Source organism: Hyperolius riggenbachi, chromosome 12 (assembly GCF_040937935.1).
Source record: "Hyperolius riggenbachi isolate aHypRig1 chromosome 12, aHypRig1.pri, whole genome shotgun sequence".
In the NCBI taxonomy this organism is placed as follows: Eukaryota; Metazoa; Chordata; class Amphibia; order Anura; family Hyperoliidae; genus Hyperolius; species Hyperolius riggenbachi.
The window spans coordinates 61,398,626-61,542,804 of NC_090657.1; the positions used below are offsets into that span (position 1 = coordinate 61,398,626).

A 144,179-nucleotide genomic window follows, 5' to 3' on the forward strand; every position below is an offset into this window, starting at 1 on the left:
CGTCCATCGAGTTCAACCAGTACAAAGTACAACTCCAGCCCGCCCCCCACATACCCCTGTTGATCCAGAGGAAGGGGAAAAAACCCCCACAAGGCATGGTCCAATTAGCCCCTAAAGGGAAAAATTCCTTCCTGACTCCAGATGGCAATCAGATAAAATCCCTGGATCAACATCATTAGGCATAACCTAGTAATTGTAGCCATGGATGTCTTTCAACGCAAGGAAAACATCTAAGCCCCCTTTAAATGCAGGTATAGAGTTTGCCATAACGACTTCCTGTGGCAATGCATTCCACATCCTGTGGCAATGCATTCCACATCTGTGTGAAATCCTAAAGGTACTCATAGGACGTTGGGCCCCTTAGCGCAGTTTGGGTCAGGGGCGTAACAATAGACCCTGCAAGGTATGCAGCCGCAGGGGGGCCCAGAAGCCACAGGGGACCCTATCCTAAGAGACTGACAACTAATCGCAAGGAAAGAAAAAACTCTGTTCTCTGCCCAATTGTTCTAATGATTTCATCTGCTCAGCCACTGATAACAAATCATACAAAGTTTTGTAGGCAAAGATTTGTAGACAGTCCCTATTCAGTGTGTAGAGGTAGGGGGCCCCATCCAAAGTTTTGCAGGGGGGCCCAATGAGTTCTAGTTACGTCCCTGGTTAGGGTGCAAAAAAGTGCCACATGTGGTATCGCCGTACTCAGGAGAAGTAGTATAATGTGTTTTGGGGTGTATTTTTACACATACCCATGCTGGGTGGGAGAAATATCTCTGTAAATGGACAATTGTGTGTAAAAAAATAAAAAAAATGTCATTTACAGAGATATTTCTCCCACCCAGCATGGGTATGTGTAAAAATACACCCCAAAACACATTATACTACTTCTCCTGAGTACGGCAATACCACATGTGTGGCACTTTTTTGCAGCCTAACTGCGCTAAAGGGCCCAAAGTCCAATGAGCACCTTCAGGCTTTACAGGGGTGCTTACAAGTTAGCAACCCCCAGAATGCCAGGACAGTAAACACACCCCACAAATGACCCCATTTTGGAAAGTAGATACTTCAAGGTATTCAGAGAGGGGCATGGTGAGTCCGTGGCAGATTTTATTTTATTTTTTTCGTCACAAGTTAGCAGAAATGGAAACTTTTTTTTTTTTGTCACAAAGTGTCATTTTCCGCTAACTTGTGCCACAAAATAAAATCTTTTACGAACTCACCATGCCTCTTAGTGAATACTTTGGGATGTCTTCTTACCAAAATGGGGTCATTTGGGGGGTATTTATACTATCCTGGAATTCTAGCACCTCATGAAACATGACAGGTGGTCAGAAAAGTCAGAGATGCTTCAAAATGTGAAAATTCACTTTTTGCACCATAGTTTGTAAACGCTATAACTTTTACCCAAACCAATAAATATACACTGAATGTTTTTTTTTTTTATCAAAGACATGTAGCACAATACATTTGGACAAAAATGTATACAGAAATTTACTTTATTTGACAAATTTTATCACTGGAAGTAAAAAAAAAATCATTTTTTTGACAAAATTCATGTCTTTTTTGGTGAATATAATAAAAACTAAAAATTGCAGCAGCAATCAAATAGCACCAAAATAAAGCTGTATTAGTGACAACAAAAGGAGGTAAAATTCATTTAGATGGTAGGTTGTATGACCGAGAAATAAACTGTAAAAGCTGCAGTGGTCTGAATGGAAAAAAAGGCTCTGGTCCTTAAGGGGTGAAAAGACCGTGGTCCTTAAAGAGACTCTGAAGCGAGAATAATTCTCGCTTCAGAGCTCATAGTTAGCAGGGGCATGTGTGCCCCTGCTAAACCGCCGCTATCGCGCCGCTAAACGGGCGTCCCTTGACCCCCAAATTCCCCCCGCAAGACTTGGTCGTGGATTTGGTCGTTGCTGGAGGCAGGGCTAACGGTTGCAGCCCTGCCTCCAGTCGTGTCTATCAGACGCGCATCGCCGCCTCTCCCCCGCCCCTCTCAGTGAAGGAAGACTGAGAGGGGCGGGGGAGAGGCGGAGGTACGCGTCTGACAGACGCGCATGGGGCAGGGCTGCGGCGGTTAGCCCTGCCCCAACCAGGAAGCGCTCCCCCGCTGCACCGAGGGGATTTGGGGGATCAGGGACCCCCGTTAAGCCGCAGGATAGCGGCGTTTTAGCAGGGGCACACATGCCCCTGCTATCTATGAGGTCTGGAGCGAGATTTATTCTCGCTTCAGACTCTCTTTAAGTGGTTAATATTCGCTTCAGCCTCCCTTTAATTATCATATAGGATTCAATATGTTATAGCCTCTTTGAATCCCTCTGACCCCATCTTCATTTATAGACCAAGGGGTAAGATAGGACAGCCACTCTGGCCCCCGATCATACAAGCAATGGGGCAGGCAGTCAGGTGGTGCAGAAGGGAGATGCCACTCCCATATATGTAGACATGGGAAAAAGGAGGATCTGTCCTCACTGTGAAGACTGCAAATACTTTATTATAGGATCATATCCAAAATACAGACATCACAACACAACTCAGGAGCCAATGCCTTTTATACACTACTAGCCCTAGTGTCTATCATAGCGTGCAGAGAGGCGGGGGAGTGGCAGGGGGCATGGCCAGGGAGAGTGAGCTGCTCAATGGCAGCTCTGGAAACCCTGTAGGAACGCACCTGGCTGGTGATTTGAACAGGGATTCCCTCTCCCCTGTGTTTGTTGCGACAAATAACGTTGCCAATCTCGGGGGACTATAGCGCAGTGGTGGGGGAGCAGAGAGCAGCGGTGGGAAGACACAGAGGCATGTCAAGAGGCAGAGAACATGTCTCTGCATCCCATCTGCCTCCCCCCCTCCCCCCAAATAACCACCTCGGGTTCTCTTTAATTATGGATAATGAGTAACAGACTTGTCATACATTTATGTGGTTCCACAGAAAAAAAAAAAAGCAAAGAGGAAGGGGTGGAGAAAACTCCACCCCTACCCAAAATCTATTACCAATGAGAAGTTGACTTAACCCCAAAGTTGTCACAACGCAATAATGAAAAAGAAATTACATATCAGATATTGCATTCAAAATTGTTTTCTGAACAACTTCATAACTGCAAAACATTTGCATAAAATGCTAGCAAAACAGTTTTGAAATTGTTCAGCAAACTGTTTTTGCAAGCAAACAATTTTGCAACCAGCTCATGCAAATTTGTTTTTGTTTTTTGCAGCAAACAATATTGCATGCAATAGGTGAAATGTAACTTCTTTTACATTCTTGTATTATGGCAATTTTTTCACATCAGTCATTTGTTTTGGGTAGATGTGGAGTCCTCCACCCCCTCATCTAATTACTCTATGCAACCATACAGTATAAATGTACAACATTTATGTTACTCACTAGTCCATAGTTTGAAATGTGTTGGTTCCTGAGTCGTTTTGCATTGTCTGTATGTTAGATCTGTGGAAACCGCTCTTACCTCCCAAGTACCCCAAAGGTGCCTGGCCAACCCTCCATCCGGCAGCAAACATGTACTGGATGTGCCAGTATATTTGCCCAATTTTATACCTTCACACCTTCATGATCTTATAATAAAGTATTTGAAGTCTACACAGCAAGTGCAGATCCTTCGATTCCCTTCTTCATTTATGGCTCAATTCATTGATATTTTCAACTAGATCATTCCTTCAGACCTTCTTCTGAGCGACCAACACATAATAAGCCAAGAACTTGGCTGTTTTCTCCCAGGGTTCCTTCTTTTCTCCCGACCATTCAAAACTCTCAATAACAAAGCCAACTCTATTTAACGTTTCCATCATGAAATCCTTCGTCAGATGGAAAGGTAAGAACTTTGATTCCCCCACAACGTAGTATCTGCTCTCCAGCACTCCAGTAAGTACTAGGTAACCGCCTGGCTTTAACAATGCAGATAAATTATTTAGACCAGCGATATAGTCCTCCTTCTCTTTACAAGCTGCTTCCAAGCATGCACAGCTGAGGACGCAGTCAACCTGTGGGAGCACCACTGGATCGGTGGGATTACTTAGCAGAACATCACACTTCAACACCTGCTTGATGGCTCTTCTCAACTGTTCTTCTTTTTCCTCCCAAGGTACTCTGGAAAACAATGTGGAAAGAAAGTGAGTTGGTTAACAGAACATCCTAGTCAGTTGTTGGTGCGTACAATTGAAAAGGTTATACGGACATTCTCTTAATGTTACTTATATGTAGGGGTGGGACGGCGAATCCGGTGAATCCACGAATCCCTCGAATATTGAGAAATATTCGCGATTCGTGGATTCGAATTCCGACGCCATTTCCCCCTTAACGAATCCAGGGGTGCAGCTAAGGTTTTTGTGGCCCCAAGCGGACTGTAGTAAGTGGCCCTATCCTGCGCCGCAGCGAAAAATGGGTGTGGCTATCCCGCATAAGTGGGCGTGGCCATGACCTGTGGGTGGAGCGGGAGGGTGAATTGGGGTGGGGCTGTTTGCGGGGAAAAATTGATGTGGGGGCGATTGAGGGCCGCGGCGAAAAATGGGCGTGGCCATGACATTGTATGGGCGGAGCTTAACCGTAGCACAGCAAATATAGCCAACTATGACCATTAAATAATAAATGCAGCAACAGTTACCCCAGACACCAGAAAATAAAAACGCAATTTGTGCAACATTTCAGCAGAAAACAAACGCAATTTGTGCAACATTTCAACAGAAAACAAACGCAATTTGGGCCACATTTCAGCAGAAATCAAACGCAATTTGGGCCACATTTCAGCAGAAATCAAACGCAATTTGGGCCCATTTTCAGCAGAAATCAAACGCAATTAGGGCACATTTTCAGAAGAAATCAAACGCAATTAGGGCACATTTTCAGCAGAAATCGAACGAAATTAGGGCACATTTTCAGCAGAAATCAAACGCAATTAGGGCACAATTCAGCAGAAATCAAACGCAAATAGGGCCACATTTTCAGCAGAAATCAAACGCAATTAGGGCACATTTTCAGCAGAAATCAAACGCAATTAGGGCCACATTTTCAGCAGAAATCAAACGCAATTAGGGCACAGTTCAGCAGAATAGGGCACATTCTCAGCAGAAATCAAACGCAATTAGGGCACAGTTAACCACTTGCCGACCGCACACTCATAACGTGCGTCGGCAAAGTGGCAGCTGCAGTACCAGCGACGCAGTACTGCGTCGCCAGCTGCAGCCTAATTAATCAGGAAGCAGCCGCTCGTACGAGCGGCTGCTTCCTGTCAAATCACGGCGGGGGGCTCCGTGAATAGCCTGCGGGCCGCCGATGGCGGCTCGCAGGCTAAATGTAAACACAAGCGGAAATAATCCGCTTTGTTTACATTTGTACGGCGCTGCTGCGCAGCAGCGCCGTAAGGCAGATCGGCGATCCCCGGCCAATCAGCGGCCGGGGATCGCCGCCATGTGACAGACCACATCCTGTCACTGGCTGCACAGGACGGATAGCGTCCTGTGCAGCCCGGAACACCAGGGGGAGGCAGCAGGTAGGAGAGGGAGGGGGAATTTCGCCGCGGAGGGGGGCTTTGAGGTGCCCCCCCCCCGCCACCCACAGCAGGCAGGAGAGATCAGACCCCCCCAGCACATCATCCCCATAGGGGGGAAAAAAGGGGGGCAATCTGATCTCCCTGCTTGCACCCTGATCTGTGCTGGGGGCTGCAGAGCCCACCCAGCACAGATCAATCAAACCAGCGCTGGTCCTTAAGGGGGGGTAAAGGGTGGGTCATCAAGTGGTTAAGCAGAAATCAAATGCAATTAGGGCCCATTCTTAGCAGAAATCAAACGCAATTAGGGCACAGTTCAGCAGAAATCAAATGCAATTAGGGCACATTTTCAGCAGATATCAAACGCAATTAGGGCACATTTTCAGCAGATAAGGGCTGCAAAAAGAAAATAATTTACTCACCTGGCACTGGCAGAAGTCTTCTCTCCCCGTCTCCTCTCCTGGCTGGTGGCCGGCTCCTCAGGCGCGCAGTTCCCACGGAGCTCCCTCCCTCCTCCAATCTCCCGCGCTGATTGAATGCAGGGCTACGGGAAGATGGCCACCCGAAGCCCTGTACTGGAGATATAAATAGTCTCCAGAGCAGGGCTTCGGCGGTGGCCATCTTCCCGTAGCCCTGCCCTGCTCTGCTCTGCCAGCCCCGCGGGGCTGCGGGAAAACAGTGACGTCACGCCGACGTCACTGAGCCGCCGAGGCCCCTACGATCTTGAGGCCCCAAGCGGCCGCTTGGTTCGCTTTATGCCTCGCGGCGCCCCTGAACGAATCCACTGAATTCCGCTGCATCCCCGCGCAACCGCCGATCCCCCGCTCGTCCTCTTCCGACCCCCCGCGCCTCCTCTGCTCGCCCCTTGCATAGATGTGAGCATTGGCTCATCTAACACCTGCCCTGGATTCCCTATCTGCCACCAGCGCAGAGCCGCAGACCACTTGTTTCCTCCTCTGTTCCCTCTAGTAACCGCCGGGCGCTTCAATGATGACGCGTATGCAAAAGCGGATCACTAGGGGGAACAGAGGAGGAAGCAAGAAGTCTACGCCTCTGCGCTGGCGGCAGGTAGGGAATCCAGGGCAGGTGTTAGGTGAGTCAATGCTCACATCTATGCAAGGGGCGAGCAGAGGAGGCGCGGGGGGGGGGGTCGGAAGAGGTCGAGCGGTGGATCGGCTGTTGCGCGGGGATGCAGCGGTATACGGCACTGGATCCCCTTGTTAGGTGAGCCGATGCTTTTTTTTTCTATGTAGGGGGTGAGCAGAGGAGGCGCACAGAGGGAGGGGTACCCTGGCTAGCTATACTCAAGGCGCCTATACCTAACTAGCTACACTGAATGCGCCTATACCTAACTAGCTACACTGAATGCCCCTATACCTAACTAGCTATACTGAGGGTCCCTATACCTAACTAGCTATACTGAATGCCCCTATACCTAACTAGCTATACTGAGGGACCCTATACCAAACTAGCTATACTGAATGCCCCTATACCTAACTAGCTATACTGAGGGTCCCTATACCTAACTAGCTACACTGAATGCCCCTATACCTAACTAGCTATACTGAGGGTCCCTATACCTAACTAGCTACACTAAATGCCCCTATACCTAACTAGCTATACTGAGGGTCCCTATACCTAAGTAGCTACACTGAATGCCCCTATACCTAACTAGCTATACTGAGGGTCCCTATACCTAACTAGCTACACTGAATGCCCCTATACCTAACTAGCTATACTGAGGGCCCCTATACCAAACTAGCTATACTGAATCCCCTTATACCTAGCTATACTGAATGCCCTTTTACTTAACTAGCTATACTGAGGCCCCCTATACCTAACTAGCTATACTGAATGCCCCTATACCTAACTAGCTATACTGAGGGCCCCTATACCTAACTAGCTATACTGAATGCCCTTATACCTAGCTATACTGAATGCCCCTATACCTAACTAGCTATACTGAGGGCCCCTATACCTAACTAACTTCACAGAAGGCCCCTATACCTTGCTAGCTATACTAAAGGCCCCTATGCTTTGCTAGTTTTATTAAAGGCATCTATACCTAACTAGCTATACTGAAGGCACCTATACCTAACTAGCTATACTGAAGGCACCTATGCCTAGCTAGCTATACTGAAGGCACCTATACCTAGCTAGCTATACTGAAGGCACCTATGCCTAGCTAGCTATACTGAAGGCACCTATGCCTAGCTAGCTATACTGAAGGCACCTATGCCTAGCTAGCTATACTGAAGGCACCTATGCCTAGCTAGCTATACTGAAGGCACCTATGCCTAAGCTAGCTATACTGAAGGCACCTATGCCTAGCTAGCTATACTGAAGGCACCTATGCCTAGCTAGCTATACTGAAGGCACCTATGCCTAGCTAGCTATACTGAAGGCACCTATGCCTAGCTAGCTATACTGAAGGCACCTATACCTAGCTAGCTATACTGAAGGCACCTATGCCTAGCTAGCTATACTGAAGGCACCTATGCCTAGCTAGCTATACTGAAGGCACCTATGCCTAGCTAGCTATACTGAAGGCACCTATGCCTAACTAGCTATACTGAAGGCACCTATGCCTAGCTAGCTATACTGAAGGCACCTATACCTAGCTAGCTATACTGAAGGCACCTATGCCTAGCTAGCTATACTGAAGGCACCTATGCCTAGCTAGCTATACTGAAGGCACCTATGCCTAGCTAGCTATACTGAAGGCACCTATGCCTAAGCTAGCTATACTGAAGGCACCTATGCCTAGCTAGCTATACTGAAGGCACCTATGCCTAGCTAGCTATACTGAAGGCACCTATGCCTAAGCTAGCTATACTGAAGGCACCTATGCCTAGCTAGCTATACTGAAGGCACCTATGCCTAGCTAGCTATACTGAAGGCACCTATGCCTAGCTAGCTATACTGAAGGCACCTATGCCTAGCTAGCTATACTGAAGGCACCTTTACCTAGCTACCTATAGTGTGAGCACCTAGCCTGCCTACCTATACTGTGGGCAACTATTCCACGGATTGCAGGATTCGTTAGATGCGGGATTCGAAAGGTTTGAGATATTCGAGAACCTTTTTAGATTCGGATTCGTATTCGAAGAAATTGTGGATTCGTCCCATCCCTACTTATATGTTTTTGACCCCAAGACTAACATTTCTATGGCTCCTGTTGCATGTGCAGCAGGACCACTCCCATTCCACGTGCAGCACCTTTTTTATATGTAACCTCCACAAACAGCAGACAATTTCTTTTATCTACATTGCCCTCCGCATCTACAGCCTTCCCTCACCATTTGCAGCCTCCTCTTGCATAAGCAGCAATCACTCTCCCATGCCTTGTCCTATGACTTGTCCTTGGCCATGCTCTTGGCCCAGGCCTCTGGGGTCTTTCCAGAAATTTAGTCCCAGATAATAGTCAAGTCCACATAATTTTTGTCTGCTCTGCTGCTTCCTTCTCCTTCTTCTTGACATAAAGAGTAGACCTTATCTCTAAATGGAGTTTGTAGACTCCCATCGTGGGTTCACCAATGACCTCCAGCCACCACTGCACTGAATGCTTGCTTCCATACTCTATGAACCTGACCTCTGCTTTTCAGATGTATATAACCAATGAAATGCCTGGGGCTGAACTCCTACATCCAAACAAGGGAGTAACACGCAGTGTACATGGCTCAGGTTGGGGTTGGGCTTCGCTACTTCCTAACATACAGTACACTGTTTATGTGCGAAGCTATGGTAATGCTCATCGTGCTGTCGCTGCAACGAGCAGTACAGTTTCCAGTACAGGCCGGTAACATTGCTGCGCGGGTGGGCATTGTTACCGGTCTTTTGTGACTCCCAATATAGCTGTATGAGTGCATCCTCCTGCCAATGTTCAATAGATAGGTCACACACTGAACTTTGGCAGGAGGGCTGCCATGTTTTGGTTTTTTTTACAGCTATTCAGCTATTATAAAGGGCTTTTCTGCAAAATTGGCTCTGGGAATATGTGGGTGCCGGAAAAAGCCTCTAGTATAATATCAGTATTATTACAGACTAGCTGGATGCCCGGCGTTGCCCGGGTATGTATTTGGCTGGTTTTGGCTCCGCCCACTTTTCCTAACCCTAACACAATTACTCAATTACTTAATGACCAAGTTTGTGAGCTTTGCGGTCTCTGGTATCAATAACCTGCATTAAAATGAAACAAATCATATTGGCTGTTTGTGGCTCCACCCCCTTTTATAAATTTAAACCCCAGTCACCCAATGATCAACTGTACCAGGTTTGAGGCTTGTGCCATTAACACTGTAAAATGGCAGCAATGTAAATATTGCCATTGAAAATCAATAGGTAATTTTTGATTGGCTCTTGTAGGCTCCACCCAATTTTCTGAATATTAATCCCAGTCACCCAGTGACCAACTGTGCAAAGTTTGAGAGCCCTACCATTAACAGTGTAAGAATGGCTGCGGTTTACATTTTACCAGTGAAATTTGTATTTGTCTCCGCCCACTTTTTGGTTATGGGAATAAAAAGTATCCTATACTTTATTCCAGGTAATGTACTATGTGTGTGCCAAATTTCATTCAAATTTCATTCAAATCCGTTCAGCCATTTTTGCGTGATCGAGTACCAAACATCCAAAAATCCAAACATCCGAACTTTCCCATTTATAATATTAGTAGGATTACCCTTGAAAATCAGTAGGTGAATCTTGATTTGCTTTTTTAAGCTCCACCCACTTTTCTGAATATTAATCCCAGTCATCCAGTCACCAACTGTGCAAAGTTTGAGAACCCTACCATTAAAAGTGTAAGAAAGGCTGCAGTTTACATTTTCCCAGTAACATTTGTATTTGTCTCTGCCCACTGATGACCTGGCATTGCCCGGGTATGTATTTGCTGGTTTTGGCTGCGCCCACTTTTTCTAACCATAACACGCAATTACTAAATTACTCAGTGACCAAGTTTGTGAGCTTTGCGGTCTTTCGCATCAATAATTTGCATTGAAATGGAACAAATCTGATTGGCTGTGGCTCCACCCTCTTTTCTAAATTTTAACCTCAGTCACCAAATGACCAACTGTACCAGGTTTGAGGCGTGTGCCATTAACAGTGCAAGAATGGCAGCAATTAAATATACCCCTTCAAAATCAATAGGTGACAGTGGCGTAGCAATGGGGATAGCCGCCATAGCGTTGCTACGGGGCCCCGCGGCAGTGCTACGTCACAGGGGGCCCGCAGCTGCCCGAGAGGAATTTTTTTTTTGTTTATTTTTTTTTTTTACTTTTTGTTTGGGGCCCCGGGCCCCCCTCCCTCCTCACCTTGGGTCCCCCCTCCTTTTATCAGCGGCGGGAGGTGAGTCATATACAGAAGGCTCCGGCGGGGGTAAGCAGCCACTAGAGGTTCAGCTGCCTCCGGGCTACGGTGTCCCCACTGTATTGCTGCTCGCACCGCTTCCTGGTTTTATTGCGAGCAGCAATACAGTGGGGACACCGTAGCCCGGAGGCAGCTGAACCTCTAGTGGCTGATTACTCCGACGAAGCCTTCTGTATATGATGCACCTCCCGCCGCTGATAAAAGGAGGGGGGACCCCAGGTGAGGCAGCTACCTCCCCTCCCGCCCGGCTACCTAACTGCCCACTACCCCACCCGGCTACCTAACTGTCCACCCTCCCACCCGGCTACCTAACTGCCCATCCACCCACCCGCCTAACTGAGGGCTACCTAACTGCCCACCCACCCGGCTACCTAACTGCCCACTCACCCACCCGGCTACCTAACTGCCCACTACCTAACTGCCCACCCTCCCACCCGGCTACCTAACTGCTTACCCTCCCACCCGGCTACCTAACTGCTCACCCTCCCACCTGGCTACCTAACTGCCCACCCTGCCACCCGGCTACCTAACTGCCCACCTGGCTACCTAACTGCCCACCCTCCCACCTGGATATCTAACTGCCCACCCGGCTACCTAACTGCCCACCCAGCTACCTAGCTGCCTACCTGGCTACCTATCTGCCTACCCTGCCACCTAGCTACCTATCTGCCTACCCTGCCACCCAGCTACCTAACTGCCCACCCTGCCACCCGGCTACCTAACTTCCCACCCGGCTACCTAACTGCCCACCTTTCTACCTAACTTCCCACCCGGCTACCTAACTGCCCACCTTTCTACCTAACTTCCCACCCGGCTACCTAACTGCCCACCCGTCTACCCATCTGCCTACCCTCCCACTCGTCTACCTATCTCCCTACCCTCCCACCCAGCTACCTAACTGCCTACCCAGTGCATTGCCTGCACCGCAAATAGTGTGCCAGCCTGCCCAACCACCCTCCCTCCAGGTAATTAATGTTAGCCCACTATAGACCTAACTACATATACTGCGTTTTGTGGGGAAATCTGGCGACAATCTGGTTGCATATTGTGTGGAGATCTGCCGACAATCTGGTTGCATATTGTGTGGAAATCTGCCGACAATCTGGTTGCATTTTGTTGGGAAATCTGCCGACAATCTGGTTGCATTTTGTTGGGAAATCTGCCGACAATCTGGTTGCATTTTGTAGGGAAATCTGCCGACAATCTGGTTGCATATTGTAGGGAAATCTGCCGACAATCTGGTTGCATATTGTAGGGAAATCTGGCGACAATCTGGTTGCATATTGTAGGGAAATCTGGCGACAATCTGGTTGCATTTTGTGGGGAAATCAGATTGCCCCACAAAATGTTTGGGTGGGAGGTCCGAGGTCCGTGGGGTTGGAAGGTCGTCGGGGGAGGGGGGGGGGGGCCCATAATTTTTTTTTGCTATGGGGCCCAGTCATTTCTAGCTACGCCCCTGATAGGTGAATTTTGATTGGCTTTTGTAGGCTCTACCCACTTTTCTGAATATTAATCCCAGTGACCCAGTGACCAACTATGCAAAATTTGAGAACCCTACCATTAACAGTGTAAGAATGGCTGCCATTTAAACTTTCCCAAGCAAATTCGTATTTGTCTCCGCCCACTTTTTGGTTATGGGAATAAAAAGTATCCTATACTTTATTCCAGGTAATATACTATGTGTGTGCCAAATTTCATTCAAACCTGTTCAGCCAACAAACATCCAAACATCCGAACTTTCCCATTTATTATATTAGTAGGATATTCTACTATTAGACAGTGGTAATTCCTATAGTAAAATATATGCAATTTTTACCAATACTTATATCACTAAACCGAACCCTATTCTCACACAAGCCATCCTTCTACTGATTTATTTTTATTTATAAAGCACCAACATATTACGCAGCGCTGATACCTATCCCTAACTCCTTTATATTGTAAGCCTTTGGGGAGGGTCCTCTTCCTTTTGTGTCCAACCTGATCATGCACCTCCGTTACTGTGAACCCATGCTAGGCCTCTTGAGTGAACCAATCTCCTTGCTCCCCTCCAGTGACTGACTAAGCATTACCTTGTACTTATACTGTGCTGCATGATCTGCTCTTTCTTGTATTCAGGTATTGTCATTTTGCTGTATGTCACCCCTAAATATTGTATGTATCCCTATTTATTGTCCAGCGCTGCGTAATATGTTGGCGCTTTATAAATACAATAAATAAATAAATAAATAAATAAATAAACTGATCCCCGTCCCCCTTCCCCCCACCGAAGCCTTAGGGCTCTTTCACACCAGAGCCCTTTTTCGTCGTTTTAACGCAAAGTCTATACTTTGCGGTAACCAAGGTAAAAGGAAAGTCCATAGACTTTCATTTTACCTTTCACACCCGACGCTGCGATTCGATGCGTTGCGGTACAACGCATCCGGGCGCATTTTATCATCGGGAATCGGCGTTTCCCCTTCGGGTTAATTAACTACTACCGCCGCTACTCAGCGTCGCACCGCAGATTCCCGATGACACGCCGCAGCATGTGCAGGAGCCGTTCTCCTGCACGTTTTTAATGTGTAACCGGCCTTACCCTAACCAAAACTCCCTCATTGATGCCTAACCAACCCTTCAAACTGATGAATAACCTGAACTCACCCCTCCCATGATTGCTAACCCCCCCCCCCCCCCCCACTGATGCCTAACCCTAACCACCCCCCACTGCAAGCACGCCAAATCATTGCACCACCTTCATCGTTATAGACAATAAATATTAAATATCATTCACCATAAAAGATTTTGCAACCCATAGATGCCCATGTTAATATCAGCTATTAGCAGTGCCAGGGCCACCCGAAACATAAACAGTGGCTATAAATGGCGGGCACAAGGCATCCGCTATTTGTAGCTGCAGGCAGCCCCTCTGGTGCCCAAATGTACGTTAGTAACTGATGTTAGCATGGGTGCCTAAGGAGAGCTCAAAATTGTGTGGTGCATTATGCTGGGCGTACACAGGTCGATCCAGCGGCCTATTAGCCACCGGATCGACCTCCGCCGCGTCCCTGCTCATCTGCGCGTGCGCGCGGATCGATTCCCACTCGTCCCCGCCGTCGCTTCTTATCTCCCGCTCGATTTGCCGCTATTGTCCGCTATTGTGATTGGACACGTCGGATATTAGTCAGGCTCGATTGATAATCCTCCCCTCAACACCGTGTATGCCCAGCATTAGGCTTCCTCTTTCACTTTTTTTGGTGTTAGTGGGGGGGAGAGAGGCAAGAGTGGGTTATATTGTAAAATAATTTCCACTAAGGGCACTATTTCAATGCTTTTGCAAATGTTTTTGTGCAATATAGATAAAAAATAATAATAAAAAAGTTCATCAAAATTTCAACAAATAAACTCCACTGCAGCAGGGGCGTGGCCAAGATGGTGCTGTGAACGGACGTTTCTTCCAGAGCTCCGCTGCCCAGCATCTCCCTAGTTGATAAACTACGAGCCTCCGAGTGGCTAAACAGCCGTTTCTACCCCTTGAGATAACCTGCTTTTCCTTAAGCACACACTGGAGGACTCGTGGGCCGTACCGTCGGAGGAGGGAAGGCAAGAGGAACCCTCAACCTCGGCCCAACCAGACTACCAGACCACCATTTGGGACTCTTGTGCCGGACCGGAACGCACACCAAAGTCGAAACACAGATCTACACCCTATCTCGTAATGCCTCCGAAAGCAAATAAAGCTAGCAGAGAGAAGGAAGACGCAATAGACCCTGCAGATCAGCCTCCAGCTACTCCCCTGCCACAGAAGTCGGGCAGAGGAAAGCATGGCAAAGATGGCGGCGGGCATGAAGAGAACGCTGAAGATGACTTGGAAGATGACTTCTGCTGAACTGCTCGAGGCAATCCGTACCTGCCAAACAACATTGACGGTCAAGATAGACCATCTAGATACTGGCTTGAGCCTGCTCAGAGGAGATGTGGGTAAGCTTCGGGAGAGGACGAGAGACCTAGAACACCGCACCTCTGCCTTGGAAGATACTACCCAGACCCATAGCGTTGCAATCCCGGGAATGCAGCTCCATCTCACACATCTAGAGGATAGAGTTGTAGACGCGGAAAATCGTAACAGACGCAACAACTTGAGAATTCTGGGGCTGCCGGAGGGGGCTGAAAGCTCGCACACCGCCACCTTTATTGAAAATATGCTTCGCCAGATGCTCCCAGGAGATACCTTCTCTGACCACTTTGTGGTAGAGAGAGCCCACCGGGTACCTTCACGTAAAGGGCCTCCTGGATCACTTCCCAGGCCTATCATACTGAAATTGCTCAATTTTAGAGATCGGGACGCCATCTTGACAGCGGCAAGGAAGGCGGGAGAGCTGAAATATGAGAATACTAAAGTGATGATTTTCCCGGATTATACAATGGAAACCCAGAAGCTAAGGAAGACGTTTCAGCATGCTAAAGCTAAGCTCAAAGAAAGAAACATTGCATATTCCATGCAGTTTCCAGCCAAATTAAGGGTACAGGATGGCGAATCGGTTCATTTTTTCGATAAACCGTCCGATGTCATGAAGTGGCTGGACGCCTTACCTTCAAAACGAGTGAGTACCTAATGGTCACTTTATCTTAAAGAGAACCTGTACTGAGTAAAAAATATTTAAAATAAACACGAGGTAACTTAAAATGAACATTACAGAGTTACCTTGCCATCAGTTCCTCTCAGAAGCTCACCATTTTCTTCTGACACTAACCCCATCCAGTTCTGACAATATTTTGTCAGATCTGAAATATATCAGTTGCTGTCGGTAAAATATCAGTTGCTGTCAGTTATAGCTGAGAGGAAAACGGATGTTTCCCTATGGCTCAAGTGGGCGATGTTACAGTTTAACTGTGTGCTGACCAGAAAGCTGTTATGGGGTAATGGCCATTTTCAAAATGGAGGACGGAAAATTCCCTTGATCACAGTGAACAAATAGGACGCAGGACAGGAGAAAGACACTGAGGAGTAGACTACGTGGAAGGTAAGTATGACTTGTGTATGCCTATTTTGACTTTTATTTTCAGTACAGGTTTTCTTTAAGGGTTGCTTATGACTCTGCAAAATACCGGGAGAACCGGACATTACTAAATTACTAGAATTACAAGTTCTCCTGCTCAATTTTCTTACTGCTGGTTATGCGCCATAAACCGTTTATTTTTGAATCTCCCGCTCTGTTTCTTCCCGCGGTTGAGATGGCGCCAAGAAATTATGCTGGCAGCAATGGGTAAATGCTACTGCCTTTGCTGCGGCTCACTCATCTTATTGCCTTGCTGGATGAAGATACACCTATCCTGAACCTCACTAATGTGTACTTTGTGTTTATATGCTCACAAGCATCAACATAATACTTCACCCTGGCTATGACTTTTGTTGCTATTAACCACTTGAGGACTCACCCTTTACCAGGGCTGTGGAGTCGGAGTCGGAGTCGTGGAGTCGGAGTCGTGGAGTCGGGCAATTTTGGGTGCCTGGAGTCGGAGTCGGAGTCGGGAAAAAATGCACCGACTCCGACTCCTAATGAATTTGTAACTGTAATTAAAATAGAAAATATGATAAAATGTTCTATTTCTCAGATAATAGTCATTAAAAATAATGTATATATACAGTATATATACAGTAATAGCTGTGCTTAGTCCACAAAAATGAAATAAACCAATCAAAATTAGTTACTTGTGCTGCTTCAAAAAAAGCAGTCCCCGTATTTTTAAGGACAGATATACATATCTGATTGTGACTGTATATATGATGTGTATACAGGAATCTCTCATATATGTTACGGCCAGAACCCGAAGTGTGGCCACTTCGCGTTCTGGCCAGCCACTTCGGGTTCTGGCCGGCCAATGTGCGAAGTGGCCGCAGCGCAGCGGCCACTGTTAGAAATGGCATGATGACACATAAGTTACAATGTATTTTATGGCCGTCTCGCTGCGGCCAAATGTATTAGAAGTCTCGCACTGCCTCCTCTCCTCCTCCCCCCGCCTCTCTCCTCTCCCTGCCTCCTATACCACATACGGAGCAGCCGGCGGGGACACACGCGGAAGTTGGTCAATTTTTCTTCTCTCCTCTCCCTGCCTCCTATATCACATACGGAGCAGCCAGCGGGGACACGCGTGTCCCGGAGAGTCGTTCGTCGTGGCAGGGGAAGCAGAGCGAGGAGGCTGCAGACATTGCTTCTGCCAGCACCCGCTCTGCAGGAACGGCAGGATTCCCATGCCGCGACGAACGACTCTCGGGGATACGCGTGTCCCCGCCGGCTGCTCCATATATTGTATAGAGGCAGGGAGATGAGAGAGGCGGGGGAGGAGAAGAGGAGGCAGTGCAAGACTTCTAATACATTTGGCCGCAGCGTGACGGCCATAAAATACATTGTAACTTATGTGTCATCATGCCATTTCTAACATTGGCCGCTGCGCTGCGGCCACTTCGCACATTGGCCGGCCAGAACCCGAAGTGGCTGGCCAGAACGCGAAGTGGCCACACTTCGGGTTCTGACCGTAACATATATACTAAATAACATCTATGCTGTAAGAATAAAGCCTGATGTGTAGCTGTGTCACTAATAGAGATGGTCAATAAGATGGAAATAATTCTGCATTGATGCTGATTTATGCAAATGTACGCACTCCCTTTGCTGATGAAATTAAATAATTTGATATGTTGTTAAAATTTGGTTTGGTGACTACAAATTAAAGGGTAATTGAGACGGATGAAAAGTAAAGTTTTATACATACCTGGGGCTTCCTCCAGCCCCCTTCAGGCTAATCAGTCCCTCACTTTCCTCCACCACCCGGATCTTCTGCTATGAGTCCTGGTAATTCAGCCAGTCAGTGCTGTCCGGCCGCATGCCGCTCCCACAGCCAGGAACATTCTGCACCTGCGCAATAGTGCTGCACAGGTGTAGTATGCTCCTGGCGGCTGTGTGTGCATGCGCACTACGCCTGACTAGCTCAAGTACCTGGACTCATAGCAGAAGTTTCAGGTGGTGGAGGAGGACAACGAGGGACTGATTATCCTGAAGGCGGCTGGAGGAAGCCCCAGGTATGTATAAAACTTTAATTTCATCTGTCTCAGGTTTACTTTGTTACACAGTAGTAGTATACTCTACACATATGCACTCCCCACAGAGCTTCAGGGAATCCACTGAGAATGCTGTGCACATTGAACACAGAGGTGTTGTCTGTTTACAATCTCCTCATTCCCCTGCAGAGTACCTGCACATCATTCTTACATGTACCCACACTTACATTGCCTAGGGCCTGATAGATGTTCTTTGTTCCAGTTTGTACCTTTTACAAGTACTCTTACCAAGGACTAGTTTTAGTCTAAAGGGAATAAATATAGTAGTCTACATATCCTTCTCACTTCAGTTGTCTTGTAAAATTCCTAAGCGTTGGCAGTTAAGAGACGAATTTCATGTTACATACTTTTAATCAACAAAATTGTAATATGCAAATTAGAGGAGTCGGAGTCGTGGAGTCGGAGTCGGAGTCGGAGTCGGTGGAATCCTAAACTGAGGAGTCGGAGTCGGTGGATTTTTGGACCGACTCCACAGCCCTGCCCTTTACCCCCCCCTTAAGGACCAGCGCTGTTGTAGCTGATCTGTGCTGGGTGGGCTCTGCAGCCCCCAGCACAGATCAGGTTGCAGGCAGAGCGATCAGATCGCCCCCCTTTTTTCCCCCCTATGGGGATGATGTGCAGAGGGGGTCTGATCGCTCCTGCGTGCCGGCTAGTTGCGGGGGGGGGGCACCTCAAAGCCCCCCTCCGGGCGACATTCTCCCCCTCCCTCTCCTACCTCTCCCCTCCCGGTGATCCAGGCTGCACAGGACGCTATCCGTCCTGTGCAGCCAGTGACAGGACGTCCCCTGTAACATGGCGGCGATCCCCGGCCGCTGATTGGCCGGGGATCGCCGATCTGCCTTACGGCGCTGCTGCGCAGCAGCGCCGTACAATGTAAACAAAGCGGATTATTTCCGCTTGTGTTTACATTTAGCCTGCGAGCCGCCATCGGCGGCCCGCAGGCTATTCACGGAGCCCCCCGCCGTGATTTGACAGGAAGCAGCCGCTCGCGCGAGCGGCTGCTTCCTAATTAATCAGCCTGCAGCTGGCGACGCAGTACTGCGTCGCTGGTCCTGCAGCTGCCACTTTGCCGACGCGCGGTATGAGTGCGCGGTCGGCAAGTGGTTAAAACTGCCGCATCGGGACTGTTTTCACTGTTTTGCTGGAACCCCTGGCCGATCTCCTGCGGAACTAGTATAATATTATAATCTGCAGCAATACTCAAGAACTATTCTCGCTCCTCCTATGAATATTGTGCTGTGAATTTCGCCCTGCTGGGGTATCTCCTAGATAGATATATTGCCGAACTACCTGCAGGACCTAATTGTTTATAGAAGCCCTTGAGAAATATATTTGTTCACTGTTAACCATGCTGCTACAAGCATTGCACTGAGTGATATTGACAAGGATGTTCTAGCACAATTTACTTTGCTTAGTCTCCATCGCCATGTTTTCACCACTAGATGGGGATGCAACATCATAAATAAAGATTCAGCAGCTGTTTTGTTCGAGACACGGACATATTATTACATGCATCTAAAATACATGGTTATATGCTTATTATTTTATGTTAAAATGTTAATGATCGGTTTAAATGTTATTGCCCCTATGGTGAATAGTGGTAAGCATTATAATAATAGCTGTTTATTGTTATGTTCCATATTATATATAATGGCTGCTATTAGCTATGGGGCTACAATTGAAATAGATGAGTGATTCAGAATATTGAAATAGACTACTGTTTACAACACATATATAATACCGGTAATACTATAGGCAGGAGAAATATAACTTGGCCCATGCACTCTGGCTATGGGGATAGCTAAATATGTATATAAGCAGCTCACTTAGATACTCTGTTTTATGATATTCTCTGCCACTAAATACTGCTTTCAGATAAACAGTGAAGCTACGCGGGAAAGGTGGCCCTTGCACAATGTTAAACCACTGGGTTCTCTGAGGTGTATACTATACCCTATGTTTAAATATATATTTTTGGATCTCAGTGACCCTATGGTGAGCACTACTGTTTTGCAAGCAGAGGCTAATCCTTACACCTCTTTATCAGCTTAATAATAAGAGAATTCTGTATAACTATGGTACTAATGTACAGACAGAGCCAGTATACCTCAACCATCACTGATTTATTCAGGGGGGGGGGGGGGGGAACATTAAGTTTCATACCTCCTAGCAATAGCTGGGTGCTGCTGGGCAGTGGACCTCTCCAGCCCATCAGACCGCTCCCGCTCACAAGTGTGTAATTCTATTACACACTAGTTTAATAAGTTAGTACCCTTCCTTTTGGCGGATAGCTAAGGGAAGGCTGGGAAGTTTAGGGACTAAGCTACAATACAAGTTGGTAGACGTAGCAGGGTGGGCGTGGCGTTAAGGGATAGTAGGCCAGGGGGTCTCTAGGTTCTGAAGGGATGGGAATGCTGTCTTTCTTCACTCTCTTTCTTTTTCTGCAGCCCTCTCTTGGGCTTTCATATCTCAAAATGATGCCACATGCATGTATCTATTTCTCCTATGATTACAATGGCACCTGCCAAACAAGCTAACAGGCCGTCCAGTTTGACCTGTGTTTCGTGGGACGTTAGGGGCCTTAATTCTAAATTTAAACTATCCCTGGTCTTTGACTGCCTCAAAAAATACCACCCCACATTTGCATTTTTCAAGAAACCCACCTAATTGGGAGAACTATCATGGCACTAAAAAAGCCATGGGTAGGCAGTTATTATCATTCCACGTATTCTACCCACTCCAGAGGAGTTAGTATATTATTTCATAAATCCCTGTCCATCACGATACAGCAGGTCAAATTGGATAACTTTGGCAGATATGTACTGGTGCAGGCAACTATCTTTGGATTACAGTTTATTATTGTGGGGTTGTACCTTCCTCCTACTGGATCTACTGGATTGCTTAATGAATTAGTGGGCATGATTTCACAGCTCCCACCCGCTAAAATCATATGTGCAGGAGATTTTAACCTAGCACCAGATCCCGCTAAAGATAGACTCAAACATGCTGGACCAGAAAGGTTTAATTTAGGTGAATGGGCAGAAACACACTCCTTAACAGACACATGGAGATGGAAATACCCGGATTTGCTGAAGTATACGTGTTCATCTGCTACACATAGAACTCTATCCCGCATAGACCTTATATATACATCTAACGATATACTACCCATGATAAGTAGGGTGGACATTTTGCCCAGTGGGATATCTGACCACGCCCCAACATTACTCACACTGAACATAAAGGAGGTCCTGACATCCAGATCCTGGAGGTTATCCAGGTTTTGGATTATGGAGCCAACGGTTGACGCTGCCGTCACTAAGGCATTACAAAACTACTGGACAGACAATGAAACATCAGCCTCCTCGGACGTGGTCTGGGATGCTAAAAAAGCATGTATACGGGGGTATTATATAGCCGAAATTTCTAATGCTAGGAAACAGGCTAATATTATCCTACAGACAGCCGAACAACAGGCCACTCAAGCTGAAACTACCTATATTCCTACTAATACGGCCCAGGCCTATAAGGAATGGCAGGCATCTCTTAATAGAGTGGAACTCCTCAGAGTTGATTGTTGTAAACGTGCCCTACTCGCTAAATCCCAAACCATATTTGCCAAAGGGGATAAAAACGATAAACTCTTGGCCTGGCTCCTGAGAGACACCAGGTCAAATACCGCAATTCCCGGGATCAGGTCCGAGGATGGCTGTTTACATGAGGACCAACACACTATAGAGCGCACCTTTACTCAATACTATACACAGTTATATTCCTCTAGGGTGGACTATTCCCTTTTACAACTAGATGAGTTCCTCAATGATATTACATTCCCTACCCTTAATGAAGAACAAATTAAAGCTTTAGATGCACCTCTCTCCCTGGATGAGATCACTCACGCTATTTCAGAAATGCAGTGTGGGAAAACTCCTGGCCTAGATGGCTATCTATCTGAGTACTATAAGCACTACCATCTTATTTTGGTTCCTAAATTGCTAGCGGCCCAGAAATCAGCATTTAACAATGGTACACCCCCTGCCTCGTGGTCGGAAGCATTAACCTATTTTGGTTTCTGGACGTAGAAACTACGTCCAGAAACCATGTGCGCTGCCGCGCGCCCCCGCGGCCGATCGCGCGCGTGCACGCGCACTCCCGGCCGCGGATTCGGTAGTCAGGGAATCAATGTATCGGACTATGAAGTCCGATCACTGATTCCTCTCCCCCGCTGAAAAAGTGACAGCTTCTCTCGGAAGCTGCGCCTTTTCTGGCCATTCACTTCCTGATGCGCCACTCTAAGCGTGTGTTACGCTTAGACTGACGTCATGTAAACAAACTCATGGCCGCCATCTTGTGGCCAAAAAGTAATACTACACCTGAAAATAAAAATGAATTAAAATCAACACACATTTACATTATAAATTTATTGTTTACCCCCCACCCTCCCAAAACTACCCAAATAAAATGTTTACTATAAATAAAAAAAACCATTACAATAAAAAAAAAAAAAAAAACATGTAAATATTTACCTAAGGGTCTAAACTTTTTAAATATCAATGTAAAGATGAAATATTTCTATATTTTTTTTATTTTAAACTTGTTAATAGTGATGGATGCAAAATGGAAAAAATGCACCTTTATTTCCAAAGAAAATATTGTCGCCATACATTGTGATAGGGACATAATTTTAACGGTGTAATAACCGGGACATATGGGCATATACAATACGTGAGTTTTAATTATGGAGGCATGTATTATTTTAAAACTATAATGGCTAAAAACTGAGAAATAATGAATTTTTCCATTTTTTTCTTATTCTTCCTGTTAAAATGCGTTTACAGTAAAGTGGCTCTTAGCAAAATGTACCCCCCAAAGAAAGCCTAATTGGTGGCGGAAAAAACAAGATATAGATCAGTTCATTGTGATAAGTAGTGATAAAGTTATAGGCTAATGAATGGGAGGTGAATATTTCTCTCGTGAAAACCACGGAACCTGAATGGGTTAATCACACTAATATTGAAACCTGGTAAAGACCCTACTGTATGCGCCTCCTATAGGCCTATATCGCTCATTAATGTTGATGCGAAAATAATAGCAAAAGCCCTCTCTAACAGACTCAACAAATGTATTCTCACCATAATCCATCAGGACCAAACAGGATTCATGCCTGGAAAGGGTACCAATATTAACCTTAGACGGCTACATACGAATTTGGTCGCAAACCATGATAATGCGGGAGACAGGGTTTTGGCTTCATTGGATAACGAAAAGGCGTTCGACTCGGTGGAGTGGGGATACCTCTGGAGGGTGATGGGCAAGTTTGGCATAGGAAGTAACTTTATAAAAATGGTACAACTACTATATAAGAAACCCTCTGCCAGGTTGCGTATTAATGGCAAAACATCACCACCTTTTTCGCTTTCCAGGGGTACCAGACAGGGGTGTCCCCTCTCGCCGAGTCTGTTTGCTATTGCCATAGAACCATTAGCTATAATGCTGCGACATTCTGCTAGGTTTCAGGGGTTAAAAATGAGGAGATTAGAGGAGAAAATCTCACTCTACGCAGACGACATACTACTTTACTTTGCAGACTCTGGCCCTTTGTTGTCAGCAGTCTTTAATATAATAGAACGATTTAGTCGATGGTCAGGATTAAAAATAAATAAAACAAAATCTATTCTTTTTCCCTTAGATAACAACGCTTCTCGGGGGGACTCCGGTGGATCTGGCCTGCAATGGTCAACCACATTTACGTACTTGGGAATAATAATCCATAAAGATACTAAGCTATTCCTAACAAATAACTTTTTTCCTATTATTAAGAAGATTAAAGATAAATGCAATACCTGGCAGGAATTACCACTAACATTAATAGGTAGGGTCAATGCAATAAAAATGATGCTACTACCCAAATTTATGTATATATTCCGCAACTACCCAGTCTGGATCGCCCAAAAATACTTTACTGAAATTAATAAAATCCTGATTCCTTTTATATGGTCCAACAAATTACCACGTATGTCTTTAAAAACGTTGACCCTCCCAGCCTTAGAGGGTGGGTTATCTATGCCCAATTTTTTCTATTACTTCCTGGCAGCAATACTTGTTACAATAAGGTGGTGGTTCTCGCGCAATGAACTCAATCCAGCGATAGTAATAGAAGCTGCAATTCTGGGGTCTTACGAAGCCCTCTTAAACCTTCCATTTAGAGGCCCAAATTCCTCTCCAAACATCACGGTAGTAATGAAAACTACAATCCGGGCATGGCAATATCTCCACAAAAAGCTTACGGCTCCACTCACATGGTCCCCATTAGAGATGGGCCGAACCTCCGATTTTAGGTTCGCGAACCGGGTTCGAGAACTTTCGCGTAACGTTCGGTTCGCGTTAAAGTTCGCGAACCGCAATAGACTTTAATGGGGATGCGAACTTTGAAAAAAAAAAAATAATTATGCTGGCCACAAAACTGATGGAAAAGATGTTTCAAGGGGTCTAACACCTGGAGGGGGGCATGGCGGAGTGGGATACATGCCAAAAGTCCCGGGGAAAAATCTGGATTTAACGCAAAGCAGCGTTTTAAGGGCAGAAATCACATTGAATGCTAAATGACAGGCCTAAAGTGCTTTAAAACATCTTGCATGTGTATACATCAATCAGGTTCACTGAACAGAACAGGTATGCAGTGGCGGGTTCACTGAACAGAACAGGTATACAGTGGCGGGTCCACTGAACAGTACAGGTATACAGTGGCGGGTTCACTGAACACAACAGGTATGCAGTGGCGGGTTCACTGAACACAACAGGTATGCAGTGGCGGGTTCACTGAACAGGTATGCAGTGGCGGGTTCACTGAACAGTACAGGTATACAGTGACGGGTTCACTGAACACAACAGGTATGCAGTGGCGGGTTCACTGAACAGTACAGGTATACAGTGGCGGGTTCACTGAACACAACAGGTATGCAGTGGCGGGTTCACTGAACAGGTATGCAGTGGCGGGTTCACTGAACACAACAGGTATGCAGTGGCGGGTTCACTGAACACAACAGGTATGCAGTGGCGGGTTCACTGAACAGGTATGCAGTGGCGGGTTCACTGAACAGTACAGGTATACAGTGGCGGGTTCACTGAACACAACAGGTATGCAGTGGCGGGTTCACTGAACAGGTATGCAGTGGCGGGTTCACTGAACAGTACAGGTATACAGTGGCAGGTTCACTGAACACAACAGGTATGCAGTGGCGGGTTCACTGAACACAACAGGTATGCAGTGGCGGGTTCACTGAACACAACAGGTATGCAGTGGCGGGTTCACTGAACAGGTATGCAGTGGCGGGTTCACTGAACAGTACAGGTATACAGTGGCGGGTTCACTGAACACAACAGGTATGCAGTGGCGGGTTCACTGAACAGGTATACAGTGGCGGGTTCACTGAACAGGTATGCAGTGGTGGGTTCACAGCACAGGTATGCAGTGGCAGGTTCACTGAACAGGTATGCAGTGATGGGTTCACAGCACAGGTATGCAGTGGCAGGTTCACTGAACAGGTATGCAGTGATGGGTTCACAGAACAGGTATGCAGTGGTGGGTTCACAGAACAGGTATGCAGTGGTGGGTTCACAGCACAGGTATGCAGTGGCAGGTTCACTGAACAGGTATGCAGTGATGGGTTCACAGAACAGGTATGCAGTGGCAGGTTCACTGAACAGGTATGCAGTGGTGGGTTCACAGTACAGGTATGCAGTGGTGGGTTCACAGAACAGGTATGCAGCCAGCCAGGAACAAGTTAAGCCTAACTAATCTTTCCCTGAGAGACAGTCTGCAGCAGCTCGCCCTACTCTCACTAACGCAGGCAGCACACGAGTGACCGTAATGGCCGCCGCTGCCTGCCTTATATAAGGGGGGGTGGGGCTCCAGGGGCTAGTGTAGCCTAATTGGCTACACTGGGCCTGCTGACTGTGATGTAGAGGGTCAAAGTTGACCCTCAAGGTGCATTATGGGGCGAACCGAACTTCCGCAAAGGTTCGCCAGCGGGACGCGAACGCGAACCACCGAAGTTCGCGTGGAACCGTTCGCCGGCGAACCATTCGGCCCATCTCTAGTCCCCATACACTCCCCTATGGGGTAACCCTAATATCCCACATTTTACTTCTATACCTGACCCGTCCTTATGGGCACAATATGGGATCAAAGTACTAAAAAATATTACTAAGACAGGCACCTTACTGCCCTTTATAGAACTTAGACAAACATACAATATCTCTAGGCAGATGCACTTTAGGTACCTCCAACTATCACACGCATATGTAGCCCAGTTTGGTAGGGAGGGTGTACAGCTGGGGTCGGATCCGCTGGAGTCCTTGCTCATACAAGAAAACCTAGAAAAGCCCTTGTCGGCCATCTATGCTGATCTCCTTATTCAAATGGGCCACAATACTGATAAAATTCGTGCACAATGGGTAAATGATGTGGGTGAAATAGAAGACGAGGAGTGGGAGGGGGTAGTGGGTAGGGGAGCCGCGATATTAATCTCATCCAGGGACAGACTAATACACCTCAAATACCTTCACAGGGTATACTTTACCCCTAGTAGACTGCACAAAATCAATACTGCTCATTCCAATACCTGTACGAGATGTGGAGTACAAACGGGGACCTATTTACACATGTTCTGGACATGCCCAAAACTGGAAAGATTCTGGGCACAGGTGGAAAAAACCATTAGGGGGTGTTGGATTTACCAATTAACCTGAATATTAAAATGGCGATGCTAGGAATCTTTGATAAAAATAGCTACAATAAATATAAACAAGCTATGATCTTCACGGTATGCCATGTAGCTAGGAAAATAATCCTGAAACATTGGAATCAACCAGCAATACCTTCTAAGGCTGAATGGATCTCCTCCATTAATTCTATGTTACCCCTATGTAAGATGACATACAAAAGCAGGAACTGCCTTAAAAAATGTGATAACATTTGGTCCAGATGGTGTGATAAGCACTGCCGGAATCTCCAGATAGATGTTTGAATGCCTATGGTTGAATTAAACATAATTTACTGAGGTTTGGTTTCACTGGACTATGGTTGTCCTGTACAGGCACACCTATTATAATGCTACCTACCTTTAGGGTAAAGTGACTTTTATACATATTATATACGAGTAATGTTATAAAATGCTACATGTGACATAATGATCAGTTTCTCCTGATTTTTCTCTCTTTCTCTACGTGCTGCACTGTAAATCAGTATGGACGAGATCTCTTCTCTTTTCCTTTCCTCTCTATTTCCTAAGACTTCTCTCTCTTCTGCCCCTTAGGGGTTCTGACCTACTTGTAACTAGATGTTCTCTGGGTAAGTGTTGATTGTCTTACCCAAATGTTGTGTTGTTTTGTTATGTTTTTAAATAGAAAACAAATAAAAATTTACCTTTTAAAAAAAAACTCCACTGCAGCAAGGGCGTTGCTAGGATACTAAGACATCTGGGGCACTTTTGGGCACTTCAGCCGGAAAATGGGTGTGGCCATGTAATGGATTGTGGTTGTGGTCGTGGGTGGAGCCAAATTTACACGAACTTAACAGCGGTCTAAGTAGGCCTGCCCAGCAAAATGTTGGATGAAGCCCCCCTCTCCATTAATACAAAAATAAAAACAACAAAAATGGAGCATATCACATAAATAGGCAGTGTCACTTATAACTAGGCTGGGGGACATCCGGGGCACCCCAGAATAGATCTGGGGTATGTGCCACTGATCTTTGGGGCTAGCAACGCCCCTGCACTGCAGACTCCTGATCTGTGAGTTCATCTATAGCCATGTTGAGCCTAACCACTTACCTGTCCCCTTCCAGATGACACACGTATTTCACCACTGGGCTCCAGTCAAATGCTCCGGGCTTGTTAAGTAGCCATTTGTTGAACTCCTCCAGATTTGCCTCAGTCAAGTCAGAGACGATGATGTTACTAAAAGCTTCACAGGCTGAGAGGAGCTGATAGATGGTTGGGCCAGTTCCAATATCAATTAAGGTCTCACCTTTCACTTTACCTGCATGGAACGAAATATAGATATAGATAATGGCAGTTGGTGCTATCTGGTTTTTTTTCATGTCTGCCAGTATTAAAGGTGACTATGTGGATCAAACAATATGAACAAATTACATGGCGAATATCAATCATTTCTTGATCTCTCTTCAGCAGGGCCTTCGTCACTGAACGTGGGGTGGCACCATGCATATTACCCTGTTGGTGCACTAGACTGTCATATAATTGATTGCAAAAACAAGGATAAAGCCGGCCTTTTTTGACATTGTTAGCTCCTAAAATATTTACACAGCATGCCACACCCGCCCCTATGTACTAGTACCCAGTTGTCCCCAACCTTTCCCAAAGGGGCAACGTTTCAGTGCTTGACATAGGTTCAATCTTCCCTAGATACACCACTGGCTTTGGAAATCTATAATCATGGACCCTGCAATGTCCAAGACATATTAGTTGCTACCCATAGGATGTCTTATGTAAATAATAAAGAGGAACCAGTTTTCACCTTGGTCGTTGAGAAGACCTTTTGTCATTTTTAAGTAGATGAAGAAAAGGTTATTTTTTACCTGAAGTGAAAATCTTGGCCAAGTGCTTGAGTTTAAAGAGCAGACGTGAATTTCCCAGGGTGTCTCCATCTACATTATAATAGCTATTCAGGTATGCTTTGGGACTGAAAAATCTGTGGTAGCTCTCTTGGCCGTAGAGAAGGTCAGACATGGCATCCATTGGGTGTAGATGTCTCTTGGTGATGTCAAGTGGTCTCAGCTGGAAATGATGTGAAAATCTTTAACACTCCTTTTAAAGCTTGGGACTATTTGATCTGTCAAACAAGGTGAAAGTTCACAAGAAGAGTTTTAAACATGGAAATAATCCAACCGCAAAATTTGTTCTGTTCTCAAACCAAATATTGCATATCACATAACTAATGAACTGCTATGTGCCAACTGCACGGTATATTTACGTAGTTTTTGGCAGAACACTTGAATTAATCTGTGAATAATTTAACCACTGTAACAGTTATTGTGGCGCAGACTGTTAAATTTGGGCGCAGCACTGTAATAATTGGTAAATTTACTGCTACAAGAACTCCACTATAGAGATTTCGCAAACATCAGATTGTGGGTTCGCGAACGTCAAATCCGAACTTCTGGAAAAAGTTCTGGAAGTTTGGGAGGGCAAACCTCCATAGATTTCAATGGGCAGGCGAATTTTGCAAACTACAAAGACTGTTTCTGGCCACAAAAGTGATGGAAAACTAGTTTCAAAGGCTCCAACGACTGGGCAGGGGCATGGCAGAGGGGAGTCCATACCAAAAGTCTCACTAAAAATTACGGAGTTGACGCAGAGTCAGGTTTTGATTGCTAAAAGGCAGAAATCACAGTACATTCTAACATTTGAGGAAAAGAGCTGCTTTAAAATGTCCAGAATGGTAATGTAATGGTTATGCCCGCTTCAAACTGACAGACCAAACGCCACGTTTACCGAGATTGAGTGCTAACAGGTCTGTAAGGCCCTTAGGGCCTGTTTCCACTACAAGCAGATTTTGCATGCAGAAAACTGACTCCAATGAATGTCTATGGGCCTGTTTCCACTGAACGCGATTTTTCCGATGCAGATTTCCCATAGGCATTGGAGTCAGTTTTCCGCATGCAGAATCTGCATGTAGTGAAAACAGGCCCTGAGGTGTGTGGGCGCTGCATGCTCATTCAACTAAGGCAGACTGGCTCAGTGTACAGCTGAATTTTGATTTTTTTCTTAGGCCTGGTTGTGAAAGTTATTGATAAAAAAATTATTTTGAATGTTATTTGTGTACAGATTTGGTATTTATAACAAATGAAAAAATAGAAATGTATTTATAAAAAATTCAAAATTTCAATGTAATGTTTAGATAATGTCAATGATAATTTTCTAAAAATGTTAAGTCAGCAGGTATCAGGCTGGCAGCAGGCCTGCCTGCCATTCGTGGTGGGGGTGATGTGGTGGTGTTACCATCAACTCCAAAGCAAAGTCACGCAGTGGAGGCTTGCCGCCAGTTGCCATTGGTGTTCAGTGGGTGGCAGGCTGGCAGCAGGCCTGCCTGCCATTCATGGTGGTGGTGCCACCAATTCCACTGTAGAGCCACACCGTGGAGGCTTGGAAGCAATGAAATGCAGGCTAACTGAAAGTCCATCATGGTGTCTGAAGAAGCAAGAATGAGAAGGGAGGGTGGTGGGTGGTATGCATGAACTGTAAACTGTAAACTGAAAATACATACATATATAACCTTTTTGTGTGTTTGTCAATTTTAAAATTTGAAAAAAATTCTACAATTTGTTTTCTGAAATGTTAAGACAGCAGGTGTCAGCCGGGCTGGCAGCAGGCCTGCCTGCCATTCCCGGTGGTGGTGCCACCAATTCCACTGCAGTGCAGAGCCACGCAGTGGAGGCTAGCAAGCAATGAAATGCAGGCAACCTGAAATTCCATCAAGGTGTTTGAAGAACCAAGAATGAGAATGGAGGGTGGTGGTGGTGGTGGTGGTGGTGGCTGGTGTGCGCCGTGAACTGGCACCCTCCTCTTTTTTTTAGTTTACCTTGTTTGACAGTTATTTTTTTTTAAAACTTACATATATAACATATTTGTGTTTTTGACATTTTGATAATTGAAAAAAAACGACTTTAATAAAATTCTACAATGTTTTTTTCTGAAATGTTAAGACAGCAGGTGTCAACTAGTGTTGGGCGAACAGCGTTCGCCACTGATCGGGTTCTGCAGAACATCACCCTGTTCGGGTGATGTTCGAGTTCGGCCGAACACCTGGTGGTGTTCGGCCAAACTGTTCGGGTTCGCCCGAACGGCTCAATGCCTGGCCGAACAGGGCCCCTGTTCGGCCGAACAGGGTCCTGTTCGGCCAAATACGGCCCCCCTATGGGGTCGCAGGCATAAGGGGGGAGCATGCCCCGATCGCGGGGGGGGGGGATCGGAAATTCCCCCCACCCCCTCCGCTAGCGCTCCCCCCTCTGCCCGCTTCCCCATACAAAAGTTTAAGGAAAGTAAAATAGTACCATGGTAGTGGCTGGCAGTGGCACTGTGAAGTGAGTGAGGAGGAGGAGGAGTCCGGAGAGTGACGCGTTGAGGGAAGCCGGGCAGTGGGCGGTTCAGCGGTAGTACCCTTGTGGTACTTCCGCCCTTTCTCTGACCTCACGTCCTCTGCGTGATGACGCATACGAGGGTACGCGTGACGCGTACCCTCGTATGCAGAGGACGTGAGGCCAGAGAAAGGGCGGAAGTACCACAAGGGTACTACCGCTGAACCGCCCGCTGCCCGGCCTCCCTCAACGCGTCACTCTCCGGACTCCTCCTCCTCACTCACTTCACAGTGCCACTGCCAGCCACTACCACCGGTACTATTTTACTTTCCTTAAACTTTTGTATGGGGAAGCGGGCAGAGGGGGGAGCGCTAGCGGAGGGGGTGGGGGGAATTTCCGACCCCCCCCCCGCGATCGGAGCATGCTCCCCCCTTATGCCTGCAACCCCATAGGGCCCCCAAAAGCGGGATGTTCGGGGAGTTCGGGGTTCGGCCCGAACATGCCGAACATCGCGGCCATGTTCGGCAAACGTTCCCGAACCCGAACATCCAGGTGTTCGCCCAACACTAGTGTCAACCAGGCTGGCAGCAGTCCTGCCTATCATTCCTGGTGGTGGTGCCACCAATTCCACTGCAGAGCAACGCAGTGGAGGCTTGCAAGCAATGAAGTGCAGACTACCTGAAGCTCCATCAAGGTGTTTGAAGAACCAAGAATGAAAAGGGAGGGTGGTGGTGGGGGCTGACGTGCGTCGTGAACTGGCACCCTCCTTTTTTTTTTTTTTTTTTAGTTTATCTTGTTTGACAAAGTTAGTTTTGAAAAATATACTTACATATATAACATATTTGTGTTTTTGACAATTTGAAAATTGAAGAAAAAAAAATTACTTCTCATAAAATAAAATTCTACAATTTTTTTTTCTGAAATGTTACTTTGATAACTGTGGTAATTCCAGAGCTAATACCTGCCGACGAGCGCTGACCTGTACGGTGCCATAAAGAAGTTGTGCTGTTTACAAACACCTGTGCCTTCTCAAGTTGTGAATGTCAAAACAATCTTGAATCCAACAAAACCAAGACGCATCGCACAGAAAATTTTGCTGCAGATAAATTGCAAGCTTGGAGGAGAGCTGTGGGGAGTGGACATTCCCTTGAAAAATCTGATGGTGATCGGAATTGATCTACCATGATGCCGGCTGAAGTTCCCGTTCAGTGACAGGCTTTGTGGCCAGAATAAATTCTTGCCTGACCCGCTGCAACTCCCGTGTAGTCTTTCAGCTTCCACCTCAGTTGATTATGGATGGCTTGAAGCTGTACATTGTGGCCACTCTCCCGAAATACTACGAGGCAAATCATGCACTGCCAGAGAAGATTGTGGTGTATTGACCTGGAGTGTCAGATAGACAGTCCAGCACAGTGCAGAATTATGAGATCCCGCAGTTACAGACCTTTGTTTCCCTCGCATGATTGTCATCGTAGTGCAGAAAAGGATCAGCACCAATCTGTATTGCTCCGCTTCCGGAGCATTTGTCACTCCTGCTCCCGGTAATGTCGTGGACCACACCGTCACCAACTGCGACTGGGTAGATTTCTTCCTGCTCTCCCACCATATCAGGCAAGGATGTGTCATTCCCACTCACTATATATGTGTAATGAACACTGCAAACCTCAGCCCTGACCATCTACAAAGATTGAATTTCAAATTGTGCCACATGTACTAGAACTGTCCTGGGACCATCCGAGTGTCTGTCAGCACCCTGCAAATATGCCCACAAGCTGGCTTTCTTGTCCGGGCAGTTGCTTCACCATGAGCCTTCTATTCAGCTCTGTGATGAGCTTATCTTTCTTTAAGTGTTGGGAACAACCAGCACTAGCGTCGTGACGGGGGTGCGGGGGGTGCGATCCACACCAGGTGGGGTGATCCCAGCCTCCCTAGAGGGGGTGCGCTGGATGGGAGAGCCGCGGGGAGGGCAGCCCAACATTTTTTTTTATATATTTCTTAAAAAAACTCTTTTCCCCTGGGGGGCCCCCTCCTATCCTCCCCCTCCCTCACCTCGGAGGGCCCCCCTCCTATTACGAGCGACGGAAAAGCGGCGGTTACAGTAAAGTTACGGCGAGGTAAAGCAGAAGATAGAGGTCCAGCTGCCTCCTGGGCTACGCTGTCTCCTCTATGCCGCTCGCACTGCTTCCTGGTTTAGTGCGCGGCAATTACAAAGGAGACAGCATAGATTGGGAGGCAGCTGGACCTCTATCTTCTGCTTTACCTCGCCAGAACTTTGCTGTACCCGCCGCTCTCCCGCCGCTTGTAATAGGAGGGGGGACACCCAGGTGAGGGGGAGCATAGGAGTCGGGCCCCCACTGGCTACCCACCCGGCTACCTAACTGCCCACCCGGATACCTAACTGCCTACCCTCCCACCCAGCTACCTATCTACCCACCCGGCTACCAATCTGCCTACCCTCCCACCCAGCTACCTAACTGCCCATCCGGCTACCTATCTACCCACCCGGCTACCTAACTGGCTGCCCACCCGGCTACCTATCTACCCACCCAGCTACCTATCTGCCTACCCTCCCACCCGGCTACCTAACTGCCTACCCTCCCACCCGGCTACCTATCTGCCCACCCAGCTACCTATCTGCCCACCCGGCTACCTATCTGCCCACCCAGCTACCTAACTGCCTACCCTCCCACCCGGCTACCTAACTGCCCACCCGGCTACCTATCTACCCACCCAGCTACCTATCTACCCACCCAGCTACCTATCTGCCCACCCAGCTACCTATCTGCCCACCCGGCTATCTATCTACCCACCCAGCTACCTATCTGCCCACCCGGCTACCTAACTGCCTACCCTCCCACCCGGCTACGTAACTGCCCACCCGGCTACCTAACTGCCCACCCAGCTACCTATCTGCCTACCATCCCACCCGGCTACATAACTGCCTACCCAGCTACCTAACTGCCCACCTGGCTAACTAACTGCCTACCCTCCCACCCGGCTACCTAACTGCCCACCCGACTACCTATCTGCCTACCATGCCACGGGCGTCCCTACATAGGGCAAAATGGGGCATGCGCACTCCCCTGGCTAGCTTCTGCCCCCCCTAGCTACCCGGACGTGGCCGGCCCTCCCTCCCTGGGGTGGCAGCGGAGAGAGAAAAGAAGCGGCGGGCACAGCGGCGCTGCCTGCCACATCACTTAATTCTAAAGGGGGGAGCGAGAGAGGGGGAGCCCCAAGATGAGGGAAGGGGGGGGGGGGGAACGTCCTCCCTTCCCCACCGCTTCTCTTCTCTCTCCACTGCCACTGAGGACACCTATAGATCTGGCTATTTAAACTGGGGACACCTATAGACCTGGCTATCTATACTGGGGGGCCCTGTCACTACCTAAACTTGGGGCTCCTGTCAGCTGTCACTACATACACTGGGGGGGTCCCTGTCACTTCCTAAACTGGAGGGCACCTGTCACTGCATACACTGGGGGGCTCCTGTCATACCTAAACTGGGGGTACCTGTCACTAACTGAACTGGGGGGCGCCTGTCAATACCTGAACTGGGGGCACCTGTCACTACCTGAACTGGGGGGCCCTGTCACTACCTAAACTGGGGGCTCCTGTCACTACATACCCTGGGGGGCACTTGTCACTACCTGAACTGGGGGGCACCTGTCACTACATACACTGGGGGCATCTGTCATTACCTAAACTGGGGGGTACCTGTCACTAACTAAACTGGGGGGGCTCCTGTCGCTACCTAAACTTGGGGGTCCTGTCACTACCTAAGCTGGGAGGCTCCTGGCGCTACCCAAACTAGGGTGCACCTGTCACTACCTAAACTATCCAGGCCAGCCAGCCCAGCATCACCACCAGCAAACCAGCCCAGAATCACTGTCAAAAAGGCCACAGCATCACCACCAACAGTCAGGCCAACATTTACTTCAATCAGCCAAGCACAGCCCAGCATCCCTGCCAGGCCGGCCACAGCATCCCCGCCAGGCCTTTCAGCCCACACATCATCCCCAATCCAGCCAAACAGTATTGCCTGGCACAGCAGCCAGTAGAGGAGAATTCAGAAGCCAGGTGAGAGGTGTCTACCATATTAAGTGGGCATTCTGCCTATTTATGTGAAATGCTGTTTATTTATGTGCCTCATGACTGCTGAATTTGTCTTGTTGGGGGCCTCATGGTTACTGAATTTGTCTTGTGGGGGGCCTCATGGTTACTGAATGTCTTGTTGGGGGCCTCAAGATTGCTGAATTTGTCTTGTTGGGGGCCTCATGATTGCTGAATTTGTCATGTTGGGGGCTCATGATTGCTGAATTTGTTATGTTGGGGGCCTCATGATTGCTGAATTTGTCATGTTGGGGGCCACATGATTGCTGATTTTGTCTTGATGGGGGACCTCATGATTGCTGAATTTGTCTTGTTGGAGGGTCACATGATTGCTTTCTGCGAGACTATGGAAAAAGCTGAATCCTCATCATATGAGACAATAGCTACTTTTTAGCTTTTTAAAACAGAAAATACAACTGGGAGGTTCTAAAAAAAAAATGAATACATTTTTCAGGAGTAGGATGGATGAAGTTGTTTATCTTCACAGTTTATTTTCAACTTGGATTTTCCATAATGTTCATGTATGAGTTAAAACGTTTGTATTTAGTTTAAATTGCTGTTGCCACTTTGCGATAGATAAGTGACTTTTGGGTTGCAGTTTGGGCATTCGGCCTTCAAAAGGTTCGCCACTACTGTCCTAATCTAATGTCCCACCATTGCTAAATTCATGTAAATTTGTCTCCACCCATAAATACACCCACATTCTGGTCCATGACCACACCCAATTCTTCCATGACCGCACAACTTCTTCCCCTCCCCCTTTTTGCCTTTCTATCTGCCCACCCGGCTAGCTATCTGCCCACCCTCTCACCCTGCTAGCTATCTAACCTATACTAGAGGCAGCTACCTATCTAACCTATACTGGAGGCACCTACCAATGAAACCTATACTGGGGGCAGCTACCTATGTAATCTATACTAGGGCACCTACCTATGTAACTTGTATTGGGGGCACCTACCTTGCTAGCCTATACTGGTGGCAACTATACTGGCTACCTATATTGGAGGCACCTACCTAACTAACCTATACTGGGGGCACCTACCTATCTAACCCATGCTGGGGGCAACTATTCTGGCTACCTATATTAGCCCACTGCCTTACTGTTACAGTTACATTACAGTTACCCCCACCCATGTGATGTCATGTCCACACCCATTTTTTTTTTCGCTGCGCGCTTTGCTTTTGTGTGTGTGTGTGTGTGTGTGTGTGTGGCGGGGGGGGGGGGGGGGGTGTTGGTAAATTATCTGCACCAGGTGTCAAACACCCTAGCTACGCCACTGACAACCAGCATCATTTTTTTGTCCATCTCCCACACAAATACCTTGCTTTGAATAGCCTTCCCTTTTGTTTTTATTGTGTTGTGCTCAGGGATCATGCTCTAGATCTCTTCCAAAACTGATTTATCTTGAAATATTTTAGAATTTATTATTATTGTTATTATTATTATTTTTTTTTTGGGGGGGGGGGTGTATAACAGTACAAAATAAACCAAACAACAGTTAATGTGTTGAGTGGGAGTAGTTGAGTGGGAGTATCCCACTCAACCGGGCTTGGGCATCACAGTATGCTTACTAAAAGGGGCATACAAACTTTAAGAGGAGCTAAGGGTTTAAAAGTGGTGACACCTCTGCTAACAGTTCCACCACTTTGTGCTTATAGGAAGTGTCCAGTAGCATTGCCACCCAGTACAGGTCGTTCTGTAACCATTTTTATACGGGGGTCCCTCCCTCAACAGGCAGGACAGTGTGAAATACTCCATTTGAACAAGGATGGATGCCGAGATAGCCAGCTCCTCTTCCTCACTAAGGTCACAAAGGGCCTCCTCCTCCCCCCAGGCCCTCAGTGACAGTATTCTGTCTGTGGAGTATCACACAGACACAGAGCTATGCAATAGTGCAAACACAATACAGTGATAACAGTGATAACAGAGGCCCCTCAAAGCAGGCTGGTCGTGGCCAGATGGAGGCTACTTCCGCACGCACCCTGATCACGCTCCCACCATCGAGAGAATTCTGCGCGTGCGCAGTAGTGATTTCTCCATAGATGAGCATGAGCAGAATGCTGCCATGCGCAGGGACCTGATGAGGAGGCGCGTGGCCGGCCAGCTTTGAGGGGGTTGCTGTTGGTCCTTGGAGGGTCGCAGAACGGCGTGAGCACAGGATGACTGCTTGCAAGAAGCCCCAGGTAAGTTAAACTGCTTTTTTCAGACTTTAGATTTCCTTTAACATAGGATCAACTTATACATCTGCTTCCACCCTGCTGAATCGGACACATGGCACAGGCCCTTATTCATTTAACTTTATCTCCTATGATTTCTTCGAAGGGAAGGGTCATGCAGAGGGGGTGCACAAATTTAAAAAAGGGACCTCACCCCCCCCCTCCCCGAAGTGCACAGTAGTACCTATAAGTGATGGGGGACCTTTCCCTCAGCCCTCTTGTCCTGCAGTGACATGTGACCTTCACCCCCCTCCCCCGGCTCTCCAAAAGTCCCAAACCATACCCCTAAGCCTCTCCATTTGACACACACATTCAGCCACAGAAGTGCTGGCTGCATTCATTGGTGTGAAGTCAGTTAGACCTGTCACTGTTGGCCGCACGTTCCCCCCTCCTCATTTCTGGCCAGGGGGGTATTGGTTATCATGTGGGTGCTGAATGCTTAGGCTGGGTGCCATGTGAGCCTGGGTGCGGGTACAGGGTGTCATGTGGTTTCTGGCTATGGGTGGGTATCGGGTGTCATGCGGGTGTTGATTGCAGGTACTTAGTGCCATGTGAGATCTGGGTGCATGTACTGGATGTCATGTGGGTGCTGGGTGCAGTTACTGGGTGTGACATGAGTGCGAATACTTGGTGCCATGCCTGTACTGGGTGCTGGATATGGGTGGGCTTTGGGTGTCACATGGGTTTTAAATGCAGGTACTTTGGGTGTGGGTACTGGTTAAGTGTTGCTTGGCGCAGATAGTGGGTGCCATGTTGAGGCTGTGTGCAAGTGTGAGTACTGGGTGCAGGTACTTGGTGTCATTTGAGTGTGAGTACTGGGTGCCAGCTATGGGGGAAAGGGGTGTGGGTTGAGAGAAGTAGAGTTCAATAAACAACAGTGTGGGTGCTGCAGGAAAGGGAAGTAATTGGGGTTGCTGGGGGAGGTAGATGTCACTGGGTGTGCTGGGGAGGGAGAGGTCAGTTTAGGTGCTGAGGGAAGTCACTATGGGTGCTGCTGGGGACAAGAAGGGTGCCATTGGGGGAGGGAGAGGTCACTGTGGGTGCTGGGTGGCAGGATCACTGCAGTGCTAATGCTGGGGAGTGAGAGGTCACAAGTGGGTGCAGTGTTAAGGGTGAGGTCACTGTGGATGCTGGGAGAGGGAGAGGTCACTGCTATCAGGGAGACATCATCTTACCTGCTGCCACACAGCTGCAGGGATGGTTACACTAGGAATCCTGTATGGTACCTCTTTACTCCAAAGTGTCCCAGATGCAGAGGAGCTTCCCCTGATTAGATGTAGATGTAGTATGAGGGTTTACCTACAAAATCTGCTCATAGTATTCAAAATATGTTGGCCCTCTTACTACATGGAAATTAAAATTGGATGTGTGTACTAGGCTTGCGAATCTGGCAGATTCTATGAATGGCTTGTAGGAGTTATGGCAGTTAATGAAGCTGACAGTGGCTATATAGGTTACAGCAGGGGTCCCCAACCTTTTCCGGCCCGGGGACCACTTTCTGACCACTTTCTGGTGCTTCCTAGTGGACAGTGTCGTGCACAGTGGGTACGGGGGTGCGGCGGCATAGCTAGCATAGTTGCCCCAGTATAGGAAGTTTAGTTGCCCCAGTAAGGCTAGTATAGTTACCCCAGTATAGCTAGTATAGTGCCCCAGTATAGCTAGCATAGTGCCACAGTATAGCTAGTATAGTGTCCCAGTATAGAGATGGCCCGAACGGTTCGCCCGCAAATGGTTCCAGGCGAACTTTGGGTGGTTCGCATTCGCCAGCGAAGGCGAACTATTGCGGAAGTTCGGTTTGCCCCCATAATGCTCCATTTGGGTCAACTTTGACCCTGTACATCACAGTCAGCAGGCACATTATCGCCAGACTACACTCACTCCTGGAGCCCCCTCCCCCCCCCCCCCTTATAAAAGGCAAGGTTCTCCATCAGTTTTACAGTAATTATTGTAATTAGTTAAGGGACAGCTGCTGACAGACTCTGCTAGGGAGACCTTAGTTAGGCTCTTGTAGGCTTGTTAGCGTACTCCTTGTTATTCCTTATATAGCACCCCACAACAGCTCCCTTCCTCGCTTCCTCCCTCCTCCTCCAGAGGAGATAGGTCTTGTCTTCCAGAGAATTGTAGGATTTCAAAAGCCAGCTCACATACATTGGCCGGGAATCGAACCCAGGTCTAGTGCTTGGTAGGCAGCTCTCCTCACCACTATACCACCAACACTACATGCTGAAGCCAGCCTAGCATGCACCATTATGATATATCCGAGAGAAAAATGAGCTTGCTTAGGGATTTGTAGGATGTCAAAAGCCAACTCACATACATTGGCCAGGAATCAAACCCAGGTCAACTGCTTGGAGGGCAGCTATGCTCACCACTATTCCACCAACACTACATGCTGAAGTCAGCCTAGCTGCCCTGGGAAGGATAAAAGCTAGGTGGTAGTTTTTCAAAAGCCATCTTACATACTATGGTTCGGGAATTGAACCCAGATCTCAGTGTATGTTAGGCAACTGACTTATCTGCTATACCACAAACCACACTACATGCTGAAGCTAGCCTAGCATGTACCATTATCATCAATCCAAGAGAAAAATTAGCTTGCTTAACAGTGGCGTCCCTACCATGGGGCGGCCAGGAGCGCTCCGCTCCGGGTGTCAGCTCCAGGGGGGGTGTCATCAAGGCCTCCCCAGAAGCCTTGATGACACAGGAGGGGAAGCAGCGCTGAAGGAGGGGTGGCAGCGTCGGCGGGGAGGGGGGAAATACCCCCCCACATCTCCCTCACCTGGGTCCCCTCCTTCGGCGCTTCCCCTCCACGGGCGCCGGCAACGGGCACTGACAGGGCGGCTGATAGCCGCCCTCAGTTTACCCGAGCAGGGCTACGGGAAGATGGCCGCCGAAGCCCGCACTGGAGACAAAAATAGACGGCAAGATGGCCGCCGACGCCATCTTGCCGTCTATTTTTGTCTCCAGTGCGGGCTTCGGTGGCCATCTTCCCGTAGCCCTGCACTGATGACGCAGCAGGAGACGGCGCGGGACATTCAAGAGGAGCTGCGGAGGCTGCCTGGGATTCGGAAGAGAGGTTTCATCTGCAGGTAAGTGAATGTTTTTTTTTTCTTTTACAGGTGCACCGGCCCGGCCACCCACCGCTGCTGCCCACCTACCCACCGCTGCTGCCCACCACCTACCCACCACTGCTGCCCACCTACCCACCAGGCTACCCACCGCTGCTGCCCACCTACCCACCGCTGCTGCCCACCTACCCACCACTGCTGCCCACCTACCCACCAGGCTACCCACCGATGCTGCCCACCTACCCACCGCTGCTGCCCACCTACCCACCACTGCTGCCCACCTACCCACCAGGCTACCCAGCAGGCTACCCACCGCTGCTGCCCACCTGCCCACCGCTGCTGCCCACCTGCCCACCACTGCTAGCAGGCTACCCACCACTGCTGCCCACCTACCCACCACTGCTGCCCACCTACCCACCGCTGCTGCCCACCTACCCACCACTGCTGCTCACCTACCCACCAGGCTACCCAGCAGGCTACCCACCGCTGCTGCCCACCTACCCACCACTGCTGCCCACCTACCCACCACTGCTGCCCACCTACCCACCAGACTACCCAGCAGGCTACCCACCACTGCTGCCCACCTACCCACCACTGCTGCCCACCTACCCACCACTGCTGCCCACCTACCCACCAGGCTACCCAGCAGGCTGCCCATCTACCCACCACTGCTGCCTACCTACCCACCAGGCTACCCAGCAGGCTACCCACCACTGCTGCCCACCTACCCACCACTGCTGCCCACCTACCCACCACTGCTGCCCACCTATCCACCACTGCTGCCCACCTACCCACCGCTGCTGCCCACCTACCCACCGCTGCTGCCCACCTACCCACCACTGCTGCCCACCTACCCACCACTGCTGCCCACCTACCCACCACTGCTACCCACCTACGCACCACTGCTGCCCACCTACCCACCGCTGCTGCCCACCTACCCAGCAGGCTACCCACCGCTGCTGCCCACCTGCCCACCACTGCTAGCAGGCTACCCACCACTGCTGCCCACCTACCCACCACTGCTGCCCACCTACCCACCGCTGCTGCCCACCTACCCACCACTGCTGCCCACCTACCCACCAGGCTACCCAGCAGGCTACCCACCACTGCTGCCCACCTACCCACCACTGCTGCCCACCTACCCACCACTGCTGCCCCCCTACCCACCAGGCTACCCACCATGCTACCCACCTACCCACCACTGCTGCCCACCTACCCACCAGGCTACTCAGCAGGCTGCCCACCTACCCACCACTGCAGCCCCCCTACCCACCACTGCTACCCAGCAGGCTGCCCACCTACCCACTAGGCAATCAGGCTGCTCACCCTTAACCACCTACCCACCACTGCTGCCCACCTACCCACCAGGCTACCCAGCAGGCTACCCACCGCTGCTGCCCACCTGCCCACCGCTGCTGCCCACCTGCCCACCACTGCTAGCAGGCTACCCACCACTGCTGCCCACCTACCCACCACTGCTGCCCACCTACCCACCGCTGCTGCCCACCTACCCACCACTGCTGCTCACCTACCCACCAGGCTACCCAGCAGGCTACCCACCGCTGCTGCCCACCTACCCACCACTGCTGCCCACCTACCCACCACTGCTGCCCACCTACCCACCAGACTACCCAGCAGGCTACCCACCACTGCTGCCCACCTACCCACCACTGCTGCCCACCTACCCACCACTGCTGCCCACCTACCCACCAGGCTACCCAGCAGGCTGCCCATCTACCCACCACTGCTGCCTACCTACCCACCAGGCTACCCAGCAGGCTACCCACCACTGCTGCCCACCTACCCACCACTGCTGCCCACCTACCCACCACTGCTGCCCACCTATCCACCACTGCTGCCCACCTACCCACCGCTGCTGCCCACCTACCCACCGCTGCTGCCCACCTACCCACCACTGCTGCCCACCTACCCACCACTGCTGCCCACCTACCCACCACTGCTACCCACCTACGCACCACTGCTGCCCACCTACCCACCGCTGCTGCCCACCTACCCAGCAGGCTACCCACCGCTGCTGCCCACCTGCCCACCACTGCTAGCAGGCTACCCACCACTGCTGCCCACCTACCCACCACTGCTGCCCACCTACCCACCGCTGCTGCCCACCTACCCACCACTGCTGCCCACCTACCCACCAGGCTACCCAGCAGGCTACCCACCACTGCTGCCCACCTACCCACCACTGCTGCCCACCTACCCACCACTGCTGCCCCCCTACCCACCAGGCTACCCACCATGCTACCCACCTACCCACCACTGCTGCCCACCTACCCACCAGGCTACTCAGCAGGCTGCCCACCTACCCACCACTGCAGCCCCCCTACCCACCACTGCTACCCAGCAGGCTGCCCACCTACCCACTAGGCAATCAGGCTGCTCACCCTTAACCACCTACCCACCAGGCTATCAGCTTGCCAACACTCAAATCTGCTACCGATATTGTGTATTTTGTGGTCAGATCTGCTACCGACATTGTGTATTTTGTGGTCAGATTAACTGCCGACATTGTGTATTTTGTGGTCAGTTTAACTACCGTCATTGTGTATTTTGTGGTCAGTTTAACTACCGTCATTGTGTATTTTGTGGTCAGTTTAACTACCGTCGTGTATTTTGTGGTCAGTTTAACTACCGATATTGTGTATTTTGTGGTGAAATCTGGTGCTGACATTGTGTATGTTCTGGTCAAATCTACCGCAAGATTGAATGATTTTTTTCTGGTCAAATCTGCCGACATGATTGAATGTATTTTCTTGTGAAATCTGCTCACATAACGTGTAATGTCTGGTGAAATGTTCTCGCATTACGTGTATTTTATGTTGAAAGCTTCTGACATTTTGTGTATTTTCTGGAGAAAAGCTGCGCAATAATGTGAATTTTCTGGAGAAAGGTTGACTAAAACTTGGGTGCACTTTTAAATTAGCTCCGCCCCATCCGGTCATAGCCACGCCCATTTTTTCGCCGCGGCGCGCTTCGCGCGACGCAGGTGCTGAACCGTGTGTGGGGGGGTGTCTTTCAATACCTAGCACCGGGTGTCAAATGCCCTAGGTACGCCACTGTTGCTTAAGGATTTGTAGCCAGGCATGGCCTTGCCTTTTGTGTTCAACAGTTGTCCGAAGAAACCCGGAAGACTTGTGATTTGAAGAATAAAGAGTGAAATTGTTCCTTTGAAAACCCTCTTTTTCTGCTTGGACTTTTGTATACATGTTGATCTGGGGTGGAGCTGCACTACCTACATTTTATTCAGGCTATTTTGTTAGCGGTTTCCAACTGCCGAATAAAGCGGCATCTCCTTCCACAGACATCACCTGCCAGCAGTAAAGAGGTCTCCTGTGTTGAATTGTAGAATGTAAATCAAGGAGAGGAAAGATTTTACAGTGGACAAACACTGACTAAATCATTTATAAATAATTATTGTAAAAAGTAAGCACTATTTTTCATTACGTTATTTTCACTGCAGTTCCTCTTCAAGGCATCCCTCCCTACAACTGAAAATGAGGGACACACCGAGAGGGACAGAGTGAAAGATGGATGCAACAAAATAAGTGCAATTTAAAGGATTTGGCTGATATATTAAATATACACAGGATACTCTGTGACATTTACAGACAGACAGACTATTTGGTAGCCAGTATTGTTAGAAATCGCCTTAACTGTTTAGACACCAGCAACTTCTTATATTATTGTGTCTCACAGACTGTGAGATAACTTGACTCAACACAGCAAGCAGGAGATAGACTTTTCTCAGGCTTCTTCAATATTTAAGGAGTTTATTCACTACACAGATAGACAGATACAGTTCATCATATCCTAGCAAAGCAGATCCTCATGTTTAAGTTCTTGGTGTTACAGCTCTTGACTAACCTTCCTCCTGAATGTTAGTCAGTTACCTTCTTTCTAGACTACGTTACTCTAGACTACCTATGTACAGCATACATTAGATCAGATTACATAAAGAATGAAAATACTTAGAGGTCCCAGTCAGCATCTAGATAGCATGAAAGTAGGAAGCAGAGCAGGAATCAGAGTGAGCTCTGACAGCTCATCCGGCCCTTTAATACTGACCAGGAAAGAGTTAAATGTGACCTCATCTTAGCCATCCCCCAGACCGAACTATTGGCTTAGACCCCTCGTGGTGTCATAATACACACCTACTCGATTAATATTTAATGTCACTTCTCACTTACATACAGGAATTTGGTATTTTGTAAATATGGCCTATGTTTACTGTTCTTGTGGTGTACATGTTGAGGTCAGTGAGACCTGTGGCCTTGTCCATAGAACAGCTTCTTGGTATGTTCTAGTTCTGCTGACAGAACTGTAGATTTTCTCTCTCAGAGAAAATCCCCTTAAAGGGCAGGTCTGCACCCCAAGCCTTTTTGACTAACTCAGTCCAAATAACTAAGGCCTACTTAAATTATAACAAGTATTCGGTGAGATTCCCCCCTCCCCAATATTAGGTGCTCAGAGGTCCCTTCAGTATTAGGTAATCAGAGGTCCCTTCAGTATTAAGTAGTCAGTGGTCCCCCCAGTATTAGGTAGTCAGAGGTCCCCCTCAGTGTTAGGCAGTCAGAGGTCCCCTCCAGTATTAGGAAGTCAGAGGTCCCCCTTAGTATTAGGCAATCAGAGGTCCCCTCCAATATTAGGTAGTCAGAGGTCCCCTCCAGTATTAGGTAGTCAGAGGTCCCCTCCAGTATTAGGTAGTCAGAGGTCCCCTCAGTATTAGGCAGTCAGAGGTCCCCCTTAGTATTAGGCAATCAGATGTCCCCTCCAGTATTAGGTAGTCAGAGGTCCCCTCAGTATTTGGTAGTGATATTTCCCCCCAGTATTAGGTAGTCAGAGGTCCCCCACAGTATAAGGCAGCCAGAATACCCCCCCCCCCCCCAGTATTAGGTAGTCAGATGTCCCCCTCACTCATAGTACTAGATAGTCAGGTGCTACACAGCAGCACAGATACATTTCTCTCTCTCCCTTTCCCTCCTCCTGCAGAGCTCTACGCACACATGCAGGGGGTGGGGGTAGCTATCAACTGTAGTGTGGAGTGAATAGCCCAGGACATAAGCAGCTGGGGGCGGGGCTGCAAGAAGGGCATGCAAATTTGGGGCAGTCCAACCCAAATCGGGACAGTTGTCAGGTATGCTAAGAACCCCACGGCAGGTAAGGCCTGGTGAAGGAAAGGGCCAATCAGTGATTGTTCAGGAGGCCAAACATCCTCATCCCTTCTCTCTTGACAAGGGATTTATCTCCCTTATCTTCTGGTTCCTACTTGTCTTGCCTGCCTTCTGCTCCCCACCAACCTGCATTGTGCCCATGTGATGTTGGGTTAAATAAAAGACTTTCTGCCATACTCCATGGCAAGATCTGCAGGGTGGTCAGTTGGCTGAAGGTGTAATGGTTAAGGGCTCTGCCTCTGACACAGGAGACCAGGGTTCGAATCTCGGCTCTGCCTGTTCAGTAAGCCAGCACTAATTCAGTAGGAGACCTTTGGCAAGTCTCCCTTACACTGCTACTGCCAATAGAGCGCGCCCTAGTGGCTGCTGCTCTGCTCTGGCGCTTTGAGTCCGCAAGGAGAAAAGCGCAATATAAATGTTATTTGTCTTGTCTTGTCTTGTCTTGTCTTGTCTTGTCTTGTCAGGGCACAATAAGGGGAGGCCAATTAACATCTAAAATGGAGGCACTATATAAATAGTCGCCACAGTCTTGACAGACAGGGGCTGCCTGTATAATTATAAGTCTGTTCCCCAAAATGACCTCAAAAGATCATTGCCATTGCCCAACGTCTGTACAACACTTCATTTGTGTTGGATTCTCCCTTCCCACAGATTGCACGTGTTTCATGTGGATGTTTGTCATTTCACTATGACTATGGTAGAGATTAGATTGTGAGCTCCTCTGAATACAGTCAGTGACATAACTAAGGAAAGCAGGAATAGAATGGAATAGGGTTAGGTATCAGCAGAGGGAGGGTTCTGCGTGACAGTAGAGTTAGGTTAAGTTGTAGTAAAATATCGCGAATATTTACCAATGTTTTACTATCCTCATTAGGACTGTAAATATTTCTTCATTTTCATTATTATAGACGGTGTTTTGCAATTTGGCTTCATCCCTAGTCCTATTTAATACAATTTTTTAACATATTTATTGTTGTAACTCAGATAAAAATGAATAAACTATATAAAAAAATTGTTATAGACTATATTTTACATTTACAACATCACCCACGGCCTTTTTTCCTGGCATCCTTATTAGAGATGGCTCGAACCTCCGATTTTAGCTTCGCAAACCTTGAATGCGAACTTCCGACAAAGTTCACGTTCGCTCAATGATAGAACAACAATGACTGTCCAGCTGATCGAATTTGGTCTGTCCACAATGAAGCAACAACCTTATTATCTTGGGTGTGCCCCCAACACACTCATACAGCCGGCAGTCATTGCTTCATTGTGATACGCAAGCCCCTTCACCGCGGCAAGGTAACGATCACGAAGGGGAATTGACAAATGTACATGCCTTTTGTTTTGTTGTTGCAGCCGCAGTGCAGCCATAAAAATTTGGCAGGCATGTACACGCACCAGAAAAAAAAGTTATTATTGTTTATGTTAGCGGCTGCTGCTAGCAGCGGCCTTAAAAATTCAGGAATTCACCTGGAGTCCTGGGCCCTGTTGGTGGTGGCGGAGAAGGCAGTCAAGCGGCCTGCAGGCAGAGATGCTGTGTGGGGGCCGAATTAGTCTTGGGGCGGGCAGTCACACGGCGTGCAGGCAGAGATGCTGTGTGTGGGGACTGACTTAGTCTTCGGGTGGGCAGTAGCCCTCCGAGATCCATGCCTCATTCATTTTAATACAGGTGAGGTACTGAACAGTTTTTTGACCTAGGTGACTTCTCTTCTCACTGACAATGCCTCCAGCTGCGCTGAAGGTCCTTTCTGACAGGACACTTGAGGCAGGGCAAGCCAATAGTTGAATGGCAATTTGGGACAGCTCTGGCCACAGGTCAAGCCTGCGCACTCAGTAGTCCAGGGGTTCATTGCTGTTGTCTACATCCACAGTGAAGGCCAGGTAGTCGGCTACCTGCCAGTCGAGGCGTTGGTGGCTAAGGCGCTAAAGCGAGGCGTTTGACTAAAGAATGAGATCGCTAAAGCGTCCTGTCCTTGCCTGCGTGGACATGGGAGGAGGAGGAAGATTACTGGCAGTGGCTGCTTTATTACGTTTTGCTGTGACATCACCCTTAAACGCACTATAAAGCATACTTTACAGCTTGTCAAGTGCTGCATCCTTTCTGCCTTCTGGTGATTTGGCAACATCTCTGCCACTTTGTGCTTATACCAAGGGTCTAGTAGCGCTGCCACCCAGTACATGTCATACCCCTTGAGTATTTTTATACAGGGGTCCCTCAACAGGCTGGACAGCATGAAAGATGCCATCTGCACAAATTTGGATGCCGACGTACTATCCATCTCCTCTTGCTCTTCCTCAGTGATGTCAGGTAAGTTCTCCTCCTCCCCCCAGCCATGAACAATACCACGGGAACGTTGAGCAGCACTAACCCCCTAGAACGCCTGCTGCGGTTGTTCTTCCACCTCCTCCTCAAACAATGATGATTGTTCCCACTCTTCCTCCTGTTCCTGTTCACTCTCCTCCACAGCTTGATCCACCACTCTACACACGGCACGCTCCAGGAAGAAAGCATATGGAATCAAGTCGCTGATGTCGCCTTCACTGCGACTCACCATGTTTGTCACCTCCTCAAACGGCCACAAGAGCCTGCAGGCATTTCACATGAGTGTCCAGTACTTCGGCCAGAACAACCCCAACTCCCCAGAGCATGACCTTCCACTGTAGTTGTACAAATACTGGTTGACGGCTTTCTCCTGTTGTAGCAGGCGGTTAAACATCAGGAGCATTGAATTCCAGCGAGTCGGGCTAGTGCAAGTCAAGAGCCTCACTGGCAAGTTGTTTCTCTGCTGAATATCAGCCAAGCATGCCATGGCCGTGTAGGACCACCTGAAATGCCCACACACCTTCCTGGACTGCTTCAGGACCTTTTGTAAGCCTGGGTACTTAGACACAAATCTTTGAATTATTACATTCATGCAGGGTACATGTGTCAACTTTCCCAAACTCAAAGCCGAAATGAGATTGCTGATCTCCAGTTGGCGTGGGGTCAGCCACTGATCCACCTGTTTGTTCAGAGCAGCCAGGAGAGCTGCTCCAGTGTGATTCTCCGCTTTGAGGCAAGACATGTCCAAGATGGAGTGACACCGGTGTACCTGGCATGCAGCATAGGCCCTGGGAAGCTGGGGGTGTGTAGCTGGAGAGGAGATAGCAACAGCAGTAGAGTAGCACTGCCACTCAGCCAAGGAGGAGGAGGATGACATTGAAGAGGATGTAGCAAGAGGAGTAGGAGGAGAAGGAGAGGAGGTGGCAGCAGGCCTGCCTGCAAGCCGTGGAGGTGTCACAACTAGGTCTGCTGCACAGGTACGTACTCCCTGCTTGCCAGCTGTCACCAGGTTGACTGAATGGGCTGTATAAGTAATGTACCTGACCTGACCATGCTTTGCAGACCAGGCATCCGAGGTCAGATAGACCCTTGACCCAACGCTGTGTGCCAGAGATTACACCACTTGCCTTTCAACTTCATGGTACAGTTTGGGTATTGCCTTTTTTGAGAAATAAATGCGGCCTGGTATCTTCAACTGCGGTGTCCCAATCGCCACAAATTTTCGGAAGGCCTCAGAGTCCACCAGCAGGTATGGTAACAGCTGGCGAGCTAACAGTTCCGCCAAGCCAGCTGTCAGACGCCGGGCAAGGGGGTGACTGGCAGACATTGGCTTCTTCCATTTAAAAATTTCCTTCACAGACACCTGGCTGCTGTGGGCAGAGGAGCAGGAACCACTCAAGGTGAGAGGCGGAGTGGAGGAGGGTGACTGTGAAGGTGCATGGGAGAAAGCGGCTGAAGATAATGCACCTGAAGGAGGAAGAGGAAAAGGAGGGTGGCTTTGCTTTTGTGTGCCGCTTTTCCTCAGGTGGTCTTCCCATTGCAGTTTTGTAACAAACATTGGAGAGGCAGCCGTGGTGAACAGTGCTACCACCGCGGCTGCCTCCAGCTCCCTGTCTAGCAATATATCCGTGCCTCAGGCATCTAGCACGCCAAGGATGGGTCTGTCAGCTGCACATAGGGTTGATTTGTCGCGTGCGCGCGTGCACAGACAGGACCTTTATGCAGGGAGGAGGCGCATCAGCTGACCGGCCGGTCGGCTGACGTCAGAGGAGACGCTCGCCGCTCCTCATTGGCTGATAGGAGGGGGCGTGCCAGAGGAGTCTCCTCTGCTTCATAAGCCTAGTTGAATCACTCGCAACTTGTCTGCTGTTGCGAATACTTGGTGTTAGCGCTCAGACCCTTAGATAGTTCCGGTGTGCTTTGATTCGGGAGGAAACCGGGGATTTCACACAACATAGGAATTGTTTGAAAGCCTTAAAGATTATTCATTACTGTGTTTTTATCTGTGCATGAATCTGGCTCGTTCTTACTACTCTTCTGCTCAGTGACTCTGTACCGCTGCCCATCTGATCTTGCTGCCGACTCTGCCTGTTTATACCTGTCTCTGCCTTCCGATTTTGTACTGCATCTGTCTGTCTGTTGCCAACCGGATCTGTCTGACCACTCTACTCTCACCAGAGGGCCCTTGATTATGGTGAGAGGCACTGTACTGTTAGTACCCACCATCTCCTCTGGTGAGGTATAGCTAAACCTATCAGTACTACTGTTGCACCAATCACTCATTGCGATTTGTTGTCACATCAGCTTCTGATATACCAGTATTATAGGTAATTCTGCAGATCACCATATAATCAGGTATTTATCTGCATTATAGGTGATACTGCAAATCACCTAATAATCAGAATTCTGTTCCTTGCTGACACAAATCGTTACAAGTTTGTGCTTTTTCATCAAGTGCCTTTGTAAGGCAGTTGTCCCTACATGTGTATTGGTCTTTCCATGGCTCAATTTTTGGTGGCAGAGAGTACAGATGGCATTGCTCTCATCTGAGGCAGACACACAAAAAATGTCCATACCGCTGAGGCCTGGGACGATGGCACTTTGGTGGTGGCGTCAGCAGCTGACGTTGAAGGGCATGTTGGCTGGCTGTCCATAGGTGGAGATACATGCCGCCGGACACTGCCACAAGCTGTTTCTGATGATGAGCTCCCCCTGCTTCTTTCAGCAACTCGTCTCCTCCTCCTACTCCTCTCTGTCCGCCCCTCTGAACTGTCTCCCTGGTCATCATATCTATTAGGATCCCACGTGACATCCATGCCAGTATCATCATCGTCGTCCTCATCATAATCATGCTCCACAGCTTTGCTTGTATCAGACACCTCATAAACTGCTGCAATAGCAGATACTTCATCCTCCTCCTCACCCCTTACGTCCATAGTGATGCCTAACTCAGACATATGAGGTGGTGTAGCACCTTCATCTTGTTGTAACAATAATGGCTGTGAATCAGTTAATTCCCCACCAAATAACTCCTGTGACGTGTCAAATGGAGCGGATGTGGTCAGGGCCGGGACAAGGTCAGACACCAACAGAGGCTGAGCTGCCCAAGTGCGCCCCCCCCTCCAAAAAAAAAAAACTTGTGAAGTTTGACTTGAGACACCCCCCATCACTGTGATGGTAAGTTAGATGTAAAAGTCACAACAGAGTCTAACAACATCTAATTCTGGATATCCTGCTACTGTAACATCATTTCACTAATGCCAAACATTGCTTCATACATAAGAGTCCCAGAAATGCAGTTAAGAGATCCTGTAGTGACACATAGCATAATGCAGTGAAGAGGCCCAATAGTGACCTATAGCAGAATGCAGTAAAGCGGTCCTGTAGTGACATATAGCAGAATGCAGTAAAGAGGCCCTGTAGTGACATATAGCAGAATGCAGCAAAGAGGCCCTGTAGTGAAATATAGCAGGATGCAGTAAAGAGGCCCTGTAGTGACAAAAAGCAGAATGCAGTAAAGAGGCCCTAAAGTGACATATAGTAGAATGCAGTAAAGAGGCCCTGTAGTGACATATAGCAGAATGCAGTAAAGAGGCCCTGTAGTGACATATAGCAGAATGCAGTAAAGAGGCCCTGTAGTGACATATAGCAGAATGCAGTAATGAGGTCCTGTAGTGACATATAGCAGAATGCAGTAAAGAGGCCCTGTAGTGACATATAGTAGAATGCAGTAAAGAGGCCCTGTAGTGACATATAGCAGGATGCAGTAAAGAGGCCCTGTAGTGACATATAGCAGGTTGCAGTAAAGAGGCCCTGTAGTGACAAAAAGCAGAATGCAGTAAAGAGGCCCTAAAGTGACATATAGTAGAATGCCGTAAAGAGGCCCTGTAGTGACATATAGCAGAATGCAGTAAAGAGGCCCAGTAGTGACATATAGTAGAATGCAGTAAAGACACCCTGTAGTGAAATATAGCAGAATGCAGTAAAGAGGCCCTGTAGTGACATATAGCAGTATGCAGTAAAGAGGCCCTGTAGTGACATATAGCAGAATGCAGTAAAGAGGCCCTGTAGTGACATATAGCAGAATGCAGTAAGGAGGCCCTGTAGTGACATATAGCAGAGTGCAGAAAAGAGGCCCTGTAGTGACATAAAGCAGAATGCAGTAAAGAGGCCCTACTTACATTATTGATGATGGCTTCCGGCAGTGCTCATCACTACCGCGCATCCCCCGGCTCTCTATTCCTGACGTGATGTCCGCACCTTGTCTCCGCATCTTGTGCCTCCTGGTACTCGATGCTTCCGGTCTCCCGCGCCCCCGCACGCCGGCTCTCTGTCCCTGCTGTCAGACTTTAGATTAGCGGCAAGAGGAGAGACAGACAGGGCACACACTTCCCGCTGGTGCGCTTCAAACGCAGGAAGTGGCTATGACGTCACTTCCACATGTGACGCGACGGGTGGATTATTTGCGTACTTGTCTCTCCTCTTGCCGCTAATCTAAAATTTTATGGCAGGGTTCAGGCAGAGAGCGGCGGGCGGGGGCGCAGGAGACCGAAAGCATTGGGCATGGGAGGGTGGCACAAGATGCGGAGAACAGGATGGCCCCATGGAAAGGAAGGGGGGGCGCGGGGGACCGGAGGAACAAGCGGCACAAGATGCGAAGGTGGCGGGCAGCATTGGGGCAGGCATGCCTCCCTCTAGATCCGCCACTGCTGCCCGCCTGCCTGAAGTGGAGAGAGTAGCGCTGCCTGGTGGTGGCGTCATCACCATGGCAATAGGCGCAGCACGAGTGACAGTCCGCTCTGCAACACTCTGACAGCTTAAAAAAGATTATAACGTTTCAGCCGGCGGCTGGAGGGGGCGGTACTGGCCATCACTACGGCAACGCAAACGGAGGCAGAATTAGTAGCGAAACGGGCGCCGGTCAGACACAGCTAACCAAGAATGCGCCCATCAATCAGCTCACTGACCACCGCCCCGAGGCTGTAGCCTTGCCAGCCTATGTGTCGGCCCGGCTCTGGATGTGGTGCTTGTAGTAGTGCTGGTGGCTGCAGAAGATGAGGTGTTCTGTGTTAAATAGTCAACTACGTCCTGAGACTCTTGGGAGTTGATGGCACGTGCCTTCTTGTGAGCACTGTACTTTGGTCCAGGGCCGCACGAAATCACGTCAGCATGACTTCGAACAGACCTTCCGGGTGGCCTGCCTCTGTGTCTGCCGCTGCTTGTTGTTTTGTCCATATTGGGGGATGAATTGAAAGGTATGCACTGACTTGACTAATACAATGTGCAGTCACACACGTGCATTGAAAAGGTATGCAGTGACTGGTATGTAAAATTGCATGCTGTCACACAGGTGCAGTGAAAGGTATGCACGGACTGGTATTGCCAATGTGCAGCTGTCACACACACAGGTGCAGTGAACAGGTATGTAGTGACTGGAATATAAAACTGCGTGCTGTTACACAGGTGCAGTGAAAGGTATGCAAGGACTGGTATTACAAATGTGCAGCTGTCACACACACACAGGTACAGTGAACAGGTATGATAAACAGGCAGGTTAAAAGAGCGAGTGCACACCATTGCCTCAAAGCTTTATCACAATTATACCAGCGGTGCAACATCCAGATGAAAAACAGATTGTATCTATAGTAACGATGAGAGGAAAAGAAATATCCAGGAGCTACTCGCCATGGTTTACTTCAATAAAAGTTCAACTTTTAATGCAATTCTTCCAATAAAAACTTTTTCCAAGGATAAAAGGCAAAAAAGACAGCAATACTTATCAGACAGGAGGTAGTACACAAGGTGCGGAGGCAGGTCGACGATCGTTTCGCCCCTCTATGAGGGCTTTCTCGAGAAAGCCCTCATAGAGGGGCGAAACGATCGTCGACCTGCCTCCGCACCTTGTGTACTACCTCCTGTCTGATAAGTATTGCTGTCTTTTTTGCCTTTTATCCTTGGAAAAAGTTTTTATTGGAAGAATTGCATTAAAAGTTGAACTTTTATTGAAGTAAACCATGGCGAGTAGCTCCTGGATATTTCTTTTCCTCTCATCGTTACTACAGTGAACAGGTATGCAGTGACTGGTATATAAAACTGTGTGCTGTTACACAGGTGCAGTGAAAGGTATGCACAGACTGGTATTACAAATGTGCAGCTGTCACACACACAGGTGGAGTGAAAAGGTAGGCACTGAATGTGCTGGGCCTGGCACAGTATAGCAATTAGCAAGGGCCAGCTGCAACAGACAGGGCTGCATATGCAAGTGTCAGTGGGCCACACAAAAAAAAAAAAAAAAACACATCACAAGAACAATAGCTCTCAAAAGAGCTGTTTTGGGGTGCTTTTTAGCAATAAATATCAGCAAGGAGCAAGCTAACACAAGCCTAACTAAGCTTTCCCTATCTCTGCAGCAACCTCTCTCCCTTATCTCACTAACACAGCAGCAGACTGAGTGAGAAAATGGCCGACGCTGCTGCCTTTTAATAAGGGGGGGGGGGGGGGGGCTCCAGGAGGGAGGGAAGCCTGATTGGCTTCCATGTGTCTGCTGACTGTGATGTAAAGGGTCAAAGTTTAGCCAAATGATGTAGTATAGGGGGCGGGTCGAACTCGCATAAAGTTCATGAACCCGCGATGTTTGTGCGAATAAGTTTGCATGCAAACCGTTCGGGCCATCTCTAATCCTTATTTAATATATGCATAACTAGGTACTCTGTAAAGTGCTGTGGAAGATGTCAGTGCTATATAAATACATAATAATATTGCAGGGCATTAGACTATGACTACAGTAGAATTAGATTGTGAGCTCCTCTGAGGACAGTCAGTGACATGACTATGTGCTCTGTAAAGTTGCGCAGAAGATGTCATTGCTGTATAAATAATAATAATAATAATAAGGTACGAATTAGACTGACTATGGTAGGATCAAATTCTGAGCTCCTCTGAGGATAGTCAGTGATATGACTATGTACTTTGCAAAGTGCTGCAGAAGATGTAAGTGCTATATACACACAGAATAATATGGTAGGACATTAGGGTATGAACTATAGTAGGGATTAGATTCTGAGCTCCTGTGAGGACAGTCAGTGACATGACTATGTACTCTGTAAAGTGCTGCAGAAGATGTCACTGCTATATAAACACATACTAGTAATATATGACATTAGACTAACAAACCTTTCCTGAACTGGAAGCAGGATTTTGGGTCACAAAATCTTTGGAGTTGATCCAGGGCAGTGATGATATATTAGTTGTTTTCTATGTCATTTATTGTTGGAGGTTGCTGAATGCCCAGACCAGAACTGAGAATGATGTTTTCTCATAACCTCATATGACTGAGCAGATGTCCTCACAAGACCTCCTGCACTGTGACTGCCAGATCTAAGCTACTCTATCAGCATGAAGGAATTTTGGCATCTGTGCAAGAACGGCAGCTTCCTTACACAAGGCAACATAAAAACAGCAGCAGAGGAACTGTAGGGAAAAGAACATCATGAATGAAATTCATTTTTGAACAATATTCATTTGTAAATCATTTACTCTGTGTTTCTCCTAATGGAGTCTAAGGGCCCCTTCTCACTAGGGCAATTAGCTGGCGATTCCCGCTAATAGCGGAAGCGCTAGCAATTTTTAAAGCGCTAGTGATCTTACTGCCAGGATTGCCGCCGATCGCGGACGATTTGTGATTAGTGACAATTGCAAAATGCAGCATTTTTCCACGATTCTAGAGTGATTACAATACAGTAAACATATTGCTTCAGAAGTTGGCGTCTGCAGGGTAAGAGAGCATAAAACAAAAAGAGCAAAAGAGATATGGCATGGTATTTTGCATGACTATATTCAAATAGAGGAAAGAGAGAAAGGCACGTGGTGTGATCTAGAAAGGAAGAATGCAAGTCAGTCAGTTCGGTGGTGTTTGACCTAATGGAAACCTTAAAGAGAATCTGTATTGTTAAAATCGCACAAAAGTAAACATACCAGTGCGTTAGGGGACATCTCCTATTACCCTCTGTCACAATTTCGCCGCTCCCCGCCACATTAAAAGTGGTTAAAAACAGTTTTAAAAAGTTTGTTTATAAACTAACAAAATGGCCACCAAAACAGGAAGTAGGTTGATGTACAGTATGTCCACACATAGAAAATACATCCATACACAAGCAGGCTGTATACACCCTTCCTTTTGAATCTCAAGAGATCATTTGTGTGTTTCTTTCCCCCTGCAGCTATCTTCCACTGAAGTGTCAGGCTGTTTCTTACTGCAGAGTGCAGACAGCTCTGCCCATATGTAATTCATCAGTATGTGAAAGCCCAGCCAGCTCAGAGGAGGATGTATCCAGCTTGTAAAAGATGAGAGAAGAGAGAAGCTGCCCTAATCTAAATAATACACAGGCAGTGTGCAGAGAGGGGCCTGGAGGGGGGAGATGCATCACAGAACCACAACACTGAAGAACTTGGCAGCCTTCCAGACACAGGCTGACAAGTCTGACAAGAGAGAGATAAGTTGATTTATTACAGAGATGGTGATAGTAGAACGTGCTGCAGTAAGCCAGAACACATTAAAATAGCTTTTGGAACTTGTAGGATGATAAAAAACAGGATGCAATTTTTGTTACGGAGTCTCTTTAACATCCAGGGATCCCAAATTTTATCAAAGATGTGTACGGTAGACTTAAAGCGGACCCAAACCAAACATTTTTTTAATTAAAAATATTTAGTTGCATCACTCCGACACATACAAAGATAAATAAACACTCCTTCAAACCCATGATCATTTCAGTGCATGTTTTTCACCCTTCTCTTTTCATAGCTAGGATTATACTGGGGGCAGCCATTAGCAATTCCTTCATTGCCAGACACCATCTACTCCACCAGTTTGCCGGGAAAATTCCGGCAATTTGAAAGGAAGGGAGGGGTTCCTCCAATAAATGTAAAATTTTTTATATTTGTCATCATGCAGCTGAAAAAAGGCTGCTATTTATTATTATTATAATTTAGAAAATAGATTTTATTTCTGAAATCTTGTTTTTTTTAATTTGGGTCCACTTTAAGCGTATGGGTGATCTGCTCCATACTATATATCCACCAGATTTTATGGAGCAGCCAAGATGAGGGAGGAATAGGGCCTTTCCAATATTTAGCAATAAGACATCTGTTAGCTACACAGATTAGAGATCTGGGCAATCTTTTCTAAATAGTGCAGTGCCAATATTTTTAGGCACGGGGAAGCCCAGTGTCAGAGTAATTTGATGAAGGCATTCATCCCAAGTTTTGGAGACAATAGGACAGCTCCACCAACAATGAATCATGTCCGCATTGCTCTCAGCACAATGGAAGCATTGAGAATTTGGCATAGCTTTAATTTTAGCCAATTTCTGGGAAGTAAAGTACCAATGGTATAATATTTTATAAGCTTTTTCCTTTAATACTATGTTAGCTGATGTTTTGGACATATTGTCAGATATCGATGTCCAATCTTCAGGGTTTTCCAGAGCTAAGGCGTCGCTCCATTTTTCCATGGGGGGGGGGGGGGGGGGGGATGAGAGCTGGCAGGGTATCGAACCATAGTATCATGTATAACTGGGAAATCATATTTGGCCTATCTGCCCCTTGCATGAATTCCCGTTTAATTTGTTAACGTTCATGTGCTATTCCCAGTGTTAGTAAAGATGTGAGGTAGCTTCTAAGCTGTAGATAGCAAAAAAAAAGGAAGGGATTGGTAAATTAAAGCTGTTTTTTAAGTCATCCCAAGAGAGCAAACTGCCATCTCGGAAAGCAGAATTAATGTTCCTAATACCCGCCCTCTTCCATCTATTCCAATTAGCTGCTTGTGTTGTAAAGGGAATGCAAGGATTATGATATAGGGGTTCCAAGAGAGCATGTGGATGACAAATGTTGGCCTTTTTTTCTCCAAGAGAGCCAAGAGCCAACTGCGAAATGGATAAAAGGAGAGATACGCAGTTTGTCTGGAAGGGGAGATCCACAAGGAAGCCAGAGAATATCTGAGATAGCAAGAGGTTGAATAATCTGAGCCTCAAGGGCGACCCATCTAGGTGGGGAAGATTTAATGCCCCAAGCCATATTTTGAGCTAGACGTGCAGCTTTATAGTAAGATAAGAAATGAGGCAGACCAGTGCGCCACCTTGGTGTTTTGAGTGGGCCAGGTAGTTGAATCTAATTCTAGGGCATGTCCAGGGGCGTAGCAATAGGGGGTGCAAAGGTAGCGACCGCATCGGGGCCCTTGGGCCAGAGGGGCCCCGAAGGGCCCTCCTTCAACTACAGTATTAGCTCTGTATTGGCCCTGTGCTCATAATAATCACTTCTATAGATACTTTGAATAGTAGAAATCATTAACACACTGTTCCCGATCCCCCTCTTGCACCCCTGACACTGTAGTTGCCATTGGCAGGTTTTGGTGTGCCATATCAATTGTTATGTATAGAGTGCTTGGGGGGGCCCCCATAGTAAAACTTGCATCGGGGCCCTCAGCTCCTTAGCTACGCCACTGGACATGTCCCCTTCCAGACAAACCTACAAACTTGGCTTTGAAGCCTAGCCAAATCTCTGGAAACCAGTGGAATTGGGAGAGCTCTGAAAAAGTAGAGAACCATCGGTAGAACATTCATTTTGACTGCATTTATGCGTCCGAATAGAGAAATGTTAATCCTCCCAATCTGAGAGGAGAGTCCGGAGCAAGGGCGTATAGTTAATTTTGTATAGATCATTTAGATTTGATGGAAGGGTTACTCCAAGGTACTTTAAGCCCTTTGGTTTCCATATAAAACCAAAGGTGTGGTGCAAAGCTGATTGTTGAGATTCTGATAAAAAGATAGGGAGTGCTTCTGATTTAGTAGAGTTGACTTTAAATCCAGACACCAGACTAAAATCATCCATAAGTTTCACAAGATTAGGTAATGACACTTCTGGGCTAGAAATAGAAAACATTGTATCATCTGCAAGAGAGATATCTTGAACACTTCTTTGCCTACTGTTATGCCATGTATGTCTGGGGAGTCCCTAACTCTTATAGCCAATAGTTCCATGCACATGGCAAACAGCAGGGGTGAAAGCAGACATCCCTGCCGCGTGCCATTTCGAATGGGAAATTCCTCAGATAGGAAGCCCATGTTACAGATTTTGGCTGTGGGCAGGGTATAAAGGCTACGAACAGCATTTAAAAAGTGGGGGCCGACCCCAAATTTCTGCAAAGTTATACGTAGAAATCTCCAGTCTACTCTGTCAAACGCCTTCTCCGCATCCACAGAAAGGAGCAGAGAAGGCGTTTGACAGGTGTGGGCCCAACGTATCAAGTCCAGGTTCCGTCTGATATTGTCAGTGGTTTGTCTGCCCATTATAAATCCCGTTTGGCCGGGATGAATTACACGGCGGAGTATGGGGTTTAAACGAGTCGCCAATATTTTTGCAAATACTTTAAGATCAGTGTTAATTAATGAAATTGGGTGGTAGTTTTTACAATGTAGGGTATCTCTATTGGGTTTGGGTATCATGACTATGTGTGCCCTAAGCATATTAGGGGGCCATTCTACGCCTTTATGCTGGGAATACACGTTAAGTTTTTACTTTAGATAGATGGATTCGATAGATAAATTCCAACCTGTCGGATCTGGTCGATTCTACTTTCGTTTCGATTCTCCTCATTCAAGTGAATGTAATTGATAAGAAAAGATAAGGAATCGAGAGGGGAATCGAGCAGTGAATCGAGAGTAGAATCTATCGAAAGCGAAAACGACGGTAAAAACGAACGCAAAAATGCATCGTGTATTCCCGGCATTGAACATCACATCATTAAATACTTTCGTGAGAAGCAGGACGAGTCTAGTCGAGAGTTTTTTATAATACGCAGCAGTAAAGCAGTCAGGCCCAGGAGCTTTGGAACTTTTTAAGGATTTAACAGCGGCAGCTACTTCTTCCGGAGATATAGGGTCGTTTAAGAGGGCTTTTTCTGGTTGGGATATTTTAGGGAGATTGGTAGAGGTTAGGTAGTTGGCCACCTTAGGAACCGGGACTTTCACTTTGTCAGTTACAGTCCCATCATAAAGTTTGGAATAATATTGTTTAAATTCCGTAAGGATCTCTAAAAGGCTCATACACACGGGGTACGGCCGTCGCCGCAACCACGTGGCTTGCGCGTGTTGCGGCGACGGTTCGCCCGTGTGTATGACGCGCACGCCCCGAACCGTCGCCCGTCGGAGCTGTCGCCAGGCGATTGACATGTTCAATCGCCGGCTACAGCCGTCGCCGCAACCTCGCCGGAACTGTCGCTAGTCCCGCATGTGTATGCGGGCTAGCGACAGCTACCCACACACGGCACACGGAGCTTCCGGCGGGGGGGAGGAACCTCGGCGACAGCTTCCGCCGCATCGCTAATCCCTCTGCTGCAGTGTGGATGCAGAGGGACTTGGCGATGAGCTGTCGTTGAACTGTTGACGAACTGTGGCGCACACGCTCCCGTGTGCAGCGACAGCTACAATTGTCCCCCCGTGAGTACTCAGCTTAAAGGGTTATGTATCAGGTTTCCATGAGAATTGCGGAGAGGTAGGAGTCTAGTCTGGGCCTGTTTCTGATTCAAGCGCTTTGTTGGCTTGTTGGCTTTATCATAGTAAAGTTGACCAAGAAATCTAAGAGCTTTCTCAGATTTATGTGCCAATATACTTTTCATCTCTTCTCTAACTTTATTTAATTCTAGGAGAACAGAGTCTGACCTATTAGCAGCATGACAGTTTTCAAGGGTTTTAACCTCCTTGCCGGTCTAAAAAATCCGGCAAGGAAGCAGCGCCGCACTTTTTTTTTATTTTTTTTTTTAAATCATGTAGCGAGCCCAGGGCTCGCTACATGATAGCCGCTAAGCGGCGGCATCCCCCTACCCACTCCGATCGCCTTCGGCGATCAGAGTATGCAGGGAATCCCGTTGAGAACGGGATTTCCTGCAGGGCTTCCCCGGTTGCCATGGCGACCGGGCGGGATGACGTCACCGACGTCATAGACGTCGTGACGTCAGAGGGAACCCCGATCCGCCCCTTAGCGCTGCCTGGCACTGATTGGCCAGGCTGCGCAGGGGTCTGGGGCGGGGGGGGGGGGCGGCTCGGCACGGCGGGTAGCGGCGATCGCGTACTACACGCAGCTAGCAAAGTGCTAGCTGCGTGTAGGGAAAAAAATTATGCAAATCGGCCCAGCGGGGCCTGAGAAATCCTCCTGCGCAGGTTACCCCGAGCTGAGCTCGGGATAACCGGCAAGGAGGTTAATGGAAATGGAAAGCTCAGCTATTTTCTTCTCTCTCTCCCTTTTAAGACAGGATGCCTTTTGTATCAATTGTCCTCGAATAACTACTTTATGAGCAGCCCATACTATAGCCGAGTTCTGGCCTTTTCCAGAGATGAGGTGATAATAGGAAGCTATAGCTTTATCGAGTTCTGTGACATAGTTAGGATCAGTTAGTAGGGTCTCATTGAGCTTCCAAAAACTAGATTTAGGAGTGTACACCCAGTCAGAAAAAGTAGCCAATACCATGGAGTGATCCGACCATGATATTTCTGAGGTTTCTGTGCGAGAAAGAGAAGAAATCAGCGAAGTGGCCATGAAAATAAAATCTATTTTAGAATAGGATGTGTGTGGATGGGAGTAAAAGGTGTGTACCTTTTCGCCCGGGTGTAAAATTCGCCAAGAAACCCATAGGTTTAGAGAGTTTAAAATATTCACTAATGCGCGAGGGGGGTGGGGGGGGGGGTGGGGGGTGAGGCGCTTTCTGGAAGTAGAGGTGGAGTTCGTTATTAGTACTGGGTCATCAATCCTAGTGTTGAAATCGCAAGCTAAAATGATAGTGCCTGAATGTTTACGGAGCATTATTTCATAAAGTGACTTGAAAAATTGTACCCTTCCATCTGCTGGTGCATAGACATTAACCAGAGAAAATGAACGTTCACCCACCCATCATCCCATTGACAATCAAGATATGTCCATCAGTGTCTCTGTAGATAGAGCTCGTTTCAAAATTTAGTTTTCTGTGTAAGACAATGGCAAGCCCTGCCTTCTTTTTATCATTGGGCAGCGCATTACATTTAAAGCACACTGTTGAAAGAGTGAGTAGCAGGAGGTTACTCACGCTATTCCTTTTAGTGAATCAGCCCCTATGTGTCTTAGCTGCACTCCTCCCATTCTCCTGGCAGCAGTCAGTCCCCTGGTTGCTAGAGGACATATCCTGCTGCAGACTTCATACTCCAGAATAAGCATCCCCAGCATCATGCAAACATGCATATTTGTTAGGATGTGCTAATTCAGGACGAGCCTCCCTAAATCTCCTTTCGGGATGCTCATTTGAATTCTCTGAATCTTGGAATTCGAAAATCGAATTCCGCAGAAATCCGATTTACCACAACTCAGTAATTTTAGCCCAAGCACAGAACTCGGAAGCAATGGACCAATCAGAGAGTGCAGAATTTTTCTACAAAAATCTTATGGACAATCAGACGATTAAGTTTCTCCGATTTTTTGGGGGAGGGGGTGTCATTTTTTTTGCATTCCCGGATGCAATAAAACAACAAATAAAATACTCTTCATTGAAAAAAAAAAAAAGAAATTGGCATCAGAGGAAATCGGAATTTCCATGGAATTGAAAATGGACATTTCCGACAATCCCTAATCTTTTTCCCCTTACGCTTCTTACTGTGACCCTGTACACTTCACAGATCCCTGCCAACGCTTGTTCAGTGAGAACAAGGCTCTTCAAGTTCATGACCGGATTTCAGGCAAGGCCACAAAGGCCATGGCCTAGGGCACCAGGAAAGCAAGGGGCGGGCTGTGGGAAGCAGGATGGCAGACAGTAGCAGTTAACCTGCTGAACATTTGTCCTGCTACTCAGAGTTTGCATATGGCGTTGGGCATTGACCGTGATCTCTGAGCTGCATGTCACTCACCAAGGAGGTACAATCTAATACCCGCAATGTTGGGGGGGGAGTTCAGGATGCTGTCAGTCTAGGGGCAGCTAGTGATAGTGGGCCTTGGGCGGTAAAAAGTACAAATCCAGCCCTGTCCACGTTGTCAACAGATCTCAGTGTTTCGATCTGCTCATTTAGCTCCCTGATCAAGTTTTCTAACTCAAAGGGTGGAGTGTCATTTTCCTGAAAATTTGGCGTTTCTAGCACTTAAGGGGGCTTTGCTATTACCCACTAAAATCGACGGCCATTCGCCTGCCATGAAGTCGAAGGAGATTCTCAGATTTGCATATTTTTGCTGAGATTTGGATTTGAAATTTGCAAACCCAAAATTAGATACTTGGCCCATCACTAGTCACTAGCTGAATAATACATCCCTACCTTTGAAGAACACCAATGTCATGAGGTAAACAGTGTTCTTTACTTCACATGTAAGTGGTTCTAACGTTATTACTGGTGTATTTCCATAAATGTTTTTTTTTTTTTCAACTTCAGTATATGAATGAAAGATACTCATAGGCAGCGCTCACATGAACCACTTTACATATAAAAATTCAACACCAGCACATTAACATAGCAGCTGCTGAAATACAATCTATGTTGTACTCGTATGTGTTTACAAAGCAAGCTAGATATGACAGTGCAGCTTCTAGGAGGGAAAAAAAAAGTGTAAGGGATACATCAGGATTGGCTTCAGTCAGAGGCATTAAAAATGGAAAATGCCTTCTTTTGCAGTTTTCTCTTTATTTGCTATATAGAATTCACTAAAATCAAAATGTGGATAGTACAATACATTTGTTATATAAGCAGAACAAGTATTTATCGACTTATATATGTGTTTTTTCCTGGGATCATATGGCTGTCTCTGCTGCTTTGAAAACCTATATGAAAATCAAGCTGAAAAAGCTTAAAGTCCAGGAGATACAGCAGCCTGCCTAGGTTACTACTAGTTCCAGTCCAACTTTTACATATAAAAGCTGTGATCAGTCCTTCAACTGCAGCCAGTTCTATGGCAGGATCAGTGGCCAGTTAATCAATCCACCACGTGATACATAGGATATTTCTCCTAGTGCTCTGTCCCCTTGCTCACACACCAAGTCATGTTTCAGGGGGTTTTACCCCCCCCCCCCCCCCCCCGTTACTTCTTACACCAGTCACCACCCCCACTGCTTGCAGGATAAGTTCACTCACGGGAGGAGAAGGAGGGGGGCAAAACCCCTGAAGGCGTGACTTGGTCTTTGTGAGACCGCAGGAGCTTGGGGACAGACCACTAGAAAAAGCATCCTATGTAGCAGATTGGAGAGTGACCAATCCCCCTAAAAAAGAAGAACACAGATACAACGTTAAAAGTGAAAAGTAAATTGTTGTACTCACAAAGGAAGGTTGCATAAAGGGCAACCAACCACTGAAGGCACGTGGAAATGTATAAACCTGACTCCACATGACTGTCCAGCTGGAACTGAATGTGGTCACACCCTTGGAAAAATAACAAAGGTCCTATTGGCAGCACACCACTAGGTACCAAGGTCCACCCCTCCAGGAGGGTGGAAAGCACTCAGGGATCAAGAGGCGCCCAATAGTAGATAAAACTAGTAAATAGCAAGGAAATGAGCAGCGCTACTTAAAAACAGACTAGTGCCTACCTGCAAAAGAGTGCAAGCCCCACTTGTGGGGTCGAATACACACCGAGCATACACATGACCTGTCTACCACTAGAGGAGGATGTTGGTTTCTATTAACAGCTTGCATGCAACCTATTAAGTACTCGTCCCTCCCACTGCGAAGAAGTCAATCCTCCATGGGAGGGGCCTAACACTAACTAAATCCTAACCTATGTATATGCATAGCCTGGGTGCGGCTAATCAAATAAAATCGAAAATTGAAAATTGCGCAAAAGGTGGATCAGCGCAACACCAGGCCACCTCCGAATGGCCTCCATCAGAGATGCGCTGAGCCCCCCCAGGAACTACAAACGCACCTTGAACCCAAACAGAAGCTCTGCATATACACCAAAAGCATGGCTGTTAAGTGGGAGCAGCTGACTAAAAACGAATTACATTAGTACATAGCAAGGAAATGAGCAGCGCTACTTAAAAACAGTACTTAATAGGTTGCATGCAAGCTGTTAATGGAAACCAACATCCTCCTCTAGTGGTAGACAGGTCATGTGTATGCTCGGTGTGTATTCGACCCCACAAGTGGGGCTTGCACTCTTTTGCAGGTAGGCACTAGTCTGTTTTTAAGTAGCGCTGCTCATTTCCTTGCTATGTACTAATGTAATTCGTTTTTAGTCAGCTGCTCCCACTTAACAGCCATGCTTTTGGTGTATATGCAGAGCTTCTGTTTGGGTTCAAGGTGCATTTGTAGTTCCTGGGGGGGCTCAGCGCATCTCTGATGGAGGCCATTCGGAGGCGGCCTGGTGTTGCGCTGATCCACCTTTTGAGTAGATAAAACTAGGTCAAAACAACTAAAAATAGAAAAAAAGAGGTGGCTTACGATTGTGTTTGTGTGTGTTCCTGCTGCAAAATCACACATCTAAAGCTGTAGGGCTAAAGGTTTGCATAATCCAGATGGGCTGCAAAATAGGTTTATGAGCACAGGCTGTGAGCCTGCATTTTTTTTTTGACAAAACAAACAGTGAGCAAAGCAAAGGAATAATGTAAAGCTTGAATATCAAATAGATAATGGGGCAGTATGTAGGTTTTCTCTCAGCTGAAAAATGATTGTATTTCCTGCCAGAGCAGCGAGTCCCTAATGCCTGGTACACACCGAGCAGTTTCCCGTCAGATAGCTGGGTCTAATCGATTTTTCCAATCCCTTCTACGCAAAGTCAATCAGAAAAATGATTTGAAATCATAGTTACATAGTTCAATTGGAAAAAAAAAAAAAAAAGAACATCCATCAAGTACAACCAGAAAAAAATCAGATTGGACCTGTCGGAAGTAATTGATTCGACTCATCTATCTGATAGAAAATAGCATGGTGTGTACCAGACATAAGTAGGGAAGTAGCAGAACAGCATTCATCTCCCTCTCTTTTCTTCTGTAATCAGAGACCTGTTGCTCAGCTATCAAAAGGCAACAATTAGCCGAGAAGAAAAGTGTAACTCTTTTATTGCTATTATGCATTCTTCAGACTTACTGCTTTTACTGTTTTTTGTTTTTACTGTTGGCTAACATGATATAAATACTCTACTGCAGTACTGCTACCTTTAACATGAGCCAGCAAGGGGTTAAGATTTAGCTTAGAATGGGCTGCCATAAATTTCTCTAGGGGAAAAAAAACCTCATCTCTTTCTGTAAACCTTTTCTCTATGTAAACCTTACTGGATCAGAAATTTGTCTCGACAAACCTGGTACTAAACTGAAGTTCGAGTATGTTCCTGGATCATCAGGAGATAGCTGTAACGATTGGTGTCAGCAACACAGATTTATCTGATTATTGGTGATCTGCAGTATCACCAATAATAAAGATGCTATACCTGATTATGTAGTGATCTGCAGAATCACCAATAATACTAGTATAGCTTGACACAGGACACCTTGTGTGGTAGAGTGTTTGGTGCAACGGTAAAGAAAGGTTATCTCCCGAGGAGCGGGAGATACAGACACTACTGCAGCCAAGGATTCCCTGAAGAGCAGGGAATCAGATTGCACTGCAGCCAGTGGACCCCTGAGGGGCAGGTGGCCACTGACTGCAGTACAGTATCTCTTCCTCTTAAGGAGGTCAGCTTCAACACAGCCAAGGATCCCTGATGGATTGGGAATCATACTGTACTGCAGCCAAGTATTCCCTGATGGACTGGGAATCAGACTGTACTGCAGCCAGTGGACTCCTATGGGGTAGAGACCACTGACTAAACTGCAAGATGGTCTACCTGAGGAGCAGGTGGCCCTTGCAGCTAATGGACACCTGGAGAGTTAGGTGTCACAAGTAGTACAGTAAGGCTGATCACCCAAGGAGTGAGTGACAGCCAGAAGGGTCAGACAGGCCAGGTCGGCAACACACGGGCAGACCGGGTACAGAGACAGAAGATGGATTCGGTATCCGGGTACAGGCTAAGTCGGAAACAGGTAGACAGATAGGCAAAGGTACCGAATCAGTAAACAGAAGAATGGTCAGGAAAGACAGAGATCATAACAGGTAACAGTTTCTCTCAATTCTAGTCTTAGGTGTGAGGTCCTTGGTCTCAACACCTGGGAACTAGTCTAGTACATACACAATACAATAATACAATAGAGACTATCAACGGAATCTGGCTAAGTGTGAATTCCCAGCTCCGGCTGTTTCTAACACACTGTAAGATCTGACTGAGGTCTGAGTGCTCACACGTTCGCATTCGCAACGGCAGACAACTTGCAACTAACCGGCAAGTCCTATATATACCTACAGCGCTCCGCAGCGCCGCCCCAGCCACTCAGCCAATCCGGAGTATAGCTGGGATCAGATGATCGGCATGATCAGCTGATTCCCCTTCTGCTAGCATAAAGGTCCTGTCGCCTGGCGCGCGCGCGTAGCTTTCCATCTGTGTGCACTAGAAGGACCAGGCGAACCAGTGATATGTTGCTGCGCGGCAGAGGCCGCCGGCTGGAATGCAGAGATAGTTGCCCTGCCGCTTGCCCGCGCGGAGGTATCTCCGCTATTCATTACAATAGCACTGTCTCATCGTTCACTAGGAAGTAAGAAAGATGCACGGAGCTCTGGAATTCAGGCTGTACGTGCAGCAAAACCGAAGTGGCTTTGGAGCAGGAGAGGATTTATTTTGACATGTGTCATCTTATCTCTCCCCAAGTCCTGCTGCCCTTCTGCTTTTTCAGCACCCAAGGCTATGGCCTTTGTGGCCTTTTCAGAAATCTGTCCCTGGGCAGTATATAGATAGAGATGGCCCGAACAGTTTACCGGCGGACAGTTCCCGGTGAACTCGGGCTGTTCACCGACCGTTTGCGTTTAATGCAAATTTTTGAAAAAAATTGTGTTGGCATTTTGGATTAAAAGTCAATGGCCGCCGACTTAGCGGTTAATAGCAAAGCCTCCGTATAAGCTAGGATCACCAAATTTGCAGGGTATGTTAAAGGGGAACTGAAGAGAGAGGTATATGGAGGCTGTCAAGTTTATTTCCTTTTAGACAATACCAGTTGCCTGGCAGCCCTGCTGATCCTCTGCCTCTAATACTATTAGCCATAGCCCCTGAACAAGCATGCAGCAGATCAGGTGTTTCAGTGGTTCAGACTTATAAGTCTGATCTGACAAGACTAGCTGCATGCTTGTTTCTGGTTTTAATCAGATACTACTGCAGAGAAATAGACCAGCAGGGCTGCCAGGCAACTGGTATTAATTAAAAGGAAATAAACAGGACAGCCTCCATATACCTCTCTCTTCAGTTCCCCTTTAAGGAAGAGAGTGGGAACAAGATTTTTTTAAACCCTCCTGGCGGTTCATTTTTTCTGCCAAATAGGCAGAAATCCATTTTTTTATTTTATTTTTTTGTTTCATGTAAAGCTACCAGAGTGGTAGCTACATGAAACACCACTAGAGGGCGCATGTGTCCCTCTAGTGCGATCGTCGCCGGCATCAATAGCAAACAGGGGAACGTGTATATAACGCGTTCCCCTGTTTGGCTTCTCCTGTCGCCAATGGCGACGATCGGAATGACATCAGCCGATCCAGCCCATAGCGCTGCCTGGAACTCATTGGTCCGGACAGCGCAGGGCTCTAGCGGGGGGGGGGGGCCCTCTTCCGCCGCTGCGTGCAGGCGATCGCCGCAGAGTGCTAGCTGCGCGTACAGCACTTTAAATGGGGTAAATCGCCCCACCAGGGGCTGAGATATCCTCCTGCGCAGCATAGCCCGAGCTCAGCTTGGGGTTACCGCCAGGAAGGTTAAAGAACATACGACACCCATGCTAACATAGAAATAAAAAACACATACAGTATATAAGTAGATAAGTACTAGTTCTACTTACATAACAGATGTATTGTGCTATCCACGTAATGATTCCTGTGAATTTTATAAAGGAAAAGCAGAAAATCCTATTGTAGGCAGTGGCCATCTTGCTATGCTAACACTGACATCATATCCTCCCTGACTCTTCTTTTTCCCCCCTCTCTTCTCTTGCTCATTGTGTATTCATTAGCTGCCCTCCGCCAAGAGTCTTCAGACACTCCCACTGAGGTGTACACTAGGAACTGAACTTTTTTTCTTTTCTCCTCCAATCGTTGAGTCACCACAGCCTTGCTTGTAAACTTAAGTGAGCAGATGATCATGTTTCAGATAAGCAGCTAGGCGGGGAAATAAATGGAAGAGGAGGAATATATTATAGATAAAAACAACCCCCAGCATTCAACTGTTTGGCACTGACTATTCAGTGGTGTAGCTAAGGAGCTGTGGGCCCCGATGAAAGTTTTACAATGGGGCCCCCCAAGCACTTTACACAAAACAAATGATACAGCGCACCAAAACCTGCCAATGGCAACTACAGTGTCAGAGGTGCAAGAAGGGGATGGGGAGCAGCTTGTTAATGATTACCACAATTCAAAGTATCTGTAGAAGTGATTATTATGAGCACTGGACCAATGGAGAGCTAATACTGTAGTTGAGGAAGGGCCCTTCGGTGCCTCTCTGGCCCAAGGGCCCGATGCGGTTGCAACCTCTGCAACCCCTATTGCTATGCCCCTGTGACTATTAAAGTTCCAGTGCTCCTAAAGTATGTGATAACTCCAAACCATAACAGCAGAAAAAGTTTTGCAAGTTTTGAATGCAAGATTAGCATCTTTATCACTTAATACACTCAGACCAGTTGCTGTTAAAATTGTATTTTTATGGTGACAATACCGCTTTAAAAAGACCTTATAGTTTTTTAGAAAATCGATTTTAAAGTTCTTGTTCTAGTGTGGGAAATGTTTCAACGGCCGCCGACTTTAGCGTTTAATAGCAAAGCCCCAGAACATGCTAGAAACACCAAATTTGCAGGGTATGTTAAGGAGAGCAGTGGGAACAAGAGGGGAAAAAAACCTTATAGCTTTTGAGAAAATCAATGTTAAAGTTAGAGGGAAAAAGTAGCAACGTTACTGCAGTATATATTAACATACAGTATATAAATGTATTTTCTATATACGTTCAGAGTGTGGGAAATATAAAAAAAAAATAAAAATGTGGGGTCCGCCTCCGGAGCCTCTGGCCAAGCCCATCTCCCTCAGATCCCTTGTCCAATCCATGGACAAGGGGGTCTTCCCCACCTCCGCAGGTGGGTTCATGGTGGCATCTGGGAGTCCCCTTAAGAAGGGGATCCCCAGATACCAGCCCCCTCCCCAGGAGAAATGAGTATATAGGTACATAGTACCCCTTAGTCATGTCTATAAAGAGTTAAAAGCAATATAAAAACACAAAGAATAAAGTCCTTTAATAGTCTTAATTAACCATGAATACTTACCTTTAAAAAAAGTTCCCACGCCAATATCCTCGGAAATGATCCCACACCAATATCCTCTATCTTTAGACTTGATTGAAGATCTCCGCTGGCTGCCACCACACAAGACGCCCCTGCCACAGCTCTCAACTGTACTAAGTATAGCTGAGAGCGCTGTTCCCCCCCCCCATACCTGTCACCCCCACCCATGCCGGCACCTAGTGCACCTAGTTTAACTGCTAAGTCACGGCCATTGGCCTGCAATTTAAGTTTAAGGAGCCTGCCACAATTGGCCGTTTCCTGAACATTTGTGGTAAATTTGCATTCAAGAACCAAAAGTTTGATGTTCGCTATCTATCTATATATAGAGCTGGCACAACATGTAAGGCAAAGGGGGCAACTGCTCCGGGCCCCAGAGTCTCTGGGGGCCCAAAGGCTAAGTGTCTCCATTTGCCTAAGGAATTTGTTCGGGACCATGGTGGTCAGCCCCTGGATGCTCTGGCCTCTCTGTGAGTTGTCTGTGGGCTGCCAGCAGCAGGTGTCTGCGGACAGTGCTGGAGCAGCTGAGGTGGCAGACAACAGAAACAGGCAGAGGACATACGTTACGTGATTCCTGGCATCCCTGCTGGCTTCTATGGTCTCCTCCTGGTCATTGGCTAGCCGCAGCGGCGCTCCCCTCGACGTCACATCAGGCATGGACATCACCATCCAGGGGTGCATGCTAGAGTGGATGGTGCTGTCCCTGACTCTGTGGTGGTGTGGTGGTGAGTCAGGCATTGTGATGCTGCAGGCTACTATATTACAGCGCTCAGCCTGCACTCTGCTGGGAAGGGGGGGGGGGGGGGGGGGGCTTGGGAGCCCTGGCAGCTTAATTTTTTAAAAGGTGCCCTCAAGGAAATCTTTGCCCCAGGGCCCCATTGAGGGATGAACCGGCCCTGCATCACATAGGGGGTGCTGTTACTGTGAGATGGAGTGCAAGGGACCAGCAAGTAAGTACATCTGGTGCTGGATCCTGGCAATGTGAGTATCGTAATTATCCACTCTACATGCACCCGCCGCTGCCTCCCCCCCCCCCCTGCCTTGCTACCTATACTGGGGGCACTTATACCTGGCTACCTATACTGGGGACACCTATACCAGACTACCTATACTGGGGCACCAATGCTTGGTTTATTTCTCTGTCACAGATGCACATATGTCCTGGCACACATACAGTTGCTCCTTTTTTGTCCTGTCTGAGGAAGTGGGTAGTAGACCCACAAAATGCATTACAGCTGTATTGGAGTAAGAAATAAACATTGCATATCATTTATGATACAATATTTTTATGTCATCTATGGGGAGGCAAGTCCACCAGTACCCCCCCCCCCCCCCCATTCTTAAGCTACTTTTAATATATTTTGGCAAATTGGAGGCACAAACGAGTTCAAGTGATCGTGGCACTATGTGTGGGAATCGCCGGGGATCTCAAAGATCTGATCCGCCATGATGGTCAATATCGCCACGCATCGCGAAGCATCATTTGCCTAATCCCACATTGCAAGTTCACAGAAATGATCACTGGCTGCTAAACATAAAAATCGCTGGTCATCGGAAGAATCACGCACAAAAGCACAAGGTGAGTATGGGCCTTTAGCCCTTCTGAATATCAGTTTTGGTGAAGACTCCAGAGAGGGCCCCAATATGGATCTTTCAATAGACAGGACCAATGTCTTGATTACTGATCTTATGGTTGTGTGATTAGAACAAAAACGTGAAATGAAAGCAGAATGATTATTTGGCATAGGGCTTTTGTCTGGATTTTTTGTAAATAAAGTTTTTTGATCCAATCCTCCTCATGCTCTTCTTTAGGCAGTTTGAATTAGTTTTTGTGGAAATCACGCTCTGTAAATTTCTTATTCAGGAGTTTATGCTTCTAATTCAAAATGATGTACTGTATGTCTGAACAGTTTTTCTTATTACATCGGAACTGCCTGAAGGAAATATTCGTTTTTTTATGGTCTATAATGGGACTTATTATAGTGGAGGTATGCGTTAGCATGAACTTTTTTTAAAACAAGTTTTTGTTCTAATTTGGTTGTCTTCAATATATAGAGTTAAGTCCAAATAATCTATGCGATAAGGATTGATATTTGACTTAAATGATAATCCTCAGTCATTGTTATTAATTAGGTCTACAAATTGATCTATTACCTCCCAAGAGCCATTCCAGATTAAGATATCATCAATGCAGTGCCAATAATGCACTACACTGAGGGCTAAATGGTTGTTGGTAAAAAATAATTCTTCAAAAAATACCATGGTAAGTTTAGCAAAGGATGGGGCAAATTGGTGCCCATCGCTGTTCCACTAATCTGTAGATATGTTTTGTCCTGAAAAGAAAAGATGTTGTGTATGAGTATGAATTCTGCAGCGAGAAGAAGAACTTTTTTTGCTTGATCGGGATGTCTGGATCAGAGCACAGATAATGTTTAATTGACCAGAGACGGATGTCATGTCTGATGTTTATGTATAAGGCTGTATCTAGAGATACCCAATAGTAATTGAGTGACCACACAATAGGCTGGAATAGCCCAAGGAGGTGTCCTAAATCCCTGTGATGAGATTGCAAGTGTACTACATATTTTTGCAGGAAGTAATCAAGGCACTCTGCTTTTAGCTCATTACACCCTTTTGGCACTGTATTTGGCCTGAGGAAGCGGGCGCGGACCCACAAAACGTGTTACCTTTGCTTATTAAAAGCCTCCACTTTTTTCTATTCTTAGTTGTTTTTAACTGTTTCATCTACTATTGGGCACCTCTTAATCTATTTGTGTCTATGTCTCACATGGTGGATTAATTAATTGGCTACTGATCCTGTCAAAGAACTGGCTGCAGCTGAAGGATTGATCACAGCTTTTATATAACAATTCATCATTTTATGGGTAGTTGCTGATTAAGCAAACATAACACTTAGTCATGAGCACAAATTTTGCATAATCATAATTTTGCATTGTAATTTGCAATTATAATGCAAAATCGTAATGTGGAACTTTGGATAAAATCGTAATGAATTTGGTTTGCAAAATTAAAAATATTTTTGCGTAATGATCACCAAAATTTGAGTTTCTGTACCTAAAGCAACAGGTGTGACCCGGAATTACATTAGACAACTATCTCTGAAGTTACTAAAGAGACTCCTGGAACCCAAAAACTTCTCAGGTACTGGTAGCTTGGGTTCCACAGATGGAAACCTAACAGGAGCAGGAACAAGATTGGAGTCCTCAGTTTTGCGGAGCTGGTTGATTAGTCTGTAGCTGGTTGATTAGTCTGTAGAACTAGTAGACTATTCACACATCCATTAAGCTGATTGACAGCTCCAGAGAGTAACAATATTTGATGCTGTAGTTCCTCCATAACATATATGTTCCTCTTTTTTGGGCCTGTGATAATGTAAGGCCTGGCAACCTAATCACCCATGAATCGGCTCCAATGCTCCAATCACTGCCATCTTCACCTTGTGTGGTGCGTCCCCACTTGAACGGGAGGCGAGAGACAACACCTACCCGACTTCGGTTACACCCAGGCCTTTAGGGCACAAGGTATTGGAGCTGAATGCATGGTGAGTAAATAGATCACCAGGGCCAAAGAGATAGTGCAAACAAATAATATCTACTCCAGTAACAATTCGAGGTCATACACGTAATCAGAAGGTCGAAGTACGCAGGGGTATGGCAGAGGCAAGGTCAAAAGTTATCCGAGGTCGTTCCAGGCAGCAAACAGGCAATAATGAGAAACAGGCAATAAGGTTGGTCCAGGCAGCAAACAGGAATGGTCAGTAACAAGCAGAGGTCAAAATCCAAAAATCCAGCAAAATAGACAGAAATCCAGCAAGGAACAGCACACCTAGCAGCTAGATAAGTTAACACTATCACGGGCAATGTGTGACTGAGATAACTGAGTTTAAATACACACATTGCAGTAATCAGTGGCTGGCCACACATTCAAGCCCCAATCGCACAGCAGCCAGACTATCAGCTGACGCTAATGTTATCAGGACTTGTTAGAACAGGACAGATGCATAACAACATGTGCCCGCCTCCTAGCAACATAGGACGGACGCCTACTCAGCCGCATTCGTCCTCTCAAGCTGACAGTATGCGTGCACCTGCCCCTCTTACTATGGCTACAGGGGACACGGTGCACACACGAGAACTGTGCCGAGCCAGAATACCCATGACGTGGAGATCTGCCAGCGGGGATAGAGATAAGTTGGATCCCAGAGGTAAAGTTATTACAGATAGCATGTATGGGGTGCTTAGCTGTTAACTGCTAAAGTCGGTACAAAATTACGTGAAAATTATAAATGGATTACACAAAACCAGTTAAATGTTCAAATTGTAATTACGTATGGCCGTAATTGCAAAAATTTTGCGTAATCATAATTAGCAGATTACGACCACCACTATGTAACAAATTAATGTATATTATGTAACAGTAAAGTTTAATTTTAAAATGAACATTTTCACATTTATCTTAAACAAATTTTCTTTGACTTTTCTTGTTTTCTTTATTTGATTATTTTTATCACCTGAAATGATACACAGTAGATGTAAAGTCTTTTACATTGTATGAACAGTATTTGAATTTAGTGGTACACTTAACATTCCACTAGCTAAAGAATAATATAATATTATACTGATATTGGAATTGCTAATCCTGAATACCTATTAGATTAGTACAAAAAGAATTTCAGATTCTGTATGGTCTGATACAGAAGAGGTCAGGTGACACCGTGACTTACTGCATCGGGTCAGCCCTACTATTGAAGCTACTTGATTTGCAAATGTAAAATAAATCACTTTTCAGGTACCTGCACCAGAGCAAACTAAAAGAAAACCCCAATGGAAAATTTGTACTTAGATCTCTCACTAGGGCTTATTTTATATTGCCATGGAGGGATTTCCCACTCACCCAGTGGACCAATAGGAAGATTCAGTGGTGAATTTCAATAAACCAATGCTGAGGACAACCAAGCATTAGGTGGGGATGGCAAAGAGTCAAAAATACAGATCTAGAACAGAGAAAAAGTTTATTAACAAAGGTGGCTCTGAGGGAGGGCTTTCCGTTGCTATAGCACTCCCAAACCGCTCTTTAGCGCCAGCAAAGCACCTCCACGTGAGAGGCGGCTTGCTGGCCACCTAAATTGCCCCTGCTTCTCTCCCTCCCTCTGCAGAATTCGAGCAGAAGTCTTACAGCAGAAGATTCACTGGCTCCGCCGTTCCAGGGATGAGGTCATCTCTCCTTTGGCTATCTAAACAGGGAGGCAACTTCCTATTTTCTGCTAAGGCACACTGCCGCAGCTACCTCACCAGTGGACCCAGCACCTGCCTGGCACCCACAAATAAAAAATACCTGTAACCACCCTGCTTATCGGAAGCATCACTAGTGTTAGGCTGCATTTCCCCTTGTGCGGTGGGAAGAAAAAAATACATATATCCAGGCACATCGCCTCTAGTAAGGACATTAAATAAGTTATTAAAAAAAGGGAGGTGCTGAAGGGTGTGTGGCTAGAAAACAGCAAAAATCTATTAACCCTTCGCACTCTCGCATGCAAATGTTCAAACAAATGCATTCACAGATTCACTCATCCAGGCACAACGGTTATCCCTACAGCTAAGTTAAAAGCCGGGGTTTTAGTTCACAGAAGAATGCATTCTTATGCTTAGTCACCTATACTGCGCAGAAGTACCCAGGTAAACATAGGTGTCCTAACTCTGGCCCTGTAACATGCATAGTGCAGACATGCAAACACATTCATTGCATCAAACCTATCAATGCTCCTAATCCATTGATAGGTTTGATGCAATGAATGTGTTTGCATGTCTGCACTATGCCTTGTGCGGTGGGAATCGTCGCAGGAAAAATTTGCAGGTCTATGCGAATTTTCATTCAAATTTTCATGCGAATTCGCATGGATGACAATGTATGCGAATTTAACCATGGCAGTGCTGGTGTGAGCTTCCATTGTTTCTATGCGAATTCGCATGCAAATTCGCATTAAAATTTGCATACCCAAACCGCATGCAAATTTCCTATTAAATACATTGTATGCGATTCGCATAGCAGTATGCAAATTCTGATGGCTCTGCCGTATGAATTTGTTCTGCACAGAAAACGCAAAGGATTCCTGACAAGTGGAAACAGTCCCATTCACTTGTATTGCTATGCGAATTCGCATGCGAAAAACGCATGCGAATTCGCGATAGTGGAAATGGGCCCTTAAACATTAGAAGCCTATGCACTGGACATTTAGCAGCAGTGCCCGGGATCCTCCCGTGCCACTAAACAGTCCATTTTTTTCATTACTGATGACATTTATCTAGCATGTCTACAAGGCTTTAGAAACACGATACAGCATTCTTTCAGGCTTAGGCATTTTTCCGAGCAACCAGAACAAGATAATTCGACAATTCAGAGGCACCTTCCCAGAAGTTCTCAGATGTTTTAGCCTTTTCAAGCTTTTCAATCACAAATCCAGCTCTGCTCAGTGACTCTCTAATAGAAGCTTCTGTCACAAAGAGGCTTGAGAACTTAATATCTCCCACCATGTAGTAAGGACATTCTAGAGGACTAACAAGCACCATATGCCCTCCTGGCTTTAACAGTGTACTTATATTTTTTAGCGCAGTGTCATAGGCCCCAAGGTCCTTACAGGCACCTTCCAGGCACTCACTGCTGAGGACACAATCTGCCTGCGGCAGCACCACCGGGTCCATTGGGTTACTCTTCAGAACATCGCACTTCAGGACCTGCTTGATTGCCTTTCTCAGATGAGCCTCTTTTTCTGTCCATGATATTCTGGAAAAGAATGCAGATATCAAGCTGATTGGCAAAAAATCCTCCAGTCAAATAGGTGTATGTTGCTTGTGAAGCTAACCTCCAAGTTTACTGAATTTAAGGGTAGTCACTAGGGATGGTCTGACAAATTTTACAAAATGTCGATTTCCACGTTTCTGGAAATTGGCTTTCAGCAGTCGTAATCTGAGTGTGGAAATTGGAATTCTGCAGAAATACTGCATTACCAAGACTCAGAAATTTTAGGCCAATCACAAGACTCGGTAGTACTGGACCAATCACAGGATGCAAAAGTTTACAGCTGAAATCGGAATACCACAGAATTTTTAGACCAATTACGAGTCTTGTGGTTGGCCTAAAATTTCTGCGGTATTCTGATTTCTGCTGTAAACTTTTGCATTCCTTGATTAGTCCAATACTACCGAATATTTCCGAATTCCGAGTCGAAACTCGAAAATTTTAGGCCAATCACAAGACTTGGAAAAGCTCGGTAGTATCTAAGTCTTGTGATTGGTCTATAATTTCTGCAGTATTCCGATTTCCACAGTAAATTTTTGCATTCTCTGATTGGCCAAATACTTTTGAGTCGGAATTATTGGACCAATCAGAGAATGCAAAAGTTGACCACAGATGTCGGCATAATAGCGTACATCCACAAAATATAGCAGATTCCAGCAAAAAAAAATAAATTTTTTTTTAATTACCTAACTAGTTACAAAAATGAAAAAAAAAATGCTCAAGTTGCACATAAGTTGCACGCTTCAGTGCCCGCGATTCTATCGGGCATCTCCGGATGCCAAAATTTACCTTCTTTGCCACAAATCACAGCTTTCATAAAAGCTGCAATGTGCGGAGAAGAAGGTTAATTTCACCGCCTAGAGGCACCCGATAGCCGGTGCCACCATGCACTCAAATTTCTCTTTCCTGCAAATCACAGTATTTATAATAATAGGCATCTATGGTGGTGCCCTTTTTTAGTAAGGGCTCCAGTGCCCTTTTTCCTGTTTTGGTTTGGAAAGCCCTATAAACAGAGGTGAAGCGAAGCTCAAATCAAACTTGCAATGTAGAGTAAAATTACAAACCCAAATGCGGAACAATAGGGTATCTGCATGTTTCTACACTAGAATCCAATACACTCACCTGTCTCCTTCCAGCTGGCACACATGTTTCACCACTGGGCTCCAGTCAAAGGCTCCTGGCTGATTGGTCAGCCATGCTTCAAACTCCTCCCGGTTTTTGTCTGTGAAGTCAGAGGCGATGATGTTCTCAAAAGCCTCACAAGCCGACAGGAGCTGATGGATGGTCGGACCCGTCCCGATATCAATCAGGGTTTCACCTTTCACCTGCCCTGTACAAATTGAAAAGTTAGCATTGTTGGTAGCATCAACAGAATTACCTAAACTGCAGTATAGTAAAGCAGCCACTAGATGTCACTGTGAAATGTAAAGTACTGCAATGATCTCTACGGTATTGTGATTTCCTGTATTCATTCTGTGTTCCCCTCTGTTGTAAATAATCTGCATTTCCTGATGGTGGCTTATCTCTGTATATTTTCTTCAGTAAAGAGGTAACTTGTCAAACTCGGTGCTTATCTGTGTATGCACAACACTCTGCTCCAAGAAACGTGTGTGAGGTTTTATGGATTTATTTTTATTTTTATTTGTTTATTTATTTTTGCCTCTGCTTCCCTACCTTACTACAAAACCCAAATAAAGTACTTAAAAAAAATGTTGTCTCCCCTCTGTCCTAGCACAGGAACGTCATTTCAAACTGATTACGAGATGGTATAGAGACCCTGCCAGACTAGCTAAATTTATCACTAACAGCTCTGACAGGTGTTGGAGATGCGAAAAAGTAGTAGAAGACTTCTTCCACGTATGGTGGAAATGTAGTAGGGTTCATATTTGACATTCACAATATCTTATTATACTGCAGACATTTATCCTACACTCCAGAGTTCGGCCTCCTCTCCATTATTCCTGGTTCTCTGTCTACAGCCAAGGAATCCATGCTCAGATTCATACTTCTCGCTACTAGGCCTTAAAGTGGACCTGAAGATTGTTAAAAGAAAAAAAAAAAGTTTCACTTACCTTCGGGCTGCTCCCAGTCCTGTCTTGCGCCAGTACTGTGGCTCCGTTTCATCACCGTCGACTTGCAAGTCGACAGCCACTGAGCCTGTGCAGCCCTGGCTGGGCGTGTTCTCGTTCGTGCTCCTGCTGCCGGGAGTATCCTGCGCAGGTGCAGTATGAGAAAAGCTCTACTGCGCCTGAGCAGGATGCTCCCAGCGATGGGAGCGCAAACAAGAATGTACGCAGCCAGGGCAGTGGATAGCAACAGGCGAAAGAGGAAGTGAGCCACAGCGGGGGACCAGAGGATTGTTCCACGTAAGTGCAGGCACAGGAAAGCTGCAGGAGGCTGGAAGAAGCCCCAGGAAAGTGAATCTTTTTTTTTTTTTAATTATCTTCAGTTCCGCTTTAAAGCCAAAAAGTGGAAGCAGAATTCTGCCCCTACCCTCCCAGACCTCACACTCCACTTTAGTCACCTGAACTCTTGTTCAGAACAGAAGGAAAACAGAGAAATGCACCCTGCATGTCTTTAGAGAGTTTGGCCTGTCTAATTCCCACTCATCTGTGACTAATCACAAGTTGTAATTTGATCTCTCCCCTGTGTCACATGACTGCCACAGCAGAGATAGCAGTTAAGCTCATTTGAAAGCACAGGCTGTTAACAATATGTCTGCTTCCATGAATCAGTAAGTAGAAACCAAGCAGATTTATTGCAGGATTTGAAACAGCTGTAACAAAGAAATGTTTTTCTTTAAAGGTTATTATGCAGTTACTTATCATTTGGATCAAAGAGGTGGTTCCGAGTCCACTTTAAGAGAACGGATGAACTGTTACTGACAGCTCAGAATAAAATTCATGTTTTCACATTGAGGTGGGCCGGAGTTCTGAGACTCTGAAACTTTCCAAGCTCTCTTGAATTAGCGCTTCCTTCCCAAATTTAACACTCCAAAGTGTAATCCCCCCGTTGTTGTGCTTCAATGTGGCATCTTTATACCTTCTGTTTTTCATCCCCTTCATGGGTTATACTGTGCTTTTATCAAGTTTATGCATGTTTCCATCTAGGTAGTTACCTTCCCTACCCCTCCCTTCTTCACGGTCTTCCCCCCTTTCCCACCCTCCCTTCTACACCCTTATTTCTCTTCTCCTCGTTTTATCTTCTCAAAACTTATAAGACACTATTGGTATAGGCTTTTGTCTGTACATTTATTGTATTTATAAAGCACCAACATATCACGCAGTGCTGAACAGTGCATTACTTACAATTACAATGTAATTACAATACAGTGCATTACCGTTTCATTACTCTGCTTTATCTCATTGAGTACCACTGTTGTATTATCTTCTGTGTCTCAATAAAAACGGATTTAGTGATGTTAGTGGTCTGCTAATTACCATTATGTGAAATTAAGCATACATTTTTGCAATTACGGCCATACAGAATTCTAATGCCGACATTCAACTAATTTTGTGCAATCCATTCATAATTTTGCATTATTCTTTCATATGTTTTTTTCATAATTTTGTGGTCAATTGAGTGGATAATAGCAATGCTATATAGATGCATCAAAATATTGTGGCCTAACAATGCATCTATACAGCACTGGGGTTCCCAAACTGGGCGCCCTAGCGATCACATGCTATCGCTTCAGGATCTCAGGCTAACGATAATTGTACTCTACATGCCCAACTAGAAATGAAATATGGCATGTATAGTATTGTTTTAACCGGGCTAAGTAATGTATTTTGAGGTGTTTTACAATTGTGACACTTGTCATGTAAAAATTAGGAAGGGGAAAACAAAAATGCATAATTTTTGCGTTTAATTTTTTTTTATTAAGTGACAGTAAAATAAAAAATACTTTGAAAAAAATATTACCGAAAGAAAGCCTAGTTAAAAAAACAATGTACCAGTTTGATGGCGTAGGTAATAAAAAGTTATTTCCGTGTCAACAGTAATGCAGCTTATATGCCAAAATTGTCAGGAACTATCGGGGTAAAAACTCTGGAACCTGTAGTGGTTAAGGAGAAGGGTGGGAACAAGGCAACATTTTTCAAAAACACCTTGTAGTTTTTAAGAAAGTTTAAAAAACATTTTCCTTTGCATTTTTAAAATGATTTTCTCAAAAACTACAAAGGTCTTTTTGAAAAAAAATGCCATTGTTCCCACTATGCCCCCTAACATACATACATCGAAATTACGTGAAAGTATCGCAAAAAATTGTGAAATTACAGTTCCTGATAAAGTTTACAAAATACATTTTTTAAGACTTTACCTGAAATTTTGCATTAGGAGATTGCATTGTAATTACGAATTAAAATTGTAAAATTATGATTATGCAAAATTTGAGCTCATCTCTAACCCGAATAACAAGCATAGGTGAAAACATCTATGTTTAACATTCATAAACAAGAAAGCCCTGTCTGTCCCCCAAAAAAGCAGTTAGTTGCTTTGTGTATATGTAACGGCCAGAACCGGAAGTCTGGCCACTTCAGGTTCTGGCCGGTCAAATCGGGAAGTGGCCGGCTGATGCGGCCAATGTCAGAAATATTCTGCAATTGCGGACTTTGGCCGGCCAGAAAGCATTGTGGCTATATGCGGCCGGCCAAGTCCCTAAGCCCTGCTCCCCCCGCTGCCTGGTCGCTCGTCTCTCCCTCGCTGCCTGCACTACTCAAACCTCAGATCAGGGCGACCGGAGATACGGAGAGAAGAAGAGCAGCGCACAAAGCCACCCGCAGGACGCGTACACTTCAATGCGGAAGTGCCATTCATTTGGGCACGGTCTGGGCGGGTATCGTGCGCGCTGTTCTGCCTCTCTCCGGTCACCTTGATCGGAGGTCTGTGAGTAGCGCAGGCAACCCCTCCAGCCATGCACTGCGGGCAAAAAAGCCCATGCCCCCCCCCCCCCCCCAGCCATGCAAAGTGCCCCCCCAGCCATTCAAAGAATTTGAATTTTATTTTAAAAAAGCCCCCCCAGCCAGGCAAAGCACCCCCAGCCATGCAAAGCCTCACCCCTCCCAGTCATGCAAAGTGCCCAGCAAAGTACCCCCCAGCCATGCAAAGCACCCAGAAAAGCTCCCCAGCCAAGCAAAGCTCCCCAGACAAGCAAGGCGCCCAGCAAAGTACCCCCCCCCCCAGACATGCAAAATGCCCAGCAAAGCACCCCCAGCCATACAAGGCACCCCCAGCCATGCACAGCGCCCAGCAAAGCACCCCTAGCCATGCAAAGCACCTTCCGCCATGCATCCCCCCACTGTAATTTGATCTCTCCCCTGTGTCACCTGACTGCCACGGCAGAGCAGCTAATTTGAAACTGCAGTATACTAATTTGAAAGCGCTGGATGTTAACAAATATGCCAGCTTCCATGAAATCAGGAAGTAGACACGCTGCTGATTTGTTGCAGGATTGCATCAACTATAACAAAGATGTTCTGGGATTTGTGCGTTTTGGACTTTGGCCATTTTGCAAACTGCCCGGCCAATGTCAGAAATCCCCAGCATTTTGGACTTTGGCAGACGTCAAATCGGCCAGTTCTAGAAACGGCCAGCCAATTCTAGAATTGGCCGATTTCTGGTTTTGGCCGTAACATATACATACAAAAGTTTAAGAGGTAATTAACAGCTAAATAAATAAAAAAAATACAAAGTTTGTAGGTCACCAAGTTATAAAATACCCCCAGGGTGTGTTCACACGTCCAATTTTGATTGGCCAATTTCAGAACTTCTGTGTAGTATGAGGGCCAGCACCTTTTGAATACTATGAACAGATTGTGTACATAAGCTTTCATACTACACGGAAATAATAAAATTGGCCAATCAAAATTGGAGGTTTGTATGCACCCTTAAAAGGGAACCTGAGATGGTTCACCATCGCTAATTTATACTTACCGGGCCAGCCCTATGAGCAGCACTAAGTCCCTCTTGTCCTCTTAGACCCCTCCGTTCAGCCACTATGACTCCCTGTAATCCAAGCAGTTACGGGCTTCTATGCATGTGTGGCTGGGCTGGAGGGTTCTGTGCTTGCGCAATAGTACTGCACAGGCACAGAATGCTCCAGGGGTCGGGAACATTGTAGAGGCACGCGGCCAAACCACCCATGCGCAGAAGCCCTCAACTGGTGCGGCGGCGACTGACTGGTTTGCCGGGAGTTGTAGCGCCAGAAAAGAGCAGCTGAAGAGGATGGCGAGGGAAGCCACAGTGCTTATGTGGCTGGAGGTAGCCGCAGGTAAGTATAAATGTGCGATAGTGTAACATCATAGTGCCTACAGAATGTAACCTAGATTCATGTGCTTTTTTTAATGTTTTATTTGAAATGTTTTCCACATACAACTTCCCGGAACAGAGGGTACATATAATTCTGTAACTGAGTACTTTTGCTGATAACAATAAGAGAAAATATATCTCCCTTCTTCCCTCTTCCCTCCCCCATCACTATCTAATTCATGTACTTTTATGTTATCAACATTATTTGGATCTAAACGTAATCTGATATGGTTATAGTCACATGGAGCCCCTTCATTTATTCTGCACAGGGGTCCACTGTTGGATTTGTCCGCTGCTGACTGCTGCACATAGAAAACTGAAAGTGCATTGCATCTGTTATAGTAATGTATAGAGGTCCTAAAGCAGAGATAACTTGTACCTGAGTTGAAAATCTGAGCCAAGTGTTTGAGCACAAACTGTAAGAATTCATTTTCTTTAGCGTTGACGGTCATAGTAAAAAATGCTGTCAGGTAAGCCTTGGGATCAAAATGCTTCTGGTAGTCATCTGGACCAGAGAACTCAGACATGGCACACCTCCTGGGGAAGCTGCAGACTTACAACTGGGAGTCGTTAAGGTAGATACTCTAAGGGCTTCAGCAAGAGAGTAGCAATCGGTCACCAGCAGAAGCTTTAATAACCTGAAATATAAGCATAGAAAAGCAACTTTTTAAAGTGTACTTGAAGGGAAAAAAAAAAGTGCCCATAGGGGGCTACTTACCTCGGGAGGGGGAAGCCTCTGGATCCTAAAAAGGCTTCCCCATCCTCCTCACCCGAGGGGATCCTGAGCTGACTCCCCCGATATTTCCCTTGTCGCTGCTTGTCGGGAGCCTTGCGCAGGTGCAATATCTGCTTTCCCTCGGGCTCCAGAGGAAATAGCCCAACCCAATTGGGTCCGCTCTACTGTGCAAGCATGAGCCGTCTGCACCTATGCAGTAGAGTGGACCTGATCAGGCTCAGATATTTCTGCCTGTGCAGAGTAGATCAGTGTAAATATTTTGGTGGCTGTTTCTCCAGGGGAGCCAGCACTGGATTAGGGCTGCAGAGGAGGACATGGTGAGTCTTATTAGGATCCAGAGGCTTCTCCCTATCGAGCTAAGTATCTGATTTTTTGTTTAATTTAAGTCGCAGGTGTCTTTTCAGTACAGCTTCCATTTTCATTTTGATTTTGATTGGTCAGCCATGATCTAACTATACTGAGGGTAACATATACCTGGCTAGCTATACTGGGGGCACCTATACTTGGCTACTTGTACTGGGGCAGCTATACCTGGCTTCCTATACATGGGCACTTTTACCTTGCTTCATATACTGGGGGCAGCTATACCTGAATAGTTATACTGGGGGCACCTATACCTTGCTAGCTATACTGAGGGTACCTATACCTGGCTTTCTATACTAGAGGCATCTTTACCTGTAGCTATAATGGGGGCATCTATAAATGGCTATTTATACTATGGCCACCTATACCTGTCTGCCTGTAGAGGGGGCATCTATACTTTTCTACCTATACTGGGGGCACTTATACCTGGCTAGCTATACCGGGGCCACCTATACCTGTCTTCATATAGAGGGGGTACCTATGCCTGGCTTCCTATACAGGGGTCACCTATACCTGGCTTGCTATACTGGGGGCACATATACCTGTCTACCTAAACTGGGGGCATCTATACCTGGCTAGCTCAACTGGGGCCACCTAAACCTGGCTTCCTATACTGGGGGAACCTATAACGAGCTACTGAGGGTGGTTTTTTTTTTTTTTTGTCCAACTGCAGCTATAATGCACAGTGCAAATTGTCAGATGCTGTGCGATCATTCCAAATCAGGGGGGTAGGGGGCGCATCCCCACAAGTTTGCTTCAGGCAGCAAATAGTCTATATCCTGCCCTATACACGTGTCTTAAAACTTACAGTTTAAAGTGATAGTGGTCCTTTAAAGGTTTTAGAAGTCCAGCGGGAGGGAAGGGGGAGAGGTAGGACATTTATTAAAAGGTGCGTGTGTGTCTGTCTGTGGGTGTGGGGTGTGTGGAACAGCAGGGTAGTGAGGAGGAAATCATTTAAACTGAAATGATTGAAACCACTTTCATCGACCAGTTTTTTAAGAATAAAATCAATAATGTAATCAGCTGGGCCAGCATCACCAAAATCAGCATCACTGTCTTCATCAATACCAAAAAAAAAAAAAAAAAAAGTTTAATAAAATTGCACCATTAATGCTCACCTTTACAATCATCTAATTTATGAAGTTAAGACTGATTCTTACCTTAAACCACTGAGGTTATGGAATCTTTGATAATGATCCAGGGCAGTAACGTTAGTTTGAAGTCTTCTATGTAGAAGATCGGTGGGGTTTCTGAAGTAGAGGGAGTTCTCTCATCCTAATATGGCTGAGGAGATGTTGTCCTTTGCAGGGCCTCTTGGACATCCCCACGTGATGTTTCCATTCTCCCGTTATCTGCCAAGTCCAGTTTAACTCTTTACACAACAAAGAAGTTTGGCATATGTGCAGAAATAAAAGTTTCTATGGACAAAAAAAAAACAAAAACCCCGAACAGCAGTCTTGTTTTCTAAGGAGAATTTTTTGGAAAGGTTACACTGCAGTGCATCATAATCTGATCTGTCGAATAACTGATACATGAAACAGATCCGTTTTTATTTAGCATCACTTTTTGATCCGAGAGAGATCAGATTTGATCAGAGAGAGGATCTATCAGATCTGGTGACCATCAACTAGTGTATGACCTTTATTAACTATAACACAACATAATTAGGCAGCATGTTACCCCAACACCTCACCCCCAAAATATTAAAAGAATGTGAACCCGCCAATCATAATCAGGCAATGCACTTCCCTAACCGACATAATCAAAACACTCCTCCCCCACCCACTAAACAGTCAACATGTAAGCCCAAACAACATTATATTTCAATACATTTTTATTAAACCCTGGCTCACTAGACTTCACCTCCATAAACCCACAAGCCCCTGCCGAACCGCACCACAAGTGTGCTGGCTGGCCCAGCTATCACTTCGCCTTTACTTCCCCTACTCATTGTAGGTAGCTACAGGTGTTCCTTAGTATTAGGCGGCCAGAGGTACCCTCAGTATTACATTTCAGTATGAAGAGAGATTTCTGCAGTAGAATGCTGGAAGCTGAGTGAGTAACCTCATTTAAATCCCTGCACAGGCCTCTGCATAGGGAAGGAGGGAGGAAGGCCCAGAGTAAACAGTCTTTTTATCGTTAGGCGCCTGATGGCATGTGCCTACTGTGCCTTATGGTAAATCCGGCTCTGATCATGAGTGACAATGGTGATACAAAGTAATCATGACTTACGTAATTTCAAGCTGTGCTTGTTCTGCTTGTTGTGCTTTGAAACCTATATAATGAATGTAATTGTAAAAAATGGTACTTCTACTATTATCTAATTTTAAATGTAAACCAAAATAAGGAAATAGAAAAAGGTTACTAAAATCTCGGAGAAAAAGAACAATACTGTGACAATCCAGCCCCACGATCCCGTGCAATCTGCTCCCGTTAGCGTACACAGGATGTACGGGTGCAGACGGACAACAAAGACCGGTTGCTGGATCGTCAGAGGAAGAAGGTTAATGCGACAGAGCGTGCCAATCCCATCTAATCTGCTCCCGTTAGCATACGCAGGAAGTACAGTGAACAGACTGACAATGAAGAATGATCGCGCAGCTGCCCACAATATGTAATGGGACAAACCCTCACCAATCCTGTATTACTAGGCCACTGTTGCCATGCAGGTCTCATGCACTAGAGACTGCTGGAGGCAAATTCACTCTGTGCGTAGTAATTGGTTAAGATTGGTTGGAGGTGCCCATACATCTACAATCCCGATTGTATATACAATCGGTAAACTAAAAAGATCGATTTCATGCCGAAAATCGGGTAAATTTACTGCCACCACTGTCTGGTTGTATGGATCAGACAGTCTCCAACTAGTGCAAAGAGAGCCCAACGCTATCATAATACGGTAGCCCAACATGCTCCAGTCACCGTTCGGTGAATAGTCACTTCCGAAGGCTTAAAGACTGAGCAATGTGACTTTTAAAGAAAGGTGTAAGGCTTGGTGGTGTATTCTCCACAGTCAGCATGCAACGCATGAGCTGGCGTGGAGGAGGTACACACACTAGCACCAGGAAACAGGCTATCCCTAGTATAGTGGAGGGGAGGACTGACTCCAATAGGAGATTGTGGCGCACAGAGCCGGTGCAGATCTGACAGCCACAAACAATGCTTTCGTTATAACGTCTCAGCGCAAAGTAGCGCTGAGCGCATAAACCAGAACTGAGGAGATCAGGACAGGTAGACAGAATGAACGCTTGCTAGCTAGCGGCTACTTAGCGACAGCAAGCGTCCAAAACCAGACAGACTAGAATGAGGCAGCCAATGCGATGCGGCGATGGCGTGCCTCACAAAGACAGGACAGGATAGTCAGAAAATAGCAGGATCGAGATAGATGAACGTAACACAGATAAATATACAATAAGTATGTTTTCCTAGCGTATTACAATTACAGCTATCAATGAAACTATTAGTAACGTCTGACTAACATATGTATATATCGGCAATGAACCGATATATGACATATGCAGGAACGCTGACTAGGAATGGGGTAATACAGGGAACAGGACTCAGAAGGATTCGCTATCTCTTCGCAGAGATGAACGCAATCCACAAACGGTAACAGAACAGGATTCAGAAGGATTCGTTATCTCTTCGCAGAGATGAACGCAATCCACAAACAGTAACAGAACAGGATTCAGAAGGATTTGTTATCTCTTCGCAGAGATGAACGCAATCCACAAACAGAACCAGGAGCAGGGTAACTACCTCAGCACGGGTGGTCACGGTACGCGCAACCTACCAAAACGTGCTGGAAAGCTGACTAACTGCACACAGGATATAAACAGTTTGTGTACGTATACATCAGCGACACTGATGTATCAACGTAACACAAATACAAGGAAAATAATAAACGTGCTGGTATGCATATATATTGGCAATGAACCAATATATGATGCAAAGACCAGCAAAGTATCTTTATAACAAGAAACACGATCGGGGGCTAAAGCGACAGCAAGACAGGCTTAAGCTGAAGCTATGAAAACCCAAGGAAACCCTGCAGGAAGCAGATCTTTATACTGAGGTCATCCAATGGGAGCAGACATGCAGATTCCCACACAGGTGAATGATAATCAGTCACAAGCTGACAGCAGGGAAAGACAGACAAAGCTATGCAGCTTGCATGGAAATAGATCAGAACTGCCTGAGCTGCAGCACTACTACTTCCAGTAATAGCTGCTGCAGCAGCGATCATTACAAAAGGTTACTGGTATATATGATGCAATCTCGTATTGTATGTCCAATCGAGAAACTAAAGTTATGATTTCGCACAGGAAATCGGGTACTAGCTAATCCTAGAATGAAGAAACGGTTATTTACAACCTAGCTAGCAAATCAACAATGTAGTAGTATGACTGACTCCAGAGGGCAGATTCGTTATAGCAGCAATCAGATGACAAGAACAGGCACAAGACTAAACGATAAAATCGTTAGTTTTATTCTAAAACTACATACACATACAGCATACTTTAGCCCACAGGTAGATATACCTGTCCGGCAGAACAGATTGGTTTGTTAGAAAGAGAATAGAGATAAAAAGAAACAGAATGTCTTAATATACAATTCAAATACCGTTATTGGTAGTCCATGCGGCAATCGCAAGTCTTTGGCAGCAAGTCCAAGATGGCGGTTGCCATGCAGCCCGAGGCCTTTGTGAGAAATAATAAGATGGAGATTTTGGGACAGTGTCCCGCTGGCTGCCTGGATGTTGTTAGGCCAAGATTTCAGATGATGGACGCTGGACGTTTGTGTCATGGGAGTTTTGTTCCTCACTGTAGGTGGGGGGAGTTATGACACGTACAAGTCCAGCCTTGTGCAATTTGAATAAGGCAGTGCCCCCTTAGGCAAGGATACATTTTGGGCCAATTCATGTTTTGTCCACTCTCTGCGTGCCCGTAGGCAACATCAAGAACCCGAATGAATATTCATAATCAGCTTAAAGCGGAATATAACCCTGTATTTTAACTTTGCTGTAAAACATTATTTACAGCATATATGCAACCAGCATTTTTTTTTTTACTAGTCCGGGATTGGAAGGGTTAAACACAGAGGTTTAAAGTTCCGTGGAGAGATATGCAGAAGTTCAGATAGATACATTTAACTAAATAGAATGTAACAAGTGATAAATGTTACGCACTCTTTGGCAGTCCTCCAGCTCCTCTATCAGAGAGAGTGAGTCACATTCCACACTTAGATACATTTATGTAAACAAAATGTATCTATGTAAGCTTCGGATGCATCTGCAGTTCTCTCCAGGAACTTTAAAGCTCTGTGTAACCCTTCCAATGCTGGTCTAGTAAAAAAAAAAAATGCTGGTTGCATATAATATACTGTAAATAATGTTTTAGAGCAAAGTTGAAATGCAGGGTTATATTCCGCTTTAAGTGTGGGAATCTGCTAATACCAAACACGAGGAGTCTGGATGGCTATTAGCACTGTCCTCCTTTTTACCATACTGGCACTGGTTCTGAAAGATCCAGAGGGCTGAAAATCTCTCAGGACCAGTGTCACGTGCAGTTCAACACACGCTGCCGATTTGAATAACCTGGTATCTTTGTAACACCAGAAATATTACAAAACTGTGCCTATTATTAAATCTAGCTTGTGAGGGTTGTTGAACCTTTGGTAGTCTCCAGTTGGCGTGATAAGGATCACTCATGTGTCTCCTTTGAACTCAGGCCAGAAGGCTGCTATGTGCCTGACACCTGCTGGGTCGGTGCTTAGCAGTCTAAAAAAGAGCAGTGTAGGTGTGAGATTTCTCTCTCTCTCTGCCTGGTTGGGAGTCCTGAATGCCAGGAAACCCATTGACACACAGAGAAGCTAGGTAATTAGAGCCAGTGTTTGCTACCAGAGAGCCAGGGAGAAGAGAAAAAAAAAGTGGATTTAAAGCAAAAATGTCATTTTGACTATTTTTGCAAAGAAACTTGCGTTTATCGCTCACATGACACCTGAGCGGTTTTCTCGGGAACCACAGAGCGTCACAAATACTAATATAATTAGTATACTGGCATGAAAGGTCAGAAGCCTAATTCTAGCAATTACCACTGATTAGGATTTAATCATCAACCAAACACATGAAACCAGATTATTAATGTCTCAATGGCTTCTATATATCGTAACTAAGATTACTATAACATGTTTATTTAGGAGATGATTTGAGAAACTATAATTGGTTCACTAAGGTATCTTGACTAACTTAGCTTACATATGTAAATTTAGGTTAGTTGTAGCTATTTGTGTTTGTAATTGGAATTCTTGAGATATTCCCTCCCAAAGTAGTAATTGTCGCGTACGTACAAAAAGGGCGCCCGGACAAAAAGGGCGCGGGGTGTAAATTAATTAATAAATCATTAATAGCGTTTATAAAAATAGTGTGCTATATTTCGTTTACAAATAATGTTTAACAAATGTATAAATCATTAAATAATGTTTATGAAATCGGCAATTGTGAAAACTTTAATCTTTCCTGTTTCAAAAGTGAAACTTAGAATTACGTTTATTAAAATAACGATAATATATGATTGTTATAATTGTATATTATTGTGAATAACCTTCATTTATGGTTTGTTCTTATAATAAAATCTGAAAATATTCTTTATAACGATGATATAAATATAACTACGTTCGTAATAAGTGTTGTAAAACATTAGTAAATATTACTAAAATTGTAGTAAAACTATACCTAAGCCTACTCTCACACAGAACCCTCCCTGTACCTATCCCTAACCCCTAGACCCCCCTGTTGGTGCCTAAACCTAAGACCCCACTGGTGGTGCCTAAACCTAAGACCCCCCTGGTGGTGCCTAAACCTAAGACCCCCCTGGTGGTGCCTAAACCTAAGACCCCCCCTGTTGGTGCCTAAACCTAAGACCCCCCCTGTTGGTGCCTAAACCTAAGACCCCCCCTATTGGTGCCTAAACCTAAGACCCCCCCTGTTGGTGCCTAAACCTAAGACCCCCCCCTGTTGGTGCCTAAACCTAAGACCCCCCCTGTTGGTGCCTAAACCTAAGACTCCCCTGGTGGTGCCTAAACCTAAGACCCCTAAGAGTGTAGATCATGTATATGCTTAATACCCGCACTTTCCTATTTTTCTTGATACATTGTGACAAGGCCTTGAGAGGGATTTTAAGTGGTATCAAGTCTTGCTCTTGCTTAGTAATAGAAGTATTTTTTTCCATGCTTCAATAGTCAATTGTACAGTAAGAGCTGCAACTTTAGGTGGAGGAAGTTTTACAAGGAGATGGATTAGTAAGTCAAACAACAGTGTCTTCAAAATAGCCTTTTTATCTAAAGGTTATGCTTTCCTTAATGGTGGACAGACCAAATGAACGAATTTCTCTATGCTATGTTATATTTTATTATATTTTTTCTCTTTTCTATACTATGCCTTGGTTCTATCCAAATCTCATATATTGGCTTAGACATTTGAAAAAGTTAAATAGAAACTCATTAGACAACTCATTTATCATATCTTCAATGTTATTGTATTCTAAACATGATATGTATCTTTCTGCTAATATGGACATTTTCAAACGTTTGTATGATACAATATATGTTTAACAAAAAACAGTGTTACCAAAAAAAAATAGCTTTTTTTTATCAAAACTCATGGTTTGAGATCTTGGGAGGACCACCAATGTTTAGTGTTATCTAGCACACATGCCAAACAGAATTTTTCTAATGAAGGAAGGCAAGGCCTGGATTTGCATCACTGGAGCCTATAGGCACAGCAGTCCTGGCACCCTAGACTTCTCCCTCCATGAAACTATAAACCCTCACCAAACTGCACTGCAAGCTTTCACTTCTCCCTTACTTCCCTTGCCCATCAGAGGTAGCTACAGGTGTCTCTTAGCATTAGGTAGCCAGAAGTACTCAGTATTAAGTAACTAATGATGCCCCTGACTGAAGAGTAGAGATGGCCCGAACAGTTCGCCCGCGAACGGTTCCAGGCAAACTTTAGGTGGTTCGCGTTCGCCAGTGAAGGCAAACTTTTGCGGAAGTTTGGTTCGCCCCCATAATGCTCCATTACAGTCATCTTTGACCCTCTACATCAGTCAGCAGGCACATTGTCGCCAATCAGACTAAACTCACTCCTGGAACCCCCCCCCCTATAAGAGGCAAGGTTCTCCGGCTGTTTTACTCACTCGTCTGCCTACAGTAATTAGTTAAGGGACAGCTGCTGACAGACTCTGCTAGGGAAAGCTTAGTTAGGCTGTTGTAGGCTTGTTAGCATACTCCTTGTTATTCCTTATATAGCACCCCACAACAACTCCTCCCTCTCTCCTGAGGATCTGGTCTTCCAGAGATTTGTAGGATGTCAAAAGCATGCTTACATACCTACGCCAGGAATTGAACCCAGGTCGACTGCTTGGAGGGCAGCTATGCTCACCACTTATACTACAGACATTACAGGCTGAAGCCAGCCTAGCTGACCTGGGAAGGATGAAAAGCTAGGTGGCCATGCAACCATTCCTGCTAACCTAAAGCTTACTTGTGTCTTAAAACACATTGGCTTAATACTACCAAATCCAATGCTCCAATATGGGGAAGCTTCTCTGTTTGCTGTGTTTTTTTTTTTTTTTTTTAAAGTGTGGTGTCACAGTTCACTCATCTCTTCAGCTACAAGAAAGGCCCAGGAGTAGTCTTAGCTACCGTAATATCTATGTTACGGCAGGCAGGGCCGGCGCTACCATAGCTTGTAGGGGCCCCCAGTGGCTACAAGAGGAAAAAATTTTTCTTCAAAGCGACCTTATAGTTTGAGAAAATCGATTTTAAAGTTTCAAAGGAAAAAAAATACACATTTAAAAACCTGCCGACTTTAATGGTTAATAGCAAATCCACCTTAAATGCTAGAAACCCTGAATTTGCAGGATATGTTAAGGAGATCATTGGGAATAAGAGGAAAAAACAATTTTTCAAAAAGACCTTATAGTTTTTGAGAACATAGATTTTAAAGTTTTGAAGGAAAAAAGTATACTTTTAAATGCAGTAAATGTCACTTTTAGTAGCAAACCTAACGGTAGTGTAATTTTACACGCATCAAAAGAAAGAGCAATAAATTTCCTGACGGGGTTTCCAGGGGGTCCATATGCAGCTGCAGCGCTTTGGCCAGGGATTGCTATACAGCCGCAATATGGCTGTATGAAGATCCCTGGCATTTTTTCCTATTTTCCCAATTTTTTTTTTTTAGGTTTAGAGTGTGGGAATTAAAAAAAAATTTATGTGGGGTCCAGTTCCTGAAACTTTTTTAACCCCTTGTCCCCCATGCAGGCTGGGGTAGCCAGAATGTGGAGCTCCTACCGATTGGGGCTTCACACCCTGACTATACCATGTAATGAATAGCGGAGATACCGCCGCATGGGCAAGCGGCATGGCGGCCATCTCCGCGTCCCAGCCGGTGGCTTCTGCCGCGCAGCAGCATGATATTGCTTTGCCTGGTCCTTCTAGTTCACACAGATGGAGAGCTATGCGCGCGCGCCAGGCGAAAGGACCTTTATGCTGCTAGAAGGGGAGTCAGCTGATCAGGCTGATCAGCTGACTCCAGCTATACTCTGGATTGGCTGAGTGACTGGGGCGGCGCTGTGGAGCGCTTTTAGTATATATAGGACTTGCCTGTCACTTGCAAGTTGTCTGCTGTTGCGAACAGTTACGTGTTAGCGCTCAGACCTGAGTCAGATCCCACAGTGTGTTAGAACCAGCCGGAGCTGGGAATTCACACTGAGTCAGATTACTTTGATAGCTTAAAGTACTATTGCTTGCTACTGTTTATGTGTTAGACTAGTTCCAGGGTGTTGAGACCAAGGACCTCACACCCAAGACTAGGAGAGATCTATATTGTCACTGCCTGTTAGACTAGTTCTCAGGTGGTGAGACCAAGGACCTCACACCTAAGTCTAGGACTGTGACACATTATTTGTTACCTATTATGACCTTTGGCTTTCCTGACTATCCTCCTGTCCTCTGATTCGGTACTTCTGCCCATCTGATTATCTGTTGCCAACACTGCCTGTACCTGGATACCGAATCAGTCTTCCGCTTCTGTACTTTGTCTGTCCGTGTGTTGCCGACCTGGCTTGTCTGACCTTTCTGGCTGTCACCTAGCCCTTGGGTGAGCAGCCTTACTGTACACCTCTGACACCTGCCCTTCAGGTGGTTACTTGCTGCTATTTCAGTCCTATGGTCACTAGCCCCTCTGGAGGCCATCAGGCAGCATAGCCAGTGGATCTCTACCTCTCTAGGTCCACTGGCTGCAGTACAGTCTGATTCCCTGCCTCTCAGGGAATCCTTGGCTGCAGTACAGTCTGATTCCTTGCTCATCAGGGAATCTCTAGCTGCAGACCAATCCTCACCATATCTCTCCACTCAGTGGTCCCTGCCCTCAGGTGTCCACTGGCTGCAGTACAGTCTGATTCCCTGCCTCTCAGGGAATCTTTGGCTGCAGTAGTGTCTGTATCTCCCGCTTCTCAGGAGATAACTTCTCCGATTACTGTTGCACAAAACACTATACTACATTGGGTGTCCTGTGTCTAGCTATACTAGTATTATTGGTGATTCTGCAGATCACCACATAATCAGGTATAGCATCTGTATTATTGGTGATACTGCAGATCACCAATAATCAGAAAAATCTGTGTTGCTGACACCAATTGTTACATACCAGCTGCAAGAAAGGTCCCTTAAGGCCGATTTTTGTTCCGGGGTATCTGTCGGGGGGCCCCCAGGTTTATTTTGCCCTGGGCCCCATTGTTGCTTAAACCGGGGCCCTTATTACACTTTCTCTTACAGGGCTATGGAAACCGTTTTGCCCATGTGATAAAGCGAGGGGCAAAAATGAAATCATGCCTAGCAGAGGATGGTTTCAATCCATCAACCTCTGGGTTATGGGCCAAGCACACTTCTGCTGCGCCACTCTGCAGTCTGCTTACATTTGTATACAAAAAGTTTAAGAAGGGTACATTAGTTGAAATAGTAACACTACAATCTATGTTACAGCAAGGCCCTAATGACACTTTCTCTTAAGGGGCTATGGTGGCCATTGGTTAGTGCATTTGGCTGTTAACTGAAAGGTTGGTGGTTCAAGCCCACCCAGGGATGGCCTTGCATTTTGTGTTCAACAGTTGTCCAAAGAAAACCCCAGATAGCCATTTAGCAGCAACAACATACACACAAGTCCTTGTGGCACAATTGGTTAGTTCGTTTGGCTTTTAACCGAAAGGTTGGTGGTTCAAGCCCACCCAGGAACGCCCTTGTGTTTTGTGAAGGGAACTTAAACTTTAAGATTGTATACAAATGTAAGTAGAATGCAGAGTGGGGCAGCGGAAGTGTGCTGGGCCCATAACCCAGAGGTTGATGGATCAAAACCAACCTCTGCTAGGCATGATTTCATTTTTGCACCTCGCTTTATTGCATGGGCAAAACGGTTTCCATAGCCCTGTAAGAGAAAGTGTAATAAGGGCCCTGCCTTAAAGCGGAATATAACCCTGCATTTCAACTTTGCTCTAAAACATTATTTACAGTATATTATATGCAACCAGCATTTTTTTTTTTTACTAGACCAGCATTGGAAGGGTTACACAGGGCTTTAAAGTCCCTAGAGATTTCTGCAACCGAATCCGAACTTGAGTTAGATACTTTTTGTTTACAAATATGTGTTTATTATGACTCATCTCTCTCACTGAGAAGGAGCTTGGAGGACAGCCAAAGAGATGTATCTATTGATAAACAGTTACACACTAACTAAATAGAATGTAACCATCTGAATGTCTGCACGGAACTTAAAACCTCTGTGTTTAACCCTTCCAATGCTGGTCTAGTAAAAAAAAAAAAATGCTTTTTGCATATAATATGCTGTAAATAATGTTTTAGAGCAAAGTTGAAATGCAGGGTTATATTCCGCTTTAACATAGATATTACGGTAGCTAAGACTACTCCTGGGCCTTTCTTGTAGTTGAAGAGATGAGTGAACTGTGACACCACACTTAAAAACAAAACAAAAAACAGCAGAGAAGCTTCCCCATATTGGAGCATTGGATTTGGTAGTCTTAAGCCAATGTGTTGTTAGACACAAGTAAGCTTTAGGTTAGCAGGAATGGTTGCATGGCCACCTAGCTTTTCATCCTTCCCAGACCAGCTAGGCTGGTTTCAGCCTGTAGTGTCGGTAGTAAAGTGGTGAGCATAGCTGCCCTCCAAGCAGTCGACCTGGGTTTGATGCCTGGCCAAGGTATGCGAGCGTGCTTTTGACATCCTACAAATCCCTGGAAGACAAGATCCTCTTCCTCAGGAGGAGGGGAGGATTACACTCCCTGATTGATGTATACACATATAGTAGTGTAGGCCTGCAATTTAGCATTGAATGGGATTTCTGCCCTTAAAACACTGCTTTGTGTGAAAACTATTTTTTTTTCCGGGACTTTTGACGTCTATCCCAGTCAACCAGGTCTCTTTTCAGGTGTATGATGTTTTGAAACAGGTTTTCCATTACTTTTCTGGCCAGCATCATTTTTTCTAATTTTTCAAGTTCGCCTCCTCACTGAAGCCTATGGCGGTTTGCGAAGGTTCGCGTGAACCGAACTTTCGCGGTAGGTTCGTGAACCAAAAAAAAAAAAAAAAAAAAAAAAAAAAAAAGGAGGTTCGGGCCATCTCTAAACTTAATATGAGATATTATACAGTGCAAGATTTTTACCATATTGCAGGCGTCCGGTGTGCCTCCTGGCCACCCGTTCTCTGTGCAGGGCCGGATTTGTGCTTTTTACCGCCGTAGGCCAACAGTCAACAACCGCCCCAGTCAGTGACATGACTATGTACTCTGTAATGTGCTTCAGAAGATGTCAGCAATATATAAATACATAATAATAATATGGTAGGACATTAGACTATGATTATGGTATGTATTAGAGTGTGAGCTCCTCTGAGGACAGTCAGTGACATGATTATGTACTCCGTAAAGTGCTGCAGAACATGTCGGTGCTATATAAATACATAATAATAATATGGCAGGACATTAGACTATGACTATGGTAGGATTAGATTGTGAGCTACTCTGAGGACAGTCAGTGACATGACTATGTACTCTGTAATGTGCTGCAGGAGATGTCAGTGCTATATAAATACATACTAGTATGGCAGGACAATAGACTATGACTATGGTAGGGATTAGAGTGTGAGCTCCTCTGAGGACAGTCAGTGACATGACTATGTACTCTGTAATGTGCCACAGAAGATGTCGGTGCTACGAATATGCATAATGATTATACGATAAACAGACTATGGTAGGGATTAGATTGTGAGTTCCTCTGAGGACAGTTGAAAGTGAAAAGAGAGAGGGGAAAAGAATAGAGATGGGAAGGAGGGAAAAGCAAGGGAGAGACAGCACAAGATGGAATAGGAAAAGAGAGAGGGAACAAGATGGGGATGAGGAAAAAGACAGAAATAGAGAATACATGAGAGAGGACATGAGAGAGGATAAGAGAGGGAGAGTGTGATCTGAAGGAAAGTAAAAGGCTGGAGCAGGAAAACAGATAGCGGAGTGACTGAAAATGGGCAATAAAACAGGCAAGCTTGTTTACTTAGAAGTGCTGACCTACTTTGATCTGTTTTCTGACCCGTGTGTGCACATGGAGCTTCTGTATCATAGCGCTGTGCTTCCTGACCACACGTCTGTACAATGTCAGCGATAGCCCTGCTTGCATCTCCATCACAATGTTCCCCTCACTTACTTCACTGCATACACAGAGCTTGCAGATCCTTGGCAGCGTGGTGGCTCACAGTGATGATGAGAGAGGCAGTGAGTGATTACTTCCTGTATACGGCTACTGTTCGTTACAGAGCACCGCTCTCTCGTATCACTGTGAGCCTCGCTGTTGATGACCTGCAGCTTTCGGCATCCAGTGCAGTGAGCGGGGAGCTGTGTGTGAAGAAGGGCGAGTAGGTATTAATACCTCTGATCATGCGAGCGGGCGGGCAGGCAGACGGACCAGCTGCAGTACTGAGGAGAGGACGCAATCAAAGCATTGCACACGGCACACAGGGCAGATATGAAGCAGCTGATTGGCTGTCAGCTGCAGGCCGCCCTAGCTTAAGCTCCGCCCTAGGCCCCAGCCTACCTGGCCTGCCCACAAATCCGGCCATGTCTCTGTGGCGAGATGGCCCCGGAGAGGATGACCGGGAGCTGGGTCTGGCAGCGCGGCATGGCTGTTGGTCCCGGGGTTGTGGTGGAGCATTTCCAGCTGTCATAAAGAAAAATAAATAATGTAATCTGAACTAAATATGTCATAAAATAGGTAAAAAAAAGTATTAACTTTTTACTCAAAGTACAATTATTTTGATTTGTGTTTGAAAATAATTTTTCAAAAACCTCTATTTAAAGTGAACCTTAAATGTGGCAAAAAAAATAATAAAAAAAAATAAAAAAAATATGAACTTACCTGGGGCTTTTACCAGCCTCCTGAAAACTACCTGTGCCTGCACAGGACAGTGATGGGTGCGAGGACACGCAGTGGCTCGAAAACAACACTCAGACATGGCAGGGGACTAAAGGATTGTCAAGTGCTGGGCCGGCACCGTACATCTTCAAGAGGTCGGTAGAAGCTCCAGTTAAGTGAATATATTTTTTAATGGAGTCACAGTAAAAATTCACTTTAAAGGGAAACAAGAGAATAAATAAACTAAAAGATTTACACACACATGGGGCTTCCTCCAGCCCCATGGGGACAGATTGCTTCCACGAGACGCCATCCTCAGCCTTCTGCACCTGGTCCAGTTACTTGGGCCCGTCACGGAAAGTCTGACGTAGGACAAGTGCACTCTTGGCATATCTCTGGGGAGATACGTAGTGGGCGCAGTTGACTTGCACAGACTTACTGCGTGTAACGATTGGTGTCAGCAAAGGCAGAATCTGATTATTAGGTGATCTGCAGTATCACCTATAATGCAGATATATACCTGATTATAAGGTGATCTGCAGAATCATCTATAATGCTGGTATATCAGAAGCTGCCGTGACAACAAATACAGAAGTTGTAACAGGTGTATCCACACACAGGAGATGTATAATGAATAATGCTTGGTGCAACAGTAGTACTGATAGCTAGCTAGCAATTGCCTCACCAGAGGACTCGAGGAGCTGGTGAGTATTATCAGTATAGAGACTTTCAGCAGAGGAGCTGGTGGGTGTATCAGTACAGAAGCCCTCACTAGAGGAGCTGGTGGGTACTATTTGTATGGCGGCTTTCACCAGAGGAGCTGGAGGATGTGATAAGTACAGTAGCCCTCACCAGAGGAGCTGGTGAGCACTATTAGTACAGAAGCCTATTACCAGGGGAGCTGGTGGATAGTAACAATACAGTAGTCCTCACCAGAGGAGCTGGTTAGTACTATCAGTAAAGAACCTCACCAGTGACGAGGGCTCACTGGTGAGTAGAGTAGTGAGACAGATCGGTTTGGCAACAGACAGGAAGATACAGTACAAAGTCGGCAGGCAAGAGGATAAAGGTAATTCAGGCAGAGTTAGCAACAGGATCAGATGGGCTAAAGTACAGAGACGTTAAGCGGAAGGGAAGTCAGAGGAGAGCCAGAGTCATACACAAGTTATCAAGCAATATATCAACAACAATGATAATCCTAGTGTAAAGGATAGCGGAGAGGCCGCTGCAGCAGTGAGCGGCATGGCGGCTGTCTCCGCTTCTCAGCCGTTGGTCTCCGCCGCGCTATTGCATGATGGAGTTTTGCCTGGCACTGTGGGGAATGCTGGGGAGGCCGCCGCAGCAGTGAGCGGCACGGCGGCTGTCTCCGCGTCTCAGCCGGCGGTTTCCGCCGCGCTATTACATGATGGAGTTTTGCCTGGTCCTTCAGTCGCACATAGACTGAGGGCTACGCACGCGCACAGACAGGACCTTTATGCGAATTGAAGAGGAGTCAGCTGACCGGCCGGTCAGCTGACTCCAGCACTGCTCCTGATTGGCTGAGTGATTGGGGCGCTCCCAGTATATATAGGACATGCCTGTCAGTAGTTCCTCGTCTGCTGTTGCATATGCTATGTGTTAGCACTCAGACCTTAGTCAGATCCCAAAGTGTGCTTAGAACCAGCAGGAGCTGGGGATCCACACTTAGTCAGTTCTGTTGATAGCTAAAGTACTAATTGATTTGTATTATTTGTTAGGACCTTCTGCTTGCCTTGACTACTCTTCTGCTTACTGATTCTGTACTTCTGTCTATCTGATCAAGACTCAGCCTGAACATAACTCTGATTTGGCATTCTGTCTTTGTACCTTATCTGCCCGTGTGTTGCCAACTCGGCCTGTCTGACTCTCCTGCCCTCACCAGGTAGCCTAGTTCCTGGTGAGGGATTTCCTGTACTGCTATCACCTGCTCCTCAGGTAACCAGTAGCTGCAGTACAGTCTGAATCACCTGCTCCTCAGGTGATCAGTAGCTGCAGTACAGTCTGAATCACATACTCAGGTGACCAGTAGCTGCAATACACTTGTAGTCACCTGCTCCTCAGGTGACCGGTAGTTGCAGTACAGTCTGAATCACCTGCTCCTCAGGTGATCAGTTCAGTACACTCTTAGTCACCTGCTCCTCAGGTGATTAGGAGATGCAGTATAGTGTTAATCACCTGCTCCTCAGGTGACCATCGGCTGCAGTGCAGTCTGAATTACCAGCTCCTCGGGTGATCCGTATTCTTTGTATTACTGTTGCACCAAACACCCATCTTACATATTGTTGTCCTGGGTCTTGCTATACTTTCATTATTGGTGATTCTGCAGATCACTACATAATCAGGTATAACGTCTGCATTATTGGTGATACTGCAGATCACCAATAATCAGAAAATCTGTTCTTGCTGACGCCAATCGTTACACCTAGTCTGTGTGAAATCCCCGGTTTCCTCCCGGATCAAAGCACACCAGATCTATCTAAGGGTCTGAGTGCTAACACATAGCATTTGCAACAGCTGACAAAGAAGGACTGAATCCTCTGGGCTTAAGAGCCCGAGGAGACCTCACAGCACGCCCCCCTGCGTCCGGCCAATCAGCGGTGGCGGGCGCATTTCGTGACGTCAGCCGACCCGTAGGTCAGCTGAGCCGCCTCCTTGCCGCATAAAGTCTGTGACAGTGCGCGTGCGCACGCATCACAACAACCCTATGGGCAGCTGACGAACCCGTCCTCGGCGTGCTAGACGCCAGAGGTACGGGTGACATACTGGTCAGCGGAATGGAGGCAGCTGCGGAGGACGCCAGGCTACCCGCAGCTGCTTCCTCCATGTCCCCCTCAGACATACTGGGCAGCAGAATGGAGGCAGCTGCGGAGGACGCTAGACTACCCGCAGCTGCCTTCTCCATATTCCTTACACTGCGACTGTCGGAAGTAACGGGACCCGGTGCAGAAGATGAAGATTGAAGACGGTGGCGTGGGAGCGATTCGTGCCCATGGGGCTGTGGGAAGCCACAGGTGTGTCTAAATCACACAGCAAAGATATCAAAGAAGTGGCTTTGAGACAACTCTGTGTATGCCCTTGAGTGGCCCAGCAAGAGCATGAGCATAAATAAAATTGAATAACTGGCGAGATCTTAAAATGGCTGTGCACCAGAGCCGAATTATCCACAAGGCAAACCTAGGCAGTTGCATGGGGCCTGGAGAAGATCTAGGGTCCTGATGGATGATAGCACCTAGCAAATCTTTCTTAAAAAGCCTGGTGATCGATCGTCAGTGGTTATCAAAAACTAACAATTAGCAAATACTGCACAAATATCATCACTATGCCCACACAGGAGAACAAAAAAATATATTTTTTACCCCTTTTGGAATAAGCCCCTAACAAAACAAAATGTGGGAAAAGTGCTGCACTGTGAATAGCTTACGGATATATATACACTTTAACTGTACATACTGCACAACTCTATAGTATTTAGCCCATGGAATTTTTTAGGCTAAATATATACAGCATATAAAACCCAAGATAGAAATACATAAACAAATAGTTTGCTGACTTGCATCCCATTTCTGCCACCACCTGCTTCAGCAGGTCCTGGTCCCTCAGTTTCAGGTCACTCCACATGACCAGGACCTGCTTGGGGGTTAGGACCCTCCTGAAAATCGGTGCGCAGGATCGCCTGCACCCTCCTGACCAGCTTTTTTTTGGCTGCAGGGGTGGAGAGGTCATAGCGGCCTCCGGTAAATTGCTGTAAAAGAAATATTACAGTATTAATGACCACTGTATTATACATTAAGAATCTTCTTACTTACAGCATAATGCAAAAGATTATAATATTATTCATAATGACAGATTGACAGTGTTCAAAAATTGTGGGAACCAACTATGAATGGGGCCAGATACTAGGGATCAACGATGACTACAAAAGGATATAAGTACCACCTATAACAGCTGACAGATATTGCTAGCCATAATAACTACATCATTTCATTGTATGTGTGATTTGACTGACAGAGAAGATCCTGTGACAGCAAGCCTCAAATATATAATTGAATGGAAATGTGAAGGGTGAGCAGGACCACAAGGATCTGACTGAATTACCACCCCACTAGAATTATCTGGGGAAAAGCTGCTCCATTTATGTGAATTGTCTGTGGAAATGTACGTTGACGCATTATATGTATTTTCTGGTGAAAAGCTGCCGCATTACATGTCTTCCTGACTGAAGGGGTCTGCCTGCTGTCCCTTGTTTGTAGGTAGGGGGGCACATTGTGTAATTACCTTTAGGGTCTCTTGGGAGAAAACTAAGGCCCACTGTCTTTGCCTTACACTGTTATATTACAATCAGCTCCGCCCACATTTTTTCATGGTCACCCATCGGGGCACACTTGGTCACTTCAGCCTTTGTTGGTGGACCTTGTCCCCGACCCTGGTTAACAGTACTATTTCTATGTATAAAATACAAGTGTCCCTGCATCCTGTCCCTGTGTCAGAGCTTTTGTGCTACTGCGCATGTCCTGTACCGACACAGCCATTGGGACAGGACGCAGGATGGTGAAGGAGGCAGGGTGCGCGCAAGCTCGGACAGGCCCAATGGGAGCTCGGGAATTTTCCCGGTGGGCCTCTGGGGCCCTGGGGACCCTAGTACTGAAAAGGATGGGGGGCACAATGCAGGAAGAACCCCCCTTCCGTGCTCCTCCCTCCAGAATTGCAGCCAGCCAGCAGCAGTGGGGAACGGCTCCCGCAGGGAGAGCGACAGCTCTGTGTGCCGCTGGTCTGTTCTTCTGCGCTGCACTGTTCAACCACGCTCTCGCAGTACTTCCTGTGAGAGCGTGATTGGAAAGTGCAGTGCAGGAGACCAGACCAGCAGCGGCACGCAGAGCTATCTGACTAACGGTAAGTGATTCCCGCTCGCTGCGGCTGCTGGCTGGCTGCAATTTTGGAGGGGGAAGCGTGAAAGGGAGGCCCCAGGTGAGGGGGGGGGGGTAGGCATACCCCTCCCCCTCCCCACTGCTCTGTGCCACTTTCCCCCCTGTCTGCGCTGTACCCCCCCTACCTGTCAGCACAGGGGCCCCCAGGGGTTACATTTTGTGTGGAAATCGGCCGACAATCTGATTGCATTTTGTGGGGCTTAGGTCAGCTAGTTACAACAATATAATTGCATCATATAACTAACACTCTGCATAAAACAGTGTGAATGTGTCTCACTCTACTATTAATGGTACTGGTACAAGCGAAGTTAAAGAGAAACTAAAAACAATTCTCTACAACACCTATGATATCCTTTTAGAAGGGACATATAGAGATTAAAGAAATGCAGTCAGAAAAAGTACCCCAAAATATATGCATTTTGTTAAAATAGAAGATTGCTTACCTCGATAAGCATTCTTTTCATCTCCGGTGGCATCTGTGGAGGCATTGTTGCAATTTGCAGGCGGTCAGACTCGGCAGTGCTGTGCAATGCGTACAGTCCGCACGTGCATGCCGGGTTTGGACAACTTCCTGTTTTCGTACGCATCAGCCAATCAGAAATGCGTTTGTGACGTACGCGTGGTTTTACGTGTACGGACGAAAACTACGCAAGCGCACTGACAATTCATGCACTCGGCACATGCGGACTTATTTCCACATGACAACTAGACATTACGCATAGAAACAGGTAACGCATGCATAGTACTACTTGGGTTGATGTGGAAAATTCAGCATGGGAGCATGGTCTTATGCCTACGTTTACTACGCGGTATTGATTAGTTCAAAGCGTACTTTGGTAGGTAATTTCGTAGCATAGTTCATGTAACGTAGGCATATTTGTACTACGCGTAGTTGCGGAAAACTACAAGTAGTTCCAGCGTAGTGAAGTTGGCTGACTACGATCATCCCTAGTCTATATGGGTTTCCTCCGGGCACTCCAGTTTCCTCCCACATACCAAAGACATACAGACTATGATACATACACTACACAATATAGACATGGGGCTATGATAGGCATTCCATTGTGAGCCCCTCTGAGGGACAGTTAAATAGGAATTGTAGTGAAAATAATGGCTACAATGGATGTTGAATCCCTTTATACCAACATTCCACACGAGGACGGTATTGCAGCTTGCCAACATTTCCTTCAGTTGAATGATCTACCAACAGAGCCCACACTACAACTTATCAAATATATACTAACTCATAACTATTTTTCATTTGGGAATGATGTATATCTACAGACAATGGGCAGTGCTATGGGAAGTAGAATGTCACCCCAGTATGCAAATTTATTTATGGCCAGATTGGAGGAAAACTTCCTTTCAACGTGTGAAATTAAACCATGGGCTTACTTCAGATTTATAGACGATATCCTATTAATTTGGACAGCATCACAGGAAGAATTAATCAAATTCCACAAAAACTTCTCAGAATACCACAAGAACATCAAGTTAACGCTCAACTTTTCATCCTCCCATGTCAGTTTCCTGGATACTACAATTTATATACAAGATAGATTTTTAGAAACATCCATCTACCGTAAACCAACTGACCGGCGTATTTACCTCAAGTGGAATAGTTTCCACCCGGAACACACCAAAAAAATCTATTGTTTACAGCCAGGCTCTGAGGTATAACCGAATATGTTCTGTTTCAGAGGACAGAGACAGACAACTTATGTCACTACGTAATATATTCATAGATCAGGGATATCATCCACGAATCGTTGATGATCAAATACACAGAGCAACTTTAAAATCTAGAGAGGAACTATTGAAATACACCCCAAAGACTGAAAACAACAGAGTCCCAATAGTGGTCACCTACAACCCAAGATTAAAGACACTGAGGAAGATATCGAAAGCCCTGCAACCGATACTTCATAAAGACAAATGCCTGAAAGAAGTTTTTCCTGATTTACCAATGCTTGTTTTCAGACAACCTCCCAATTTGAGACAAATGATTATCAGAAGTGCATTATCTACACCAGAAACTCCAGGCACATTACCCTGTAATAACGCAAGGTGTGAGACCTGCCCTTATATCTTGTGCACAAGCCAAATACAAATACCAAACTCACAGAAATATCATCAAATATCAGACCAATTTTCCTGTGAATCATCCAATGTTGTATACATGATACGCTGCATGAAATGCCCCTCAAGAGGAATCTATATAGGAGAAACAGGACAAAAACTGCGCACAAGAATGAACCATCACCGCTTTAAAATTAATGAGGGTAAAATGGACACACCAGTGGGCCAACACTTCTGCGAACCAGGACACAGCATGCAAGATCTAAAAGTATTTATTCTTAAGGGTAAGAACGATTTCTGAGTACAAATTTATGAAAATGTTCAAGACATTAACAGCAGGTTTAAATTGTGGAATGGGATTCATGACTCCTTATGTAACATGATTGACTTGGCTTCACTATCTTCAGAAACCTGCTAGATTTCATGTTTGCTTGCATAAGCTCACTGGCTCCAGCCTGCTGATCACCTGACATCTAACTGCTAAACAGCAACCAGTACAACTGCCATCTTCATGCAGCTTCCCTGCATCAGTGTTTTACTACAGCTAACATCTAGAAATATGCCTGAAGAAGGGGACTAGATCCCAGAAAGCTTGCATTATTTAACTTTATCAGTTAGCCATTGGCGCTAGTCTACTTTAGGGGACCCAGCGCAAATCCCCATAGACAATTGGAACTGTGCTGAAAACGGAACGAATTTCCGCTTTCAGCTTGTTTAAAACACCACAAGTTATATATCTATGGAAAGCTAAGAATGTGCTCTAACGAATTCTGGCACTTTCGGTGAGAAAAAGCTTAAACTCACCATGCAGGAAGCGCCGAAAGTCCGCAATCGTGGCTCCGTCGGCCATCTTAGCTCTGCTGGTGATGTTTGTCTCCCTCCTCATTGGAGGGATTGTTAGCTGGGGGCGTGCCAGGAAGAAAAAGTGAACTCCACATGCCACCTAGTGGCTGTGGAATACAAGTAATTCTTGTATTGAAAACTAATTGTAATATAAAACTTGAAAAAAATACAAGAAATGGATTTAATGAAATAATAAAAAATATAATGAAAATAATTAACCACTTGAGGACCTAGGGCTTTCTACCCCTTAAGGACCGGCCACTTTTTTTCCATTCAGACCACTGCAGCTTTCACGGTTTATTGCTCGCTCATACAACCTACCACCTAAATGAATTTTGGCTCCTTTTCTTGTCACTAATAAAGCTTTCTTTTGGTGTGATTTGATTGCTCCTGCGATTTTTACTTTTTATTATATTCAGCAAAAAAGACATGAATTTTGGCAAAAAAATGATTTTTTTAACTCTGTGCTGACAGTTTTCAAATAAAGTAAAATTTCTGTATACATGCAGCGCGAAAAATGTGGACAAACATGTTTTTGATAAAAAAAAACCCATTCAGCGTATATTTATTGGTTTGGGTAAAAGTTATAGTGTTTACAAACTATGGTGCAAAAAGTGAATTTTCCCATTTTCAAGCATCTATGACTTTTCTGACCCCCTGTCATGTTTCATGAGGGGCTAGAATTCCAGGATAGTATAAATACCCCCCAAATGACCCCATTTTGGAAAGAAGACATCCCAAAGTATTCACTGAGAGGCATAGTGAGTTCATAGAAGATATTATTTTTTGTCACAAGTAAGCGGAAAATGACACTTTGTGACAAAAAAAAGAAAAAAAAAAGTTTCCATTTCTTCTAACTTGCGACAAAAAAAAATGAAATCTGCCACGGACTCACCATGCCCCTCTCTGAATACCTTGAAGGGTCTACTTTCCAAAATGGGGTCATTTGTGGGGTGTGTTTACTGTCCTGACATTTTGGGGGGTGCTAAATTGTAAGCACCCCTGTAAAGCCTAAAGGTGCTCATTGGACTTTGGACCCCTTAGCGCAGTTAGGCTGCAAAAAAGTGCCACACATGTGGTATTGCCGTACTCAGGAGAAGTAGTATAATGTGTTTTGGGGTGTATTTTTACACATACCCATGCTGGGTGGGAGAAATATCTCTGTAAATGACAATTTTTTAATTTTTTTTACACACAATTGTCCATTTACAGAGTTATTTCTCCCACCCAGCATGGGTATGTGTAAAAATACACCCCAAAACACATTATACTACTTCTCCCGAGTACGGCGGTACCACATGTGTGGCACCACATGTGTGGCACTTTTTTACACCCCAAGTACGCTAAGGGGCCCAAAGTCCAATGAGTACCTTTAGGATTTCACAGGTCATTTTGCGACATTTGATTTCCAGACTCCTCCTCACGGTTTAGGGCCCCTAAAATGCCAGGGCAGTATAGGAACCCCACAAATGACCCCATTTTAGAAAGAAGACACCCCAAGGTATTCCGTTAGGAGTATGGTGAGTTCATAGAAGATTTTATTTTTTGTCAAAAGTTAGCGGAAAATAGATTTTTATTGTTTTTTTTCACAAAGTGTCATTTTCCGCTAACTTGTGACAAAAAATAAAATCTTCTACGAACTCACCATACTCCTAACGGAATACCTTGGGGTGTCTTTCTAAAATGGGGTCATTTGTGGGGTTCCTATACTGCCCTGGCATTTTAGGGGCCCTAAGCCGTGAGGAGGAGTCTGGAAATCAAATTCCGCAAAATGACCTGTGAAATCCTAAAGGTGCTCATTGGACTTTGGGCCCTTTAGCGCAGTTAGGGTGCAAAAAAGTGCCACACATGTGGTATCGCCGTACTCGGGAGAAGTAGTACAATGTGTTTTGGGGTGTATTTTTACACATACCCATGCTGGGTGGGAGAAATAACTCTACACCCCAAAACACATTGTACTACTTCTCCCGAGTACGGCGATACCACATGTGTGGCACTTTTTTGCACCCTAACTGCTCTAAGGGGCCCAGAGTCCAATGAGTACCTTTAGGCTTTACAGGGGTGCTCACAATTTAGCACCCCGCCCACTTGCCAGGACAGTTAACAAAGCCCACAAATGACCCCATTTTGGAAAGAATACACAACAAGGTATTCCATGAGGGTAATGGTGAGGTCATTGAAAATTTTATTTTTTGTCACAAGTAAACGGAAAATGACACTTTGTTAAAAAAAAAAATAAAAAAAAATTCTGCTAACTTGTGACAAAAACTAAAATCTTTTATGAACTCACCGTGCACCTCACATAATACTTTAGGGTGTCCTCTTTCCAAAATGGGGTCATTTGTGGAGTCTGTCCTGGCATTTTAGGGTCTCTGCACTTGCAAATCACATATAAACCGGGGGTGTCCACACTCAAGGGAAATTCAAACATGCCGTCTTATATCGCCAACCCAGGACAGATCAGCAATATCAAGCATGGAAACCGATCCTTCTTCCCACTTTTATGCTTACCCGTTTGGTCTTCAAGCTTACCTCTCCTCTCCCTGCGACAATGTGCAAAAGACCACTGAGTGTGTGCCTACTCCTGTGTCTGGAGTTCCCTAGGTTCTAATAGTGTACCTGCTCGTGGTACCTCTCAAAACACGGCCCTACGCATAGGCCAGGCTGGTCAGGACAGCGGGGACAATAAAAACTGGTGTCATTCCTTCTTCCAGTCCTGCTGCAGACACGACAACGTTTTCTTCGGATGCGTTGACCTGGAGCACACGGAATCTGATATACCATGCAGTCGGCTAGTTGCATCTGGGGGGGGGGGGGGGGGGGGCCTGGCACCTCCTGGATACAGGATGTCCAGAATGATCTGTTCCTGAAATTGGAGGAAAGATCCAGTTTTCCCAGCCTTACTGTAGAGAACAAAGCTGTTGTAAACTGCCAATTGAATCAGATAAAAAGACACTTTCTTATACCAGCGTCTTGTTTTCCGGGTCATTAAATAGGGCGCTAACCTCTGGTCATTGAAGTCCACCCCTCCCATGTTGACATTATATTCGTGGACGACAAGGGGCTTTTCAATGACCTTAGTTGCCCGTTGAATTTGGACTGTCGTGTCTGTGTGAATGGTGGACAGAAAGTAAACGTCCCTCTTGTCCCTCCATTTCACCGCGAGCAGGTCTTCAGTACGCAAGGCGGCCCTCTGCCCCCGTTCAAGTCTGGTGGTAATGAGCCGTTGGGGGAAGCCCTGGCGACTAGGCCGCGCAGTGCCACAGCATCGGATTCCTTCTAACTTTAAGTGCTGAAAGAGGGCCACACTTGTGTAATAATTGTCCACAAAAAGATGGTACCCCTTCTGGAACAAGGGTGACACCAAGTCCCACACAACCTTTCCACTGCTCCCCAGGTAGTCAGGGCATCCGACCAGCTCCCATTTTGAGTCTTTTCCCTCATAGACCCTAAAACGACATGTGTAGCCTGTGGCCCTTTCACAGAGCTTATACAGTTTCACCCCATACCGGGCGCGCTTGCTTGGGATGTACTGTTTGATGCCAAGGCGCCCGGTAAAGCGTAAGAGGGACTCGTCTACGCAGATGTTCTGTTCAGGGATATAAGCATCTGCAAATGTTGAGGACAGGTGGTCTATGAGGGGCCGAATTTTGTGGAGCCGGTCATAAGCAGGGTCTCCCTTTTCATGACAGGTTTCGTCGTCGTTAAAGTGCGGGAAGCGCAGGATGGACTCAAATCGTGTCCTGGACATGGCAGCAGGGTACAAGGGAACATGATGTACTGGGTTCGTAGACCAATACGACCGCAATACATTTTGTTTCATTAGTCCCAAGTGAAGGATAAGGGCCAAAAAGATTTTAATGTCGGAAACTTGGACTGGTTTCCACCCGAAAGGCTGGGCATACATGCTCTCCGGGTGCTCGGTGATGAATTGTGTGGCTTTACGGTTGGTCTCAACCACAATTAAGTCCAAGAGAACCTGGGTGATGAACAGCTGCAAAAATTCTAGGGCCGTTCCTAGATGAGCTGTCGCCACCTGGACTCCAGACTGGGCGGTGAAAGGGGGCACTACGGGTGCGGCGGAATCAGGGGATTGCCAATCTGGTTGTGCCAGCACCTCTGGGAGTCTATGGGTACTACGGGCCCGTCTTCTTCTTGGTGGCTGCGACGGGGGTACTACTGCACTTGCCACCGTACCAGTTTCAACTTCCATACTGACGCTCACCACTTCGCCAGGGTCTACGGAAGCACTGGCACTAAGTCCAGGAGATGCTGCGCTGCTGGTGCCTGCCTCACCAAGAAAACTAACAGCGCTAGCACCACCCTGCTGCCCTTGAGGCGGATCCTGCGCCACCTGTGGTCTAACGACTTGGGGTCTGGTACGCCTGGCTCTAGCCGGGACCATAGCCTCGTCATCACTATCGGTCAGGGAACCACTGCTTTCTACAGGTTCAAATTCAGACCCGGAAGATTCGACGGATGATTCTTCCCAAAAGAACTCATCCGACTGGTCCATGTACCTGTATACCTCGTCATCGGAAAGCCCCCTTCTTGCCATTTTGGATTGCTAAATTTATGGGGTTTTCCTCCGAGACTACCCAGAAAAAAAAGAGCACCTACCTAGCAAAAAAGGAATATTTGAGAGGTATTGGGGTTGGTGGGAAGTGGGGTCTCAGAGGCAATCAAACAATCACGGGACAATCAAATACAATTACAGCACAATAGACTCCAATCACAGCACAATCAAATCTGATGCACTCGGAAGGTGATGGGGGGAGGGTGGGATTGGGTGTGGCGGGAAGTGGGGTCTCAGGCAATCAAACAATCACGGGGCAATCGAAGCCGATCACGGGACAATCAAATACAATTACAGCACAATCGACTCCAATCACAGCACAAGCAAATCTGATGCACTCGGAAAGTGGTGGTTGGAGGTGGTGGGGGGGGAGGGTGGGGTTGGGTGTGGTGGGGGGGGGAGGGTGGGGTTGGGTGTGGTGGGAAGTGGGGTCTTAGGCAATCAAACAATCACGGGACAATCGAAGCAGATCACGGGACAATCAAATACAATCGCAGCACAATCAAATACAAGCGCAGCACAATCAAATACAAGCGCAGCACAGTCAAATACAATGCACTTGGACGGTGATTAGGGGGGGGGGGGGTCTGAGGGCGATTTGAGGGGGTGGGGGGTTGATCAGGAGCCTGCACGGGGCAGACTGAGTCCTGATCTGATGAGAGGCAGACACAGGGGGTTACTGATCAAAGATCAGTTAGTGATTGCTGGGGAGGACAGATGTAAACAAAGAGCAGGGGATGTAATCAGAAGGGGGGTATGAGGGCAATCGAGGGCCTGGGCAGGTGATCGGTTACCCCCGCGGGGCAGTTAGGGTCTGCTCTGATGGGTGGGGGTGCTGAGGGGTGATGGACAGGTGATAGACAGGTGATCAGAGGGGGATCAGAGGGGGATCAGAGGGTAAGGTAGCTGTATACAGATGTATACAGTATACAGGGGGGTAGTCTGGGATGGGGTCTGGGGGTGATCTAAAGGTAGGGGGGGGATCAGGGGTGACTAGGAGGCAGTTAGGGACCTAAACTAAGAAACAGTGTCGCTAGTTAGTGGCAGGTGGGGGGGGTGGGGGTTTTATAGGGGTGCAAGGGTGCTGGGCAGGGGTCTGCTGGGGGTGATCAGGGGGGGTATGAGGCCTGGGGTGGGTGATCAGGGGGCTGCTGTGGCAAAAAACGCTGTTTGGCAAGTACTTACTAAATGCTTCCTCCTCGCTAGTGGTCTCTGCAACAATGAGACCACGAGGCGAGGAGGAAGCATGTATAAGGCACTTTGTTTACCTAACAAAGTGCCTTATACTTTCTGATTGGTGGATCCCCGAGATCCCTCCGCTCGCCGGCGCTGCTAAGTGGCCGGCGAGCAGAGGCAAAATACCGGGCTTCCGAATCCCGGCGGAGGATCGCGTCACAGATGACGCGATCGCTCCGCCCATGCAAGGACCGCCGCATTTTGTCAATACGGCGGTCCTTGCGGCTTCTACTTCCCGGCCGCCATTTGTCTATACGGCGGTCGGGAAGTAGTTAAGGTGTGCGTGCAATCTCCACTATCCATGTGGACATAGAGTAGGAATAAAAAGTTGTCCGAGCGAAGCGAGGACCGAGCCCGCAGTCCAGCGAGCGAAGCGAGCGGGCAAGGGGACAGTGAGTCCACTAAAGCAGGTGTGTGTATAAATAACATTATTTTAATAATAATGTATTAATGTATTATAATACATTATTATTCCCATGCCCAAGTTCAGAGCAACTTATGTTTTATTACTCAGCCACTAGGTGGCATGTGGAGTTCACTTTTTCTTCCTGGCACGCCCCCAGCTAACAATCCCTCCAATGAGGAGGGAGACAAACATCAGCAGCAGACAGCTAAAATGGCCGACGGAGCCACGATTGCGGACTTTCGGCGCTTCCTACATGGTGAGTTTAAGCTTTTTCTCACCGAAAGTGCCAGAATTCGTTAGAGCACATTGTTAGCTTTCCATAGATATATAACTTGTGGGGTTTTAAACAAGCTGAAAGCGGAAATTCGTTCCGTTTTCAGCACAGTTCCAATTGTCTATGGGGATTTGCGCTGGGTCCCCTAAAGTAGACTAGCTCCTAGCCATTAAAAAGGTATTACTTTTACAAGACTTTGTTTTTTTCTACCTACATATAGTGAAAATAATAAAATTGCTTATTGTGAGATTCCCACGCCTGTCCTTGTGACTCCCCAAAAGTGCATGGTTTGCAGGCAACCTCACTTATGCAAAGGTGGGGTAATTAGTGTCTCAGCTACATGGAATCCACCTAGCTGAGACACTAACTACCCCACCTGTGCATAAGTTAGCTTGCCTGCAAACCATGCACCGCTGGGGAGTCATGGACATGTTTGAGAAACATTGGTTTACAATAGTATTTACAGATTATTTAGTTAGTGTTTGCCCATTGTAAAATCTTTCCTCTCCCTGATTAACATTCTGAAATGTATCACTGGTGGTGACGTGTTTAGTTCTGGTGATCTGTGCGGAATGTTCATTACTGAGAGTTCTATGCACAGAGTGAAATACTGCTTGCTTGACAGTTGGAAAAAGGCGTTATTTCCCACAATGCAATGAGGTTCTCAGAGAGCAAGACCATGGTCATGACATTACACTGTGGGAGGGGTTTCACCACAATATCAGCCATACAGACTCCCCCGATGATCTATTAGAGAAAAGGTAAAGATTTCTCATGGGAAAGGGGGTATCCGCTACTGATTGGAATGGAGTTTATTCCTTGGTTAACAGTCCTCTAAGTGACAAGACAATATACTGTGTACAGCTCTGCATAAGGTGTCGGAGCTATATAAATACAGAATAGTAATAATAAAAAACTTTATAACTGAATGGGTTTACTTTTGATTATATACAAATAATAGCAAAAAAGAAATGTCAGCAGCACTGCTAAAGTGAAAAAAAAAATAGTTTTTTTATTTGTGCAATAAACTCACATATCAAAAATTGAGCTTAGGGCAACTACAGCCCGCTGTTTCGAAGCGACATGCTTCTTCAAGTTGCAAGCTCATAATGACAAACAGTGCTCACATACATCCTTTTATATGGCTACAAATTCAAAATGTTAACTAATCCACAAACTGGAATTTGAAAAGCGACCAATCAGAGCAGAGCAAAAAACAAGAGGACCTGATGGGGAACTTCAGTACACAGGAAGTACATCCCACAAGTGACATCACTGTCAAAAGACACTCCCACGGAAAAAACGGCTGCTAAACCAAACCCAACAGGAAAAAACGGACCTGATGGGGGAACTATGGTATACCGGTAAAAATCACGTGATGCGTAAAAATGTACGCTTAAATAGTATTCCAACGCGTAAAAACATGTGGATAACGCATAAAAACGTATGCATGAATACTAGCAGTTAAACACGCGTGAAAAAACGCATAAAACGTGGGAATGGCGTAAACAAATACGCAAAAGAGAAAAAATGTACGCAAAAAACATAAGAAGTCACGATATTGAAATGCTCAAAAATGGTCACTCCTCATATACAAATCCAGAGCAACTAGTCACATCAAAAGTATAGAAAAATACAGGAATAATCGTAAGGAAAAATGTCATCTCAATGTATAAATACTAGATACATCCTATAAATTATCCCTAAAAAATGCGGAAAATACCTCTACCTACTGTACACTGACCCCGTTAACCACCCAGACCCGACCAACATCAAATGCAAAAGGATAAATCATACTCCCTATTTAAACCTCCTCGACCTACAGTTCCTAAATGCCTAATCCATTCTGCGTCACATTTTAAAAGTGCTTTCAATCTACACCACGTAACGTCCTAGGTACACTATCTATAACTTAGATCCTAAGTTGTGACACTGAATGCCTGAACTCGACAAAATGGGATGACACTGCTTGTTCCCGATTTTGACCACGTATCGCACACTTGTGTGATGAAAGACGCACACGTATAGGTTGCGTCATACCGACATAAGCTAAGCCACAAGGGCATTTTATAAGATATACAACGTACGTTGGAGTCGCAAGAGTAGCATCCACGAATCTTAAATTCAGTTCCCAAAGATGGGCGATTAAAACTATCACCCTTCACAATATGGCTACAAGCATGGCAACTTAAGCATGGATAAGTGCCAAATTTGCTCGCCAAGTCAACCGCTGCAGTAGTCATCCCATATTTGTCTCATCCCAATTTATCTCTAATCGTAGGGGGTCTTTTGAAGGACAGAAGGGGAGGATATCTAAACTCATGTACTTTTGGGAAGGATTGGCGTAAGAGGCCCAGTGTTTCTGTATAATGGACCCAAGCTGAGCGCTGCAGGCATTATAAGTGGAAACAAAGGAGAGTCTAAGGCCCTGCTGGCGCCTAGATCTACTGTCCCATTCCCTAAAGGTATGGTCAGGATAACCTCGTTGTTTACATTTAGAAACAGTCTCCTGAAGTCGTTGATCACGCATAATAGGAGCTGAAACAATTTTGGAAATTCTAGCAAATTGTCCTCGGGGAATATGTTCTCTCACAGATCAAGGATGGAAACTTGAAAATTCTAAGAGGGAATTACGGTCAGTTGATTTCACATAAAGGTCAGTGATAAAATGGTTTCCTTGACGGATCACCATCGTATCTAAAAATGTACCTCCACCAACATAAAGCATGTCGGCTGAAGTACAGACTTTGATACACAAAAGCCTCCTCATAGAGGCCCATAAAGAGATTGGCATAGGAGGGGGCCATGTTGGAGCCCATTGCCGTTCCTCTCAGCTGTCTATAAAAATGACCCCCAAAAAAGAAATAATTTTCCTCCAAGATAATGCGTAATAATTCAACCACAAACTTCCTATGTGGAGTCTGTAAATCAGAATGTGTTAACAAAAACCAATCGACAGCCTCTACACCCCCATCATGCGGGATGGAGGTGTAGAGGCTCTCAACATCCAACGTAACAAGAAAAACATCCTTATCAACATCCAATGAGCTAAGTTTACTAAGGAACATAGAAGTATCCTTCAAATACGAATCCAGCCCAGTTACTAAAGGCTGTAGGAGTCTATAAAAAAAAAAAAAAAACAGCTAATGGTACAAACACAGAATCCACGCCGGCCACAATGGTTTGTGAAGAATAGAGAGAGTAGGAGTGGCTGGATAATCTTTAAGAAATTTTCTCAGGTCACTATCAATGATATCCTGTTGGATAGCTTTATCAAGCAGGTGATCAATTCTTTGAATATTGGCTAAAGGATCACCACTAAGTCTCACATAGACCTCTTTTGGAGCCAACTGACTCAAGATCTCCTCTTGATAATATGATGTATCTAGCACTCTCACCGCACCGCCTTTATCGGCTGCGCAGATGGTGATAGCATCATTATGTTGTAAGGCTGTCAACGCCTCTCTTTCCTGTTTATTCATATTGAAGCTGACTTGAGTTTGTTTTTGTTTGAAATCTTGCTCCACTTTCTTAAAATCGTCCATAACATTCTTGGAGAACAATTCCACAACGGGATGATTCGGTGGCATAAATTAACTCTTGTTCCTAAGTCCAAAGTCTCGAAGGTGTAAAGAATCGTCATCACTTGGGGAGAATCTATTCGGCATTGGATTGTTAGAAATACTTTCAATTTAAGGGATCTAAAAAAATCAAAACCACTCATGTTCAAGTTGAAAAAGTCAGGTAATCTTGTGGGACAATAGGACAGTCCATCACTGAGGGCTCGTATCTCAATATCAGTAAGGGGGTATAAAGAAATATTAACCACTAATTCTTGTGTTGTCTAACACTCTCTTGTGGAGTTGCTGCGCACATTTGTTGTTGTTGGTGCTTCCGTCGGATCCTCCTGCCCCCTCGTCGTTTTTTCGTTGTGTGGGGCGAGGGGAGGCATCTCTAGAGGATGATTGACCCTCACTTAAAGACCCACCGACACCAGATGCAGAGAAACCATCACTGGATTGGCCCGGATTCTTGGGCTTGTGTGGTCTACCTCCAGGGAAGAGTCTACGGCTTGAGCCTGATGTCTTTTGCCAAGCATATACATATCCGGAGGTGTAGTCTTTGGAGTCTCGATGAAACTTCATATGCTTATTTTCCTCGCCATCCTCTGTGGACATCAGAAACTCGAGTTCCTCCTCGATGTTTTGAATTATATAGTGTCCAGAGGATCTTGATGCCTTTTTGGACCATTTGCAAACAAAAATGGATTCTTATAAAAAGAATGGCGAGGAAAATAAGCATATGAAGTTTCATCGAGACTCCGGATATGTATATGCCTGGCACACACACACACACACACACAAACACAGCAAAAGTGGTGAAGAGATGGTTAGCAGACAACAACATTAATGTTTTGAAGTGGCCCAGCCACAGTCTTGACTTGAATCTAATGGAGAATCTGTGGAGGGAGCTAAAGATCAGGGTGATGGCAAGAAGACCCTCCAACTTGAATGATTTGGAGCTTATTGCTAAAGATGAATGGGCAAAAATACCTGTGGAGACATACAAAAAGTTGGTCTGCAATTATAGGAAGTGTTTGATCGCTATAATAGCCAATGGATGTTTTTCTATTGATTATTGAGAAGGGTATGAATAATTTTGGACTGGACACTTTTTGCTCAAATGAAAATAAAAGCGGAGATTCTACCCCCCCCCCCCCCCCCACACACACACACACACACACAATAATGCCTCTTGTACATAGTCTTATCCTTTGGAAGACGAGACATCTTTCCCATAAAAAAAAAAATTACTTGCTGGTTGAATAAAAGTAACGTCAAAATTTGTCAGGGATATGTATATGAATAATTATGGGCAGCACTGTAAATGGCATTATCCTGATTCAAATCTTCTTGCTTTTACTGATGGCTGACATGGTACAATACTCTACAGTCTATATCAGTGTCACCGGCCTTCAGAGAGCTTTCCCAGGCCAGTGTTTGTCTGACTTACCTTTGAAATGATAAAGAGGAATTTAAAGGCCTGGTGGAAGATCAGGCGAGGAGGATTTATCCTGTATAATTTCCAGCAGTAACTTCAACATCCACCCTGCAAGACAAAGCAGGACTACTATCACTGCACTGAGCCAGGAGAGAGATGGGAGCTCTAGAGACTCCCAGTGGTAAAACATGAGTAATGCACCTATCAGCACACTGCTATGCAGAGCTTTGGACAAGCAAAACTCCCAACTCAGATTTCTTTATCCACAGCACTTCCAACCTCCTCCAATTACACATACATACAGGAAATGGTAAACATACATTTCTTACCATACAAGGCGTGTCATCCCTGCCAGTGTGAATACTCCAGATAATATACCACCCTCACAAATGAAAGCTATAGATGTGTCAGTGGTTAATAAGATGCAAAAAAAAAACAACTGAGATTATGCAGAATTATGCAAATATATGCAATTTAAATGAACTAACCAGAATGTTGCATAATTCTACATATATGAATTATTTGCATCTTATTGGCTATTCAGTAACCTTATAACAAAGGACAGAGTTTGTATATTCACCCGTGTCTATATGCACAGAGTGAAATACTGCTTGCTTGACAGTTGGAAAAAGCCATTCTTTCCCACAATACAATGAGATTCTCAGAGAGCAAACGGTCAAGACGATGGTCATGACATCACACTGTGGGAGGGGTTTCACCACAATATCAGCCATATAGACTCCCCTGATGATCTATTAGAGAAAAGGTAAAGGTTTCTCATGGGAAAGGGGGTATCAGCTACTGACTAGAATGGAGTTTATTCCTTGGTTAACATTCCTATTTAACCTCCTTGCCGGTCTAATTCCCGCCGGCAAGGAGGCAGCGCAGAACTTTTTTTTTATTAATTTTTTTTAAAATCATGTAGCGAGCCCAGGGCTCGCTACATGATAGCCGCTGAGCGACGGCATCCCCCCACCCACTCCGATCGCCTTCGACGATCAGAGTAAGAAGGAAATCCCGTTCAGAACTGGATTTCCTGCAGGGCTTCCCCGGTCGCCATGGTGAAGGGGCGGGATGATGTCACCGACGTCATGGATGTCACAGGGAATCCCGATCCACCCCTGAGCGCTGCCTGGCACTGATTGGCCAGGCTGTGCAGGGGTCTGGGGGGGGGGGTGGCTCGGCACGGCAGGTAGCGGCGGCGATCAAATGTTACAAGCAGCTAGCAAAGTGCTAGCTACATGTAACAAAAAAAAATTATGCAAATCGGCCCAGCGGGGCCTGAGAAATCCTCCTGCGCAGGTTACCCCGAGCTGAGCTTGGATAACCGGCAAGGAGGTTAAGTGACAAGACAATATACTGTGTACAGTTCTGCGTAAGGTGTCGGAGCTATATAAATACTAAATAGTAATAATAAAAACTTTATAACTGAATGGGTTCACTTTTGATTACATACAAATTATAATAGGCATCAGAGTCAGAAATTGGTTCGACTCTGATCTAAACCCACGACTCTGATCTAAACCCACGACTCTGATCTAAACCCACGACTCTGATCTAAACCCACGACTCTGATCTAAACCCACGACTCTGATCTAAACCCACGACTCTGATCTAAACCCACGACTCTGATCTAAACCCACGACTCTGATCTAAACCCACGACTCTGATCTAAACCCACGACTCTGATCTAAACCCACGACTCTGATCTAAACCCACGACTCTGATCTAAACCCACGACTCTGATCTAAACCCACGACTGACGCCATGACCTTGATCTGAACCCATGACTGACGCCATGACCTTGATCTGAACCCATGACTCAGTAGCCATGATCCTGACATGAACCCACGACTCAACGGCATGACTTATCTGAGCCACAGACTGGAGTCCTGACCCTGATCTGACACAATGAACCTGATCTGAAGCAATGACTCTGTAGCCATGACCCTGATCTGAACCTATCACTTTGAAGCCATGATCCGGATATAGCGGCCCTGATCACAAAGTGAAGTGTCAACTGGCTCCACACTGTTAACATTAGCAACATTTCTCTGAGGCCTGGAGGTGCCTTGCTGGCCCTGACTATTGTCTATGGTTAGAAAAATTGCTTACCTAGATGTGGATCCAGAAGGTGAGGCTGCTCCTGATGATTGTCCATAATAACTACAATAAAAGAAGAGAGGATGGTGAGACTCAGACAAGGAACATATAGGCTTCTCGTCTCCTACCCCTGCCTAACCCCCAAGCGCAGAGTTCAATTATCATCCCAGCAATCCCCCCTCCACCTCTACCCCCAAACAGATTCTGGATCAGCAGGACTCACTATGTCCCGCAGTCACACACATATGGATCTAGCGATTCGCAGTCTGGTTCTCTCACCTTTAAACCTCTGTGTGCACACCTCTCTGCTCACCGGCTCCATACAGGATATCTGCAGGTTGACAATCAGGTCTCGTGTCTGTTTGCTCTTCGTAAAATATCCCCAAGATGTTACCGCTCAATACAATCTCCGGGCTGCCATCTTCTTCTCGCTCAGCACGGTCTGCCGCCATCGCGATGATTCTGAACAAGAGACGCTCACGGCTCCCACCTAAACACACAGAACAAAGGCTTTCCTGAGCCATCATTATGTTGCTAGTTACAGTTGAATGACCTCTGTATGAGCACAGCACCATCTCAGGAATATGTTCTCCTCCACATCACACATTGCAGAAGTCTAACTTGGTCAGGCAGATCTGGCTTCTGATTGGCTGCTACGGATGTCAGAATAATGCCAGCAGATGCACCGTACAGAGGCGGTTATTCAGTTCCAAACACATCCAAACGCCAGCAGGAAGCATGCGGCCCCTATCACACTGCATGAGTTTCCATCTGATTATTGAGCCACATGCAACCGCAAGGACACCAGCGCTGATCCCAGATCCCGAGAACAGCTGATCCCATTCTCTGAATGTGGCATTTCTGCCATAATGCCATACAACACCATTCAATACAACTTTTACTGCCGGTACAATTGCAAAGTACAAGTGCACAGAAAAACAATTGCCCCCTTCCTACACACTTTATACTGTGAAAGGGCCCTTATTGGATGGTTCAAAAATAGTTGGGAGAGACCGAGAGACAATATAGTGTAGTAGGTCCTGAGGTCCTTTGTCTTAGCCATGACTGTCCACAAACCAACTGCAGAGAGCCACTGATTTTCATCTGTTGAGGAGATTACAACAACTGTTCCAAATTAATAAGGATAATTAGGATGCTTTAGAACAGCTTGGACTATTTGGAATGGTAGAGAACTTTGGATTTCCCTTCAGACTGACGGTTTGAAGGGTATGAATAATTTGACTGGTCACTTTTTGTTTAAATGTATGTTATTTTTCCCCACAATGCCTCTAGTACATAATTTTATTTATGGGAAAGGACATAGGTGTCTCCCAAAAAATAAGCTGACTTGTTGAATAAAAGTAACAAAGTAAAAATTTTCCAGGGGTATGAATAATTATGGGCAGTACTGTATATGACTAAGCCTTGTTAGCAGTTGCCTGTGATTAGGAGTGGCTGATCATCACAAAACATTGTGATGCCCCATTGACTAATGATAGGCAAATTTCTAAAACCTTCACGGTATCCCTGCAGCCACAATAAGGCTTCTTTCACAGTGGGAGGTTACAGGCGCACGTTAGTGCAGCCTGTAACGCAGCCCACTGCACAGTAATGCAAAGTCAATGGGCTGTTCACAGTGCCCACATTGCGTTACATTGTAACGCAGCACGTCAAGTTAAAGTGCTGCGTGCTGTACGTTATAAGCGGCTAAGCCGCGTTAGACTGTTTGCACATGCTCAGTAGTGTTGGAGGAGTTGGTCTCCCCTCCTCCTCCTTGGCCAGCCACATGGCTAATTAATATTCACTGCACGGTGTGACGTGCAGTGTTTACTTCCTGGAGCGCCGCTCTGTGCGGCGATTGGCTGGCGGGACCATGTGATGCCGCATGCACCCAAGAGTACGCATCACGGACGCCAGAGGGAGCTGCAAAACGCGGCTCAGTCTGACGTCCACATCCAACACCACCATGCGTTGCGTTAGGGGCACGTTATGCAACCATAACGTCCCCTAAGACGTAACGTCCTGGTGGGAAAGTAGCCTTACTTAAATAAAAAAAAAAAAAAAAGTTTATAAAGTGTCTATAAACCCAGATAGAGTCACTGCAGGGTGGGGGGGGGGGGGGGGGGTTCAAAAACCAAACATTTTAGCCAGTTGAGGACTACAGACTTATACCCCCCTCGCGACCAGGCAATTTTTTACACTTCTGCACCCTGCAGCTCGCTGCAGGGCCATACAACTTAGCAAACAAGTGAATCTTACCTCCATTTCTTCACACAAATAGGCTTTTCTTTTAGGTGTCTGTGATAGCTGCTGCGATGGTTTTTTATTTTATGTTATTTTTACAGTTATTTCTCCCTCCCACTCCCCCCCCCCCCTCCAAATTGGCCCTAGGCTGTGATCCATAGTTTTTTCCCCCACTTCTCATTGGGCAATAGAATGGGGGGAGCTGCGATTCTCATTCTATTGAGCGGGACTCACATCGCAGTAAAAACGTTAAATTGTGTGCCACAAAATCAATTCACGATTTGTGCTCCCAATGTGAACTCGCCCTTACAGAGATGGCTGCTGCTGCCATGTGGTTCAGTGAGTCAGGTTGTAATTACTGTTTACTAATATGACCATGCCGTACTATCACAACAATGTGACAGACTCTGGCCCGCTGGAGCATGGTTGGAGGAGATTTGTACAATTGAGTGATTGAGAGGTGAGAACCACTGGTGACGAGCAGTGGAGGCTGATATCCCATGGCAAGAGGGAGGAGCAGCACATTAACATTACTGCAGCTGCAAGAGACTGGGAAGCAAATGTTTAATTTGAACAGACACGCAGCACAAAATAGCCTTTTTATGCACTACCTGTCTACTCAACAGCACTCCAAGAGTTCAAAAAACGCACTGCAGTTCTCCACTTTATTTTAGAATTCTCAAAAAGCAGCTGAAAATGCGCAGGCCTGGGGTGCCGACGCTGCGGACCGCGGGTCGGGGCCAGCGAGGCACCTCCAGGCCGCAGGCCTGGGGTGCCGACGCTGCGGACCGCGGGTCGGGGCCAGCGAGGCACCTCCAGGCCGCAGGCCTGGGGTGCCGACGCTGCGGACCGCGGGTCGGGGCCAGCGAGGCACCTCCAGGCCGCAGGCCTGGGGTGCCGACGCTGCGGACCGCGGGTCGGGGCCAGCGAGGCACCTCCAGGCCGCAGGCCTGGGGTGCCGACGCTGCGGACCGCGGGTCGGGGCCAGCGAGGCACCTCCAGGCCGCAGGCCTGGGGTGCCGACGCTGCGGACCGCGGGTCGGGGCCAGCGAGGCACCTCCAGGCCGCAGGCCTGGGGTGCCGACGCTGCGGACCGCGGGTCGGGGCCAGCGAGGCACCTCCAGGCCGCAGGCCTGGGGTGCCGACGCTGCGGACCGCGGGTCGGGGCCAGCGAGGCACCTCCAGGCCGCAGGCCTGGGGTGCCGACGCTGCGGACCGCGGGTCGGGGCCAGCGAGGCACCTCCAGGCCGCAGGCCTGGGGTGCCGACGCTGCGGACCGCGGGTCGGGGCCAGCGAGTGTTCTGTTCTGTTCTGTTCTGTTCTGTTCTGTTCTGTTCTGTTCTGTTCTGTTCTGTTCTGTTCTGTTCTGTTCTGTTCTGTTCTGTTCTGTTCTGTTCTGTTCTGTTCTGTTCTGTTCTGTTCTGTTCTGTTCTGTTCTGTTCTGTTCTGTTCTGTTCTGTTCTGTTCTGTTCTGTTCTGTTCTGTTCTGTTCTGTTCTGTTCTGTTCTGTTCTGTTCTGTTCTGTTCTGTTCTGTTCTGTTCTGTTCTGTTCTGTTCTGTTCTGTTCTGTTCTGTTCTGTTCTGTTCTGTTCTGTTCTGTTCTGTTCTGTTCTGTTCTGTTCTGTTCTGTTCTGTTCTGTTCTGTTCTGTTCTGTTCTGTTCTGTTCTGTTCTGTTCTGTTCTGTTCTGTTCTGTTCTGTTCTGTTCTGTTCTGTTCTGTTCTGTTCTGTTCTGTTCTGTTCTGTTCTGTTCTGTTCTGTTCCTAAATTAATGTCCAGTGCTGCGTAATGTGTTGGCACTTTATAAATATTCAAAATTAAAACTGTTGGTGCTTAAGCTTTTATAACAACAATTTGCATATACTCCATACTGTTATGAAGTGTTCAGATGAATTGCATAGTCCTCTTTTGCAATAAAAAAAAAAAAATTAACTGAATCCCCCCCAAAAAAACCTTTCATTTCCACTGCATTTCATTGCTGTCATTAAAGGACCTGCTGAGAACATTTCAGTAATTGTCTTAACTCAGGTGAGAATGTTAAGCACAAGCCTGGAGATCATTAGGCTGATCGGGTTAGAATGACAGACTTGAAATGTAAAAAAAAAAAAAAAAAAAAAGTGATGCTTGAAATCAAGGACCTTCCATCATTAACCATGGTGATCAACAAAGAAACGCATGCAGCCATCATTGCATAGCATAAAAATGGCTTCACAGGCAAGGATATGGTGGTTAAGAGTGCACCTAAATCAACAATTTATACAATCATCAAGAACGTCAAGAAAAGGAGGTTAAGTTCTTGTTAAGAAGGCGTCAGGACATCCAATAAAGTCCAGCAAGCACCAGGATCGTCTCCTAAAGAGGTCTCAGCTGCGGGGTTGGAGTGCAACTAGTGCTGAGGTTGCTCAGGAATGGCAGCAGGCAGGTGTAAGCGCATCTGCATGCACAGTGAGGTAAAGAGTTTTGGAAGCTGGCCTGGTGTCAAGAAGGGCAGCAAAGAAGCAACTTCTCTCCCCCCCAAAAATCAGGGACAGATTGATCTTCTGCAGAAAGTATTGTGACTGGACTGCTGATGACTGGTGCAAAATCATTCTCCAATGAAGCCCCTTTCCAATTGTTTGGGGCATCTGGAAAAAGGCTTGTCAGGAGAAGAAAAAGGTGAGCACTACCATCAGTCCTGTGTCATGCCAACTGTAAAGCATCCTGACACCATTCCATGTGTGGGGTTGCTTCTCATCCAAGGGAGTGGGTTCACTCACAATTTTGCCAAAAAACACAGCCACAAATAAAGAATGGTACCAAAACACCCTCCAACAGCAACTTCTTCCAACAATAGTTTGGTGATGAACAATGCATGTTCTAGCACAATGGAGCACTGTGTCATAAGACAAGTGATGATAACTAATGGCTCGGAGACCAAAACATTGAAATTTTGGGTCCATGGCCTGGAAACTCTCCAGATCTTAATCCCATTGAGAACGTGGTCATTTTTCAAGAGGTGGGTGGACATACAAAAACCAACCAATTCTGAGAAACTCAAAGAAGGGATTATGAAAGAATAGGTTGCTATCAGTCAGGATTTGGCCCAGAAGTTGATTGAGAGCATGCCTAGTCGAATTGCAGAGGTCCAGAAAAAGGGCCAACACTGTAAATACTGACTCTTTGCATACATCTCATGTATTGGTCAATAAAAGCCTTTAAAAATGTATGAAGTGCTTAGAATTATATTTCAGTACATCACTGTAACGATCAGTGTAGCAAACAGACGTCTGATTATTGTGTGATCTGCAGTATCACCAATAAATTAGACACTATACCTGATTATATGGTGATCTGCAGAATCACCAATAATGCAAGTATAGCTAACACGATCATTGCAAGTGTATAGTGTGTGGTGCAACAGTAACACTGAATAGTTTTGGCAGAACCTCACCAGAGGAGCTGGTGGGCACTATCAGTAATGAACCTCACCAGTGGCAAGGGCCCACTTGTGAGTGGAGTAGTCAGACAGACAGATCGGTTCGGCAACAGACAGGAAGATACAGTATTAAATCGGCAAGCAAAATGATAGAGATATTTCAGTCAGTAACAGGATCAGATGGTAAAAGTACAGAATCTTATAGCTTAAGAGTAGTCAGAAGAGAGCCAGAGTCGTACACAGAATATCAGCAATAATAACAGTAGTAATAATACCTAGTCTTGTGTGAAATCCCTGGTTTCCTCCCAGATCAAAGCACACCAGAACTAAGATCTGAGTGCTCACACGAAGCATTCACAACAGCAGACAGTTTGCAAATTATTCTCGGAGGCTTAAGAAGCGGAGGAGACCCCTCGACCACGCCCATCAGAGCTGCCGAGAGTCTCCCGTGACGTCAGCCGGTCAGCTGATGCGCCTCCTCCCCACATAAAGGTCCTGTCTGTGCGCGCAAGCTACCCTATGAGCCACTGACAATCCCCTCAGCGTGCTAGACCCCGGAGGGGTAGAAGCAATGCCCAACAGGCGACTCTGAAGCAGCTGCGGGGGCATCCACACTACCCGCAGCTGCATCTGCACGGAATATTACAGTTACATAAACAACCGAAACAAAGATCTAAAACCGTTTAGCAGCAAACGTTGTGAAAACCCATATATTTGACAGTACCAAAACTCATGACGTCACACACATGCGCAGAGAGTGCCCGGCAACGGGAGCGCGATCTAGGACGTGCTCCGCCGGGCCAGCGCAGACGTACTACTCCGGGTCATTGCGACCGGAAGTAGTAAGAGCCACATTAAAATGACAGGTTGGGCAGCCGAACAGTTCGACTAACACAGCCGAACTGTTCGCCCAACTCTAGACTGTACACACGGAATATAGAAACAAAAATGGTGTATACATAGTATAATCACAGGCACACGGAATATAGAAACAATTGTGTATACATCGTATATACACACGGAATATAGAAACAATTGTGTATACATAGTATATAAACTACATTCATACATTACATAATTACACAAACATGTGTTGTGTATACATACTACATACAGACATAGTATATACAAACATGCATTGTGTATTCATAGAACGAACACACACACACACACAGTATTCATAGTATATACACATATGTACAAACATGTATTGCGTGTATACATAGTATATAAACACAATAAACACTAACATGTATCGAGTATACACACACATACCCACAGTATATACAAACATGTATAGTGTATAGACAAAATATACAAACATTGTGTATACATAGTATATACACCAACATGTATTGTGTGTACATAGAATATACACACTAACATGTATTGAGTATATATACACTACATGCAATATGTATTATGTATAGATACACTCAATATATACAAACGTATTGTATATACACCAATATGTAATGTGTATATATAGTATATACACTATATTAATACATCATATAATTATATAAACATGTATTGTGTATACATACTACATAGTATATACAAATATGTATTGTGTATGCATAGTATACACACACTATATACAAACATTGTGTATTCAGAATATATACATATACAAACATTTGTGTGTATACATAGTATATCTATATTCATACATTTAACATGTATTGTTTATACATACTATATACATAGGCCTGGTGCACACCAAAAACCGCTAGCAGATCCGCAAAATGCTAGCAGATGTTGAAACGCTTTCTATTATTTTTCTGTAGCGTTTCAGCTAGCATTTTGCGGTTTTGTGAAGCATTTTTAGTGTAGTAGATTTCATGTATTGTTACAGTAAAGCTGTTACTGAACAGCTACTGTAACAAAAACGCCTGGCAAACCGCTCTGAAGGGCCGTTTTTCAGAGCGGTTTGCGTTTTTTCCTATACTTAACATTGAGGCAGAAACGCCTCCGCAATCCAAAATCTGCATCAGCCCGGGAGTATGCGTTTCTGCAAAACGCCTCCCGCTCTGGTGTGCACCAGCCCGTTGAAATACATTACCCAAGCGTTTCCGCAGCCGCAAGCGGATCGCAAAACGCAGCCGAACCGCTCTGGTGTGCATTAGGCCATATTGTGTACTCATGCATAATATATGCACACACCAAATATGTTGGCATTTGTAACTTAATCATTGTATATTTTAGACATTTACATAAATGCATACAAAAAATGCTGTCAAAAAAGTTTATAAAATGCAAGTATTCATTTTCATTAAAAAAAAAAAAAAATGCATTGAATGAACAGATGAAAACTCTATATCAAACGTTGGTGTGTGTGGCTGTAGGCTTCCTCACATCCTTCTGTCTCTTCATGTAATCCCAGACACACTCCATGTGGAGATCAGGGCTCTGTGGGGGCCATACCATTACTTCATTACACTGAATATACTGCTTACTCAATTTGGCTGTGTGTTAGGGGTTATATTCCTGCTGTACACTACATTTCAGGCCAATCATACGCCTTTCTGATGGATAAGGCCCCATTCACACTTGTGTTTTGCCTTGCAAACGGACCGGATCCTGATCGGATCAGGATCTGATCTTGATTGGAACCGTACGGTTCCGATCAGGACCTGATCCTGATTGGAACCGTACGGTTCCGATCAGGATCCGGTCCGTTTGCCTCAGGCATGCATCAGGCTGCCATCCGGATCCGTGGGAAAAAATAGCGAAATTAAATAAAAAAAAATGTTGGGGTCAGCAGAAGGTGCACCTGGTGCATCTGTAGAATCAGGTTCCTCCGCTGTAGGCCTCACCTCCACCTCCGACATTCTGCCAAAACAGCTCCAGCACGTCTGTCACTGCTGCTCCACTCCAGACATGCTTGGCCCATGTGTCCCCATCCGAAATGGCCGCTTGGATACGCATAGGAAGTGGGGTAGAACGTCAGGTTTTTGTAGGCAGTGTGTTCTGTGCCTTCCGTTTCCCATTGGTTTCTGTGTTCCGGATGGTGCTGTCAGGCTCCGGTCAGGATGCGTGGGCCGGAGATCCGGACCCAAAAAATAGCGCATGTTGGAAAAGAGTCCGGATCCGATCCGGCACGTACGCGTGTGAACGTCCGCATAGATATTACATTGCTATGCGGAACGTACGTTCCGTTTGTACAGTATGTGCTCTGGATTCGATGCGGAAAATCCTGATAGCGAACGCTAATGTGAACCAGGCCTAAGGAAAAGAAAATTATGCAGAAAGTCTTGCATGCAAGCACATGCAAACCAAAATACACGTCAAATTGTGCACTGGAAGACCCCATTGGAGGAGGTGCAACACAGACAAAAAAGATAAATAACTCAAAATAGGAACATTGGCACCCAAATGATTAAAAATAGTTTTTGACCCCATCTGACTTAAAAAGAACCATCAGGGAAAAAGGAAAAAACCAAACAAAAAAACAAACAAACCTTACTTTCAGGGCCTGTACACACTGAAAACCGCAAGCAAAATCGCAAGCACATGCGTTTTTAAAGTGCATGTAGTTTTAAAAACGCATGCGCTTTTGCCTGCGTTTTTTGTGCGTTTGCGTTTTTCTTGTAATTGCTGATTGGCTAAAGAATCCTTTGTTTTTTTTCTAGTTTACATTTCAACAGGAATCAGGAGATTGCAGAGTCTTCTGGGATACTGACTTCTGAAAAACGCAGGCAAAAACGCAAGCGCATGCGTTTTAATGCGTTTTTCATGCACTGCGCTTAAAAAAGCGCAGAAGGCACTGCGTTTGCGTTTTTCTAAAACGCATCGCACCAGTGTGTACAAGTCATCACAATTTTCATTCTTTTTCAAATGACCTTGCAATTTTAAAAACGCAGCGTTTGTGCGCAGCAGTGTGTACAGGCCCTTACCTGGGTCTCTCTCTAGCCCCTTGCAGCCGACTGTCCCACGCCGACTGATCCGCTCTCTCCACTGCTGTCCCGGACTCCCCGCACAGTGCAGAGGACAACCTCGATGCCATCCTTACTGCACCTGCGTGAAGCGCCGCTGTCAATCATGGCCACGTTGTCCGCGGCGCACTGGGCAGGCACAGTAGTCCTGCACCGTGCGGAGCACCCGGGACAGCAGAGGAGAGTGGAGCGGTCGGTGTGGGACAGTCGGCTGCAAGGGGCTGGAGAAAGCCCCAGGTGAGTAATGCTGATTTTTTTTTTGTCTGACGATTCCTTTAAGTGAAGATGAGGAAGTCTTTAAAAAGAGGGCCACTAATGGTACAATTTGCCAAACTATTGTTCACAAAATCTTCACATGAACATTTGGAAATGCTACCTTGGGACCACTAATAGACAAAAATCTCCTAACCAGTTCTATCAGATTGACAGAATCCTTAAAAAAAAAAAAAAAAAAAAAAATCTGATCACATTGGTTATGTGATTTTTGTCCATTAGTGGTGCCAAACAATCATTTCCAATCATTCATATGAGGAATAGTTTGTAAACAAATTGTATCATTAGTGGCCTTACCTAGTAGATATCACTTTGTGTAGTAATTAAACTTCTTGGATCCACCCAGTGCACACCCCCGAAACCTCTCCTACCCAATTCATCCATCCCCCACCCTTCTGACAGACCAGTCAACATATTTAATATACCGTATATACTCGCAAGCAAGCCGACCCGCATATAAGCCGACTCCTCAACTTTTTCCTGAAAAACCAGAAAAAAAGGATTGACCCTCATAAGCCGGGGGTAGGAAATGCTGGCCGTGTGATCCCCCCCCAGTGTGTACCAGTATAGTTAGTATAGTGGCCAGTATGGGTAGGTAGTGCCCGGTACAGCTAGTATAGTGCTCGGTACAGCTAGTATAGTGCCCAGTACAGCTAGTATAGTGCCCAGTACAGCTAGTATAGTGCCCAGTACAGCTAGTATAGTGCCCAGTACAGCTAGTATAGTGCCCAAGTATAGCTAGTGCCGCCCCCCCCCCCCCCCCGCGGCCGCCGCTGCTATTAGCTTACTGTGCAGCTTCCTCTACTCCCCTCTCCATCTCCCGGGCATGTAAATAGTTCACAGCAGCTCGCTCCACGGCAGCTGCTGTGTGAGGACAGGAAGCTGTAGGCAGAGCGGTTTCCTGCAACGGCGATGTGTATCCTCGGTGAGATTTTCACACCTTGCTAGAAAATGCATTTTAAACCCCCAGCAAGCAAGAAAATATACAAAATGATTGTGATAGTACTTTTTCAATTGTAAAATGCTAAAACGTTATTTGAAAAAAAAATATGAAAAATGTTATCTTCTAGGAGGTAACTCAGGAGAAAAAGTGACTTGCATATGGGCCCATGCATTCAAAATATAATAAACTAAAGACAACCTACTAGGCTTTTCACAGGTTATATTTTCCCCAATAATTATTTTGATGGATTTTTTAGTAGGAAAAATGCAGAACATTTTTGTATCAGTTTTTGCATGGCAAGTCCCACAGTTTGGCCCCTCCCGATTCAAAGGATACCGTATTTCACTACTAGCTGGCCATGCAGCAGACCATTATCCCCAGCCTGCATATCAGTAATGATCGGATGTGATTGCTGTTTGGGGGACAGGTCAGGTACCTCAGTGCTGTATGTATGCAGTGCTAGCTAGGCAATGGCAGAGCAATGCATCTGTAGAGCACTGGGGTACCAAACTATCCCCTAGCAACAACTGATCGCTACAGGTGGAAGTCAAAAGGTTTAACATATAGATATTACAGGGGTAGGGGGAAAAAAAAACAAAAAAACAAAAAAACACTTAAAACTGAAGGAAAAAAAATATTTTTCTTTATTATCAGACACTGCTGATGCCAGAAGGATTAGCAGTAGGGATGGTCAATGGGATGCAAATCATTTCAAGTTGATGTAGCATTATGTACATTTTGAATATAAATGCAGCTCGAGGCCAGAAACCCACTAGGAGCGATTTTCTGAGCGATTTGCGATTTGAAAACTCTTGCTAATGTAATGCTATGGGTGTGATCCCACTTGAGCGATTTGATTTTATAAAAATCCCCCATAGCATTGCATTAGCAAGAGCTTTTTCAAATCGCTAGCGGTTAGAAGTCGCTCCTAGTGGTTTTCTGGCCTGAGGCTGGGAACACACAGTAGAAACACTAGCATTGCAGAAAACGCAGAGTTTTTTGCCGGCAATGGTAGTCAACGGGCCGCATCAAAATGCATGCGTTTTATAAATTTGCATTTTTAAAAACTGATTTTGTCGCATATTGAAAGATCACAGACCAATCTTACCACCCTTCATGCAGTATGAGAGCCATACCTACAGTCTTTTCTATGGAGCTGAACTCCTCATCAGAAAAAATGCTTTGCAAGATGCTGCACACACAGATGCTGTACAGACACAAAAGATCAGTATCTGCAAAAGATCTGTTCCTGCCACAGATCCATTCTTGCAAATTGCATTCATAGTCTATGAGATCTGCAGATCATCATACACACCTTGTTTAACTGACATTCATCTGCAGATCAGATAATCATCTGCAGATCTGAAAATCCATCCTGGTGAATCTGATCTGCAGATGAAGTCTGTTAACCCCCTTGGCGGTATGAAAAACACCGCCAGGGGGCAGCGCAGCAGTTTTTTTTTAATTATTTTTTTTTTAAATCATGTAGCCAGGGACGGTCCTGGACTTTCTGCTGCCTGAGGCAAAGATCGTATAGGCCCCCCCCCCCCCCGGTATAAGTTAGATAAGTAGGTGCCCCCAGTACAGGTTAGCTAGGTAGGTGCCTCCAATATAGGTAGCCAGTATAGTTGCCCCCAGCATAGGTTAGATAGGTAGGTACCCCCAGTATAGGTTAGTTAGGTAGGTGCCCCCAGTATAGGTAGCCAGTATAGTTGCCACCTGTATAGGCTAGCTAGGTAGGTAGGTGCCCCCAATACAGGTTAGATAAGTGCCCCCAGTATAGGTTAGATTAGGTCGCTGCCCTTCAGTATAGGTTAGATTAGGTAGGTGCCCCCAGTACAGGTTAGATTAGGTAGGTGCCCCCAGTATAGATTAGATAGGTAGCTGCCCCCAGCATAGGTTAGACAGGTAGCTGCCCCCCAGCATAGGTTAGATAGGTAGCTGCCCCCCAGCATAGGTTAGATAGGTAGCTGCCCCCCAGTACAGGTTAGATTAGGTAGGTGCCCCCCAGTATAGGATAGATAGGTAGCTGCCCCCAGTACAGGTTAGATTAGGTAGGTGCCCCCCAGTATAGGATAGATAGGTAGCTGCCCCTAGTATAGGTTAGATAGGTAGCTGCCCCCCAGTGTAGGTTAGATAGGTAGCTGCCCCCCAGTATAGGATAGATAGGTAGCTGCCCCCCAGTACAGGATAGATAGGTAGCTGCCCCCCAGTACAGGATAGATAGGTAGCTGCCCCCCAGTATAGGTTAGATTAGGTAGGTGCCCCCCAGTATAGGATAGACAGGTAGCTGCCCCCAGTATAGGTTAGATAGGTAGCTGCCCCCCAGTATAGGTTAGATAGGTAGCTGCCCCCCAGTATAGGTTAGATAGGTAGCTGCCCCCCAGTATAGGATAGATAGGTAGCTGGCCCCCAGTATAGATTAGATTAGGTAGGTGCCCCCCAGTATAGGATAGATAGGTAGCTGCCCCTAGTACAGGTTAGATTAGGTAGGTGCCCCCCAGTATAGGATAGATAGGTAGCTGCCCCCAAAACAGGTTAGATTAGGTAGGTGCCCCCCAGTATAGGATAGATAGGTAGCTTGCCCAGGTAGGTGCCCCCTCATAATGGCGGAGGGGGGAGCCGGAGCCGCGGTGAGGGCAGCCCGACCTCTCCCTCCCTCTCCCCGGGCCGCCCTCCATGCTCCCCCCTCGGACTTTAGGCAGCAGAGTTAGCGCGCAGGGAAGCGCTGCAGTACACAGCCTGTTACTCACCTCCCTGGATCCGATCGCCGCTCCCGCCCTGCTGGTCTCCTCTCTGCCTAGCCGGCTGATACACACGCGGCTGCTTCCTGTGTAAACAGGAAGCAGCGTGTGTAATGTATCAGCGGCTACATTGCAGAGAGGAGACCAGCAGGGCGGGAGCGGCGATCGGATCCAGGGAGGTGAGTAACAGGCTGTGTACAGCAGCGCTTCCCTGCGCGCTAACTCTGCTGCCTAAAGTCCGAGGGAGGAGCATGGAGGGCGGCCCGGGGAGAGGAAGGGAGAGGTCGGGCTGCCCTCACCGCGGCTCTGGCTCCCCCCGCTCAGTCACAGCCACTTCATCTGGTGCCGCCCCTCCACTTCCTGCCACCTGAGGAACCCGCCTCACCCCGCCTCATGGGCGGGCCGGCCCTGCATGTAGCGAGCCTCCGGCGATAGGCGATCAGGAAATCCCGTTCAAAGAACGGGATTTCCTGGAGGGCTTCCCCCGTCGCCATGGCGATGGGGCGGAATGATGTCACCGACGTCGGGACGTCATTGGGAGACCCGATCCACCCCTTGGCGCTGCCTGGCACTGATTGGCCAGGCAGCGCAGGGGTCTGGGGGGGGGCCGCGCGCCGCACCGGATAGCGGCGATCAGGCGCGCGTCGGCGATCGGGGTGCTGGCGCAGCTAGCAAAGTGCTAGCTGCGTCCAGCAAAAAAAAAAAAATTATGTAAATCGGCCCAGCAGGGCCTGAGCGGCACCCTCCGGCGGCTTACCCCGTGTCACACACGGGGTTACCGCTAAGGAGGTTAAACAAGGTGTGTATGATGATCTGCAGATATAGCCTATGAATGCATTTTGCAGGAATGGATCTTTTGCAGGAACAGATCTTTTGCAGATACTGATCTTTTGAACGTCTACAGCATCTTTGTGTGCAGCATCTTGCAAAGATTTCTGTCTGATGGGGGAGTTCAGCTCCATAGAATAGACTGTGTAGGTATGGCTCTCATACTACATGGAAGGGGGTAAAATTGGTCTGTGATCTTTCATTTTTCAAAGTCTATGGTCTGATGTGTGTATGAGCCTTTACTCACAGCACTGTAAACTCAATTGTGCTGTTCACAGTGCACACGTTGTGTTACACAGTAACGCAGCATGTTTAAACAAAGTGTTGCATGCTCTACGTTATACTGAGCTAAGCCACATTAGACTGTTTGCACGTGCTCAGTAATGTTGGAGGAGGAGGTCTCCCCTCCTCCTCAGCGGCCAGCCACATGGCTAATTAATATTCACTGCACTGCAGAGACTCATGGTGGGACTGTAGTGTTGTCCGGATCATGAACTAATCGTTCATTTGATCCGGATCTTTTTTGTGAGTCGAATCATCCGGATCACCACAATGAAAGATTCGGTTCACAGTGGATGTCTGTCTGGAAGAAACAGGAACATACAGAATGTACAGTGCAGGGAAAGTCCTGTCCTGCTAGTCATTTCACCCAGTCTGCTTCCCTAGTAAAATGATTCAAATGATTCAGTTCAAAGATCTGGATCTTTTCAATGATCCGAATCCTTAAAAAGATCCGGACTTCCTATTAGTGTTGGGTGAACATCTAGATGTTCGGGTTCAGGCCGAACATGGCCGCGATGTTCGAGCCGAACTCCGAACATAATGGAAGTCAATGGGGACCCGAACTTTCGTGCTTTGTAAAGCCTCCTTACATGCTACATACCCCAAATTTACAGGGTATGTGCACCTTGGGAGTGGGTACAAGAGGAAAAAAAATGTAGCAAAAAAAGCTTATAGTTTTTGAGAAAATAGATTTTAAAGTTTCAAAGGGAAAACTGTCTTTTAAATGCGGGAAATGTCTGTTTTCTTTGCACAGGTAACATGCATTTTGTCGCCATGCAGTCATAAATGTAATAAAGATGAGAGGTTCCAGGAAAAGGGACCGGCAACGCTAACCCAGCAGCAGCATACAGGGTGGAAGAGGAGGCGCAGGAGGAGAAGGCCACGCTTTCAGGCGCAACTCAGGCCTTGCATGAGGACAAAAAAATGCGTGCGCAAAGCAATGCAATGAGTAGTTTTCAGGACACAATGGGCTATTCGGAGGAGCTATTCCCTCCCCCACAATCTTCTACCTGTGAAAGGTCAATGGAACAGCCACAAATGTTGTGCCCGGATTCACAACCTTTTTCTGTGGAAAATGCACCTCGCACTGAAATGCAAGGCGAGGCCGAGGATACAATACAATAAGATAACATTTCTATAGCGCTTTTCTCCTATAGGACTCAAAGCGCTTAGGCTCTCTCAGATTCAGTAATTAGTAGGATGAAGTATTCAAACAACAAAAGTTATATTTCTGCAAATGCCAGACTGAACAGGTGGGTTTTCAGTCTGGATTTAAACACGTCCAGGGATGGGGCTGTCCTGATCTGTTGAGGTAAGGAGTTCCAAAACGTAGGGGCAGCATGACAGAAGGCTCTGGGACCAAAAGTTTCCAAGTGGACTCTGGGTATGACTAGATTATTAGAACCTGTGGATCTGAGAATGCGGGGATTGCTACGCAGCTGTAACATATCTTTCATGTATCCAGGGCCTAGAGGATGAACATGACGTCAACAACTCAACATGACGCAAAATGGGGGCGGAACAGAAAGCTGCTTTCAATGTTTTGAAGGCCTTAATTGCCTCCGGTGGCCAGTTAGATGCATCATTCATCACACCCAAATCCCAGAGCAATGTGTGCAGGAATTTGAATCGCAGGAGGTGTACCGAGATCATCTGGACAAGTGACCAAGTGACAAAGTGAAAAGTGACAGAGTGACCAGTGACAAAGTGACAAAGTGACTGACAAAGTGACAAAATGACAAAGTGACCAGTGACAAAGTGACAAAGTGACAAGTGAGAGGTTGTTCTGGGGAGCTCTACTCCACTGCACACAGTCACATATGAGGAGAGGTCTCGTCGGGACTGCTGATCCTCCTCAGCTTGCTCAAAGCCTTGAGGGTTCCTGAAGATCCTCTGCTTGGAGTTCGCCGGGGTTCAGTTTGGTGTCGGGGTCGTCGTCCTCACAACGTGGCAGATCTTCTGTTGAAGGAAAAAAAAAAAAAAAAAATTTTTTAAAGTCCAGTACCGCTTCTGAAGGACTCACCAAGAGATGCAGGAGCGCTTCAATCTAGCGCACCATCGCTCGCTGGGTGATGCCCCTTCCTACGCGATGGAATTCTACGCTGCACATGCTAGCACGCTTTTGCGCAGTGCCGAGGCGCATTCCAGCAGCTAGCTACCAAGCTTCTGTGGATCTGATTGGGCCACCATGTTGGACCTCTGCCAAGTCCTCCAAAATTTTGAGCAATCCACGTTGCTTGTGACTGAGCAGTGACAACTCTACAGTCAGCATTACAATACCACTGCTGTGTTTACTGAAGAAATCAATGTTGAAGATGGAAACCGCTGGCATGATGCAAGTGGGAGAATCTGAAGATGAAAACGATCAGCGTGATGATACCAACATCAGGCAATCTGCCTCAGGAAACGCTGGTCCCAGCTATGACAAAGAACAGGACGAGGAACAGCTGGAGTTGGAGGAGGAATTGGATGCCCCCACTGCCGAGGAAGAGAGCGGTGCACGTTGGACTTCCACAATTTAGCGGGAATGGACAGCAGAAGAGGAAGAAAGTGATGCTGGTGATGAATATGGTGCATCACAACAATCACAACGCTCACAAGAACATGAAGACAGAGGAGTCTGGCAGGACTCTCTGGCACACATGGCTCAATTCATGCTAGACTGCATTGAACGCGGCCCGCGCATTATTCACTATTCATTATTATTCATTATTCTGGACAAAACCAATTACTGGGGTTTATACCCAGTTTATACAAACACAATGTTAAAAAACTGATTGAAGAAAGTGTCAGACAGGTCAAAAATAGAACAATTCCAGCAGGCCCTTGAGGATGGAGACTTTAGAGAGGAGATTGGACATCCTCCTTCTCTAGCCAGTTGTACGCCGACAGACTGACTTCAGCAAACCCAGGAGGGCAGCAAAGAACACAAGTTGCTGCTAGTGCCCAAAAGGGAATGGTATTGGCAGTGTCCTTGGAGTGGGAACATTTTCTGACACCCATGCAGCAGCCCACAGAACAGCAATCGGGCAGTTCCACGTCCTCCAACACCGATCGCCTGGAGAAGATGGTCAAGGACTACATGTCAGAGATGGCGTAGCTGTGTTGAACAATCCATCTGCAGACAGACGGTGAGTGTGACAGCACAGAAGGACCATGGCAACTCACTCATAGTACCACAGTTTGATAGTGCTGCCCAAAAAAATATGGATCCGTGGACCCGGGCAGTACTGGGAACGCAGATTTTAGTACCTAAACACACGATACATGTTTTCCGGGGTCGGACTCTGAGGCACATACAGATGGTCCCGATCATCATCCTCATCATACAACTCTTCTCCTGAGTCTGACCTACCCACCACCTCTGCCACCCCAACATCCCCAGACCCCTCATCGTCCTCAACATTAACTTGGGATGCTGGCCTGAGCCCGACCTCCTCCTCCACATCAGGCCCCATCATCTCCTCAATGGCAGCCCTCAATAATCGCTCTGGCGCCGGACCGATGGACACAACGTTCTCCTCCGGGGAGGGCTGCTGCTGACCACTGGCTGCTGGGGTGGATGTTCTAGCTTGCGTGGGGCGTTGGCTGTTGTTGGGAGTGCTGCTCACAGCGGAGGTCTCTGAGGAACTCATGGTGAGCTCATATAGTGGTTGACGGTGAGTGGAGTATTACTGATCCCAGCAATATACACACTGACTGGCAGAGTACGCAATGCTATATAGTGGTTGACGGTGAGTGAAGTACTACAGATCCCAGCAATATACACAGTGACTGGCAGTACAATGGTATGGGTGGGTGAGCAGAGTACTACAGATCCCAGCAATGCTATATAGTAATGGGGTGACTGAGTGAGCGGCAGTGTACTACTGATCCCAGCAATATTATACACACTGATTGGCAGAGTACGCAATGCTATATAGTAATGGGGTGACTGAGCGCCGGTGTACTAACGATCCCAGCAATATTATATACACTGAGTGGCAGAGTACACAATGCTAAATAGTAATGGGGTGACTGAGCGTTGGTGTACTACAGATCCCAGTAATATATATACACTGATTGGCAGCGTACACAATGCTTTATATAGTAATGGAGTGACTGAGCGTTGGTGCATTACAGATCCCAGCTATATATACACCGATTGGCAGCGTACACAAAGCTTAATATAGTAATGGAGTGACTGAGCGTTGGTATACTACAGATCCCAGTAATATATATACACTGATTGGCAGAGTACAGAATGCTAAATAGTAATGGAGTGACTGAGCGCCGGTGTACTACTGAACGCAGCAGCACACACACACACACACACACACACACACACTGACTGGGGGGGACCCTGGCTAGCCTGGCTGGAGAGCGAGAGAGACTCTATCTAACCTGCCTGCCTACCCAAAGCTAATCCCACAGACAAATGACGGGGAAATGGCGCGGATCGAGTATTTACCCGACCCACGTGACCCGGTCGGCCAATCAGAGCGTGTTCGGGCCGAACCACGTGACCCATTCGGCCAATCACAGCGCTAGCCAAATGTTCGGGGGACCGTTCGGCCATGCGCTCGCAGTTCGGCAATATAGCCGAGCTTTTGCCCGAACACCATGAGGTGTCGGCCGAGCCCGAACGGTGCCCAAACACCAAAATGTCCGTGCAAATCCGAACAGTGGCGAACACTGTTCGCCCAACACTACTTCCTATCACTAACCTGGAGCGGCTGCTTTGAGAGCTGAATAACGCAGCTCAATCTGACGTCCAACTTCAACACCACCATACGTTGTGTTAGGGGCACGTTTTGTGACCATAACGTCCCCTAAAACGCAACGTCTTGGTGTGTAAGTAGCCTTAGATCAATGAATGCGAACTATGTTCCCATTCATTGATCTCCGGGCTAACAGGGGAGGAGGAGGAGGAGGGGGGGGGGGTGCATGTGAGCACGCAGCAGCAAATAGAGGAATAAAAAAAATGTGGAATTTGCGAGAAGTGTGAAGCCCACTAGGAGCAATTTTCTGAGCACTTTGAGATTTGAAAACTCTTGCTAATGTAATGCTATGGGTGTGATCCCACTAGTGGGATGTGATATTATAAAAATCCCCCATAGCATTGCATTAGCAAGAGCCTTTTCAAATCACTAGCAATTAGAAGTCGCTGCTAGTGGGTTTCTGGCCTCAGGGTCTGAATACACTAGTACGCTTCCGTCCGCTTAAAAGTGGATATAAACATGCTCAGGCCCTTACATTGCACTGAGTTATTAAATGCATTACAGAAAAAAAACATACACACACAAAACACCAAGTTAAAAACTTACAACAAAATCAAGTTAGAGAATTTTGCCCATTCATCCCTAAATGCAATATGCATGTCTGCAACATCTAAAACCAATAGAAAGTGTATTAGATTGATCCATGTCCCATATAATTTATATCCAATTGACCATCTCTATATATACACACACGCACTTAATACAGACCTGTTATCCACCACAGCAGCATATCCACCATATATACTGCTGTATAACCCACCCGCCTTCCAAAATAACACATCCCCCCTCCTCCCCCCCCCCCCCAAAAAAAAAAACAACCCTTCATGAAAGCACTTCACACCAGACCAATTCCCCTGGTGGTCAGAAAACAGCTTATAGTTGGAGCTAAGACCGCCTGTGTGCAGGAGGAGGGAACTCCCACAGTGGGCTCTATTCACAAAACCATGTGCGGTAACTCCAGTGATAATTCACTAAAGTGAAAATAGTGAAAATAGTGAAAATAGTGAAAATAGTGAGTATTCACTAAAAATGTACCAAGTGTGATAAAACGGGTGATAAAACAGTCAGTTATATGTACGGAAATAACACTTTTTTGACCACTGTAGGGCGGCCCATATACTTGCCACCCATTACACAGAGACGACCCAGGAAAGCCTGTCACATTTAAAGTGGGGCCTCAACTCTTGCACAGGACAGAAGGAAAACATATAGAAATGCACCCTGTATGTATATAATTTAGCCTGTCTAATTCCCCCTCATCTGTGAATAATCACAACTGTAATTTGAGCACTCAGCTGTGCCAGCTGGCTGCCTCAGCACAGCAGCTAATGTGTAAACACAGAATGTTAACCCTATGTCTGCTTCCATGAAAGCAGGAAGTACATACACTGGAGATTTTTTGTTAGATTTGTATCAGCTGTAACAAAAAATGTTTTTTCTTTTAGGGCTGGTTTCCACTGTTGCGACGCGATTTCGGCCGCATTCCGACGCTTGTAAAAACGCATGCGGATGTGTTTCCACATGCGTTTTTACCCGCGATTTCGCCTGCGATTTCGCATGGCAGGGTGCCATGCGAAATTAACCATGACACTGCCAGGGCTAAATAAAATTGAAGGAGGTGCGAAATCGCACGCGAAATCGCGGGTAAAAACGCATGTAACAAACGCATGCGTTTTTACTATTAAATACATTAGCGGCGATTCGCACGGATTCCCGACGCAGGCGAAATCGTTGGCTCTTTTGTGCGTTTTTTTCACGCTGAAAAAAACGCACCTCAACAACGCTACAGTGGAAACAGGCCCATCCACTTGCATTACATGTGCGGATCTGCATGCGTTGGACGCATGCAGATTCGCGATAGTGGGAACGAGCCCTAAAGGCTATTATGCTGTTGCTTATATTTTAGAGCAGAGAAGAATTTCCTCCTCGGCATCTAAAAAAAAAATCATCTAAAAGACTGTATGAGGTGTGAAAGTGCTCCTTGAGATTAGACACACTCGTCTTTTCTGCCTTCTATGTAAAATTGACATAAACTCGAGCAAAGAAAGCTCAAAAGGCTCCATCCTGAAGGCCAAAAGCAGAGAAGTGTTAATTCTCACCTACCATTTGTAGGTGATAAAAAGATCCTTAATTAACACCAACTTTTCAATTGAGAATCTCAAATTGGAGATAAATTTTGAGGTAATTACCACACTTATCACATGAGGTAATTTAGGGAGAAAAAAAAAAAATTTGTGAATTTCAAAATGGAGATATTTTGGTCGGTATTTATCACTACCCAATTTAACTCATGCAGTAACTCTAAAGGCTCATACACACATCAGACTATAGTCTTTTGAAAATGAAAGATCAAAGACCAATTTTACCCCCTTCCATGTAGTATGAGAGCCACACTCTACACAGTCTTTTCTATGGAGCTGCACTCCCCATCAGACAGAAATCTTTGCAAGATGCTGCACACAAAGATGCTGTACAGACACAAAAGATCAGTATCTGCAAAAGATCTGTTCCTGCCAAGAATCCCATTCCTGCAAATTGCATTCATAGTCTATGAGATCTGTAGATCATCATACACACATGATTTAACTGACATTCATCTGCAGATCAGATCCACCAGGATGGATTTTCAGATCTGCAGAGGATTGCTTGATCTGCAGATGATTGTCAGTTAAATCATGTGTGTATGATGATCTGCAGATCTCAGACTATGAATGCAATTTGCAGGAATGGGATTCTTGGCAGGAACAGATCTTTTGCAGATACTGATCTTCTGTGTCTGTACAGCATCTGTGTGTGCAGCATCTTGCAAAGATTTTTTTTCTGATGTGGAGTTCAGCTCCATAGAAAAGACTGTAGGTATGGCTCTCATACTACATGAAGGGGGTAAGATTGGTCTGTGATCTTTCATTTTCCAAAGACTATGGTCTGATGTGTGTTTGTGGCCTTAAGCCCCATCTACACCATGGGACATAGCTCGATTAGCCGCCGGATCGCCTCTTCCGCGTGCCCGCCGCGTCCCCGCTCGCGCGCCGCATTCGATTCCCCGCTCGTGCCCGCTCTTCCCCGCCGGCGCCGTTTATCTCCCGCACGATTCCCTGCCATTGTCCCCTCGCGGGGATCGAGCAGGGAATTGGCGGTGCGGAGATCCGTCCTGTCAGATCTTATCAATCGAGCCGCATCAGCGGCTCGATTGATAAGGAGCATCGCGGCCGCATCTACGCGTGTAGATGCGGCTTAATACCTTTAGCCACAGCCCCAGAACAGACATGCAGATCAGGTGCTCTGACTGACGTCAGACTGGATTAAGCTGCATGCTTGTTTCAGGTGTGCGATTCAGCCACTACTGCAGCAGATCAGGAGTGCCAAGCAACTGGTATTTTTAAAAGGAAACATCCAACCCCTCTTAGTAAGGTTCCCTTAGGGCCCGTTTCCACTAGTGCGAATCTGCATGCATTTCCTGCATGCAGATTCGCATAGACAATACAAGTGGACGGAACGGTTTCCATTTGTCAGGATTTCTGAGCGCAGAGCCATCAGAATTTGCATACCACTATGCGAATCGCATACAATGGGCTCTATTCACAAAGAGCCAAATTTTCCGCAAAATTTTACCGCTATATTTCCGCCAGCGGTAAACTCCGCATTTTTTCCCACATTCACTAATATTTTCTGCATGTTTACGCATGCGGGAAAAAAGATGCGGAAACATCCATTATTCATGCGGGAATCATGCGGTAAAAAGGTCGCATGAAAAAAAAGTGTTTAAAAAAAAAAAATTAAATGAAAGTGCACCAAGCACAGCCCTTAAGGCCCCGTTTCCACTATCGTGAATCCGCATGCGTCTTGCGTATGCGGATTCGCATAGACAATATAAATGAATGGGCCTGTTTCCACCTATGCGTCTGCGGGAGCGTTTTCTTGTGCAGAGAAAATTTGCACGGAACACCCTGCAGAATTCGCCTGCGTGTGGAATGCAGGCGAATCACACACAATGTATTTAATAGGGAAATCGCATGCATTTTCCCCATGCGTTTTTTGCCGCGAATTAGCATAGGTACCAATGTAAATTCACACAGGCAGTGACATGGTTAAAATCGCATATACCCTCACCTTGGCAAAAAACGCATGCGGAATCGCATCCGCATGCGATTTCATCAGCGGTGGAATCCAGGCGATTCTGCACCGCAATAGTGGAAACAAGCCCTAAGCCTCCACACTTCATTAAAGTCACTGGGATGCGGAATAGATC

General features: G+C 46.2%; 2 protein-coding genes across 2 annotated transcripts; both read right to left on the minus strand.

The window, feature by feature from the left end:
* Nucleotides 1-3,609: 3,609 nt before the first annotated feature.
* Nucleotides 3,610-64,427, minus strand: LOC137542423 (nicotinamide N-methyltransferase-like). Its single transcript, XM_068264316.1, has 4 exons — nucleotides 64,281-64,427; nucleotides 28,556-28,809; nucleotides 27,789-27,996; nucleotides 3,610-4,093 (listed from the first exon to the last, which is right to left on the minus strand). The coding sequence occupies exons 2-4, from the start codon at nucleotides 28,713-28,715 to the stop codon at nucleotides 3,664-3,666; spliced, it is 798 nt and encodes a 265-aa protein (XP_068120417.1). The 5' UTR covers nucleotides 28,716-28,809; nucleotides 64,281-64,427; the 3' UTR covers nucleotides 3,610-3,663.
* A 10,419-nt stretch (nucleotides 64,428-74,846) lies between these two features.
* On the minus strand, nucleotides 74,847-85,917 carry LOC137542025 (nicotinamide N-methyltransferase-like). Its single transcript, XM_068263621.1, has 4 exons — nucleotides 85,733-85,917; nucleotides 83,853-84,111; nucleotides 78,287-78,494; nucleotides 74,847-77,149 (listed from the first exon to the last, which is right to left on the minus strand). The coding sequence occupies exons 2-4, from the start codon at nucleotides 83,998-84,000 to the stop codon at nucleotides 76,720-76,722; spliced, it is 786 nt and encodes a 261-aa protein (XP_068119722.1). The 5' UTR covers nucleotides 84,001-84,111; nucleotides 85,733-85,917; the 3' UTR covers nucleotides 74,847-76,719.
* Nucleotides 85,918-144,179: the final 58,262 nt, after the last annotated feature.

What these genes read in the sequence shown, in the direction of transcription:
- LOC137542423 (XM_068264316.1), bottom strand. Translation starts at nt 28,715, where the DNA reads ATGGATGCCATGTCTGACCTTCTCTACGGCCAAGAGAGCTACCACAGA. An exon ending in GGCCAAGATTTTCACTTCAG is followed by an intron (nt 27,997 to 28,555) that starts GTAAAAAATAAC and finishes CGTTCCATGCAG; the next exon opens with GTAAAGTGAAAGGTGAGACC. An exon ending in TGTCATCTGGAAGGGGACAG is followed by an intron (nt 4,094 to 27,788) that starts GTAAGTGGTTAG and finishes ATTGTTTTCCAG; the next exon opens with AGTACCTTGGGAGGAAAAAG.
- LOC137542025 (XM_068263621.1), bottom strand. Translation starts at nt 84,000, where the DNA reads ATGTCTGAGTTCTCTGGTCCAGATGACTACCAGAAGCATTTTGATCCC. An exon ending in GGCTCAGATTTTCAACTCAG is followed by an intron (nt 78,495 to 83,852) that starts GTACAAGTTATC and finishes CAATTTGTACAG; the next exon opens with GGCAGGTGAAAGGTGAAACC. An exon ending in TGCCAGCTGGAAGGAGACAG is followed by an intron (nt 77,150 to 78,286) that starts GTGAGTGTATTG and finishes ATTCTTTTCCAG; the next exon opens with AATATCATGGACAGAAAAAG.